Source organism: Stegodyphus dumicola, chromosome 11 (assembly GCF_044657685.1).
Source record: "Stegodyphus dumicola isolate Sdum_Otavi_A_Nest chromosome 11, ASM4465768v1".
NCBI lineage: Eukaryota > Metazoa > Arthropoda > Arachnida > Araneae > Eresidae > Stegodyphus > Stegodyphus dumicola.
Window position 1 is genome coordinate 125,226,207 of NC_140778.1, and position 144,179 is coordinate 125,370,385.

General features: G+C 32.3%; 3 protein-coding genes across 4 annotated transcripts; all 3 read right to left on the minus strand.

Moving 5' to 3' along the window:
- Positions 1 to 6,398: 6,398 nt before the first annotated feature.
- LOC118183669 (EKC/KEOPS complex subunit Tprkb-like) lies at positions 6,399 to 50,712 on the minus strand. Of its 2 annotated transcripts, none has more exons than XM_035353266.2 (2): positions 50,602 to 50,712; positions 6,399 to 6,942 (listed from the first exon to the last, which is right to left on the minus strand). In XM_035353266.2, exon 2 carries the CDS (start codon positions 6,925 to 6,927, stop codon positions 6,424 to 6,426), a length of 504 nt encoding a protein of 167 aa, XP_035209157.1. In that variant the 5' UTR covers positions 6,928 to 6,942; positions 50,602 to 50,712; the 3' UTR covers positions 6,399 to 6,423. The 2 variants fall into 2 exon arrangements, with proteins under 2 accessions (XP_035209157.1, XP_085683321.1); XM_085827195.1 differs by lacking the exon at positions 50,602 to 50,712 and adding an exon at positions 17,511 to 17,588.
- Positions 46,790 to 50,588, minus strand: LOC118183668 (neprilysin-11-like). Its single transcript, XM_035353265.2, has one exon. The coding sequence runs from the start codon at positions 50,385 to 50,387 to the stop codon at positions 48,186 to 48,188; it is 2,202 nt and encodes a 733-aa protein (XP_035209156.2). The 5' UTR covers positions 50,388 to 50,588; the 3' UTR covers positions 46,790 to 48,185.
- Positions 50,713 to 58,023: 7,311 nt separating the features above from the next.
- Positions 58,024 to 115,816, minus strand: LOC118183666 (proteoglycan Cow-like). Its single transcript, XM_035353264.2, has 12 exons — positions 115,499 to 115,816; positions 107,565 to 107,743; positions 101,733 to 101,790; positions 98,253 to 98,355; positions 91,103 to 91,371; positions 88,167 to 88,338; positions 86,877 to 86,962; positions 86,640 to 86,756; positions 75,892 to 76,098; positions 73,790 to 73,837; positions 71,268 to 71,405; positions 58,024 to 66,546 (listed from the first exon to the last, which is right to left on the minus strand). Exons 2-12 carry the CDS (start codon positions 107,730 to 107,732, stop codon positions 66,437 to 66,439), a joined length of 1,476 nt encoding a protein of 491 aa, XP_035209155.1. The 5' UTR covers positions 107,733 to 107,743; positions 115,499 to 115,816; the 3' UTR covers positions 58,024 to 66,436.
- Positions 115,817 to 144,179: the final 28,363 nt, after the last annotated feature.

Below are 144,179 nucleotides of genomic sequence, written 5' to 3' on the forward strand. Positions count from 1 at the left end.
TTATAGAGTGCAGCATATTGTATCTACAGCATTTAAATAACAGCAAAAATACGATAGAAATACGCTGCAGTAATATAATAAGAAAAAGAGAAACATCAGTGAATCTTGAGGAAAACAATTTCCCCAAACACTGGCTCTAGCCATTTATAGGCGCTGGCCACTACTAAAGCCAGAAGCGGTGGTCTCTATATCGTGGACGCATTTAACAGGTAAACCATCGCTGCCTCCTAAGAAAGAATGGACCAATCAACATCCATGCCGCCTCCGGGATTCGAATCCCAGCCCTTCGATACGGCAATCAAAGTCACACAAACTTTCCCCTTGGGCGGATAAATCTTGAAAATAATTTCCTCTAAATATCCTTCTTATTAATTTAGAAATCAAACAACAACAATCAGCGTTATATTTTCAAATTTTCACAGGACTAGTTTCGATGGTTTTACCGAACCATCATCCTCAGCTGCAAAAGCGCAAATGAACGAGATAAGATATAATGATTAGATAAGAAAGCCTGGACAGGAGATAAGCCACTGGCGCCAGCTGTTGATGAAACCAGAACTAAAACATAATTTCTTTTCATAATTTCTTTAATTTAATAAACTCAAATCAATTTTTGATGATGAGCTATGAATTCATATCAGCTCGCCATATTTAACCTTTGAATTCAAGAACCTCTTTTTTTACTATCCTAAATTAATCTTAAAAATACTCCTCCAAGGAAATATAATATAATTCCTGTTACTGATACTCTATCTACCTTTACATTTGTAATTATCTCTTATTACTCACTTTATCTACACTTTAAATCCTATCACTACACCACAGACTAACCGAAAATGAATGTAAAATATTAACATAGATAACAAAATTATGTATTAATATTAATAAATCATAATCCATAAAATTTTTAATACCCATCACTTTAAAAAAATCCAAACAGTGGAGGCATTTGCCCCATAGTTAATATTCAAGTGTATTAATATAAAATTCTTTGAATTATTAAATAAAATGCATTAGTCTTGTCTTTTTCCTTATCTCTTATTCTGTATTACTTAAAACATATCTTCATCCACTCAATAAATTATGGACACCTTGTATTTTACTGTAAAATCGCTAAAGGAGACAATTGTTTTAAAACTGTTGCTGTTAAAGCTATAGCCACTATACTTCCACCAGAACAATAGAAACAAAAACAAGCTTCTACGTGGATTTATTTATTAATTCTAGGGATATATACATAATTAGAAGGTAGTATATTTATATTATGTAATAATATTGATATGTGTAATAAGTAAATTTTTTCTACTGAATTGAATGATGACTTATGTCATCACATTTTTTCATTTGTAGAAAATCGCTACATTACACCAAAGTGCAAGTAACATAATATTTACACTCATAACATCTTTTCACAAATACACAGTGAAATCTTAAAAAACGTTTCTTTTGCATTCAAAACCTTTTGTAGCATTTTTAGCTTTCCTCGTAGGCATTGCATTGCTGAAAGAAATATGACCTTCTATTTTTCACTATCACACAAAATTTCGTTGGAAAACAATGAAATATAGAAAGTTAAAACATTATTACTTAAAAATAAGTGTTTATTGTTTAAATCTCTTTATTAAAAAAACACCTTCAAATAAATGTAAAAGCAGTAAACATTCTTGATACAATTGAATTTTTTTTTAATTTTAAATATGGAAAATAAGTTGGCTATCCCTAGCAGCTTGTTTGTGATTAATCACAAACAAGCTATAGTAATTATAATAATAGGCTACAGTGATTGTAGCTGCCTGCCCCCGTTTTTCCGAATCATGCTATCAGTTGATACGGCCCGAAATTGAAGCCACTAGAAAGGTATGTGAGACAGACTCATAATAGAACCACACAGACTCCATATTTTAAAGTATAGACATAGACTCTATACCTCAACATTATACATTAAAGATAAATTTGAAAAGAAAAGAAAGAAAATGTTCCTCGAAAGTGAAAATTTTTTATTGGATATTGTTGCCACCAAATGGAAACAATCTTGACACTTGGTATACATGTAAGATGCCTAAATAATTTAGACACGCTGGAAAACGTCTACACATATACTTCAGAGATAAACACTAAAAACTATAGATGCAAATTAAGAATTGATATATAAACACTAAGCAATACCCTTACAAAATATTGTTTGTATAAGTGCCAATCTAGGTAATGTTTTACTGCTGGGTGGAGACCAAAGCAGAAGAAACAGCTTTACAGTGAAACGACAGTATTCAAGGACCGTCTAAATCACGTGTTCCCCATGGAGGTACGAAAGGAAGGAGTGGCCAAACCAGCATTAGAAGTGAAGCACTGCTCCGAAGCTTCGGTCACCAGATGGGGTGTTTTTTGTTTACATTCAGAAGCTCACTTGACAAGATTCTGATAGTATTTCGGCACACGACAGTTCCATACAAATCGAAAAACGGGACACTTCCGCATAAAAGAAACATTCATAGTGTGATGGATAATAGCAATTTGTATAGTTTAGTGACATTTACGCAAAAATCACATCTTGGTTATTTTTCGATTAACTAAGCATAGCGATTTTGATTATGAATTTGTTTTATAAAATTCTAAGCTGTTGAACTACAAAAATATAGATTTTAGCACAAAAGTAACGCTTAAAGAGTGAAAAATACCTCACCATACCTTTAAAATTGTATACATCTTTCTATACCCTTCATAGAGTATTCGTTACCTTTATTTTATGTTCCAAACACCAAAATGTTTTAAATAAAATAAATTTTTTTCGCATCCATAAATTCGTAAAATGTACTTTTTTAAAATTAGTGTAAATTACTTTATCCGAAAAACATAGTGAATGCACAGAAATTCAAGATTTCCACATGCCGGAAATGAAAAATATGAAATGTGTATGGGTATTTATGTATGTACTTGCAAAAAGCATGCATCTTCCTTTAACAAAATACGTAAATATTTATTAAATTATTTATAAATGTATTTGAAATGAAGGATTTATTCATTCATAAACAACTGTGAAAGCTACTTTGAAGAAATCTAATTATTAAATATATCTAAATTTATAATCATTATAAATATTATCTAAATAACCTTAACATTGAATTGTACACAAAAATTGACATCCTGTTGACAAATACGTTATAAAACTATTTAAGCAAGGATTGTTCGTACTGGAAAGCAATCTGTAAAAGGTGAAGCAATTTCTATGAGATATGTACTTAAAGTAATAAAGAAGAGTTTTGGAATATGTATTGTTGAAATTAAGGGTAAAAAAATCCAAGTATAATTAAAAGTTACATTTTATAATAACTCACTTACAAGTTTTAAATAATATTTTAAAAAAATTCCTTATTTTATTCCCTTTCAGAAATAGTCAGATAAAGTTAAGTACTATTTAAAGTACTTCGCTATTAAAATAAAAGGTGCTCTAATTTGAAATGGATCGAATAGAACATTAATTATAAATTGACTTACATTTTTCGATTTAAAAGATGCCTCAGAAGCTAAAAAATCCTGTCGTATTTGAGAAAGTATTTTAGGAAGAATCTCTATAAATAGAAAAGACATAATGCATAATTTTAATATTAATAATACAATAAACTTTCATCTTAATTTTTGAAATCCTTAACCGAACAAAATCGAATTACCTAAAAATTTCTTTCTAATGTAATTAACGAAAACTTGTGAAAATATTTCATTCAAATTGAACCATTCTGAGCAAACTGTTCTGTGAAAAGTATAGCGTTTAATTTCGTTCAGAATGAAATGTTGTTTAAAAATGTATTCTTTTCATATACTTAGGACTCTGAAGTATTGTAGAAAAAGAAAATATATACATTTATATGCATATTTATGACTTAATTACAAAATATTTACATCCGATCGTTCAAAACCCATTCAACTCAATGGTAAATTATCCAATGTTTGGGTCACCAAAGAAGGAATCGCCAGTGCTTCAAAGCAGGGTATGGGGAAACCGGTTTAGGGCCACTCCATCTAACTTCCTACCTCCATGGTGTTTCCCATGGAGGTAGAGTAGTCGGCACTAGAAGTGAAGCATTACTTTGAAGCTTGGGTCACCAGATGGGGTGTTCTTTGTTTACATTCAGAAGCTCACTTGACACGGTTCTGATAGTATTTCGACACACGACAGTTCCATACAAATCGAAAAAGGGACACTTTCGCATGAAAGAAACATTCATAGTATGATGGATAATAGCAATTTGTATAGTTTAGTGACATTTACGCAAAAATCACATCTTGGTTATTTTTCGATAACTAACAACAGCGCGATTTTGATTATGAATTTGTTTTATAAAATTCTACGCTGTTGAACTATAAAAATATAGATTTTAAGAAAAATGTCATGCTTAAAGAATGAAAAATACCTTACGGTACATTTAAAATTGTATACGTCTTTCTATACCCTTGATAGAGTACTCGCTACTTTTATTTTATTTTCCAAACGCCAAAATGTTTTAAATAAAACAAATTTTTTTCACATCCATATATTATTGTTGCATATTATTTCAAAAAGCATGTATTTGCCTTTGACAAAATACATAAATATTCATTAAATTATTAATAAATGTATTTGAAATGAAAAATTTATTCACTTATAAACAATTGTGAAAGTACTTTGAAGAAATCTAATTATTAAATGTATCTAATTTATAATGATTATAAATGTTATCTAAATATATAATAACCTTAATATTGAATTGTAAACATAAATTGAAATCCTGTTGACAAATACGTTATAAAACTATTTAAGCAAGAATTGTTCGTATTGGAAAGCAATATGTTAAAAGGTATTGTAAAGCAAATGCTATGAGATGCGCACTTAAGAAAGTAATAAAGAGTTTTGGAATATGTATTGTTGAAATGAAGAGTAAAAAAAAATCTGATAAGTATAATTAAAAGAATTATTCCCCTTACATTTTATAATAACTCAGTTACAAGTTTTAAATAATACTTTAAAAAAACTGAATAGAGCATTAATTATAAATTGACTTACATTTTTCGATTTAAAAGATGCCTCAGAAGCCAAAAAATCATGTCATATTTAAGAAAGTATTTTAGGAAGAAACTCTATAAATAGAAAAGAAATAATGCATAATTTTAATATTAATAATACAATAAACTTTGATCTTAATTTTTGTACCTGAACCGAATAAAATCGAATTACCTTAATTTTTTTTTTCTAATGTAATTAACGATAACTTGTGAAAATATTTCATTCAAATTAAACCATTCTGAGAAAACTGTCCTGTGAAAAGTATAGCATTTAATTCCGTTCAGAATTAAATGTTGTTGAAAAATGTGTTGTTTTCATATACTTAGGACTCTGAAGTGTTGTAGAAAAAGAAAATATATACATTTGTACGTATGTTTACGACGTAATTACAAAATATTTACATCCAAATGCGTCAATTTCCATCGAACTCAATGGTAAATGACCCAATGTTTTGGTCACGTAAGGATCGCCGGTGCTTCAGAGCAGGTTACGGGAGAAAGTTGTTTATGGCAACTCCATCTTACTTCCTACCTCCATAGTGTTTCCAAAGGGGTCGGAATTGGTCCCCTGAGGGGGTCGATGAAATTTTAAAGGAGACTGGTGACGACCAAAGGATCGACAGCCAAATACGCACGGCCAATTGATCACCATAATTAAGATTCCATTGACTACAAAAACATTAATAAAAATTAATAATTAATTATGTATTAATAAAAGCTATATCATGTGGTAAGAAACAAATCATATGAAATAATTATAACGGGGAAAATAATCAAAATTACTTAATTTTTTTAGAAAAATTAATAATATTTTTAATATAATTTTTGGCGTTTAATATAACTTGACACCGCTTGACATTTCACAACAATATTGTTAAAGTTTTCCACTTTCTAGCTAATTTCAGATACGATTAATATATTTGAATCGAAAATAAACTTTAACCAAAAGGCGAAACCGTAATAAATTAGCGGGCTACACAAGCATGCTTAGCATCGGACAATTTCAAGGTAAGAAATGTTTAATTATATTGAAGTCGTTAAATTTATTCAAATTTTAAGAATTTTATCGTTGTCATAAGCAATTTTTCTTGAAAAGCAGCAAACTATACGGAAATTATGGCCGATACAAGATTGGAATTTGTTGATTACCAAGACATGATTAGTGTATGTAATTCATTTAATCCCAATTTCACGACATAACATTTAGAAAACAAGCTTTTAACTATGGTCCTATTTTTAACGATTTTGAGTTCGTTCGTTAGAATGTTTTATGATCCTTTATGAGTTCTGGCTCTAACCACTATCTTTCAAGAGCAGTTTGTTCATGTCGTATGCTTAAACTGAATTAAAAATAAACTCCCAAATTAAAAAATAAATAAATACTTTATTTTATATCAATAATTCTTTGGTTGCCAGTTTCATTGATATACAACCTAAAACTGCATTTTCGTCACTGATATTTTCTGGTACTTTGTACAGTTTCCGGATAGATTCCACATTTCTTAATTGAGAAATACGGTTCAGAGAAACACATTGTCCTTTGATGAAACTTTTCAGATTTTGTACCGCAGATTCCTGAAAAGCAACAAAAATAGCTGCAGAACCACTCTCTTGTACGCCTAGTGTCTTTAAAGATTCACTGATACGTCTGTTTGGATACAAATTGTATAATAGTTCTGTAAAAAGGGATTTGGTTTTCATCTGGTTGTTCTTTTCGTTGTATAAACTTCTGTGGCAAGCCAATAAAAGTTGGTCCTTGTGATATACAAATTCTGGATTTATAACGGCTGCGTTTAGCTCATTTTTAAGCAACAGCTCTTTGATTTCTTTCATGTTTTCTACGTTTTCATACAGCAAAAAGTACGCCGGCGTTTGATTGAGATCAGTATCCATTTTTGAAGAATTTTCCTAAAAGAAAAGCAAAAGAACATCAGTTAGAATAATGATAACAAACTATAAGGTATAAACAGCCAAAATCCTAAATGAAAAGGAAGTGTAAAAGTTTACACAATTACCACACAGTATAAAAATCAAGGATTAGCAAGATTATCTCAGAATCATGGCATTAGTGAAAGAAGTAAATTTTATTAACGCACCATTTTGTTTTAATAACGCACTGATTTTAAACAATTTTTCTATGCAACAAAACTCGTAAGTTACGAAAAAGTAAAACTTATCTGCAAAACTCATACTGACAAAAGTAGCAAAGCTTATCTCATGTAGTTAATTCAGCGTACCATTATGCTGCTCGCTAATCAAATGACATGAAAGAAAGAATGAAGATTTTCTCAAATTTTAACGTAAGATGCCCAAGGCCATAGCCATCGACATCGACATCATTCCCTGAATGATCATCCGTAAAGCCAGTTCGGTATCCATGGAAAAACAAGTTGTGTTGTTGTGACTTATCTCACTTGTCTGACAGTAACATCAGAACATGCCCACGAAATTCATCGTGGCAAGGACTGCAAGACTGCCTGTCGTTGGCACGAACCTTGAGCACTATACAGAAGACAGTACGACTTTGCTCAGTTCCGCACCCAATACTGATGAAGAGCCCCCGGGAAGACGGTTCCGAGGATCTTCAACCCCTCTTCCCCTAACACCAACCTGTGGAGAGGACTTTCGGCTAGCCGCAAATTTAAAATGCCCCCATACAGCACAGGCACTACATATTTACAAACATCATTGCCTTCTCCAGGATTCAAACACGACCCCTTTGGTACGTCAGTCAGCGTCGTTAACCACTGTAACATCTTGTTATTTAATAAATAACAATATTTATTGTTGAAGTGGCAACGCCATATTTGTATTATGTAACCGTTGCTCAGCAAAGTGAGAAATTGTTAAAAAATTAGAATTCTGAAGTTTTTAAAAGCTAGTAGTAGTATGAAAGTTTTGCCACTAAAGAATTTCTTCAAATTATCTATCTCCGTGAACTAGAAATAAAACTTATGTTCTAATAAGAAGATTGCCTGTTTTGTCAATTACTGCAAAATACATTACAGTCTTAATTAATTGAAATAAAATTTATGTTCTACTAAGAAGATTGCCTGTTTTGTCAATTACTGCAAAATACATTACAGTCTTAATTAATTGAAATAAAATTTGTGTTCTACTAAGAAGATGGCCTGTTTTGTCAATTACTGCAAAATACATTACAGCCTTAATTAATTGAAATAAAATTTATGTTCTACTAAGAAGATGGCCTGTTTTGTCAATTACTGCAAAATACATTAGTCTTAATTAATTGAAATGAAATTTATGTTCTACTAAGAAGATTGCCTGTTTTGTCAATTACTGCAAAATACATTACAGTCTTAATTAATTGAAATGAAATTTATGTTCTACTAAGAAGATTGCCTGTTTTGTCAATTACTGCAAAATACATTACAGTCTTAATTAATTGAAATAAAATTTATGTTCTACTAAGAAGACTGCCTGTTTTGTCAATTACTGCAAAATACATTACAGTCTTAATTAATTGAAATAAAATTTATGTTCTACTAAGAAGATTGCCTGTTTTGTCAAGTACTGCAAAATACATTACAGTCTTAATTAATTGAAATGAAATTTATGTTCTACTAAGAAGATTGCCTGTTTTGTCAATTACTGCAAAATACATTACCGTCTTCATTAATTGAAATAAAATTTATGTTCTACTAAGAAGATTGCCTGTTTTGTCAATTACTGCAAAATACATTACAGTCTTAATTAATTGAAATAAAATTTGTGTTCTACTAAGAAGATGGCCTGTTTTGTCAATTACTGCAAAATACATTACAGTCTTAATTAATTGAAATAAAATTTATGTTCTACTAAGAAGATGGCCTGTTTTGTCAATTACTGCAAAATACATTACAGTCTTAATTAATTGAAATGAAATTTATGTTCTACTAAGAACATAAATTCCTGTTTTGTCAATTACTGCAAAATACATTACACCACTATCCCGGTTGGGGGCAGAAAAACAAGTACATATTTTAATAGTGCAAAAATTCACTTTCGTTTACTGAAATTTAATTTCCAGAAAGTATGATAACGAAATACACATTTGATTCATATACGTTCTTTCAAAAGGTAACAAAATTTGAGAGAAAAAGATAATTCTTTTCTTGGTAAATTAAAGAATTTTGTTATTTAATTTTAAAGAAGGAAAGAATTTTTAGGTACTTTACAAGACATTAATTTTTACCAATTTTTATTTGAAAGCAACTTAAAATGCTAACACATTTTAATGCGCAAGTTCGCTTTCGTTTGTTGAAATTTATTTTCCAGAAAGTATGATCCCCAAGATACACATTTGATTCAAATACGTTCTTTCAGAAGGTAACAAAGCTACTGGTTTGAGAGAAAAAGATAATTCTTTTCATGGAAAATTAAGAAATTTTGTAATTTCCTTTAAACATGGAAAGAACTTTTAGGTACTTTACAAGACATTAATTTTTACCAATTTTTATTTGAAAGCAACTTAAAATGCTAACACATTTTAATGCGCAAGTTCACTTTCGTTTGTTGAAATTTATTTTCCAGAAAGTATGATCCCCAAGATACACACTTGATTCAAATACGTTCTTTCAGAAGGTAACAAAGCTACTGGTTTGAGAGAAAAAGATAATTCTTTTCATGGAAAATTAAGAAATTTTGTAATTTCCTTTAAACATGGAAAGAACTTTTAGGTACTTTACAAGACATTAATTTTTACCAATTTTTATTTGAAAGCAACTTAAAATGCTAACACATTTTAATGCGCAAGTTCACTTTCGTTTGTTGAAATTTATTTTCCAGAAAGTATGATCCCCAAGATACACATTTGATTCAAATACGTTCTTTCAGAAGGTAACAAAGCTACTGGTTTGAGAGAAAAAGATAATTCTTTTCATGGAAAATTAAGAAATTTTGTAATTTCCTTTAAACATGGAAAGAACTTTTAGGTACTTTACAAGACATTAATTTTTACCAATTTTTATTTGAAAGCAACTTAAAATGCTAACACATTTTAATGCGCAAGTTCACTTTCGTTTGTTGAAATTTATTTTCCAGAAAGTATGATCCCCAAGATACACATTTGATTCAAATACGTTCTTTCAGAAGGTAACAAAGCTACTGGTTTGAGAGAAAAAGATAATTCTTTTCATGGAAAATTAAGAAATTTTGTAATTTCCTTTAAACATGGAAAGAACTTTAAGATACTTTACTAGACATTCATTTTTACCAATTTTTGTTTGAAAGCAACTTACAATGTTAAGGTACACTCACATGCAATTAAGGATCAATCTATTGAACTGCAATAAATAAAAACAATACCAACTGCTTTTACAAAAGAGACAGCTTTTGCTAGACTATAACGCATTTCATAAACGCCGAAATGACGTACACTGATAAAGCAATTTATATATAAACATTTGAGCCCCACGCACATAATACTACTTAAAATAACTCTTCTTAACATGCAGTGATTGAAAGAAGGATGTTATGAATATACAGAGAATATTATACATAGCAAATACACTCCTCAAAAGTGAAATTGCAACACCAAGAAAGAATGCTCGCAGCGTCATGAAAATTGCAAGATCCACAGTTGAAGATGGATATGCAAATGACTAAAAAAACAGACACATAAAATCATTACAAACCAATTTATTCAGTATGTAATGTGCAATCTAGCGAGGCATGCTATCAGTGATTTCATTGACAGCAATCTGGCGATGCTATCAAAGCAATTTGGCGAGGCATGCTATCAATGAATTCATTGATAGCAATCTGGCGAAGCATGCTATCAATGAGTTCATTGATACCAATCTGACGAGGCATGCTATCAAAGAGTTCATTGATAGCAATCTGGCGATGCTATAAGTTCATTGAATCTGGCGAGGCATGCTATCAATGAGTTCATTGATGGCAATTTGGCGAGGCATGCTATCACTGAAAGCAATCTGGCAAGGCATGCTGTCAATGAGCTCATTGACAGCAGTCTGGCAAGGCATGCTGTCAACGAGTTCATTGATAGCAATCTGGCGAGGCATGCTATCAGTGAGCTCAATGATAGCAATCTGGCGATGCTATCAATGAGCTCATTGATAGCAGTCTGGCGAGGCATGCTATCAATGAGTTCATTGATAGCAATCTGACGAGGCATGCTATCAATGAGTTCACTCATTGATAGCAATCTGGCGAGGCATGCTATCAATGAGTTCATTGATACCAATCTGACGAGGCATGCTATCAATGAGTTCATTGATAGCAATCTGGCGATGCTATGAGTTCATTGAATCTGGCGAGGCATGCTATCACTGAAAGCAATCTGGCAAGGCATGCTATCAATGAGTTCATTGATAGCAATCTGGCGATGCTATCAATGAGTTTATGGATAGCAATCTGGCAAGGCATGCTATCAATGAGGCGAGGCATGCTATCAATGAAAGCAATCTGGCAAGGCATGCTATCAATGAATTCATTGATGGTTGCCTGAGGTAGCCTTTCCCAAGCCAAAGAAAAATCTGAAAGCTTTTAAATTTTATATTACGTTCAAAGGGGAGTTTTTTTAACGTTCTGTGTGTTACCTTTATTTATTAAATATCATGTTCTTCGCACTTAAACCATAAAATTCAGTTCAAAAGCATTATCGCAAAATAATTTTAAAACGAGCATATCTTTAGAATTTCCGACACACAGTCTCACGCGCTGGAGATATTTTTTTTTTTTTTCGTACAGTGTTGCCATTGTTCGCTTTGAAATCATTAAGTTTCTTAGTCAAAAATTCGTTAAAGTTTTACAACATACGTAATACGTAATAAAACAAATTCCAAATACAGGCTTACAGATCTCCATATTCTAGTGGAGGACAACAAAAATTTGGTGTCTGTAGGTACCGATGTTTTTTCGAAGCGCGAGAAATATACATGCACTTTTGCTGATTCTTCATTATTTAATTTCTTTAAATATAATACAGGGATCTAATATTTGGTGGCAACAATTTGAAAAGTAAATCGACATTTATGGTGAACCAACGAAAAATGCCAAAACGAAATTATTAGCCCTTCTGGCCTAACGCCGTTTGGACTAATAACAATTTTAATTAGCCCAGTTAGTGTAATTTTATACAAATTTTTAATGAATCACCCTTTGGGCTAATAACACTTTTAATAAGTCCAGTTATTGTAATTTTATAAAAAATATTTAATGATTTTAGTAACAAACTACAAGTATTGCTTTTTTGACAACTCTAATTAGAAAATCCATCCATTCTAGCGATTCTAGACTTCAGATGCGAAAGAAATTGTACAATTGGTAGTAGAGAATAGTACATTTCATTACGTAACTCTTTTAATATAACAACTACTCTTAATTATCTGCTTCAAAAAAGGCAGCGAAAGCCAGGCTGTCATCTTTGTGGGGCTCAAGGTTCTTGCCAACCACAAGCGCTTTTGACTCTTTGCCAAGATGAATGATGCCGTGGGCTTGTGCTAACCATTGTCAAAAAAGTGAGATTGGTAACAACAACAAAACAACAATTCCAAAAAAGGACTGATAATAATAATAATAATAATAATAATAATAATAATAATAATAATAATAATAATAATAATAATAATAATAATAAAGCTATTTTGAGGTTTTATTTTTCAACGCATAAAAGCATTTTGTTGTTTAACAATTAAAATTCGAGGAATAAAATAAAGATCAGTTTACTTCTTTCCTTTAGATATTCTCAACTATTCTTTTACATTATTTGCGATATGTTATTCTAATTTGCAACTGGCTAGCTTGATATTAGCTCAAATACTCATTTTTTTCATAGCGTTTTCTTTTGTTGTCATTGAATGATTCAATGATACGTGACACAAAATTTATTCTTATATATACTTTCTGTACTGAAATCTTTATTATTTTATTTTATTTATTTGGTTGCTATTTATGAAGAAAACGCGGCGAATCTTTCTTAAAGAACACATAAAAAAAGAGTCAGAAAAGAGATCAATGATAATATAACAAGCAGCAGGACACACTGAACGAACTAAACGTAATAAACACTGAAGAATTTCCTTACGAATTATCAGCACACGTGCACGCCCAACCGGTATAACACTTAGAGATTGTGACTGCCGTACCAAAAATCCCGGACAATGCACGGATGATTGTAAATGCACATTGTCTGTGAGGCACGGAGGCACTCTGAATATGCGGCGAGCCGAAAGTCTTCTCTACAGGTTGGTGGTAGGAGAAGAGGGGGGTGTAGACCCTCGGACTACTCCACCTGACATGCTCTCCTTCAAAACTGGAGGGGAAGACTGTACAAAGTGGTATTGTCACTTTATGATGCCCAAGGGCCTTGCAGACGACAGCCACAATCTTGACTCCCTGCATGGTGAATGTCGTGGGGTCGGTTTGATTTCAGACAAGCAAGATTAGTCACATGCTGCATACGAGCAAGGTAACTGCATCTAAAGTCTTCATTTTAACGGTACAATATGTAGGACCACCAGCAGCTGAGCGTTTGAAACGCTGAACACTGGTAGTTCCCACCTGGGTTCCATCCCAGGCGTATGGGCTGGTGGCATGAGCTTTCCGAGGCTTTTTTTATGTATAAAGTATATACGAGCCAATTTCCTTTAGAAAGTCAGCCCACCAGCGCAGAACGGTAAAGACGCTGAACACAGGTAGTTCAGTCAGAGGTAGGAATCTCTCGAACGGGCTCACTGCATAGACGTTTTGGTGTTTTTCCACATGTGTAACGTGTATGCGAGTTAGTTTCCCTTAGAAAGTGTTCCAAGAAGTCATCTCTCCTCTTAGGTAGATATCCTCCAGGCTTTGCGGTAATCACGTAAACCAAACCAAACCCTTAGACAATCCTCCAATAACATTCCTCTTAGGGAGATGGCCCACCAGCGGCCGAGCGGTAAAGTCGCTGAACACTGGTAGTTCGGTCCGAGGTTCGAATCCCGCGAACGGGTGGCTGCATGGGCGTTTTCGTGGTTTTCCCCATGCGTAACGTGTATACGAGCACGTTTCCCTCAGAACGTCCTTCACGAAGGCATCCATCCCCTTAGGCAGATAGCCCTAGTGTGCTTTGCCATAATTAAATACACCACCACACCACCTCTTAGGGAGATAGCCATATTCAGTTTACCGTAATCATATAAAACAAACGGGAAAAAAAATAAATAAAATCTTTTTTAATTTTGGTTACATTTTTTTGGTTAATTTGGTTTATTTTGGTTATTTTTTACTTACATTACGCCCAATGAACGTTTTTTTAACGTTTTGTGTGCTACCTTAATTTATTAAATATCATGTTCTTCGCACTTAAATCATAAAATTCAGGTCAACAGCAGCATCGAAAAATCATTTCAAATGAGCACATCTTTAGAATTTCCGATACACAGTCTCGCGCGCTGGAGGTAAGAAATATATATATTGATATTTTTTTTTCCCCGGTACAATATTGCCATTGCTCGCTTCGAAATCGTTGAGTTTGCTAATCACAAATTTGCTAAATATGAAATCGATTTTTTAAATATGAAAAATATCACAATGCGAGACACATACATACAGTGTCTCAAAAAAGTGATGGGACACTTGTGCTTTACAAAAGGAAACTGCAATAAAATAAATTTTAAAAACATGTAAAATTTTTTGTGGGTGTGTTTCATACTTAAATTTAGTAACAATTATTACATAACATACATTTTCTCAAAATATTAAAATATTAATTAAATAAAAATACAATTATTTAGAACGGAGCAGAAAATGGCTCACTTAAGTGATGGGACACTACGTACTATGCAACAAAAATCGTCTGAAGTAAGCAATAAAAATATCTTTTGGGGTATTTATTTTTACTTAAAAGCAATTGCCAATAATTTATAAAATCGTTTGCAGTATTTCTCTCCAGTTTGTTTTGGAATTTTTGTGTTTTTTAGCTCTGTGCAGCCATGAATGCTAAACGAAAAGAAACTTTGCCTGGAATTCGAAAATTAGTTATTAATTTGCATATTGAAAGTGGAAAATCTATTAGAGAAACTACTGAAACAGTTAACTTCAGTCATTCAATAGTGTTCAATATCATTAAACGATATAAAAAGAATCATATGATTCAGGATAAAAGAAGACCTGGCCGACCATCAAAGCTATCCAATGGAATAAAGCGAATTATCGTTCGAAATATTTAAAAAAAATCCAAGAATGAGTGCTCCTAAAGTTGCTGCTGATTTACAAGCATTATATGGAGTAATTGTTAATCCTGAGACTATTAGAAGAGTAATTCGATCTGCTGGATATCACGGTAGAGCAGCCAGGAAAAAATTCTTCGTAAGTGAAAAGAATAGAAAACTCAGACTGGCTTTCGCAAAATCCAACATAAATAAGAATTCTGATTACTGGAATGAAGTTACATTTGCTGATGAGAGTAAATTTAATATATTTGGTTCTGACGGTAGAATCTTGGTGTGGAGAAAACCCAGGGAAGAATTTCGCAAACAGAACTTGGTGCCAACAGTAAAACATGGTGGAGGAGGAGTTATGGTATGGGGGTGTATGTCGTCCGCTGGAGTTGGTAATCTTGTTTTTATTGACAGTATAATGGATCAGTACAAGTATATTGACATTTTAAATCAAAATTTGAAATCTTCAGCACGAAAATTGAACTTTCATAACGATTTTAAATTCTACCAGGACAATGACCCCAAGCACAGTGCTTTGAACGTTAGACTCTGGCTGCTGTATAACTGTCCTGAAATAATAAAAACACCCCCACAATCGCCACAATTAAATCCCATAGAGAATATTTGGCAAGAATTGGAATCAAGAATTCGTAAACACACCATTTCTTCAAAACAACAATTAAAATCGGTGCTTCAAGAAGAATGGGGTAAAATCACTCCAGAAATCTAAAAAAAATTAGTCGAATCCATCCCAAGAAGATTAAATCATGTTTTAAAAGTAAAAGGAAATCCAACAAAATATTAAAACCTTTTAAAAAGTAAAGTTTTTGGATAAATATTTGATGGAAAAGTAAGTGTCCCATCACTTAAGTGAGCCATTTTTTGCTCCGTTCTAAACAATTGTATTTTTATTAAATTAATATTTTAATATTTTGAGAAAATGTATGTTATGTAATAATTGTTACTAAATTTAAGTATGAAACAGACCCACAAAAAATTTTAGATGTTTTTTAAATTTATTTTATTGCAGTTTCCTTTTGTAAAGCACAAGTGTCCCATCACTTTTTTGAGACACTGTATATTTATGCAGTCTTCATTATTTAATTTCTTTAAATATAATACAGGGCTCTAATATTTGGTGGCAACAATTTAAAGAGCGAATCAACGCAAAATGCCAAAACGAAATTAATAGCCCTTCTGGGCTAACGTCCTTTGGGCTAACAATGCAATATCTCGAAGAAGCCCTTAATAAATATAAAAAGATCATAAATTTCTTTTAAAAGGATTCTTTATTAATTATATACCATATGGATCTAAAAAAATCTTTTGTAAATTACAACATAAATAAATAAATAAATACTTGTATTCATAAAAGCTATTAATTAGCTACACCTTAAATTAAATACATTTTTATTTATATCAATTAGATTAAAAAGTAAAACCATGATTGAGAACTGGGCTTATTACTTTTAAACTGCTTAGTTTGTTAATAATACACAGATTAAATTTAAAAATCAATTTAAATATATAACGCTTTACAGAATAACAATATACTGATGCATGGAAGATAAAAATATTTTATTGTCGGCAGTGACAGTACAACTGCTTTTAAATCGCCAAATGTGTTCATTAGATTTGAATGAATAAATATCGTATAGTTTGTTCAATGGCAACACACTGGCGTGTGGAATGTAGAAGTATATTTTCGGGCAGTGGTAAAATATTGCTTAAACCGCTAAGTTTGTTAATCAAAAATTCATTAAATGCGCACAAACAGAGCACAAATGAATAAAAAATTCAAAATTCAAGTTTTGTGGTGGACGCGTTCGAGTGCAAAACTAGTTCGTGTATGTAAAATTCAGTGGACCTAAGTGTCGCCATTTTTCCACAGTGCGACACAAGAACATACAGATTCTTCGTCGCTTAGAAACAGATACTGCCTTAAAAATGTTTAACATTTTAAACTGAATCATCTAATATTACCTCATATTTTAAATTACACCATCTGGCAAATACTTAATATTTTAAATTATATTAATAAAATTTTAAAAAGTATAATTTTTTAATATTTATTATTTTTTATTATATCAACTGGCCATAGGAAAAACTATAACGAGAATTTTTTTAAATCGCCAGTTTAGACAAAAAGTGATAAAAGTGGCATGCTTTGGCGAGAATACGCCCAGTCTTCTTTATAATAAAATAAACAAGCAAATGACATAAGGGGAAAAAGGTTAAACACATGACACTATACAAATATACAGAAATAAGGACAAAAAAAAAAAAAAAAAAAATCAAGACTTCCTTAATTACCAATTTAGAATTAACAGATGCGATCCTCGGAACTTGAATTAACAGATGCAACACCTATATGAACGGGGGGGGGACTAGGCATACGTTTTTGAGGTGATGTTCAAGGACATAAAACGTAAATATCAAAGTCATTTAAAAACGATATGTGACGTAAGAAAGAACGACTGCGTAGCAACATTACAGCCTCGAGCGATTTTCATCATCATTCCCCTCTGCTTAATTTTATTACTAATTCCAAAGAGTAATGGAATATCGTCTGCGAAGAACATTGCACACGATCGACATTACAATCGAACATTATTAAAAGCTGCTCCTAATCCACGTTGCATTTGTCTTCTAAAATTACAAAACATTATTTTCCATTATAGAACAATCAGTTTAACTATATAGGTTAAATGTTTCTTAACTAAAAACATTGAAAATAGTAAAAATTTCATGTTTAATTTGGAAACTTAAAAAGTAAAGATTTTACTTTTTAGGTTACGTTCGAATTGCTAAAAACCATAAAAATTCAGTGTTAAATAAGTAAAATAACATCCATCTAGGACTGAATGCTGGCTAACAATATGTAAACTGTAAACGCGTACATGCTTTAGTTTTAATACTTGACTTTATTATATGGGCACAGTGTTAATACTTAGAAATGAAATAATTCTAGGATTTTTTTCGTATTTCAATAAAGTAGCGCGCAATGAATTGAAAAGTTTTGTAATACCTATTTAATTTACATATATAAATATGCATACTCAAATATTCTCCGATGTTAAAACAATTATATCTTTTTGACATTAGCCGTTTGCGCAGCCAGCCGCTTAAAATGGTTATTATAAAAAAGAAAAAGAAATACATAACTATTTTAACGAGTTCAGCTAGTATCATTTCGCGAATCTAGTTAGTAACTAATAAATACTAACAGACACTATGATGCATTTATGGTTTCCAACTCGTTTAGTTTCTTAATCAATAAAGACAAATTAAATTTGAAAGAAAAATCAAATATATTATGTTTTGCCGAATGGCCACAGACTGGTCTTGAATGATTAGAGCATTTTTCGAGCAATGCGAACACATTTACTTTTAAATCCCTGTATTTATTAACTAAATTTGAAAGAACAAATATTTTACGCTTTGCTGAGTGGAAATACATGTCTTTCAAATCGCTGGGTTTTCTAGATTAATTTAAAAACAGAAATAGCTGACACTTTGCTGACAGGTAATCAAACATGCGTTTTAAATTGGGCGTTTAAACATGCGTTTGTTAATCAAAATTTTATTACGTTAGCACAAAACATGAAACTACTAAAAAAAACAGATTTTAAAAAATTCTGATGTGTACACCACATGACTTCCTTGTACGGAATATTAAATTATACGCATTTTTTCTTGCATTTTATTTAAACTTATTAGATTGAATTAAACCTACTTCGCCGACAGCGCATAAACCACAATAGAATAAACGCATTCTTTAAAATTCACTTTGTTTACCATAGCGACACTCTGGCGCTAGGTTCACTTAACAGTATTATATTTCGTTCATATTATAACTGAGAATGCACAAAATTTATATCATTTAAAGAATTATCTAATCGTTGCCACATGTTCTATTCAAATACTATAATAAAGCTAAAACTATGTATAAAAGAAATTAAGCAAACAAAACAAAAAAAGAAACAGTTTTTCACAGACGATTGAGTATTTCTCATTCAATTAATTCAGTTTTCACTTCGCGACAAAGCAAAAATACATAAAAACTCAAAATATCTGTATTAAAAATTACGAAGTAAATCTTAAACACTTATTTCCTCGAAAAAATTCCAAAAAGGATTAAACATGATTTAATTTGCAATAATAAATGAAGGCGTTATCTTTGTTGTTGCGAAGCTAAGTTTCTCTAGATTGGCAACAAATCCGCTACTCAGCTGTTTCAAATGTAAACAAGAGCAATGGCCGCCATCAAATTACGCTTAGCGGCACTTAAACAATTTTAAAATTGTTGATAATTCTAAAAATATTGCATACAGATTTACTAAAGGCATAAAACCCTTAACCGGAAGATAAAAACAACATAATTCAACCATTTTTAAAGCAAAAAATGTACAATTTACAAACATATAAGAGTAAAGAAACCGAGATCACTGAGCCGGGTAACAGTGGATATATTTATATACGTTTGGTGCGGCCGATTGCAACCAAAATACGAGATGCACATCTACATGTTATGGCAGTCTTATATACAAAATTTCAACGTTCTGAGGCTACTCGTTTTTGAGTTATGCGAGATACGTTCGTACAGACGCCACGAAAAATTCTTTTCAGAATTCATTTTAAAGCAGTTTTTTAGTTTTTTTGGAGGAAAAGAGTCTTATTCTGCCCTCTACAGATATCACGCAAAAACATCCTTAAATTGCATTCGAAAGCGGTCAAAGTGGATATTTTCGTTGAAATATGCTGCCTGAAGCTTTTCGCGATTAACAATACTTCCTTTTTACTTCGTACAAGGAAGTAAAAAATCTGAAAGCTATCACATTTTGTATTACTCCAAAAGAGGCGTTTCTTTAAAGTTTTGTGCGTTACCTTTACTTCTTAAATATCATGTTCTTCGCCCTAAAACCATAACAGCAGTATCGCAAAATAATTTTAAAGTGAGCATATCCTTTAGAATTTCTTAAACACAGTCTCGGGCGCTGGAGATATATCTATTTTTCTCCCGTACAGTGCTGCCATTGCTAGTTTTGAAATCGTTGAGTTTGTCAATCGAAAATTCGTTAATGTTTTATAAAATATGAAATAGATAATAAAACAAATTCCAAATTTGGGCTTCCAAATGCCTATATTCGAGTGAAGGACTACGTTATTCAGAATTTGATGTCTCTGACTACCGTTGCTTTTTTCACAGTGCGAGAAACATACATACATTCATGCAGTTTTTTCATTATTTAATTTCTTTAAACATAATGCAGGGCTCTAATATTTGGTGGTAATAATTTGAACAATGAAACGCCGTTTTATAGTAGAGGACCTAAAATGCCAAAACGAAAATAACAGTCCTTCTGGGCAGATGGCCCCTTTGGGCTAAAAATTCAGGCTTCGAGGTGCACGTGCTAGGACGGAGGACTCTGTGTTCAAAATTTGGCGGACATTTTCCCACAACGCAAGGAACATATTGTTCCGTTTTTCTCTGACACCAGTTGTAACGTTATTTTCTTCCTTCGGTAACGTTTGTTAAGGGGTTCGTATGGATTTCGAGTGAATCACGACGACAATACTTGATGGAATATCGAAACACACTTTATTTACCAATATAGCTCCAAAATCACGTTACAGTCGTCGAAGAACTACTATAACCACGTTGACACAATCAGCGACACAGCCTTCTCGGTACTCCACGTACTCTCGAGACTCTCCACGCTACAACTCGCGATGCACTCGACGACACGCAGATCACAGCTCCCGACTCTTCGGTTCAATCGTTCCCAGAGCTTAACACACTCTTTCGGCTATGCACTAACCGCGATACACTATGAGACTCTTCGATGCACTCGACGACGCACTCTGCACTCGCTGGCCGACTGTCAATTCGATCGTCTCCGCACGGACCAACTAGATGAGACTCACTAACTCGCACCCTAGATGAGGCACACTATCTAACTGACTGCGAACCAACAGGGTTTATATAGCTTTCGGCTTGTGTTCGAGAACATTCTGGGCTGAACCGGTAAGAATTCGTTCCGGAAGGTCCTCCATCCGTCCATGGCATATCGCCAATTTTGTCGCCAAATAGGCGATTTTTACCAAATGTGACAACCCTGCCTTCTCATGCTATTTTATGGCAACCCTAAAACTGCTTTGCAGGGAAGCCATCTTACGCGCCTGTACATTTCGTAACAATACATATATACAACACATGCATATATACAGATACCCCATTATTTAATAATAGAAATTATGTATTTTACACCTCACAAAAATCATTTTATAACACCTTTAGAGTGTTTTAACACCTAAAGTTTGTTATAAATTATAATCTGTTAAGTAAATTACGTAAATTATAATCTGTTATGTTACAACTAAAAATCTAATGGAGAGGATTCTGAGTTTCATAAGCAGCCAAACTTCGAATATACTAAAAACTAAAGGAACAGGGGCATCTGAAAGATCATTAACTCTGGCCTACTTGTGGCCAAATGGATATGAGAGCTAAATACTAAAAATTCGATACAAACTGGAATCCCATTTAATGGGCTGAGTACACTGCGAAAAAAAAAAAGGTACAGTTACTAGGCCGATTGAAGAAATTCAACTTGCGTTTTTCATCTCTCGAAAGCGCGACTCAGGATATTTATTAGATTTATATATAGCGTTGTTCTAATATAGGTATTTTGACACAAAATCGGACTTTTTTTTAAATGACATGGCATTTTTTTTTCAATATTTCGATTCTACAACTAACATTATGCCACACTGCCATGCTTTGCAAAAATCGCACGAGTAGTTTTTAAAAAATGAGCTCCTCAATGTTAATTAAATTTTATATATATTTATTAATCTTTCTTTTTTTATTAAACTTACTTGAGTTCTTCTTCCAGAATTCGAAATTTACGCTTAATCCAAATACAATTCGCACTTTTTTTATGATTTATTTTTATTTTAAAATATTTTTTATAAATTTTTGTATTATAACCTATCACATTTTTAACATTATCCTAAAGTAGATGTATTTCTAGGTACACCTGCAAAAAAAAAAAAAAAAAAAAAAAGTTATTCAAAATATTCTCAGACATACACGAATTTATACATTGCCGCGTTTTGAAATTTGTCATAGTTGTTGAAAGCGATAACATCAAATGTGGTTTAGGGACTTTGTTAAAATTATTTGAAAATAATAACGATGTGACTCCCCCCCCCTCTCATGCACAATGTAAAAAGGAAAAGGAAAATAGGCTGCCGTAAATTAAAAATTTCGCCAAGTAAATTATTCTTGGCGCAAAATGGAAAAAAATTCGCCAAGATAAATTTTTGAATTTCTCCGTAAATTTCGCACCAAAGTTTACAAAATTTAATATTCAGGCATAATATCAATAGTAGAATCGAAATATGGAAAAAAATTGGCATGTCATTTTAGAAAAGTCTGATTTTGTGTCAAAATACCTATGTTAGAACAATGCTATATATAAATCTAATATACAGGGTGATCTTTTTTAAAGTGACAGTGTTTGGAGCGCCGTGTATCGCGATCTAATAGCCGAAATGGCACCAAACTTGGTATTTAGACTAATCAAGACATGGGACATCAAGACATAGAATCGTACAGTTAAATTATTAATGTTTATTTACTACATTAACTTCCCCGGTGAGAAATTAGACCACATTCAATGTGAGCACCGTTCTCAGAAATAGCACCGTGCATTCTGTGCACAACGTTCTCCACAACCGTATGCAACATATCACGAGGAATATTCCGCACTGTCTTTGTTATGTTGTTCTTTAGAATAGACAAATTTGATACTCCACCAACATAAGCTTGAGATTTCAAATAACCCCAGAGCCAAAAAATCGCATGGCCATAGGTCAGGGAAACGAGGCGGCCATGCAGCTGGATAACTGCGACTTATGGCTCTATTATCAGTGAAGTTTTGGCGCAACAGCTGCTTTACCTTATTAGTAAAGTGTGGCGAAGCACCATCCTGCATAAAGATTGTCGGTTGGAGACGGTTTATTTGCTGAAGTTGTGGAATAACAAACACTTGCAGCATTTCGTGGTACCTTTCTGCATTTATGGTACACGTTTGGGGTCCTGTCGGAGTGATGGTCTCAAAAATGAATGGCCCAATTACGAATTCGGCTGTGAAACCACACCAAACAGTGACTTTTGGGGAATTTAATGGAATTTCGTGCACGGTGTGGGGCTGCTGAGAAGCCCAAATTCGGCTATTTTGTGTGTTTACGGACCCATTGAGATAAAAATGGCACTCATCTCCCCAAAGAATGTGCCATGGGAAAGCATCATCAATTTCTACCCTGGCAAGAAACGATAGAGCGAATGTCACTCGCTTATCATAATCACTTGGTTTCAGTTCGTGCAAGCGGTTGATTTTGTAAGGGTAAAATCCGATAACGCGCCGCAAAACTCTCCATACCGTGGAATAATTCATGTCCAATTGTCGAGCTACACCCCGGGCGCTGCTAGTACCAGCAATGGTTCCCTGCGATCCTTCGACAATTGCAGCTGCCACATCAGTTATTACATCTTCTGATACTGGTTTACGTCCTCTCCCAGCGCGAATGGTCAGTGACCCCGTTTCCTCCAACTTCTTAATCATTTTTTTAAGACCATTCAGTGATAAAGGCCCCTTTCGTAATTTTTTCTGGTTCGAAATTCCCGAACAGCTGCGGATGCATTACATTGATTCATGTATTACAGCTTCACCAGTAACGCACGTTCCGGTAACGTGAGAGGCATGTCCACTGGAGCTAGTTTACTTCAGTTGAGATTGTCTACTATTTGCTTTTATAAACCCTACTACTGGCGCTCTCATCGCACAACATTTGCAGTTTTCTTTGATACTCGTGTTTTATGCTAATTCTCATTATTGTAAGCTACAGCAGCGCCACAAAATACCCTAGCGGCGATTTTTGGAACTAAAAATTTTTTCACGGGATCCTTTTTCCCATGTTTTGATTAGTGTAAATACCAAGTTTGGTGCCCTTTCGGCTATTAGATCGCGCTACAGGGCGCTCCAAACACTGTCACTTTAAAAAAGATCACCCTGTATATCCTGAGTCGGGGTTTCGAGACATGAAAAATGCAACTTGAATTCCGTCAATCGGCCCAGCAGAACAGAAGATACAGAACGGACTTTTTTTAGTCCAAAGGGATTTGAATCCCGAAGGACTATTAGTTTCGTTTTGCGATTTTGCGTCGGACTCATAAACGTCGGTTCACTTTTCAAGCTGTTGCCACAAAATGTTAGAGTCCTGCATTATATTTGAAGAAATTAAATAATGAAAAATCTGCATAAATGTATGTATATTTCTCGTATTGTGATAAAACAACGGTACATAGAGTCATCGAATTTTGAATAACGTAATCCTCCAACGAATATGAGCATGTGGAAGACCAAATTTGAAATTTGAAATTTGTTTTATGATCGATTTCCTATTTTTTAAAACTTTGACGAATTTTTGATTAACAAACTCAAGGATTTCAAAGCGAGCAATGGCAACGTTGTGCAGAAAAAACATTTTTATCTCCAGCGCGTGAGTCTCTGTATCGGAAATTCTAAAGATAGGCTCGTTTTAAAACTATTTTGCGATATTGCTGTTGCACTGGATCTTATGGTTTAAGTGCGAGGAACATGATATTTAATAAAGAAAGGTAACATAAAAAACGTTAAAAAAACGCCCCTTTGGACGTAATTTAAAATCTGAAACATTTCAGATTTTTTTTTACATTTTTTTTCTATTTTTATTTTATTTTATTTTATTTATATATATATATATATATATATATTTATTTATTTTGAGAGGGAGGCACAGTGTACTTCATAGTTTTCTCAATGTGTAAGGTGAATAAGGCAAGTTTTCTTTACAATGCTCTCCACGATGGTTTCAGGCAGTTAGTCTTCGCATGCTATGCCATAAACAGTTAAAAACAAATACCTATTATAAACTTAAAACTATTAGGGAACACGCGAGAAACAAGTTCATAAACACTTCTTTAAAATTATATTATGAATGCCGATAATATCTTGAGGACTATTCAATGTTTATAATTTCATACTCGAATTTTAAGACAGAAAATAAATAGAAATATTCTATTGCCAAAGCGGAAACACATACTAGATGTTTCAAGATTTGTACTTCGCCGGATATCGTTTGCCTAATGAGATACGACGTATAGAAGCACTGTTCTGAATAACAATCTGGTTTGTTTTCCGTTTTATATGAATACTTCCTCCTTGTTGCATTTCTCAGAGACCGAAGGATATCAACGTGGATTTCTAAAGGACATGAAACTGACTTATTTTCCATTTATTGCAAGATTTAAATTACTGAACTTGAATGAATTTCAATTGCTGGATTTATATGATTATGATGAAAAATAATAAATATATTAATATTTCTATAGATATTTAAAATTTTATGTTCTTTGATTAATTTCATTTGGTGATTTTTTTACATTTTCTATGCTGAGAAAATCAGGACAGCTTTAATTTACGAAATTTATATTATTAGTCCAAAGGGCCAATTTGCCCAGAAGGTCTATTAATTTCGTTTTGGCATTTTGCGTTGATTCACTTTTCAAATTGTTGCCACCAAATATTAGGGCCCCGCATTATATTTAAAGAAAATAAATAATGAAGAATCCGCATAAATATACATATGTTTCTCGCATTGTGATAAAACAACGGTACATAGAGCAACCCGATTTTGAATAACGTACATTTCCACCGGATATCTGGAAGCCGAAATTTGGAATTTGTTTTATCATCGATTTCATATTTTGTAAAATTTTCACGAATTTGTGATTAACAAAACTCAACGATTCCAAAGCGAGCAATGGCAACACTGTACAGAGGGAAAAAAAAAGAAAAAAAAAAAAAAAAATTACCTCCGCGTGAGACTGTGTATTGGAAATTCTAAAGATATGCTTGTTTTAAAATTAATTTGCGATATTGCTGTTGAACTGAATTTTACAGTTTAAGTGCGAAGAACATAATATTTAATAAATAAAAGTAACACACAAAACGTTAAAAAAAAACGCCCCTTTAGGCGTAATGTCAAATCTGAAAGCTTTCAGAATAATTTTTTAATTTTATTTTTATCGTGTTTCATATTATTAATTTTACTTCCATGTCATTTTACATTCTTATTATTTTCATAAAAAATGAATAATTACTGTATATACTACTAGGAGGACAAACTAAATAATGCGCAATATTGTTACGAATTTTGTACACATATAAATAATTTAAGTAAAATTTTACGCAATACTTTAGTTTTTTTTTTTTTTTTTTTTTCTTTTCTGTATAACATAACATGAAAATCTTAAGAAGCGAAGCTTTGCTAGAAATCAAAAACACAGGTGAAGTCTCCTCAACATTCAGTAAATCACTATCTCGCTAAATTGACTGAGCCATTAAGCTGGCGACAGTTTAGGCACTTAATTTTTCTCGCCAAATTTTGGGGAATATCGCCAAAAGTCGCCAAACTTGGAAAAGTTTAGGTCTGGTCCATACATAACTGTAATTGGTATCGTGATTGAATAAATAATTAATCTAGTTAACGTAACTGTAACCGTATTCCTCCCTCATAAGCCCTTCAGTAACGAGAGTTGAAACGGATGGATATTTCTCGGCGGCCGGGGGAAAACTAGATAAAGACCCGTAAGAGCATCAGTAATAGAGTTGGTTAGTTCAGCGTGAGTAGTGAGATATTTCCGTGTTAGCTTCGCTCTTTAAATGCGTTTAGAGTTGCGCTGTGTTAACATTCTTAGTAGTTTGAGGTGTAACTATTGATTATAGTTTGTGATATTTTGAAGAGCTGTACCAGTACTTTTGTGGAAGTTCCAGAACTGTGAATTGTTTCTATTTGTAAAATACATTTTATCAAGCTATCATCGGTTCTGTGTGCTTTCAGGATGGATCTAACACAAAGGCTGGCACGGGATGTGGATTCTGCGAATTGGATAAAGGCAGCATTATCTTCTCCTTGAAACGAAGACTGAACGAAAGTAATTCAGTGTTTCAGGCAGAACTCATACATAGCCTTACACGCAGCAATCAGCCACAGTCGTAGGAATGGTCTCAATCAAGTTCATATTTATACGGACTCCGCCTCAAGCCTCCAAGCACTTTCAAGCATGCACAGCAGAAGCCCTCTGGTTAACAAAATACAGAAAACTTTCCTTAGTATCCCTATACCTTTTCATCCGGTACTCTGTTGGGTGCCAGCGCAAATAGGAATACTAGGAAATGAAAGTGCAGACGTTGTGGCTAAAGAAACTGCCAATAGTGTATCCTTACTTGAGTGCCCAACAACACTTCCACCCTCGCTGCTAAAGCATCCCACATGCAAAGATCTTATAAGAAGTGGCAAACCCATTGGAATGATGCTACAACGGGTCCACGTACACATGCAATGCTCCCAAGTGTAAGCATGGATCTGCAGAGCAAAACTGGCAGCATGTCACATTTCCTTAACAGGACATGGACCGTGCAAAGCCTATCTGCATAGGTTTGGTCTATCCAACATAGACATCTGCGACTGTGGGAAAGTGGGCAGTCCAGACCACTATTACTTTGAATGCCGCTTGACGGCGAAGTTCCATCTAAAAAAACCAGCACCCATGTTTCACGCAGTGTGGTGGAATAATATTCAAAATAACAATGTTGCTCTATCGAAACTACATGCTATCACTACCTACTACGCTGCAAAAACGCAGTAACCTGGAACAGCTCTCATCACAGTCATTCCCCAAATAGCTAAATTAGTGTTTCAGCTCCCGGAATATAAGTATTTAAACACATGAACACATGAAACACATGAAATACCAATAACAATGTTGCATAATGTCTATATATTTCTGTAGTGTAAAAATATTTCTTCCACATTGATTGTCATCGCTTAAATGTATCACATTTGACTTATTTATACACCAAATGTAGTACTCATTTAATGCGCCGCCAAATGTATAATGTGTATACATACAGTATAATTTCACTTATATATAGTATTGATTTATGCTATAAGACTGTTCATATGTAATACTGTGCTATTCAAAATTATTCGTTTGAATCCCAGAGAAGGCGTGGATGTTAACTGTCTGTCCCTTCATAGGAGGTAACGGTAGCCATCTATTTATTAATGTCTCTCCATAAGAATATGATCACCGCTTCTGGCTTAGTAGAAGTGCATCCGACTACCGTACCAAAGTGCCTGCGTTTGAATCCCGGAGAAGGCGTGGATGTTAACTGTCTGTCCCTTCATAGGAAGTAACGGTAGCCATCTATTTATTAATGTCTCTCCATAAGAATATGATCATCGCTTCTGGCTTAGTAGAAGTGCATCCGACTACCGTACCAAAGTGCCTGCGTTTGAATCCCGGAGAAGGCGTGCATGTTAACTGTCTGTCCCTTCATAGGAAGTAACGGTAGCCATCTATTTATTAATGTCTCTCCATAAGAATATGATCACCGCTTCTGGCTTAGTAGAAGTGCATCCGACTACCGTACCAAAGTGCCTGCGTTTGAATCCCGGAGAAGGCGTGGATGTTAACTCTCTGTCTCTTCATAGGAGGTAACGGTAGCCATCTATTTATTAATGTCTCTACATAAGAATATGATCACCGCTTCTGGCTTAGTAGAAGTGCATCCGACTACCGTACCAAAGTGCCTGCGTTTGAATCCCGAAAAAGGCGTGGATGTTAACTGTCTGTCTCTTCATAGGAGATAACGGTAGCCATCTATTTATTAATGTCTCTCCATAAGAATATGATTACCGCTTCTGGCTTAGTAGCGGCTAAAGCTTAAAATGTCTAGTGACCGCCAAAAAAAGGAAAATCTGAAAGCTTTCAGATTTTATATTATACCCAAACGGTTTTTTTTTTTTTTTTTTTTTTTTTTTTTTTTTCCATTTACATACATGTTTTGAGAGCACTTGGGCTAACGACACATTGTGCTAAAAATATTTAAAAACAGCATATCTTTAGAATTTCCGTTACACAGTCTCGCGCTCTGGAGATAAAAATGTTTTATTTCTTACACTGCTGCCACTGTTCGTTTTGAAATTGAGATTTTTAATCAAAAATTCGTTAAAGTTTTACAAAATATGAAATAGACAATAAAGCAAATTTCAAATCTGGGTTTTCAGATGCCCATGTTCGGGTGGAGGACTATGTTATTCAAAATTTGATTAGGTACCATTGTTTGTTCACAATGCAAGAAACATGCATACATCCACATAGATTCTTCAGTATTTAGTTTCTTTAAATATAATACAGGGCGATGACATTTGGTGGCAACAATTTGAAAAATGATTCGATGCAAAATGCCGTTTTGAGGTTAATAGCCCTTCTGGGACCCATTTAGGCTAAAAGAGCATTTACTAGGTATATATACATAACTGCAAACATCTTAAATTGTGTCTTATTTCTCATAGCACCGAGCAATTTTATATACGGTCATTTCCTAAATGAATAAAATATAGGTGTAAGTAAAATCTTTTGTTGTTTTATTTGTTCTATAACATCCTCACACTTTCGTTAGTATTCCTACGCATTAAACACCATCGGCTCTAAATTAAAAGTGAGAGCCTACAACTATTTTTTTTTTTTTTTTTTTTTTTTTTCTTTCTTTAAATGGTATAAAGAGTACAGTGTTGTCTCCTATGACTTTAGATCACCCTATGACCTTCCATCTATATTAGCCATGCAAGTATATTCTAGAAACAAGATTCTTAGAACTGCTCAGAGAAGAGAATGAAACACGTGACAAGTCATTAAATCAGAATACTATGTCATCTTCTATCAGATCTTCCAACTCCTGGTATCTATAAGTGTACAACTCATTTCCTGTTCCAAATCCTCAACTGTTTTTCGACTGCAAACAACATTCCAAAGTGTCTTCTTAGGTTACTGAGGCGAAGGTCGCCCACTAATATGGAAGAACACTGTGAACTATGACCTTCACGGAATCACTAATCACATACCTGTGATTTCTTTACTAAAGCACTGCTATGTCCCTGAAAACGTGTCTGAAGTAGAATACAAAATTTAATATTTGCTATTTCGAATTCCAGAGCCGCTATAAATAGATAACATGGAGGAAAGAATACGCTTGCGGTTACTGGAAAAGTCGCAAATTCTTTGTGTTTTACGATCACGAGGCAAACGAATTTTGATAAAACAATGTTTCACTTTTTCCCACTATTTCGCTAAAATGTGATGATTCTAAAAATACGTTGAAGTTATTTAGCACCATGGATTAAATTCAAAGATATGAAATTTTATTTCACCTTCAACTAATTCGGAGTTAGATATACAGTGGATGGACAAAAATATGGAAACACCTTGTGAAATGCATGTTTGAAAAGAAAGATTGATTTTAATGAAATATGTAGGTGGCGCTGGCGTTTTTGACTACTGACGCCACCTATACAACTTCGTAAATGTGCTAAACAGTTCAGTTGTTGTCGGAGTACTGTTATGTGAGGTCGTCATTGCATTATGTCAGAGTTAACAGACTTCGAACGTGGGCAAATTGTTGGAGCACGTATGGTAGATGCTTCCGTAAGCAAGGTAGCCGAGGTGTTTAGTGTTTCAAGAGGTACTGTATCGAAGATTTATTCCGCATATTTGAAAAGCGGAAAAACATCATCTGCTAAATCACAGCGCGGACGAAAGTGTGTCCTGAGTGATCGTGACAGACGATCATTAAGGGCAATTGTGACGAAAAATAAGAAGACCACAGCTGCAAAAGTTACTGCTGAAATGAAATGAATGAAATATGTGTTACCGAACCCTGTGAGTACCAAAACAATTAGAAGGGAGCTTCATAAACAGGGAATTGCTGGCCGTGCTGCAATTGAGAAGCCACTCATCAGTGATTCTAATGCCCGCTACAGGAAAAGGTGGTGTTTAAGTCATAAAGCCTGGACTATAGAGCAGTGGAAGCGAGTAATATGGTCTGACGAGTCTTCTTTCACATTGTTTCCCACTTCTGGCCGAGTTTACGTCTGGAGAACGCCATCTCAAGCCTATAATACAGACTGCTTGTTGCCAAGAGTGAAACATGGCGGGGGTTCTGTTATGCTTTGGGCAGCCATATCGTGGTTCTCTGCTAGCCCTATGATAACTGTGTCAGGGCACATGACTTCCAAGACTTATGTGAACATTTTGGCCGATCAAGTTCATCCCATGGTACAAACTTTGTTCCCCGATGGTGATGGTGTCTTCCAAGACAACAAAGCCCCTGTTCACACAGCTCACATTGTCCAGGACTGGTTTTCTGAGCACGAGGATGAGTTGTCCCATCTCCCCTGGTCACCACAGTCACCAGACCTGAATATTATCGAACCTTTGTGGTCTACATTGGAACGGAAAGTGCGTTATCCACCGTCAACATCGTTATCTGAACTTGTCACCGTTTTGCAGGAAGAATGGTATAATATTCCCTTGGCAAACATACAGGAACTGTATTTGTCCATTCCGAGAAGACTGCAAGCTGTTTTGGATGCCAACGGGTTTCCTACACCATATTAAGCAAAGAAACATGTTTTTTAAAGGTGTTTCCATATTTTTGTTCAACCCCTGTATATGCTATGCGATATATATGCTATGGAGTTAGATATATATGCTATGCGATATATATGCTATGGAATTAAATATATATGCTATGGAATTAGATATATATGCTATGCGATATATATGCTATGAAGTTAGATATATATGCTATGGAGTTAGATATATATGCTATGCGATATATATGCTATGGAGTTAGATATATATGCTATGGAGTTAGATATATATGCTATGCGTGAATTTTAAAAACAGAGAATTTATTTTATTGTAATTACTAGCAAAATTATCTCTCTCTCCCTTGCATGACTTTAAAAGAGAATGAAAAAAAAAATAAATGAATAAAATCTGAAATATTAAGTCCAAACGGTTGTTTTTTACATTTACAAACACATACCGTTTCGAGAGCATTTGGTCTAACGCAACTGTGAGCTAAAACTATTTAAAAACAGGATATCTTTGCAATTTTTGATAGACAGTCTCGCGCGCTGGAAATAAAAATGTTTTAGTCCTTACAGTGTTGCCACTGCTCGCTATGAAATTGTCAGCCCAAAGAAGCGGTAGCCCAGATAGGCTATTTAGTCTCAAAATGGCATTTTGTAGCGTTTCACTATAAATGGAGAATCTTTTTTTTAATTTGTTGCCACCAAATACTATCGAATATACCAAATATAAAACAAGTCGAAAATTATTATTATTAAAAGTCGAAAATTATTTTATTAAAAGTATTTGCTGCCAAAATTTTTAAAAGTGTATAATGTTTCGTATTTTTTGGAAACAAACTAACTAGACATTAACACACTAAGTAGGGAATTATCCAAGCAAGAAGTCCGGAGAAAAGGGGGCAAAGATCCCTTTATAAGTTCAATTATGATTCACAGATGGCACCGACTTGTGATTACAAAAGCCAACACTTTTGGCTTAACTCAAAAGATAAAGAGTAACTGAAACAGAATTAAGTTAGCCTAATAGGTTTTCACAGGTTACTTAAAGCGCAGGCAAGCTCTGACTCGTAAAAGTCGGCGTAAACAAGCCTCATGGCAAGAATGGCTCAACGCCATGGAAATCTAATCATTAGTAAATGAAAGATAGCAAAGCAACGTGGCCTTCAGGCAAGCAGAACATGCTCTAAATTCCCCTTCCAAAATCTTCCCTTAAATACTAAGTTCTTTCTACCTCATTTGAAAACACGCGATATAACTCGTTTACATTCTGGCAAGAAATCGTAAGTTATAGGAAAAGTTGCTTCAAAATAAAATTAACCGTTAAGTAAATCAAATAAATCCCCACAAATCATACAACGCATTTAAGTGTTTAAACGCAACGGGGCTAATATCCCATTTGGAGCTTTCTTTTTTGGCTAAAAAGTCTTGTGGAAAATTGTTATTGTCATCGCAAATACGTATGAGCGTATTTCTTTTACGAGCCGGATTTCCTAAAAGGAAATCAAAATTTCAAGACTAGGTCCAACCTTACAAATAAAGAAACAAAGGTAAATAAAACTGTGTAAAAATAGCTTTTCATAAGTGCACTAACTCAGAAACTTCTGTCGAAAAAGTAAAATGGCGCGATAATACGTAGCGTCATCAGAACAAGAAAACATTCGCAAGAATCAAGTTGCGAAAACAGATTTGGTATAATGAACACAAATGGGATTCATAGCATGAATTAACCTGTCAGATTTTGATGAATGTAGGTGGTGTGAAGCTGCTTGCCTTTTCAACTTCCTTCATCTAAGTTATCCAACTTCCATCATTTCTGTTAACCGCAGTCCTGAATTCCTTTTATGCAATTAGAAACTGAAAATTATTTATGAAAGACTTAATTTCAGACCCGAACAAGATGAGATAAACAAAATTTTTTCAGTGTTTGTAAAAATATGTATTCTTTTGATAAATTTCGGGTATAGAATTTGGGAGATAAAAGTAGAGCTTTTTGATAAATTACAGAAAGATAAATATATTTTAAAATTGGTATATGTACATAAAATTTTAAGCAATTCTTACAAAATTAAGTGAGTTTGTTCTATAGCAGTTGAACATTTTACAAACCATGAAAGAATGAAATTTGCTTATTTTTGTGATATTAACGATACAGCACCATTTATCGACAAATATTTGAACTAAAATGTTCTTTATGCCCCTTGCCAAACGCCTCTGTGATAACTCTTTATGTGTAAACTGCCCTCTAATACCCAAGTTATTTAATCTTAAATGACTTTTTTTTTAAAATATGCTCAAATTTATAGGACACTCTGTATGTATGTACATTGATACATTGCTACTATAATAAAATGCTTGCCTCCTGCGTTCATGGAAAATGTTTTACAGGTACATGCTCATATTTATTTATGCAACACAAGAAAACTCTCCGGATAAATCGTTTCATTTGTTTGTTAAGATGACGCAGAATATTTTTGGCCTAATAGAAATAATCGTGTCAGTCTCCATCGAAATGGGGAAAAATGAAATCAATAAGGTGCAGGTTGAAGCAAGGCCGGCTTTTGTGCGTTCTGGTAGGCATATTAGATACCCCCCCCGAGTCTTGTAAACTGTTAAACTTCCGCCCCAATTCTGAGTGAGAACATCACCAGAGGCTTCGAGAGTCTCCCTCTCCTAGCTCTCGAAAGGACTTTCGGCTCGCCGAGTATTTAAGTGTCGCCATGCCGCACAGACACTATACGTTTACAAACATCCATGCCTTATGTGGGATTCGAGCCTAAGCCAATCGTCATTAACCATTCAATCCATAACTGAATTTTGCTTTGTTTTAAAAATGATCAACTGCAACTGTAAATGGAAAACAACGCAGAAATAAAGTAGAATGGCCTTGAATTCGATGTAATTTTTAGATATTTGTCTCTACGTAATCCGTTAATTTAAACACCAAGATGTAGGTTTTCCGACAGAAATTAACTGCATCCATTATTAGCTTCAATAAACCAGATTCGTGAAATTCCCATCTAATTGTGGATGACATAGAAGATTGCAAATTTCCCAAATTAAACTTACGAAATGGCAAAGATTATGGATATTTACCAATATTTTTTTCAACGCATTTGACGGACTACACTCAAAATAGGGAAGTATTTCATACTACCCCAGCAACTTCCGACAACTGATTTACCAACATAACAGCAGATGTAATTGCATCAATCATAGTAGTAGTGATATCAAATTTCTTACATAATCACAAAAACAACCAGGAAATTCTCACACCTCAAATAAATTTTATGCACGAGAAACATGTTAAGCCATTTGAAAAATGTATCTATTCGTATTTAATTTGATTCATACATATTCGTATTTAATTTGATTCATACATATTCGTATTTAATTTGATTCATACATATTCGTATTTAATTTAATTCATACATATTCATATTTAATTTGATTCATACATATTCGTATTTAATTCGATTCATACATATTCGTATTTAATTCGATTCATACATATTCGTATTTAATTCGATTCATACATATTCGTATTTAATTAGCTATTACAAATATGATTAAAGGAGGCTGAATATGAAATAGCCTACACAATGAACCAGATTAAACACGGAACTAACAAGCGTACAGTTCTGAGGAATTTAAATATTCGGTACTATTCCGTTTTGAGGACCGTAAAAAATTGCAGCGAAAATGTATGCGCAAAAGAGCCAAATCTAGCAAACGCGCCCATTTAACAGCGCGCCAAATCTAGCGTACGCGCTGATTTTAGATTGCGTAACTTTATATACTAGTTCTATATTGCTTAAGATGCCATTGAAATAATAGTTTAATTTTTAAATCCTTTTTTGATTTTAAATCCTTTTTTAATATCCTATGGATTTAACAATTTGAGAATTGCCCATGACGAAAAATCGGCAATAGAATTTTGGGTAAAGTGCAGAATCACCCACTGTTTGACGCGTTTTTAAGAATTGCACATACTCAGTATCCATGTGTACATCTACCTATTCTCACTTCAAAAAAAAAATCCCAGAATTGCACAAAAAGGGCACTGCGCACACCCTTGGCTTTACCTATGTACACATCGACCTATTTTCACTTAAAAAGTAAAAGAACATTGACAAAAATCCAATTGTTTTTACCCTTGTAAAAAGCGGCAAACAAATGAGTGGGCGATTCCGCACTTTACCGAGAATGTTTTCAAAGAAAAGGCATCATTCATTATAGAAAATTGCGTTTGAACAACCAACGAGATTAAATTATGCTTTAGCGATAAGTCGGTAGCGAAAGAGCAATGCAGGCATCCATTCAGTTATGTTTAGCAATTTTAATATAAATTATAATAATAAAAAAGTATTATATGAAATTAACCTTTCATCTAAATTAAAACATCAATCTTAGATAGTTATTTACTATTATACTTCCTTTCTTGCCGCAATTATTTTTGGCGGCATTGGCATCAACAATAGTTTGACGATTTTTTACGGCCCTCGAAACCGAATAGTACCAAATATTCTAATTACAATACATGATTTGATAACTCTTGTAACTATCAATAGACTTATTATTAAGGATTATGTTAATTTTATTAACAGTTAAATTTTAAGCCTGTGAGAAAACAACTCATTTCTGACCGACATGCAAGAATTGGTTTGCAGTGGTATCAGGAAAGAAGACACTGGACATCTGAGGATTGGAAATGGGTAATGTGGTCAGATGAATTACACTACACCTTATTTTGCACTGATGGAAGACGTCAAATTTGGCGAGAAACCCACGAAGCCATGAATTCATCTTGTCTTACTCGCACTGTACAAGAGTCCGGTGGGAGTATCATGATATGGGGCATGTTCTGCTGCCATGAGAGTGGTGCCTTGATGTTCCTCCAGGATAAACAGATATGATGTACCTAGATATACTGGCAGATCAAGTGCACCCTGCAATGTTGCATTTTTACCCTGATGGCGACGGATACTTCATGAAAGATAATGCAACTATACATCGTGCCAGAAATGTTCAAAATTGGTTCACTGAACATCAGTCAGACTTCCAACACCTTCCCTGGCCACCGCATAGCCCATGCATGGTATTCTCTGGATGTAAATACATTCCCGAAGCATGTACACTCGATGCCCAAACGAATGACAGCAGTTATCCGTGCAAAAGGTGGTCCAATAAAATATTGATCTTGGGTTTCCAATTTAATGGTCAGTATGTGTATTTTCATCCCATTTATCCCCTTTCATACATCTATTGTCTGTTTAAATTTCTGAATCAAGATATTCAGAAATCGCTGAAAATAGAATACTAAATGCAATCAATTACTAAATACAAATCAAATGCTATCAAATACTAAATACAAATCAAATACACATTTAGAAACAAAAAGGACCATGGTCTTACACTATTTACAATTATTTACACTACGTATTATGGCCATAGTAATGAGCTAACCTGTCGTAATGAACGACTTTAGGTTTAGAATTCGAAGACTTACGAATCCGAACCACGACGTCATTCAGCCTGTTTAAGAGTGTATGGACCATCCCAAGATGACTGTAATTTCGGACAGAGTCCTTTCCGTTCGAGTTGGATTGCACAACCACACCTTGTCTCCTTCGCGGAATTGATGTTCAGTATCCCTTGTGTCGTATCAAGTCTTCATCTTCTCCATCGCCAAGTTGACTCGCTCTTGTGCAAAGTTGTGCATCGCTTCAAACCGGGCCTGGAGATCTTGAATATATTCCTCAGGCGATGAAACAAGAGATCACAAGGCAGACAAAGGTCATGACCGAAGAGCATCTGAGATGGGGAATAGCTGGTAGTCTCGTGGACAGCACTGCGGTAAGCCAGTAAAAACAGTGATAATTTCTTGTCCCAGTCCTGCTGGTTTCTTGAAACCACTAATGAGAGGTTGTTAAGGATGGTTCGATTGAACCTTTCTACCTACGGAGATTTTAAAGACTGACAGGGGGGATATAAAAATGTATCTCTTAATATTACTTTTCTAAAAAAATGCAATTTTGATACATTTTTAAAATATCATAACAATGAAATTACATTTAAAAAAATTCTGATGTGGCCAGCACATGAATTCCTACCAATTCCACGTTTTAACAGCAACGAGCTTTTAAGTAAAATAATCATTTCTTATTAAATAAACTAAAGTTCAGTTTCTAACTAACTTCAGTTTCTCGCTAAAAAAATATATTTTTGGGTCGTTGATTATTATAAAATTGATGGTTTTTAATAACAGAAAATTAAGTATATATATATATAATGCATTTAAAATAAATACTTTGAAAAGAATATCATAATTAACCCAAACAGGGTATTAACCTCGAAACAGGACATGACGGCATATATCCTTAAAAGTCTAAATCACTTTTCAAACTGCTGCCACGAAATATTTTCGCCCTGCATTATATTTAAAGAAATTAAATGATGACGAATCTGCATTTCTCACACTGTGGAGAAAAGATGGTACCTAGGGCCATCAAATTTTGAATAATGTAGTCCTCCACCTGAACATATGCACCCCGAAGCCCGAGATATGAAACTCAAATTTTATATTTCATATTTTGTAAAACATTAACGAATTTTTAACAATTTCAACGATCTAAATGCGAGCAGTGGCAACACTGTGCAGATTACAAAACGGTTATCTCCAGAGCGTGAGACTGTGTATCGGAAATTCTAAAGATATACTGTTTTAAAATATTTTGTGATTTTGCTATTCAACTGAGTTTTATGAGACGTAAATGACAAGAACATGATATTTAATTTATAAATTTAACACACAAAACGTTAATAATGAATACATTAAAAAAATTTTGCAAGCTATCTTACTCTGAAAATTGTACCTTCATATGATAAACAACACTTAAAACTTCATCGAAAATTCTAAACGCAGGCTGCTTTTAAAGTTTTTGTAATTTTGCTGTTGAAGTGTATATGGCGTAAGTGTGAAGAAAATGAGCTTAATAATAAAGCCTAAAAGACAAACAGAAGCGGGTTAGCGGGAGGTGAGTGCAACAGCAAACTGGAGTTCAGCCTTTAAATTCTTTTGGGCGACCATTAAAATCTGAACCCTTTCAGATTTTCCCGCCCTAATTTTCTTCTCTGTTATGTCTATAATAATAAGAAATCTAAATTCATTTTCATTTGATGTTGCTCCGCTCGATATTTAAATACTCGTTTGATTGCAATACTCGTTTGATTGCAAGACTACAAAGGATGTTCGCATATTTTCAGACGATTTTGCTTTGTTAAAAATAAAGAAAAAAAAAAAAAGGCGTCTGCTTGGAATTTTTTTTTTTTTTTTAAACTTCAACTACATTTTTGAAAGTATCGTCTGCTACTTGACAAATTTGTTTTCATGCAAAATGGCGCTTTGAAAGAAACAGTGTATGGAAGGCTATTTTTGTGCTCTTTCCAAAGAAAGTAATTCATATCTTGTCATTAAAAAACACTGTGAAAAGCATGGTTTTCCGATATTTTAAAACCATGAATTTTTAAATGCTATGGAATTTAGCCATAATTTAATTTACAGGGAATTAAAATTAGATAATTTCACTTTTATAAGATCTCAAAATAATGAGGAAAAAACTGATTTAAAATCGCAACAACAAAAAAAAGTCAGTTGGGGAGGAAAATTGAAAAAAAATTCCTAAATGATCCATAAGTCGGAAAATATTATGAACATATGAAAAAACACACTTCAGCAATTTAAATATAAATTTTAATTATAAAAAGGATATTGAGATACATTATTTTTTTCATTTATTTTATTTATTTATTTTTCACTACTCTTCCAAATACATAGCCATCTGTTATAACTTTAAAAAAAAAAAGAGAGAGAGAGAGAAATGCAGAGACTCAGCATTGCACAGAACTTGGCAACAACTGCCATCTACCAAATGCCTCTCCTCATTAGTCCCTTCAGAGATTTTGCGGCAAAATTCAATATTCCTGCAAAAATTTTACCACAATTTCTTCCGTTGCTCTCAAATTCCACAAGTGCATATTTTAAAATTAACGAGAAAAAAAAAAAAAAAAACCACAATTTGTTCATAAAAACTGCTGGAACTTGGAAGACAACTAAAATAACGCGTACGAAAATAGAGATGTTGCTTGAATGAAAGATAATTATGAACATAGTTGCCTGAAGAATGATTGCCATAGTCTTGCATATTCTGAAAATTTGGCGACTTCTACTAAAGATGGTTGTGATAATATGTTGTAAGTACCAAAAATAATTTCATCTCCCAAGTTATTTGAACAAAATCTTAATTTCTTTTTTCCTAAATACATTTAAGACAGACTGTTTATTTATTTGATAATTACTACATCATAAATTCCATCATGATATCTTCCTAAAAGAATCGGTAATGAATTAAAATTTTGTAGAAAACATGTGCATGGACCAAAATGTTATGACTCGCAATGTTTAGGACCATAATTTAAGGTTGCTGTCAATCCTGCACTTGTGCATACCTTAGCTGCTGCCCCATAAATGAAAAAGTATCAGGATGACAAACAGAAAATCCATACTCTACCCCCAGTTAAAAGCATGGAAAGAAAGAACCAGTTTTTTGAAGCTTTAGCCACTTGAACATTGGTCAACCTCATTCATTTAGGAGAACTCATAATTGCAAATCAAAAGACAAACAGTATTTTATTAAAAAATTATACTTTCAATAATATAAAAACAGATCAATATATATTTGAATGAATATCTTAAGATTCACTCAAATTTATATACATGCATACAATTTTACACAGTGAATTTTTTTTTTATAAAATAACAATTACAGCATATACAAGAGATATACTCAAATGCTATAAAATGCAATGTAATTTAAAATTTCTTATCATGTGAGAAAAATGAATTGATTTTAAAGTAAGCGATCAAAAATGAAATTTGTATTTACAGAAAGGGAAGTAATTCTGAAAATTTAAATGCGAAGAAATATACAAACTCAATAAAAACAAAGAGTATATCTCAAAGAAAAACAATAATTCGCTAATGAAAGACATTTTAATACAAAGCAGAAACCTTTTATATACATGTAAAGACAACACTTTTTAATACGAAAAATTCAACAGAATCACGGAACTTTTGTTATTACTAAGCACTTTCAATTCAGTTTAGTATCTGAAAGTTTTTCTAAAATGGTTACATTAATCAAATTAATCATGTCCACTCACTGTGATGCATGAAAAACTTTAACATGCATGAGTACCTAAATATTTATCATTTAAACACTCTGCTTGCAGATTAAATTCCTACAGTTCAAACTACACTGACATAATTAGCTCCATCGAACAAAGTACTAGGTAGCAAAATAGGTAGGACATCATAAAAGCTCAAACATATCTGAATAATAATATGCTACTGTAGTTTTACATTAGGTGAAATCGATTTTTAATAGGAACTTCTCTGCAAAAATAGCCACTGGATAAACTTCTGGCAATATATGAAATTTGCACTACAGAATGAGCAAATAAGTTTGCCATTTTTTTTTACTTAGCATGGAATCTACTTTAAAAAAGGAAGAGCCCTTTAATATTTACTTTACACTTTTTTATACAGTAATATCATACACTCAGAATAACAATCAGCTTTTTAAAATATATGACTGCTCGTTTTAAAATATATGACTTCATCATAACAATTAATAAAGATATTTGTTAATAAAAAATTTGTAATATCTTTATCAAAAATTCTACATACATATATACATATATATATACATAACACTCTATCCAAATACCACATTGATTAATATACATTCCTATATTAATCAATCAGTAGACTTAGCTACAAATAAAAATTCATATATCAAGAAAATGTTAAATATATAAAATATTTCAAAAATAATTCCTTATTCTTGCCAGGTAAGTACATTTAATAATACAGTTATTATCAAAGTTATAAGAATGCTGCTGATTAGAAATTAACCTCAACAACCTCTTTTATAAGTACATACTATCACACACATTTGTGATTTTCAATAGGAAATTCTGAAAGCACTTCAGGTTCGTGTGATCAGAATAATTTATATATTTCAACTTCCAAATATGTATAAAATCATACATTAGAAAATTATCCACCACTCTTATTTTATGCAGTACTTTATGTCCAATATTCCACAATATCCATTTGTTCATTGAACTTGAGCAGAAATGTATAATCAAATTGAATTACAGTATAACACTGCTTTTGTTGCTGTCTTTGTAATGCCCATATTATATGGAAGAATGGTTGCCAAAGCCTGCTCCAAAAAGATGTTGGACTTCTATTTTCCGCCCAAATTTTAAGGGACAGCAATCCAAGGTGTTGCCCTGGGGATCTCCCACCCCGCTCCTCTTTCACGAAACCACAGAAGAGGGCTTTCAGCTCGCCGCATATTTAGAATGCCCCCCAAGTTGCATGGACACTATACATTTACAAGCATCCATGTCTTCTGCAGGATTCGAACCTGGACCCTTTGGTACTACAGTAGGCTACCCTAACCACTATACCATCCAGGCGACAACACTGCTTTTATAAACATATTATGTATCATGGTACTACAATGCTTTATATATGCAGTCTTGCCCTAGGAAGTACTAGAGCTAACCTTCTACGACCTAAAAGCATAGGTCAGATAGTCTGACGTCACTTTAGCACTGTTAGATGCTCACCTATAAAAATTATTTATTCCTGCTAGCAATTTTAGAATACATGCAGTTACTAGATTTCTTTTCTTAATATAAAAATATGAATAAAGTGATTGCATAGATGAATATCCACACACAATCACCAACATTTTTCACTGAAACTGGAAGAAGTGTAAAAGTTAAAATGAGCTCTACTTAACCGCCTTCTTATTATGCCTTCGTGGTATAGTGGTCAGCACACTCGGCACGTATTCGAGAGGTCTGAGGTTCAAGTCCCGGTAAGGGATTGCTCATTTTTCATGTCTCCTGCTTTGAAATAACCTAATGTCTCTACAAACTATGAGAAATTGAATAAAATACTAATATAAATTAAGGTACTTTCATGTTATCCACCCAGCAAGAAGAATCACACTGCAATTTGCTCATTTTTTTTTTTTTTTTTTTTAAATTACAAACTGACCACTAACTTGCTCAAAATTAAAATGATTTCTCATATAAGATAATCCTGCATTTTAAGACATTTTTGAAAAAAAAAAGTGCTTGCATATAACACGATCTCACGTGTATCAGCTTGAAAAATTGTTTCCTAAAAGATAAATAAATAGGCCGAACATCACACATTCAACACAAATGCTTAAAGAGGGGATATAATAAAAAAGGAAAATCCTTCTAATTGTTTCAAAGAGAGGATGAAAGACTGCTTTGGAAGATGAGAAAAGGGTTTTATTTACTAGTTTTTTTAATGCATTTCTTTGATTTTAAGGTACTATTTTTTCATATAAACACAGCATTACTTCCAACTGAATGCATCTTAATTCTTGTGAATTATCAGTTATTCAAAGGTAATTAATTTTTCCAAATTATTAATAAAACATATACTATAGCAGTTAATAAATCAAAGTCAATTATTAAAAAGTATTTGTCAAAGGTATTTGAGCATTTTATTTCATATATTTAATTTTCTCAGAATCAACATTTTGCATTATGTTGCTGATACTACTAAAAATAAGTACATAGTACATCTGACTAGCAACAGCATCTTACAACTGAAAAAAAAAATCAATTAATAAGATAATTTTAGTAGCAATTAAATTTTAAAATAAACATAATTAAAAAATAATAATAATGGATATGTTAATTGGAAAGGTGTGACAAAAATTTAAAATGCACAGTGATATACCTGTATATCTGAAGTACTTATATTCTTTTTCAAATAAAAGTAAGGGAATAAATTATTTAATTCATACAGTGAACTCTCTCTTAGTAATCCTAACTCCTAATAAACACCATCCATAACCCTTTTGAAAAGTTTTAATTTCCCCCCCCCATAGAATTATTTCTTAATTTTTAAATATTCCTAATTTTACAAAATTGAGAATACAGTAATTTGTTGTTATTTAGCACTGATACAGCATTTGTCCCTTACCAATACAACTAAATAGTAATTTTATTAATTTCCAGCTGATTGTATGAACCATTTAAGCCTCAAAGTTATTGAAAAAATCCAGTCCAAGAGAGCCACTGGAACAATAATGCTCGTTTTAATTTACAGTGCCTCACAAAAAACGCTTACAGTGTCTCTCAAAGTGTTCGCACACTTTGAGAATTTCCAGAAAAAATGCCATAATCCCGAATTGAATTTGAATATAATGCCCATTATTTTTTCATATCATCTCCATGATGCGACCTTGAATAAAACCAAAATATTTAATTCTTAATACCGACTTATTTTCTGTTTCAAAACTGAAAATATAAGGAGGCATAGATAAAATACACCACAAAAGTGATCGTACACCAAAACATTTTCACAAAATTTCATTAGTAAAATTGTCTACCAATTCTTTTTTTTATTTTTGCATTTTGGTGGCATTTAAAAAATTGTTTAGCTTTATTTTTTGCTTACTTACTTCATTATATTTTATTTAAATAAAAGACAGCTCATAATCGTAAGGAAACAAGAAACAACATTTGAAAATTTATCGCACGGATGAGAATTCGGGATACTGCTAAAGTAGTAAATTTATCCCATTTCATGCTGTAATATGTGATAAAATGCTTTAAAGACAAAAATCGGATACAAAATAAAGTAAGAACTGGTTGTCCAGCAAAGAGGACTTGACGTGACTCAACACGATTGGAGATTTATAGTTAGAAAATCAGTGAAAAATCTATATTTGAGTGTTTTAAAGATTTTTACAGAATTTGCTGAAAAATTTTCTACCTCAATTTCACTTAAAACTGTTTAAGTACTCAAATAAACTGGGTTACATGGGCACTCTGCTTGAAGAAAATTTTTTGGAAGTGAAAAAAATAGAAAGCTTAAGCTTTCTTCTCAAAATCAATGGTAAATAAGCCCAAAATGTATTAGAATCATGTCTCATTTGCAGATGAAAGCAAATTTAACATTTTTGAGTCCGATGGACGAAAAAATGAAACGAGTAGCTTAATTTCACGACCTTGGTTGGTAGAGCAAAGCATGGCATTGGAGGTATTCTTATGTGAAGGCGCATGTCAGTATCAGGATTAAATAAATTAGTATTTATTGATGGCACAATAAACCATGCCCTTTATTTAAATATTTTAAAAAGATAACTTAAAATTATCCGCCCAAAATTTAGATACAGTCAAAAGTCGTTAATTCGGACACCCATAATCCGGAATGATCTATAATCCAGACCTCAAAGCTAAAAACTTTCTGCGCATGCGCCGCGTTGACGCATGCGCACAGGCGTTTTACGCGTGCACGTAAGACCTTTACGACAGCGCATATGGGTGTGCACAAGCGCAGAATACGTTTTTGCCTGCGCGTTTAACGTATAACGGACGGTATAAGCTAAAATTATCTATTTCAGTTAATGTTGATGATTGCGTTGTTCCTTAATCTTTGAATTGGATCAGGCTTATTATTTTTTGCAGACTGTAAGAGCAATTTTATAAAAGTAAACTTGAACTTTCGATTATGTCAAATAGAATGTCCGATGCTGGAGCTCCCAAAGGATCTACAAAACGAAAGTATGTTTCGATGTCCATCAAACAAAAAGTGGAATTGCTGCAAAAAATGGATAAAGACATGAAGAAGGTGACAGAGAGGTTAGTGAAAACAAAAAAATTTCGATTGACAAGTTAGTCGGTATTCTCGGCACAGCAATTATGGGACTTGAACAGCGGAACTTTGTAACTGAACAAGAAATTATGTCTGTTTATAGAATTAAAGAGAAAGTATTATCACATAAAACGAAGCAACTTAAACAACTTACATTGAAAGAAATGTTTAATAAAGTAAACAAATAAATATTAAGCTTTTTTTTTTTTTTTTTTTTTTTTTTTGTAAATTTTGATACCCTTTAGATCATAATTGTCCTTTATTTCATAAATTACAGTTTCATATTTTTAATTTCAGAATTTCTGCATGCCATCTTACGAGATTTAAACTGATGATCTATAATCCGGAAAAATCGATAATCCGGAATCGCCGAAGTCCCGACTAATCCAGATTAACGACTTTTGACTGTACTGGAAACTATTTTTTATCAGGATAATGATTCTAAGCACATGGCCCTCAACGTTCGCCTTTTGGGTGTCTATAATTGTCCACAAGTTCTGAAAAACACCACCTCAGTCACTAAGTTTAAACCCAACATAACACTTCTGGAGAGAATTAGAATCTAGAGTCTGAAGACACTAGATTAAAACAAAACTAAAAACAGTAATGATGGAACACTGATGTTAGATATTGCAAAAGAAACTGGTGAACTCTATGCCCCAACATTTGAAAGCTGTCATAAATGCTGCTGTCATAAATTTTTTATTCTAATCTCTTTTATAGCTTATTTAATTATTTTATATGTACATACATATATATTTTATCCTTGTAAGGGATATATGCACACTGTGATTGGGCATTTTATTAATTAACCTCTGAAAAATGTATCTCTTTTCTTTCAAATTCAAAAATTCAGTGTAATTTCACAGTGTTTTTTAATGAATTCTTCTAATTTAAGCTAAAGGTTATTAAAAATCTTACTTTGTAGAAAATGTATTTCTATACATTCCACTATTTCAGAGATAAAATTTTAGCTAATATACTGAAACATTTTAAGATGTATTTTTCATTTCTATTTCAAAGGCAAAGATGAAACTGTAAGAAAATGGAAAAATTCTAGCAGAAATGCAGTTAGCTGAGAATCAAAAACAGGGGAAAAAATGGTAGAAAAATTTGGCTTGGTTGTCAAATTTTTACCAAATTACCATACACTAAAGATTCACCATGCTGAATTCCTACAAAAATATGCCAATAAAATCAAAATAGCAAAGTAATTCTTATCGCAGCTAGTTATTTAAATAAATACAAATAAACATAAAACTAAAGGACCACAAGTTATTTTTATTCAACAATGTAATGAGCTGTATATGTTGATTACATACTTCCTTGTTAAAGCAACCTTTGGCAACATTTGAAATTTGCACAGCATAGATAAGTTTGTAAAATTTGGCAACTAACGGCAGTTGCTGCATTAACAAGGAAGTACCATGGATTATACAATAACTTGTACAGTTTGAAATTAACACTTCTGGAAACAAACATGCTGTGTTAGAAAAATTAGTCATAACATTACACAAAAATTTTTTCAGCACCATAGATTTTAAGTACAATATGATGCTAATGTAAAAAAAATTTGTACAAAAATATGGAAAATTCTATTTATCTTACATTCTAAAACATATAAGGCAATAAATTATATTTAAAAATTGCGACTCTAAATAATTTGGCACATCCTTTGATGACATGATTAGCAATTCTTACACATGACAATAAAGCTGTGATATGCTTAAGTGATAAAAGTTCTAAACCATAATGTTAAAAAAAATATTGTAATTTCAACCAATATTTTTTCAAATAATTCTGTTGCAAATGCAAATAATACTTATCTTAATAATACTTAGCTAATAATTCTCTAATTTCTAATATGATAATTTAATCTTTGGTGAAAAATAAATAAATGCTAAACAAAACATATGAAAACATAGAAGCTTTAATTCAATAAAATGCTTCTGATATGGAAATGGTTAACTGCATTGACTGACAAATGACAAATTTCCGTGTTAAACTTCATACAAAGCTTTTGACAATTAGGGCACTCTGCATTTCATACAGCTTGAATGTAGGACTCCATTGATGATTTTTACATTTGGTGCACTTTTCAGAGGTCTTTCTGGTAACTCAGCATATTCTAGAATATTTCAGTTTGACAATAGTGAGCAAATTTTCCCATGCCTTCAGTTTTAAGTGTAGTAGAGAAATTTCAGGGAGTGTTAGAAGGAATTTAAATTTATTTTGAAATGAGAGGAAGACTTTGGAAAAAGTGGGATAACTAACAGGTTGTTTATTTTACATTAGTGCCAAGATTAGCAACTGATTTTTAATTTTTTTTTTTTTTAATTTGTATGTGAGAAGTCTAAAACGAATTCAAAATATCTTATTAAATTTACCAGCAATGTTTTATTTATTTATTTTTTTCTAAATTGCTAATTTCTTGATTTTATTTACTTCCTTCATTTTTTTAAATTTTGTTTTGTGTATGCATGTGCATTTTCTCATCATTTTTAACTTAAACATATATTTTAAGTTCTTTAACCAAATGCTTAAGATAAAAAAATTTAAAAAGATGTTCTCTTATGACTTCATGTTTTTTTTTGGGGGGGGGAGGGTTGCCAACGAGGTCATATACACAAGCTGTTCTCTGTATTTGAAAATAAAATTTAAAATATAGAACACTTTGTAGCTGGATTCATTGGTGAACCTTTCGGACAGTGAAAAGCTTCAGCAAAAGCTTCCGAGTTTGAAACAGAGCCCATAACTCTAAGTTCGGGTAAACTATGCGACACTTTACTTAAAGCAGCACGCATATTGTAATCTATCTTAGAACACCACATTGAACCAAATGCAATAAAAAACATCTGTTCCGGTGTATATTTACTTAAATTTGGATACTTCTCTTCTGGACCATGATCTTTTGTCCATTTCTTGAATGCATTATAAGCAATTCTCAGGCCTTCACTATCAGCAATATCTTCATTTAGAGTTAACATTTCGTCGTGTTTTAAGTGATCACTTACATTGTGATAAACTTTAAACTGATTTTTGAAACATTTCAGGTGCTTTTGAAAGCTGTCTGTAGAAGCATTGGTCCACCAATTACTGATAATACCATCTTTGTCTCTCTGGCATCCATTATAATCAAAACCATGCATTAGTTCATGACCAATAATAGATCCTATGGCTCCAAAATTTAAATACCATGGTCCATGAGTATAGTAAAATGGTGGGTTATGCACAGAGACTGGAAACACTACAGTGTTCTTTTGTAAAACATAATATGCGCTAACCTGAGTAACTGATCTTGGGAGAAACCAATAATAATTCTCTTTAGCCTTTATATTTAATACCGAAAGAGAAAACTGATACTGCGAGATTTTGAAATAGGTTTCCAAGACACAAGAAGTTGGGTCAGGATAGCTACTATAAATTTTATCAAATAGAGTTTTATTACTAAGATGTTTTTGAAAACCTACAATACTTTCCATAGAGTTTAGTTTCAAAAGTGCAGCATTCTTAGTATCATCATCTAGCCAAAATGATTGTTGAATAATGTCAGTAAATGAATTTTTAAGGTAATGAAGAAGAACTAAGCTGTTTACAATTTTAAGACGAGATGTATTTTGGACATACAAGTAGTCGATACTACATTCATAAATTTCAAATACTTTATCAAAGCATTTAGTTTGAAAGAGGTCTTCTAAATCTGCTAGATTAAAGTTATTTATTAATGAATATGCCTCAGCAACTCCTGGAATTAAAATCCATAAATCATAAATAGCATACCATCCAAACAAATTTGCCAAATCAGATTTAGTAAACATACCCGACTGTAAAACATGTGCAATATTTTCCAAATATTTTAGATTTTCAATAACAACTAAATCATCTTCAGTAACTATTTCATTTATTTTACTTAACGTTTCATTTGTTACTAACTGGATGTAATATAACCAATCAATACCAGGAATTTTTCTGTTTAAATCTTTGAATGTCATAGTAACTGGATCAGAAGTTTTATTGGAGAAAAATGTCCTCCATTTCATTTCTGCCTTCTTTAACTTTTGCACATCATTAAAAAACTGACTGACATCAATTTCTGAACCATTTAAAACATATATGATTGAATACAGCATCTGTATGACAAGAGAATCAGTAACAGCACTTTTCGCTTCTGGAGAAGGAGACCGTAAATAAATTACATCTTGGCTTGTATTGCTATCATTGACTGAAGAATACACACAGACAAAAGTACAAGTAGATAAAGTTTTCATAATGTAGGCACTCGCTTTTACTGGATCAAATTTACTTCCATCCCATAGTTTACCCTCCAAAATTGGCCATCCACCCATTCCTTTAAAATACTTTCTCAAATAATTTATAGCTATGCTATCTGTAGCATTGAAATTCATACAAGATTTGTAAAACTGAAGTGCATGATTCACAACACGAGGAAACTTACTGCTTGCTTTGGAATTCTGGAACACATTTCTCTTTTTCTTATCAACAAAATCTTCCAGAATACTGAATGAAGTAACATGTGGTTCATAACTCGGTACAAGTTTACTTTCTGGCCACCGACCGCAAGCAAAGTCGTAAAAGTCGACGCAAGGATCAACACTTACATTAACCGCGTCTTCGATAGGTACCCAATATTTAGGTTCTTCGACCATTCTACGAACGCGATAGTTTCCAGATTTCATTTCGGCAAAAACGCACACAAATAGCACAAAAAACAAGAAAACAATCGTTAAAGTAATACAAATTCGTTTTCTCACAGGTGTCGCAACAGCACTCCGAAAATAAACCAATACCTCGTTCTTATTAAAGTGAGTATAATAATCCGAAATATTTTTAATTGGCATTATAGTATGCTTATACACAAACACTACGAACAGTATAAGGAGGATACTTTTAGGTGCTCAAAATCACACGTGTTTTACAAATGCATACATTTATAGACACGTGTTTTATATGATAATTTCATACGCATGTACGCAAGAAAACTTCTAAAGCATACATATAAAAATACCTGTTTACTACAAACAATCGTATTCATTAAACAATCCAAATACTTACTAAACATTCACCAATGTCACAGGATGAGATAGCACGCTTACCGGAAAGCGGAAGTTGAAATAAGAAACATCCGGTTTTTACTCAAATCATTTCATTTCATTTCATTTATACTTTCATCTTTACTGAAAATAAATAGCACCTTAATTAAAACCTCGGGAATCTCTATTAAAGAAAATCAGTCCTTATAATAAGGGATAAAAAAAGTTAATACTTTCTCAAATTTTTAGACTATTACGTTATTTTCACTTAGAGACTTACAGAAATCAGAATCTTTCGTGATTTTGTTCGAACGATTCGAAGAACGGACACTTTGCAACAATCGCCTGTACTTACGTCAAAATAAAAATTTACTTTAAACATGACACTGAGAAATAAAAGTTTTCGGACAATATTATGAATCAACGGGGATGCCTGTACAGTCATCCACGAGACAAATACCTAACTCCGATGTAGTTTACATATTTCTAATTGTTCGTTGTAAAGATATGTTCAGAAATGGAGAGAAGGCTGCATATTTCTTTGTTGAGGTAATTGCACAAGTAACCCCATACGAGAAAGGAAGTAATTTTAATTAAATACTGTGAAGTATCACTTATGCACAGGAAGAAACTGGAAAAATACTAAAATAACATGAGTAGCCGATTCACTCGCCTAAATCTTTGTATTACCCTAGTCTTTCACAAGTGGTTCTCAAGTAACAGATGATTGGCTTTCGGAGCTACATTGATATAGTGTTGGCCGCCTTCTGGAAAATGACTCCAACGTCTTTAAAAACATATTACGGAAACGACCAGAAAGTCGCATGTTGGGAAGAAAACGCCAAATATTACCACGACGACAAAAATCGTCGCCAAGATCCACCAGTAGAGAATTTGCCTATATCTCAGCTTCTTATTCAGCCATCGCCAAAATCTAATTTTTGTTTGATTCAAAATCACAATATCTAAAATTATAAAATAAATAGACACCTACAGATACAATACTTGGCCACAGATTCAATTACATAGAAATATATCTCAGAACATTATTAAAATACAACAAATAAACAAATGAATTAAAAAATATATAAAATTACAGCTATTCTTAAAGACAACTGTACTGTCACATAAACTGAAATATTCAAGTCAAGCAGAACTGGAAACAAAAACTCACTCATTTTTGACACTTAAAAATTAATCAGACTTTAAATCATCTACGCTTTTAATAATCTAATCATCTACGCACAACAGTAAGAATTGACAGTCTCAAAGGAGGGCTTAATTTGGAGCCTTCATATCTAGGGTTCCGGTTCGCTCCGGCTAGAATTATGATTTGTTCTAAAAACTAAGAAGTACGGAAGCCGGCCTCCGATGGACTCCTGGGCAATTCAAGCTCTGCTCAGAGCCAATATTGACAGAATGAACAATTCACAATGTTCAATCCGAATCTATAGTTCTGATTAAAAATAGTATAAACTCACTTAACTGACAAAATAAACTTAATGATATATTCCTTCCTGAGTCTATAGAAAACTAAGTATTAAATTTATTCACTTGTATTGTTGTGTTTAACGTTTGTAACTTTGCAATTCTGAGTCTGGCAATTGAAAAAGAGTATTCTAATGTTTTTAATTTAATGACAGTTGTCCTCATATTCGTAGTTAGATGTTTAAAACATAAACGTTGCAAAAAATGAAAAGTGTGTTTTTTAATACATAGTATAGTATTTGTGTTTTTGAGTATTAGGAATATCGATTTATAGCTGAGTTTTGAAATCGGTATCCGACCGAGTCTGCAAGTAGAGGATGAACATTTTGCTGTAATCGCGAATAATTTCAGAGATTATGGATATGGAAAGGGAATATTTCACCATAGAATGCTTCAGAGCTTGGAATCTCAAAGACCAGTGAACGCAAAAATCAACATTAAGTGCATCTTCTGCCCAGCCATTCTCATATTATTTTATCACCATATCTTATCTCGTTCATTTGAACTTAGGCAGGTGAGGAGATGATTCTCTAGTCAGTTAAGTAAGTATCGAAACTAGACTTGAAAAATTGGAAAATATTGCATTGATTATTGTTGTTTGACTGCTTCCGTAATCATTATTTGGCGTGTTATTTTAACCTGAATTAAAAGCATCTTCGACTTAAAAGCAGACCCAGGCGAGTACTTATACCCACAAAACGTCTTATCTTAGATCATTTAACGGAAAAACTGGATAGAGAAGAGAGATTTCTTCGCAACAGAGTAATCAGTACTTAAATTGCGCCGGAGCCCTAAATAAGATGAGCTCCAGTACTTCTTTTCTTAAAACTGAGCCATAATTTAAAGGGAAAAAATTTAGAATTCCTAACGTTTTAGTTTAACAATAAGCAGACTTTGCAATACTCTATTTCCCTAGAAATACGAACTCATGAGAACATGAGACGTTCAAGTAAAGCCCCTTCACTCACTTGTGGAAACCTTTCTCTTTAAGAAGGGCAATAAATTTGGGGGAGTTTGTTTAGGAACGGCTAAATTTCTCGCCATGTCATCGTATCTAGTGTATTGTTACAGTTAGTTATACTCCCAGGAAGGAAAATTTGTGTTCTTAAATGTGCGTTAAGTGACAGCGAGTACAATAAGAGTGAAATACTGAGATAAACTGCTCAAGCACGTCCTATATACCGTCTTCCCAAAGTATCCACTAATGGGGGGGATGTAACCAGCAGCTTTACGTTTAGGAGTACGGTTCGTTTACCCCTGACACCCATCTGCTTGATGGCTATAATTATATCAACAGAGAGCCGCGATCAAAGAAAACGTTCTCTCTCACCAAGACTCCACTCATTTTTTGTTTCCAGCCACTCATACCCTCATTCTGTTTCACCTTGGAATTTTCATCAGCTATACTTTAAGTTTATTTAATTTTTGTGATGATAAAAGAACTCCCTCCACCCTAAGATCAGAACTTAAATTGGGCCGGAACCCACCGGATCTCTGCTTCGGTGCTTTAGTTTTTGTAATTAATCATAATTCTAGAAGGAACGCACCGGTGCCCTGAATAAGAACGCTGCGGCACTTTTATGTAATTAATAACAATTTCAGTAGAAATTTTATCTCGAAAATTTTATTTGAACAATAAAATTATATTAAAAATCGCGTGTTAAATTTCCATTTATCTCTTTGCATTTTATTTAATTTTAATTAGTTAATTACTTCAACCTTTAATTATTTCAATAAATAATAATTAATTATCTAATAATTATCAATTAAATTGTAATTAATTATATAATAATTATGGATTAATAAAAATTTATAAACATTAATTAAATAGCTATTAATTAATTTGATAATAATTAACTATTTAATTTTAAATTTATTAATGAGTTTAATAGTCATTTTATTTATTTATTTACTCTCACTGCTGACGGTCTTCCATAGGTCTCCTGCACTTCTAATCTTAGAAATTAAGCCCTGACAGTAATGACAATTAATATTGAATGCTAAGGAATAAATTAATTGTAAGTAAATTTACTGTCCTCGTAATATACTCGTATCTTGCTAGCGGGAAGTGTCTCTCTAGTCCAGTCTCAGAGCATTTTATCTACTTACGTTTTCAGGAACAGTTTACAAACTGAATTATTCACGTCCTTTTTATTTTTAGGTTATATTTTACGTCCTGTGATTTATTATAGTGGAAACGATATCGGAACAGCTACAGGATCATTTGTCTTCGCCCCCCCCTGAAATCGAGAAGCTCTGATGACAGACACAGTGCAGATAGCTAAAATCCAATGGCACTGGCCGTGAAAGTATGAAACTTGTAATTTCAAGTGGCGACTGAGCTACTTATTCCTGCTGCAATGTCAAAGCATGTCGTCCCACACCTCGAAGACTGCGACTTAGGAAGGGACTGCACACTTTAATTTACATTGAAGAGCCAAAACATTATAACCACCTACTCAATAACGCGTTGCGCAACCTTTGGCCTGAAAAACAGGTGCAAGTCATCTTGGCATGGACGCACAAGTTCCTGGTAGATGACTGGAGACAGGTTGTACCAAATGTTCAAGCAGTAGTCACGTAAAGTTGAGATATTTCGACATCGTGGTGTCAGAGCTGCCGCTCTGTGACATCCCAAATGTGCTCTATCGGGTAAAATCTAGTGCGTTTGGTAGACAGGATATTGAAATTCAATCCTTGTGTTCTTCAAACCACTCAAACACAGTTCGAAGGTTGCCCTGCTGGAAGATTCCACTTCCATTTAGGAAGACAGACGTCATGTAAGGGTGCAACGGATCCAAAAATATGTTCAGATAGTCCGCAGCTTTAATGGTCTGTTCTACTACAATTGAGGGTCCCAGAGCCGACCATGTGTACGTCCCTTATGAGCATAATACCGCCACCACCAGCCAGTATTTTATCTGCTATACAGGGAAGGGGGCAACTGTTCGCCTGGAAGACGCCCGTACTCTGACGCGATCATCGACGGAACAGTCTCGATGCTCCCGGGCCCACTGTACCAGTAGTTGACAGTGACGCTTGGTCAAAAGTGGCACACGAGTCCCATATCCAACAAGTCCGCTAAACTGCGCGTTCCCAAACAGTTGCACTTCAACTTGCATTATATTGGGCCTTGACCCACTGTCTGGCACCGATTTTGCTGTACCAAGTGGGACAGCCTCCGAGGTTCTTTTTTTTTATGACGCGTAGATATAAAACAACTTGGCTTCTATTCCTGGTTTTACCTCATTTATCCACTTTGCATAAATACCAACATCGGCAGGTTGTGAACAACCTACCAGTCGTGCAGTTTCGGAGATGCTCCTTCCGTGTCTTCGGGCCATTACAATCTGCCCTCTTATCAAATTCGCTTAGATCAGCAGCCTTTTCCACCACTCGCAAAAGTAATGATTCCTTACATTCTCCAATAGCAGTTAAATATCATTTTCACTTAATCACATGCCTTCCAAGTTATCCACACCAGTTCGTTGAAAAATATGGCGATGGATTTGGCTCATCAGTGCATCTTTGTGTGATCCACCGCAAGACAAGCCTCAGTAAAAATTCCTATTCCACTGTTAGATCCATCTCTGGTGACTCAGTCAATTCATCTGGTATTTCGAGTAAGTATTGTTATATTAATATTTGATAACTACGGAAAATATTGACTAGCGCCGAATAACTTTAGATGCAAGTTTTAAGCTGGTACGCGAGATTAAACATTTAAATCTCAAATTTCTAATATATGTTTAAATGATTATTTTTCTCTTCAGTGTCTTAGTATTAATAATACATAGAAAATGCAAATTTTGTTTGGTTTCTAATCAATCAGCAAACACTGTAAATTTCATTAATACATCCTTCTTAAAATAATCTGCATCACAATAAATTAAACTGAACATAAAAAATTAAATCACTCATTATTATAACAAAATACTTCATGACTTTGCATAAAATCTGAACGATATTGACAGAATTCAATAATTTATACCATGTGTAACATACATGCAAGCCTATTTACCTTAAAAAGTCCTTCATGAAGACACTTCTCCACTGAAAGCTAGTCCTCATGTGCTTCTCTGTAATCCAATAACTCATATATACCAAGGCATCAGAGGAGAATCAACTCATAATAAATTAAACCAACAATCTGCTAAAAGCCAACAATCAAAGCCTTTCAAATGAATGAAACTTACACAATAAATAAATGAGATTTTTCTGAGAGAAAGTGTCCATCCGTGTTTGCATGAAACAACTTCAAACAATATTTTCAACAATATTTCTCCAAACCTGTGACATTAAAAAATAAATAAAAGGAAAAATTTACACATCAGATGAAACCAAAATTTTCCCTGAATCTTCTCCTGTAAAGAGATACAAGGTCAGCGTTGAAAAAAAAAAGTGACTATATGATGCGTTCTGTCAGCTGTTACCACCTTTTAACATCACCTGAGTAGTTTTAATAGGTTAAGCATACTTAAATGGAAAATTTCCCGCATTTGCAGCTATACTTTTTTAACTAGCTTATTAACTCCATCTTTCACCTCAGCAGTGGCCAAGTAATTAAGATCACTGAATACTGGTAGTTTAAACCCAGACAAACGGGCTGGCTGGTTTTCCTCATGCATGACATGAATGTGAACCAGTTTACTCCTTTTAGGCAGATGGTTCTCATGAGTTATATTCCAATAACCATAATCTTCCCAAATTTTCGTCAATTAACATAAATTATACTAACATTTTAAGAAATCCAACTCACTTGAAATTAAAACATAACACCAATTATGCACAATATTTTCAAATGCTGTGCTTAAATCTAAAATATTAAATCAATAATGAATTTGCAGCCAACAATACCGAGACCACCCACAATCTTGATTATCATCAATACAGCTGCTACAAAGAACCTACACACAAATCACTCAAGCCAATTGTAAGTTCCTTTGGATAAGTATGTCATCTACCATTCTTGGAATATAAATGGTTGGGAGGTTCTTTGCAGTCTACCAAACTGATATGATTGTTTGGATCTGGCAACTCCCAGAACACTTTTTTCCTGACTATATTTTGCTACAGCTGCCATGCTTAAAAGAGCTTCCATAATAGTGTAAGGTTGGTTTCCTGCTCTCACGAACTCAATCATAAGCTTCAACATTCTGAACAGCTCAGGCTTGCCAATGCTGTGGCAGTATTATGCACATAAAAGGCTGTTATGTTTTCCAACTCTATCAGGTTTGCTGTCACACTACAGGAGCAGATTCTTGATAAAAATGGCATAGAATAATTTGAGTACCATTTTCAAAGTCATGAATGATCTTAATACCCACAACATTTATTGAATGATGAATAAAAAATGCAAAAAAGCAACAGACTTCATTTCCCTCTGTGGAAAGATGAACTATGAATTATGAAAATGACTGGAAAAGTATAACAGTATGCCTTGACATGCTGCTGCAATCATAAATAAATTACTACATCATATGTAACAGGTAGAACAAAACAAATTCCTTGAAATTTCAAAACATCCATACAGTAATATGGTAAAAATGAATTTTTCTGCAATAAATAATTTGTAACATCACTTTTTCTTTATCTGTTTCAAAGCTAAGAAACTGTCAAAGCATATTGAGCCTTTTTTAAACACATTTATATATTAATGGTTTGTTGCATTCATCTTCACATTTGTTAAAATCTGTTAGAAGATACACAAATAATTTAACTTTATCATTCCCAAACTAAATATTTTTCTATTAGTTATGTGAAATTGAAAACAATACTTATTATTTTTTAGATGATGCCTTTTCATATTAATTTTTTTGGTTAAATCTGAAAACTCCTTTCTTTTTCAAAAGTTTTGGTATAATTTATTATTTGCTTATTTAATCATTAAAAGACAAAGATTATTATAATCAGACCATACAAAACAGGAAGCAATTTTTAAAAAGTACAATACATATTCTTTTTAAAACATTTTTTATTGGATGCAATGGACAGTTTATAGCAACAAACAGTTGTATTTGCTTGCAATATCTACACAACTACACACAAGCTAGTACAAAACTTGTAACAATTCTAATGAACAATTCTTAAAATCATTTTTTTTATATTTTTGGCAGCGTAACTGTTGTTGCTTTAAATGTGATCTTATCGGGCACACAGTTACTCAAAACTTTTAAATTATGAATAGTTTTCACAACTGTAGAATACTTTTTCATAGACTATACACTTTTTATGACAGATTACAAAGTGCATAATGACTGCAGTACAAATAACAAAAGAATTCACTACACTCTTTATCAGGGATGGGATTTTGATGATTAATTAAACCATTTTGAAAACTGGCACTCTGCTTAAAGGTATATCTAAAACAAGAACTAGATTAATCAAACATATATTTAAATTAATAATTTATATGAAACAAGGCTTCCCACCCCCCTAAAAAGACAAATTGACATAACTTTGAATAAAACAGATTTTGCTTTACAGAAATTAAAAAAAAATTAAGTAAATTTCATAAAAATACACAAATAATATGAAATCATCAAAATCCTAAACCTATTTCTAACAGATTATTAACATTTTCTACTACTACACATTCTCTTTTCCAAAAACATCATGCTTCAAATAACACACATTTCAGATATATTATACCTATGTACCTAGTGAGTGTAATTTATAATTTACCTAGTCAATATAATTTATAATTTTTCTAGTCATTTTTACAATTGAGGCTGAAATAAGAGTGCTCAAAGTATTATGCATTTAAGTGTTTTTAGCAGAAAAGTTAATTTAATAAAAAACTTGAATATCTAGTCATTTTAATACAAATCATACACTAATATTTAGTTACTGATAATTAATTTAAAACAATTTAACCGTCAATGTATTTTCTTTAAATAATTCCAGCATAATAAGTTTAACAAAAAATGTATGTAAATGTTTATATGTTAGCTCCTCCAAATGATGCTAATATGAAAAGAATATGAATGCTATTCATTATAAGAATGATTTTTTTATATCAATACAGAAAATGTATATTTCTCACTAGTTATTATTATGCTTGCAAATGGTATTTAAAAAGAAGTTACTTCTTACACTTAGGAAAATAAATAAAAAAAATAAATTAAAAACACATTTTACATTATTCATTATAAATTATATATATATATATATATAAATAAATATATATTACTTTTGTTTACATTAAAATAAGTGTGTATGTAAATATTTTAAGGATATAACACCCATTATTACAAAATTAAGTAGGAAGGAAATTCTCAGAATTTGAAATGATATCTTACTAAAAACAACAATTTTCAATTCATCAATGACATTATCCTTCCTGTATGCCTAAAAATCAAAATATAAGGAAAAGCCTTATTTTAAAAAAAAGGAAGTTCCAAGCTCTAACATTTAAAATTTTAACTAGGGTAAATAATGCTAAAATTTTTTCATTTAGAATTACTCACAAAATATTAAACAGTTCTGAAGTTCTGAAGTTTACTTCAATTAACACACCATTTAGAAATAAAGCATAAAATAAATATCATAGATGTTATACAACTGGAAAAAAGAGTTATCGTAAATCTTGATGCTAGTGCATTTAAAAAACTATCAGAAAAAATTTATTTTGATATTACTTCACAAAATATGTATACATACATATATAGTTTTAATAGACTCTAAAAGCATATTTCTAACAAAACTATAAGGAAAATGAAACAAACTAACAAAACTATCTTTAAAACTATAAGGGAAAAAATATAAAACTAAAAAAATTTGTTACTGAAAATAAATAAAAAAATACAAAAATTAATAAAAGATATGAAAACTTGTTTAATTTTTGTATACTACTGTATAAAAGTTTTTGATTTCAAAATTAGCTGCAGATCTGTTTATTTTTCATCAGATTAATCAATATGAGGTAATAAAAGATAATTATTAGAAATTAGTAAAAATATAAACAATAACAAATAAGTATAAAGGATCAGTACCATAAAAGATCAGTAATAATTAAAAACAAAAAAATAAACAGAATAAAAAATAAAATACAATGCTTTCTATATCATCTAAATAGTAAATAATTCTTACAGTCCTGCAACAATATTTTTAATAAATTAACCTTTTGTTTTCTCTGAAGTAAAAAGACTGCCATTATGTAAAAAGGAAAATGATTATGAAGAATTTCATTTCAGATTTAAGCTAACAAATACAAAACTGTGCAACATATTGTAAGTACAATCTTGCATCTTAAACAGAACTATTAAAAGAATTCAAATCTTTGTTTTATGAAATTATTTTTTCAAAACACACACACATTACACTTCTAAGAATAACAAACATTTTCTTAAGGAAGCAAACAAACAAATAAACAAAAACAAATATCAAATCCTCCATAATTTTAATAAAAATTTGACACTTTTTCAAAATCTGTTCACAAGTTAAAACAATAAAATGCAAGAAAAAAGAAAAACATATACACGATTGTTGAATTGCTAAAAAAAATTTACAGTAATTAAAATGTACACTCAGCAAGAACTTACATTTAGATACAATAAATACAAAACACAAAGACTTCAGTTTCTAGTAAGACAACATTTACCAGTTCAACAAAGCTTGTGAATGCTTTAACAATATGACACTGAACACTGAATACTGGAAGGAAATTGAGATAATTTGAGTTAACATATAATAATAATAAATTAATGAGACATGCAAATATGCACCCCACAAAATCAAATAAACAAAACTCAAATGGAAGACTTTGATTTTGTTGTCACAACTTTTCGTGGTTTATAAAACACACCTAATAAACAAAATAACATAAAGACCTATGTACAAATTGACTAGAATAAAACAGACTTACTAAATAATACATACATATACATAACTTTTAAGTGATAATTTTTAACATATAGTGCAAATGAGCAAAACTATAAACATACTTTTCTAAAAGTGCATCTACAGTAAAGTTCACTGAATGAATATTATTTGGGAATCAGTTTTGAAGAGCTGTATGATAAACTTATAAAATTATTTACACAATTTTTTTAAATATTATGATAAATATAACAAAAAACTATTAATATTACATTACATAAAATAATCTTTCTCCTTTGAAATTATATATAAATCTGATCTTTAAAAATATATTCCTGTTTATATACATTTAAAAAAGGTTGGCCATTTGAATTATGCATATTTTTGGCTGAATTAGATTTTTAAGTTTATTTCTTTTTTATGCATTTCTCATTCAGCATTTTTTTCTATTTCCCTTATTTGTTATAAGCACACTTTAAAAATTCTTATGAGACAATGAAGAACAACACATTCTTCTGTTACAAGTTGCATTCACTTCTGCTTTGCAGAAAGAGTAAAACAGAATGGAAACCCGATAATCATATAGGGGTTTCAGTACCCAGGGACAACTGAGAATTTCACACACCCTTATGTCTGCCAGGAACCAAAAACATTTAACATAAAATTTCACAACATCATTTTGCAATTCTTGGATGCTGCACCCAGGAACAAATGTCTCTCTCGGCCTCCCTCTAGCTGTCCCACTGTACTCAACATGCTGTCCATTATAAAATACTGTCTTTTAACCCATTACAGACAGCTGCAGTATACCTGGATGTGGCGAACAGTACCCATAATTACATAAGTGGAACTCTTCCTTGTTTGGAAAAGATTTAAGATTTCTAGCTTCTCTTTAAATCATTTCAGTTTAAAGCTTATCAATTTGCTTTTGAAGTTTCTGTTTCTTTAATAAGTTACATTCCAAATTTATAAAACTCTCATAGCAGACTAAATAATATTCCTAAATAAATTTGCAGCTAAGGTAATATATGCGTATTTTAAAAGATTACGAAATGTAGACAAATATATTACTACTGATATTCAATTTAATCAGAATGTTAAAGCGAAATTTCACATTATTTCATCATATAGCACATAAATAATTTAAGCCTTTTTATTGTTTAAAAAATAATTCAATAGAGAGATAATTTTTTTTTAAAATAATTTTCAGTTGATTATTATTCAGTATTTGAATCACGGGTCTATGAAATTTTTTTTATGAATTGATATCTTTGATTACATGAATTTTGGTTTAGCAAGATTAAACAGAAATTAGTTCACGAAAACCATATTTGATCAGCCTCAAAGTATTTCTCATGAAAACTCAAATTCTACATTTTTTTTTAAAGTTCATTATGGTTGAAAACCAGTAGCACACACACAAAAAAATATCAAAACAAACATTTTGAAATGTCTTCTCTATTTTTAGAAAGATAAACTTAACAAACAAGAAATCTTTATTCTGAAGATATATATTTTGCTTTCAATGAACCTTACTGCATGTTTTATAAAATTAGGAACTGATTTCTACAAATTAAATCTTATCCAAATAACATGTTAGTGCAACAGAACCAAATTCTCTACATATCACACTTTATGCATCTGAACAGAAATATTTATCTATTATTTTAAATTATACATAAAGAGTCAAGTCGGTGAAAATGCAGTATAATTATTCACTAACTTCCAAGACATACATTAGAAAAGAAAATTTCCCCACTCTATACAGTAGAAATAATCCAAGTTGCATAAAGTTTGCAGATTAAACTTAGAACTTAATACATAGAAAGTTGACATGAAAATGTTTTTTATATTTTAAAGGATTCTCAAAACTTGCTGTTGGTTTGTACTGCTGAAAAAAGATAGTAATGTTAGGGGAAAAAAAAAAAAAAAAAAAAGCTTCCAAAGACAAAGTCTCTCATCACTACTTTGCTAAGCAAAATCTGAATATATTTTCAGATTTTTTGTACCACATAAGCAAAAAGCTAGGCCTAAATATATTTTGGAAAGTAGAAACTATATTATTAACAACCTGCAAATAACTTAAAAGTACAATAACAAATTAAAAATGCACACAGGATATATGCCATTTCTTTGCTATTATTTTCAAATTTAATTTCTTCATCATTTCTTTTAAATGTATTAAAAATCTTTCATCTGAATTTATTTTTATAATGCATATGAAATATAAAATTCATGTATTAAATATCCTAATGAAATTTTTCTTCCAAATATTCAGATCTACTTTATCAAATACAAAACACAAACACAATCATACTTAGCATCTTAGCTAATTGCAGTTATGAACACAAAGATGCAAAACATGAAGTGCAGAAATGCAAGTTCTAAACAATGGAAACTATCAAAATTGAAAGACATCATCTACAGTAAATTAATATCATCAGCAAACATACATCTTAATAATCACAGAATGTATAAATGTTATGTATGAACATTCAATGCAGCAGAAAACTAAGCTGCAAAAAATACTGAATTTTTTCTCTTCCTATTTTGAATAAAAGTTTACTGCAAAAGAATTTTTTTCAAGATTAAAAAAAAAAAAAAAAAGAAAATAATAATATATATTCATAATTATTTTCAGACATGAGACAGTTAAAGTACATTTTTGTATACAAAAACAAACCATAGCAAAAATATACAACTTATTATATAAAAATGTTGCATTAATATATACATTACTACCAGTGGAGTAGCGAGCATAACTGGTGCCCGGGGCAAAATACCTTTTTGGCGCAACCCCCTTAAAAAAAAAAAAAAGTGATAGGATGAAAATGATGTTTGGAGACCATTTGGCACCCCGAGGCATCATACACCCCCTTGCCCCCCCTCGCTACGCCACTGATTACTACTAAAAAGAATAAGAAAAGGCAATTAAAATAAATTAATTACAAATAAAGTACAAATACGGAATAAAAACATGCATTTATACAACACTAAAATAGCTGAATATAAAAACATAAAAGTAACAGCTAGAGTAGAGATAACACAAATTTATAAAAATTTGAGAGAAAGAGGGGAGGCTGAATTACAAGTATGAGCAGACAAACATAATACTTATCATCAATCTTAACTGGAATAATAATAATAACAATAATAATAAACAGAAGCCAAAAATTATATTACTTCATACTTCTTTTATCCAAGTATATTACTTAAGTTCGCCCCCCCCCCTCAATATGATTATTCGCATACTTTTGCTGCAGTAAAAACAATCAATTCTAAATTCTATTAAACATTTTATAATTCATATTAATTAAAATTTCAAGCTTTTTCAACCATTATGCTTATAATAAATACTTATAATATACTTGAGTAAACACTAATAACATACTTGAGTTTTTGATCAATTTTATTCTTAAAACAATACTGTTCTTTGTTATTTTACTATGGTGAACCTTTTTCTATTAAGCAGATTATTCGCTGTTACTGATGTTAAAGCTATTTACAAATCTGTTTCTTCATTGTGGACTTTTTAATAAATTACTTTCATTTTACTTTTGACTTATGCTGCATTCTTTTAAACACTTTGCTATGTTTTTTTTTACAATTTTCTTAAGACAGTATTAAGTATCATAATATTGGTTAATTATATATGTATATACACACATAATAATTAAATAATAATTAAAAACAGTTCAAAAGGAGGATGAGTAGGGAGAATACACTATTATAAATAATAATGCATCATTTTAAGAAAAATTAAATAATAGAGATAATATGTTCAACAAAAAGCTTGGGAGGGAGGTGAGAGGCACTTATAATATGGGTAAAAGTGTATAGAAATGATACATCAAAATGAAAGCCGAGCATATCAGCATTAGTCAGCTCAAGAAACATGAGGTAAATAATAAGGAAAAATATTCTTCTGAAAATAATTGTGAATAAAATTTTTACACAGATGGCTCAATTCAATGCATTAAATATTCAAAGTTATTGCATAACTTTATATTCAAAACTATCACAATTTATGAAAATATCGTACAAAGTTATACGGGAAAAACAAGGCTTACAACAGTAACACTTATAATAGAGTACTACAGCAAAGACAGTGGTGTGGATGTCTGGATAAAACACAACTGATTAAATTTCTAGACTAATCTGTTTCATGAATGTTTGGCACTAATGCATATACATTGCTTCTGTGGGCAAAAATGACAAACGTCAAGAAATTTTCCAGACTTTTACATATTATAGAACAATTTAAATATTAAAAATAAAAACCTTATCCTCAAATAAGGTATTACAACACCCATCTAAACAATAATATAATCAATACATAAAAATAACTAAAAAAATATACATATGACATTTACCTGTGCACTGCTATCATTTTCTGCTAATAATAATGCAGGTTAACCTGTGATTTATGCAATAATTTCCATAAAAGAAATAGCAAAAATGTCCACAATCCTAAGTAAAACACACAGCTATTACTTGAATAATTAAATTCTTCTTATTGTTAAATATTACAATTTAACATAAAGAACAAATTTTTAATGAAAATATTTGCTTTCAATTTAAAAGTAATTTCACAACTGCAAATATGCAAAAATACATATAATATAAATTCATTTTTACAGCTTACTACATGCAGATACAATTTTAGAAATAACAGGGTTGTATTACAAATTATTAGGTCTATAATTACAAATTTTTTTATATACAGAAATAACATCAATTTAATATTTAAGAAATATGAAAAAATGTCACATTTATTCCACTGTCTATTGTGAACAGGAATTAAACTATCATAAAAATACATATATTTTTAAATGTATTTTATGATTCCTATGAACAGCCTGAAAATAACATACAAGCATAAAAATTATCTTTATTTGAAATCTGAAATAATTGTTTCTAAAAATGCATATTAATGGGAATTTACGAATTTTCCTCAAGCATTATCCAGATGAATGACTTAATTCACTGGTTTGTTTCTAAGCTACAACTTTCAGCAAATATAATCACATGCTAAATACATTAAGCCCTCCAGAAGTAAGAAACAGGATGAATTAAATGCAACAAAGCAGTGCACAGGTATATATAAACATGCACATTTCATATATATTGGAACTTCTTACTTTTTCATAAGAAAACATAGGAAACAACAAAATAAGGAGGGCAGGGAGCATTGAGAAGGAACCGTGCTCATAAAGCAATGCACATTTTAAATACTAATATACCTCTAATGAAACTTCCTAATATTTGCATTTGAAATATAAAAGTAATGCATTGCATCTTGGCATAACAGTATAACTCCCACACATGGAAATTACAAACTCCTTACAAAAGCTTACAACAGCACATTAACATATAAGCCATGGGGACATATAAGATATGTGTACCTGAAGTTAACTTCATATTTCTATGACACAAGCAAAAAATTAACATGATGTTTAGTGCACTAGACAAAAGCTTCTGTGATTAAAATTTAAGCTATGGAATAAAAGTTTTGAAAAGGGGCATCTGCAGACTGAAATTCATATAAATCAAAAGTCTAAAGGTCGATCAGCTGACCCCTCTTCTTCACTGCTATCATCTTCCTGGTCGTCATCTCTGGCATTTTCATGATGATACTGACCTCTTCTAAGTAGACCCTCTGGTTAAAAAAGTAAAATAAATGAGTGAAAAAAGTACTTAAGGGCATAATTAATTGAAAGTATGTAAGAGAACTGAGTAAGTTTTACAAAAATATGATAAGAGAACTGAGTACGTTTTACAGTGTTACTGATCACCAAGGATAAGCATACTAGCAGTTATGAATAAGTCTTTTACTTTCTTTTTGATTTTCGTAAATTTATTTCCTGTTTGTTCTTGAAAATTCTGAAGAAAATGTTTCATTAAAAATGCACACAATTAAGTTCATTATTCTTCCAACCATTATATAACAAACAATTTGATGCCATTTGCAATATTTAAAATTTCCATCTTGCAGGTAATGAGCAAGCAATTTTGTTCAGCTGTAGCATAATGGAAAAAAATATAATATACAGATAATACATATTTTAGGTGATATGGAGAAGGAATTTTCTCAGCAAAATTTTTAACCTCTTCCCCAAGATTCTCTAATGTTTTGCAGGGATTCAATTGCTTTCAAAATACAAGTAGCTAGAATTTAACTTTTAATTATTTATGCTTAACCTTGATATTTTTGCCTTTATTTCATATGACAGTTGAATAAGAATTATGGCTACATGTCTGATAAAAATGTTGCATGTTACCATATACAGGAAAAGTAATTGTACAAAGAAAACTAGTTAAATGTACATAACACTTGAAACTTTATTTTTAAATAAAGTGAAGTTGATATTGTTGTATATTTTCTTCCTTTTAAAAATTAATTTTCCAGTGGCACAATCTCATTGCTATATGATCAGTCAAATAACAATTTTTGGCATTTGAAAGAAAGAGACTTGCTTTAGAAAACTGTGTTGTAAAATTTGTAAAAAAATATTGTTATCATTAAGTACAAGGTGTCTGAAATGAAACTGCCACACCACCAGATTAGACCTACTTCCAATTCTGTTGCAAACATTCCATTACAGAATATCACCAAATCATGTGTACAGCTTTAGGTACTAATGTTGTATCATATGACATTGTGAAGGTTTGGTGCCAAAAAGTTCAAAAATAAGGACTATGACATTCAAGAAGCACAATGCTCTGGCCGGCCTACAGATGTTGATGAGGCCCGCTTGCAAGAACTTGTGGAAGATCAATATACAACCACTCGAGAGTTTGCTAAGGAGTTAGATAGTAGTAGTGCTATGTCCATTTGTTGTGCTATGCATCGCATAACTTGACAAACAAGTTAAATAACTGGGTGCCGCATATACTAATTCAAGCAGATACGGACAGATGTGTTTGAGCTTGCACTAATCAGCTCAAATATCAATGCAAGAACAAAATGTCCGACCAGATAGTCTCTTGTGATGAAAACTGGATTTACTTCAAGGGATTGGCCGGCGCCCAGTGAAGAACATTGGCAGTGTCGTAAAGTGCAATTTGACTGACAAAAAGATTATGCTTTGTATCTGGTGATACTGCTGTGGTAATATCACAAAGATTATCTGGGAGAAGGTAAATCCCTTGACAGTAAGGTATACAGTAAGATACTACATATGTATTGATGCTGCTATCAAGAAAAACCACTGACTTCTGTCGCAAAAAGGTAGACCACACGTGTCTCCATTAACCAGCTGGACTTCCATTTGGTGTATCCATAACTTTTGCTACACCCACCATATAGCCCTGACATCGCTCCTTTGGATTTCTACCTTTTTTCACACCTGCAGCTACATTTTGCTGGTGCTATCTTCCCTTATGCACAGGATGCCTAAAATGAGGTTGACTTGTTTTTTGACTCGCGGCCACTATGTATCTCGGCCGAAGGCTTTGAAAAACTACCAAAACTTTGGCAGAAAATTATAGATTTGGGTGTGATTACTGCCATCATTAAAGGTACTGCTTTCATGCTTTCTTTCCTAACTTTATTAAGAAAGTTTTTTGGGAGGAAACTTTTGTTACAACCAGATATTTAGTATCACGTTTTATTTTTGAATTTTCCTGTTTGTTATTTAAAGTAAAATTCCTTATTCATCTGGAAAAAACATGGGAATATTTATTCACTTTCTCATTACTCTCTTTTGCACCTAATTAAATTAACCTGAATTAAAGAATTTGAAGTTATTATTTAGGTAAACTTTCAGCTTACCTAAATAATAATTTCTCTTCCATATCATCTAATTTAAATCAATTATTTCACATTTCTTTTGATATAGATGTGCAATAACAACTACATAAGATTATATATTTAAAAAAGAAATTAGTTTTAACATTAAAGAAAGAAGAATGTTTGGATAACCATTACAATTCTTACACTAAATGAGATGAAATCAAACATAGGGGATTCTTATTTTTCAGTGAATCTAATCTATTCTCCAGAGTAGAATTTTCAGATAAAATATGCAGACTTATTGAAATACGTATTTTAATACTAGTTCTTTTGTTCAGAATCAGACAAGCTTATGAATCTTAAACATATATCTTCAAACCACAATCCTTCATCTTAAATTGCACATTTATTGTGTTTTAAAAATAACTGAAAACCATGAAACACTGACTGCTGTGATGCTATTTTTCACGTCTTCTGATGGTAACCTTTTACCACATAGCTGTCTAGTCACACTGTTGAGAATGCTCAGAAATCAGCTATAACATAGAAGGTATTCTAGGGCTGTTCTAATGATTTTCAACAGCACTTCTAATGCCATAATAACAGCAACATGCAACCAAGCACTGCCCTGGAGTAAAACCCATTGTTTTATGAGGAAATTTTGTCTTTCTTGTTAACAGTTCCCTGCAAATGGGTTTTTAAGATGATCTCTTAATAATTCACTGTTTGCCTATGCATTGGTCATGCTGACACCTGAAACCTCATTAGTGAATAGCCAGTCTCACTAATGTTTTATTAGTCACACATGTGTTACATCACTGAAGTGAAATACTGAAGCATGCCAAAGTGTTTTACCACCATACATATGTTATAAACTTTCAAGTGTTTCAATACTCTTCTTTTTATTTTTGATATTATAGATATAATATTTAATCTTATCCTTCATAACTTTCACAGTGACATCATTTTCCATGACAAAACAAAAAAGGCACTTCCATTTAGTGTATCCATAACTGATCAACTGCAGATTCATATGAACTGCAATTCACATGAAACTGATGAAAATCATAATGAACTGCCAAGTATATTTGAAACATTGTCCCCATAACTTCTGTAACAGCAATTTATCATAAATAGTTTACAAGAAAACCTAAAAGTTAATATAAGGGTATGCATATTGCAAAATAAAGTACCTATTCACTTCCTCAGTCTACTTCAATTTCCTGTTAAAAGTTAACTTATGTTTAACAGATGCTTATTGAAATGCTGCAAGTACATCCTATAACTTTACATACATTTTAATACAAATTTTTATTTTGTTGCGAATTTCTGCAAATAGTTTTAACTAATTTAACAGCATTTTTTCTTTATATAACACAGCAATGTGCATTCTCTTATTCAAATATTTATTTATTTGTTACTTTTCAGGTAATAGTTTTAAAATTTGTGAGCAACTGAATTTGTTTTGTATACAAGTGTTTATTTCTTATACAGAACTGTAGACTTTTAAAATCAGAGTCAAGCATTTAAATTGTAAAAACAACTCAAGTAAAACATGAGATACGGGCAAATACACTCCTCACATGCTTTAGTGACAACTGGGAATTTTTTGCCAACTTGGTGACTTCTTCCAAAATGATTCCACAAAACCTATTTCTGAAGCCCTACAACCAATTTTTCTTGAAGCTTTCAGATGCTCATGCCCTTTGCATACTGAATACCAAATAAATATGGCTCATGCAACTAGGCCAAGTCAATACTTAATTAACAGTGACAATTAGCAGTTCAAAGAGAACTGAATTGTGATTTAGAATTATTCTCTGAGAGTGATTTTAGGAATTCATATTTTTGTGCATTTAAGAACTGCTTAAGACCTGCACTCTCCTTGAACTTATAAACAGATATTTATTTTGATGAGTGTCATTATATTTTTATAATAAATTGTTAATTTCCTCCTGTTTATCTCATTTAATTATTTAAACAGATAACTATGGACTTGTAGTTCGCAATAATTTCTCACCTTTTTATTTTTTAAATATTTTAAACATGTAGAAAACTAACACATATATAATTGAATATCAATAATAAGTTAACAATAAATTTGAGCAGATAATTTTGCTTCTTCTTTATTTTATTTCATTAGCAATTTCAAAACATTATACTACTAATAATGATTCACATTAAAACTGATGAAAATTACAATGAACTGCAAAGTATATTTGAAACATTGCTCCCATAACATCTGTAACAGAAATTTATCAAAAACAGGTTAGTTTACAATAAAACCTAAAGTTAACATGTGAATAAGCATACTGCAAAAATAAAATTCCTTCTCACTTACTCAGTCTACTTCAGTTTACTATTGAAAATTAACTCACATTTAACAGATGCTTACTGAAATGTTACAAGTACATCCTATAATTTTACATATATTTTCATACAAATTTTTATTCTGTTGTGAATTCTTGTAATCACCTTCAAAAAATTCTGACAAGAATATTGATAGCATGCTAGGAAAAATACTGGAAAATTTTAAAGTGCAATTAAAGCATCCAAAATCTTAATTTTTGTAATTATTAATGAGTAACTAGTGATTAAACTTAATGATAAAAATATTCATTAATTAAAACATTTTTAATATTTACCACAATCCGGACGTCCTCGACGTCGAGTGTTGGTAAATTCAACACCATGACGATCAACACACCAACAAGTACCTGATCCGATATGACACTGAGTTGGTAAGTAATAGCCATCACCATCACAAAGTGGTGTGTAACCACCTGAATAAAAGAGCAAAATGCAATTTACTAGTTTTGAATTGGCCAGTATGTTTTACAACTAATTTTATCTTATTATTACCAGAAATTACACTGAAAATCATAACAGATTTAATGTGTGAATTTAACTGGAATTAGCATAAGAAAAAGTGTAACCCGTTTTAAGGTTAATAAGCATAGAATGCTTATACCCTAACAGAGTTAGAAGCTGTCCTGTAATATTAGCAGTATAACAAATGGAATTGCAAGCAATTTAAAATAGACACATAATAATGCAGGAAGAATATTTCTAATTATCAAGTACTTCACATATTTTATTTTTAATATTCAACAAACCTACAGCATGCCAATTTAAAATGTCAATTTAATAAGATTTTACTCTTCAACAACATAGTTTATATTGCTGATTTCCCATAACTCAAAATAAAAATTACTGCAGATATTTTGTTGGAAGAATATGCACAGTCCAATAATGAGATTGATTTCATAAAACTGAGAATAAACAATAAGAACATGTTTTAGCCTTCTACGTGTTTCCAACATCATCAGAGATGGGCCTTTCACATGAAAGCTCAAGTAACAAAAAAAGGGAGGGAGAATTACAAAAGGACAAATCTCAGAAAAAGAAATCTGACCTTGGACTTCATTCACAGATAGGTATTCCACACTTAATATAAAAACTGCATTGACAATTTCTTCATCAGAAACAAAGGCCTACCAGCAGTAGAGCGGTAGAGTCACTAATACTTATAGTTCTGTCTAAGGTTTGAATCCACGTGAATTAGCAGGCTGCATGCACATTTCTATAGTTTTCCCCATGTATAACATGTATACTAGCCAGTTTCACTTAGAAAGTCCTTCATGAAGACATCCCTCCCCTTAGGTAGACAGTCCTCAAGTGCTTCACAATAATTTAATACACCAAAGGGTACTAAAACAAATTCATAAAAAATTATTTAATTATTTTCATTTATGACTTCTAAATTTTTTATATGATAACAGTAATTTCCATTCAGACTTTTGGCATTCATATATAGGATTATTATGAATATATCATGTTTCATCCTTAAATGAGTGATTTTAAAATAAAAAAATAATTTTTCTGAAAAATTTGATGGGTTCCTTTGCACACTGAACACAGTCATGTTTTTTTTTTTTTTTTTTTTTTTTTGTCACCAGACAAAAAGATTATCAAGCTCTTTTTGTTATTAGATTTACATTGAGAGGTGAACTTTTTCTTGTCTAAGTCTTTCAATAAAACTTGACACAGACAGAAATGCATGCCTAGTTCCATCCTGAATTGTTTCAAAGATCATTCCGAAACCATACGAATATCTATGCATCAGATAAACTAATTATCACCTTTTAACTACTCAATAGCACTTTTTCTGAATTTAAAACAAAACTTAATGTTCATACTACTAATGCAATAATAATACTTTTTTATTAACTAAATTAATGGTGCCATTAGTAGGTAGGTGATATTGGAATATTATCAGATCATGAATGAAGGCTGGTCATTTGAATGACTTACTCATAATGTAATCAATCAGTCTCATTATTTAATTGCCAGATGTATAAAAATTATTTTTATGCACACACTTTATATATGCATACAGTTGTCATGACAGTTACATGGCTTGTTACCTGCATAATTTATGTGAAAAGGTCAACAAGCACACGGGCTTGTTTTAATATAGGTTGCTTTGGTCTGGGTAGAATCATTTGAGTTTTTGATGCTGAAGACGTCAAAAATGTGCATTGCCCTCGTCGGGATTTGAACCCTGGGCCTTTTGAATATGCATTGAGTTTGCTTCCAATTACACCATGAAAGCATGTGGAGAGGAGGGAGGGGGAAAACATATATACTCCCCCCTTTTAAAAAGCGACTGGGGATTAGAGAATCCAATTGCCAAGTCGTGGTAGTGATGAATTATTGTCGACCATCTTTTAGTTTGGGTACCACTTGCAGAATCATTAGGAATTTTGATGCAGGAAACTGAAGTAATCTACATCGCCCTCACTGCAGATTCAAACCCCGGACCTCTTGAAATACATGCCAAGTATGTTTCCAATTACACCACAAAGGCATGCGGAAAGGACAGAGAAAAACCTTATATGCATGCACAGGATATATCTTAATATGAGAATGAAACAGGCTGTTTTAAATATTTTCTGTCCTGAGTTTACAAGAAATAGGTCTTACTTAAAATGATCACTATTTAGTTACCAGTTTTATATATATAATCATTACTTAGTTACCGGTCTTGTATAAATTAACTCTGCATAGCAATCTTTCCACAAAAATTAAATAACATTTACTTACGCAAATGATTTAAACACACAAAAAATTCATACGATCAAAATTTAAAGAATGTGATACATACCAACCAATCCCTGTGGAGTTCTTCTAAGAGCAGCTGCACACGGACGCTCTGAAAAATTATTTTGCATTAACCGCCAAAACTACAAGGAATGTTTCTTTTCTCATGAAAATAATAACAAATATTAAACTAAGCATTTATAACATAAATTTACATTAAAATAAAAAAATAAAAATGCTCTTAACTGTGGAAAACGCGAGTGTTACGTTTGCGTAACGTCAGCGGAATAAGACTATGGATGTTTAGTGAGTAGGATTGTACTCGTGTGATGTTTCTTTTGAGTGGAGCGCAGGATTACTTTTTAGCTGTATAACGTTTTATAAATCTACATATCACTTTACCTGTAATTAATTTAATATTAAAATATACATTGTATTTCTTTTACAAATACAGATTATTTCATTGAAAGATTCAAGCATGAAAAGTTTGATTACAATCATGATGTAAAGCTACATTACATACTCTGCATCTATAAACAGGCTGGCTATGGTACTCTTTACAACAAAGTCTTTTGTTATCAACAGACTTTACGATAAAATGCCTACCATCTCCATGCAATGGTTTTTGAATGCTGAATTTACTAGGTCTTCCTGTTGCTGATCTATTTCTGGCTAATTCTACACTCTCGATAGGAGTTTGCAAAAGGAATAATGCATTCTCGTGTCTGAAATCTAAAAGAGACTTTATATTTCCAGTAGTAAATAGTGGTGATATTTAGTAAGTTTAGATACGGTCTCACCTCATATAATTTATCAGTATTGTCAAATGTAAATTCTGCTTCATATTCCTGTACTGCAAACGTGATATCGATTCTCATACAACAGGAACAGAAATGTCCTTATCAAAAGACCAATACATTTTTTCTTGAGGTAAAGAATAATATCCTGTAAGCAATAATATTCCAATAAATCTTCTCATATAGGCTTCAGATGCAATAAATTCTGGGCTTTTTTTTTTTTTTTTCTGAGCGTATATATTTCTCTGTTCAATGAAAAGAGAGTAAATGTCTAAAAGAAAATCAAAAATCTGTGCACTAGTTTTACCTTGTATTTTGTCTTTTATAATTTCTCTTCTGTCTCTTTCTTCATGTTCTTCTTGAGACATAACTAACAGTTCCTTTTTTATCCACTTCAAGATTTCAATCTTCTGCTTTTTAAACTTTTTAGTATGACTATAACTGCTTTTAGAAGGCTGAAACTTGCTTCTTAAGTGAATTTCAACTTCCCCAGTGGTATCATTTGGTAAAATATCATTATCATTATTTAAAACATTGCCATTCCTTTCTTCTTCGTCACTAGTTTCTGCAATTTCTGGAGGGAACAACAACAATATCAGTTTCATTCTAGTCATTATTAACATTATCATTATCCGGTTCTTCATCAAAAAATCTTTGAAGGGTTTCTTCTAATGTAAGATACCTCATTCTAAGCATTTTTAAACAACCAAAACATGAACCAGAACATCGAAAGGAATGAGTGAAAAAGGAGATTGACTACCCGTTTCCTGCTGACATTACGTCAGCGCAACACCTGTTTTCCCTTGCTTCCCAACACAAATATAAACATCTGACTGATGTAATGTTCTGATAAACGGTGACCTTGACTAAAAATAGATCACTCATAAAGACGGCGATTCTTTCGTTAAATATTTTCAGCAAAAATACCCGGTAGAAAATTTTGATTAAAGTATGAGATTAATTATTATAAACAAAATGATTGTTGAAGACAAACATTTTTTTACAGAAATAATCTTCATAATATTCCCTACACAAAAAAGGTATAAAATATCTTAGGTAGTTATATTTATATAAGCATTTATTTTGACCGTTGTGTCGACGCAACACCAGCGGCTAATGGGTTAAAAATGCCATTATTGATTTTGGGATCAAAATACATTATTTACTTTTCTACATATTGATGATTTCTGAACTGAAGTTAAATTTTAAGAGAATTATAGGGAAGGGGGGGAACTCATTTACTCTTATATACTCGTATATTTGAGAAAAGTAAATTGATTTTTTAACATTCAAGAGCACTTTATGCAAGCTATGATTGAAGTCATATAAATTATGGTAATTGACAAGAACAGCAAAATATAAAACTTACGAGATTTATCGAAACAAGAACACCATTCATATGGACTCAAAACAAGATCTCGCTCAACATCACAGTCTAAAAGATAAGGTCGTAAGCAATGTTCTTGATCATCATTTTCAAGGTCATACAGTTCTTGGAGAGATAATTTTAAGTCTCCATCAGTATCTAAATGTTGAAACATCCAACTCACTTCAGGTTTACAGTCTGGCAGTTGAGCTAATGATAAAATTACATATGAATGAATACACTGACTGAACATACAACATATTTTATCTAACTTTTAATAATAAAAAATTTTAAAATACAAATTAAGACACCTGACTTTAACTTGACAAAATTTTAATATGCACATATTATTTTTACATAAAATTCTCAAATTCCAACAAAATTCATGACTTATTTTATATTAGTTACTTCTGAATTATAAACACTTATGATTATAGGAATTTTCTAAGGCATATCTTATAACCTGAAAGTTACAGTAAGTGTTAGTCTACTAAATTTTGTATGAAATAAAAATGACTTACAAAGTAACATTTAAAAAGCATGATTAAAAAAATTATTTAATTCTCATAGAAATTTTAGAATATAATGTTTGAGAAATTTTAAATTTTTAAAATTTAGCCATTTTTTCTTACAGAAATAAACAAATTAATTATTTTCAGTCAGTGGTATTCAAACTATAGGTTGTGATGCCAAATGGGGTCTGAAGACGGATAAAACTCTTTAACAATCTAAATTGATTGTACATAACTAATGCTCAAAGCTCTTAGTTATATACCACTGATTGGAGTCGCACTGCCATAATTTTTTTTTGAGTCATTCCTATACTCTTCTGATCAATATTGATACAAATAAAATGATGTTTTCACACACCAAAAATGTGCACTTGTAATCAAAAAGAAATTTACAATTAAGCTGAAATAAAATTAATTAAATAGCTTTCCCAGCTGGCTGGATGCTTGCTTGTTAAGCTCTGGTGAAGAATGACTCAAATAATCAGTTATTTAACCATTTTCATCACCTAGAACTACTCAGAGTACAACATATGGAGTTAAAAATATTACATAGCATGATAGGAAGGGACAAGTAAATACAAATATTCAAGCCTTCTCCAGAATTTGAATGTGGGTTCAATGATATCGTAGCTAGCACTGTTAACCAATACAGTAAATAAGGTGGCTAATTAGCTAAATTACTGAAATTATGCAGTTTATTCTCTGAATACTTTCAAATATATTATTCTCTTTATTATAAACGAATATAATCCAATATCACAGTTCCTATTGCTAATTCTTAACAACAATATATGTTTGAGGATATAACACATTACTTTTTATACTGCCACTAGACTGATAATTTTTTTAAAAAACAGAACGAATATTTTATCAAGTACTTTTATGAACAACTAAGGAATAGGGAAAAAAATAGGTAATAATTATATCAGCTAATTCAGCAGTGCTTTCATGTACAATAACGTCTTACAGCCTTTTTTTAAGAAATATGTTTTTTAAAAGTTTTATACAATATATTAATTATAAAGTATCACATTTCACTAAGGTGGGCAAATCCATTCTTTTTTAAACTGCTCTCTTAATATGAAAGTACCAAAAAGAGACTCACACATTTGAGAAGATATTAAAATACTCCTTCGCTAACATATTAGATGATTTTTTGATGAGCTCGGTTTCATGACAAATAATAATATTCTCTTAACAAATGCAAACTTCGGAAGTTCCACTGAACCTATTATAAAAATTCTAGCAGAAACTGAAAGCATTATAAAAGAAATAATTTCTTAGAAATGTATCTGTAATAAAGAATTTAAAAGAGGAATATAGAAAAATACATCCTTAAAAATTAATAATCAAAAACACGATACATGATTGATGCTAAATGTGCAAATTCATGGAATTCTATATAAGTAAAAACATATGCCTAGATAAGTTATCTATAGCCCATGTGTACAGGGTTTCATTATGTACACAAGGATTTAAATCATTTTTGAACATAAAATATAATAATTAATTTACATCCTAAAAGCACCACTTGACACTTTCATACTATATTACTTTTTATTTTAACCCTCTGACTACGAACGAAACATATATGTCCCACTAAAAGTTTAAAAATTACTGCTGGGTTAAAAAGTACTTTGAATCTCCTGAATGTTGGGGATCATCTTCCAATAGTTGGAAAATTAAGATGCTGTTGTCCACACTAATGAACACAGAGAAAAGAACACATACGAGTTGCTCTACGTGTAATGTTGGGCTATGCAAAGAATGCTTTATCCTGTACCATATGATGTAAAATCTATTTCATATAAAGTTTTCCACAATAATAGGTGTGTTTATAATAAGTCGATTGCTACGTGTGGGACATATGTATCGCACTATTAGCTACGGCTGCAACATATGTGTCCTAGCCTTTGGCTTTAAAACTGTTTGCCCAAAAAATTCCAAATGCTAAATTTACCTTACTTATGACATATTTTGTTTACTTGGATAGAAAACGGGGTAATTTTTTTAAAAATTTCTAGTCAAAGGGTTAAATGAAATGCGAAGGGCTTGGAAATATCACTTAATTGAATACTTTTACTCAAAATATTTTATTTTAAATAATAATAATAATAAAAAAAAACTGCAAACCAATATACAACCCACTGCATTTGGTTACATTAAAGGTAAATCATATTTATTTCTAATAAATTTATAAGCGATTAACAAACACTAAAACATACTTTACACATTTTGCTGCATTTGCTAGTATAGAAACAAAAGGTGTGGAATTCAATACTTAAATGTGAACACTGAGTGCATTTTGTACTTATAGTATGTACAAACAAAATAATAATCACTGTTCACCAATAATGTGGCATCTCTCATGAAATATGCAGAAACATAGTAATTATACAACTCTCACAATTCTCATCATATTATAATTTTCACTGCAGTAAATTCAACACTGTCATATGTCATAAAAAGCCACAAAAATTATTGTGTTTCATTGTCTAAAGCAGAGATTTCCAACAAGATTGGTATTAAGCTAATGCAATGCAAAAGCTTAATGCAATTTTGAAGGGGCTAATGATGATCAAGGGGTCGATTGGGGAGTGATAGTCGAATATGGTGTGGCACTTGATTGCTACGATCAAGATCCTATTGATCACAGTAATAATAATAATAAAACTGATAAATAATTGTTTATTAATATAAAGTTATATCATGAATTCAGAAAGGAATCATAAAATAAGGGGAAAGACACTAAAATTATTTATAAACAATTAATAATATTTTTTTAAAATATATAAATTTTTTATGCAGTAAGTGCAATATTAAAAAGAAAAATGCAAAAACAAACATTAAAAAAAAAAAAAAAAAAGACACAAAGGATGCAAAACTAGAATGGAAACTACGAAATAGGCTAAATTTTTTTGACCCATGTGATTTAAAAATTACATCAAGCAATTTCATGCCAAATATTAAAAAATTGCATCAAATGCAGCCATCAATAAGGCTCAAAATAACAGTCAACATATCACCACTGGCAACTAAGAAATTGCAGCTGGTGAGTGAGATACAATAACCTTGGAAATTCAGAGTTAATACTTTCCATAATTTATTTTCATGATTTTTATTTGTAACAGGCTACTTTCTATTTATACTTGTGCCATACTTTCGGGCTCCAAGTATAACATTCATTTCCATATTACATGGTTTGTGGTTCATCAGCACATAAAATGCTTTAACAATGGATTCCTGGTTTTGTGTTCCATTGTTTCGTGCTGATTAATGCAGTTGTGAAGTATTTTGTGAACTTCTGAAATATCTTACCAAATCTTGTAGTAGGTACTTACTGAAATTACGGGTGTTTATTTTGCTGCATGCAATGTTAAAATGTATATGTGTATGATACTTTCAACATGGTCATTGTGACTAGTGCCCCATATGGTACTTCACTGATCAAGTTATGATAAGCGTGTTTGCTAGTGAATTCCCCCCTCAGCAATAACGTCCTAGAGAAATAAAAAAAGTGCCTTGTTATTTTTTAAGAAAACAGATTTGTCACGTGTGTCGTGAAATGTGGCCGTGAATGTTCTAAAAAGACTGTGCTAAGTGAATGAAGAAAACATAAAGGAAGAGGTACTGGTATCAATTGTAACAGTGCTTAAAAGGGTGAAAGCAAGAAGCAATTCAGTAAGCAGTGGTGCGATGAATTTCAGTGGTTATCATATGAAAATGGTCTCACTTGGCACAGATTGTGCACAAAGTATCCAGAAACAGCAGGTAAATACTCAACTGCATAATGTTTCAGTGAACCATTAAAATTAAAAACTTTCACGGTACACAAATGAACACTGATTGCTGTAGAAACTCCAAAGCTCACACCTTCAAGCAGTGTGCCTACGAAAAATGGATAAAAGACTGTTTCAGTACTTAAAACTATTTAACACAGCTTATAATATTGCAAAGCACAATAAGCCATTTTCTGATTTTAAAAATTCAGTTGAGCTGCTTAATAAATTTGAAGTAGGAGATGCTCTCGGCAAATATCAAAATGCCAAACAATGAAGGGAATTTATTTCTTATACTACACCTGTTATCTGCAAGTCACTGCAGAAATTTTAGATTGTATTTGTGTTAGCATCCTTTTGGGTGCATTAACAAATAAATCAAAAGAGGAATAACTAATAATGTATGTTAGATAGATAAGAGATAAGGCTACAAAAGAGTCTTCTTTTCAATTGTACCAACTGACTCTCCTTCTGCATTAGGTTACCATGAAACTTAATATAGCAAACTGGAAAACCTAAGAATTAAATACGGGCAGAAACTGGATAGCAGGGCTTGGAATAGATGGAGCTGCAAACATTTTTGGAAGAGAAAATGGACTAGCTGCCATGTTGAAAAAGGACATAAAAGAGTTTGTAACACAACACTCTAATGTACACAAAATAAAGCGTGTTTGACTCAGTAAGAGGCGCAACATATCTTGATGAACAGGAAAGTAAAGTTAGTACCCTCCTTGCTTTGTTAAACAACTATGATGTATTGATTGTTCACTAAGAAGTGTCAAATGAAAAGGGAAATAAATTATGCTTGTGCGGCCAGATGATTGTTGAAATGAATAGAAAAACTTTCGATCTGTCTTAACTTTACATTTCTTGCTAGATTTTCTTTCTCTATTCAAGAAACTTTCTCTAGTATTTTAAGCAGGGTAGAGATTTGTAGTTATAGGGCAATTTAAAAGTTGAATGACTTGAAATCTAAACCAGGCATGTATGAATAATAGTTTGTCAGTTCACGTACTATTAGTGGGAAGTTAAGAAACATCCAGCTTTCAAATACTGATTGCCAAATTTTTGATGACAAGCAGAAAACAATTTCACATGGAATAAAATACCTTAAAAAGGTTCTATAGGAAGGGATGTTATAAAGCCAAGTGCTGTCTAAACACTTTCAAGTGGTCTCGTGGCAATTTGGAAAGTTACGAAAAGGATGAAATAGTGATTTTGTACAATCACTTTGAAAGATATCAGTCATTTCAAACTCAGTCTTCTAAAGAGTAAAACTTGAAAATAGAATTAATGGTATGAGTTTAAAGTTTTAGGATAGGGTGCGGAAATACATGAACTGCTTTTTACAGCAAATTCACACAAAGAAAAATTTTCTCTTCTCAGCCAGTTACTGTTAATAGTCCCAGTTTTAGTCAAATGAATCTCATTAAGACCGATTTCAGTGCATGCATAAACAATGCGAGACTCAATCTTATGATGATTGAATTCGAAGGGCCTTTACTAACAGACTTTCAGCCAAAAAGACAGGGTTCATGCACATTTCTGCACCTGGAAATTTAAGTACTTTTAAGGATTACCAAAAATGTTAAGGACCTATCAGAAAATAGGAACTTAATAAACTAAAGCAATTATCTATATTCAAACTTCATTTCTGAGATACCACTTTTGTAATTTTTAAGAATAAAATAAATCTGCAAGTAAGATGCATTATTATTAAACATAATCTAATACTTAACTTAATTATAAAGCAAATTCATGAGTAAAATCAATCATAATTTTTTTCACGTAATTAACCTTAAATTATAAATTTCCTTGAAACGTTTTACACATATAATAGTACCACATACTTTACAGAAGATAAATGAATTTTTACTTAAATTTTACCAACAGTTACTTTTATATAGTTTTTTTTTATGCCTCATTTTGTCATGTAATCACTCAGGAAAAGGACACAAAAGATTGGCTGTTTCCAAAGCTGCTTGCTTAGAGACAGAGAGCGCTGATCAGAACAGATATGAACACCTGACACAGATATGGTTGGCAAGTGTTGAAATTTGGCAGCACTTTCTCAGATACAGCTAGTGTCATAGCTTCACACAGATTTGCTGGAGTTGTAACCCAATTAATATCATTATTTAATATAAAGTTTAGAAAACCTGCCAAAGCACCAGAGCTTATAGGTTGTTTTGTATTATTTAAGTCTCATTAGTTGCAAGGAATAAAGTTTTATGTTAATTTTTACATTTTTGTACTGTATCTTACATTCACAATAATGATTAAGAAAAGGTAATAACTCACCTCAATAAAGTGAGCAGTTAATTATAAATAATTAAATTACATAGTTAGATAGCATTAGTCTTAATAGACTTACATGGTTACAATTTTTTTTTTATTTCTAAAAAATATCCATTAAAAGCCCTAAGAATATGTCTAAAATGATATTACAATAATTAATACAAGATCTTTAAGTTTTGTAGCAATAACAAACAAACAAATATTTATGCGTCTTTTTTTTTTTTTTTTTTTTTTTTTTTAATTTTGAAACTTTCCAGATATTTTAGCTAACTTAATCAATTTCCTTCTGTTTAGTATCTTTTCTAAGTTTATTCCTTTTAATAATCAAGCCAATGTTTTCACTAGTCTTTGCTTCATCTCCTAATCTGTTTTAACAATGTACAATGTAATGTTTGTTGTACATTGACACTGTGCCAAAAAAAAAAAAAAAGGGGGGGGAGGACAGTTTTATATCTTCCGTTTTACTGCACAAATTGATGAAATTCAACTTGTGTGTTTCATGTCTCGAAAGCGTGATTTAGGATATGTATTAGATTTATATACAGCATTATTCTAATATAGGTATTTTGACACAAAATTGGACTTTTTCAGAAACAACATGCCAATTTTTTTCCATATTTCGATTCTACAATTCAAATTATGCCAAACTGCCAAGTTTTGTAAAAATCGCATGAGTAGTTTTTAAAAAATTAGCTCCTCAGTGTTAAGTCAGTTTGGTATATATTTATTAATCTCTCTTTTTTTATTAAACTTATTTAATTCTTCCTTTCACATTTCAAAATTTAGGTTCATTCCAAATAAAATTTGTCCATTTTTTATGATTTTTAAAATTTGTATTTTTAAATAATTTTTATAAATTTTTTGGAAAAAATTTTGAATTATAATTTATAAAATTTTTACCATAATTTTAAAGTAGATGTATTAATAAGCAAACCTGCAAAAAAAAATTACAGTTTTTTATTCAAAATTTCCGAAAATATACATGAATTTATATAGTGGCATGTTTTGAAATTTGGCATATTTATTAAAAGCAATAATAACGTCAAATATGGTTTAGGTACTTTGTTAAAATTATTTGAAAGTAGGAACGATGGACTTTTTGCCCACTCCTGTGCAATGGAAGGGAAAGAAAATAGGTTGCCATATATTAAGAAGTTTGGCAAGTGAATTATTTATTGCATTTGCGCTTTTGCAGCTGAGGATGATGGTTCGGTAAAACCATCGAAACTAGTCCTGAGAAAATTTGAAAATATAATGCTGATTTTTGTTGTTTAACTACTAAATTAATATTTGTCCGGCGTGTTATTGTATTTTAAGTGAGTTATTCTTGGCGCAAACTGAAAAAAATTTGCCAAGAAAAATTTTTGAATTTCTCCATAAATTTTGCACCAAATTTTACAAAATTTAATATTTAGGTATAATTTGAGTTGTAGAAATGAAATATGGAAAAAAATTGGTATGTTATTTCAGAAAAAGTGAGATTTTGTGTCAAAATACCAATGTTAGAACAATGCTATATGTAAATCTAATATATATCCTAAGTCGTACTTTCGAGACATGAAAAACACAACTTGAATTTTGTCAATCGGCCCAGTAGAATGGGAAATATAGAACTGAGCCCCCCTTTTTTTTGCGCAGTGTTTTGAAGAATAGTACTCTTTCTTTTAGGAAATAAGTTTCTTCAACGAGTTTCCTCTTCACTTTAGAATTTTCAGATTTAATTAAAAGATTTCCATTATTCTAAAGATGTGCCGTTACATAGACTGTATAGAACAAACTACTACTTTTATTTCTTTAATAATATGAGTATTGAGAATTAATATAAAATAATATAAAATCAGAGACAGTGCCAGAGTCACTGTGGCAGAATTTATAGAATTTTGTCAAGCAACAAAATCTAAGGATGGCAAAATTCTCAGAAATTTGACAAGGCACTGAAGTATGTATAGTGGCCTGAGACATACCAGATCAATTTTTTAATAACTTGGCAGTTCAATTTCTTTTGTCTGCTTCAATGCCTGTCTCTAGTGGAAGGATAAGAAAATAAAGGGAGAATAAATATGCTAAAAAAGAGACTTCTGAGATCAAAAGGAGAAAAAGAATTTTGGAAATTGTGCTTCATGTTCATAGCATTTATTACTTTGTTTATTTTCCAGAGTCAAAATATTCTTAAATCACAAAAAAGAAAAGTAATGCCATCAAGATAGGGCAAGAGAAAATAAAAATACTTTATTTTTAATGCTATTTATCAATGCTCAAATCAAATTTTAATGCTCGTAAAAAAAAAATTTCTCAAAATTTGTGTATCTCCAAATAAAAAAAATTTCATACAAACTGATATTATTGAAATTGCCAAAATGTTGTAAAGTTGCCAAATTTAGCATTGCATAATAAAAGAGCTCATACCCCCAAAAGGAAAAATTTGTTTCTGATGTAATATTTTATGAACTGCTTATTCACAATTAAAGAAATTATTTCAAAACATTAATGTTTCAACTAAGGCAGGCCTTTGTGCCTAAAACTTGAGCATCCACCATTTATTTTAAGTAGGAAAGAATACAAATGTTAACCCATCAAATACATATTTGTTAACACGCTGCCAAAAATATTCCTCCAAAATGTTAAGTTATACTCAAAATGGCAGTCATAAAAAAACAGATATAAATGTCAGATGAGCAAAATTAAGGATCATTTGCTGATTTTGACCTGAAATTAAGCACTTTTAAGGACCAAAAATGGTTTCCACTAAATTTAAGAACTTTTAAGTATTTTTAAGTACCATACAAAAACCCTGAAAAAGTAATAAACTCTTTTTTTTGGGGGGGAAGCAAAACATCCAGTTGCATTTAGCAGTACAACCAAAAAGAATGTCTAAAGCATAAGTTGGGTGAAGATGATGCAGCTGAGAGACCATGTAAATAGTTAACAACAGTTTTACCACTTGGCTGGTGGTGGGCTATTGACATAAAGTTTTAAAAATAATTACTTTTGCTTCATTAAAAATGTTTGCATAAGAATAGCATTTGTGGGAATTTCAACTTACTATTTTATTGCAAAGATATCTACAGCAGAAGCATACCACTTGCTACGGGCAGTTTACAGTGAATATGCTCCATTGAAAGAAGCTTGCAAAAAAATGGTACCAAAACAATGATTTTGATACACATCGGAATGAGAATGGGAAATAAAATTTGAAAAAAAAAAAAAAAAAAAGTCAAGATGAAGAATTAGAAACATTATTGGTTGAAGATCCTTGGTAAATGCAATCTAAATACGCTGTAGCATTTAATGCTACTCAATCATGTCTTTTTTAACATCTTCATGCATTGGGAATAACTTGAAAGCAAGGAAATTAGATTCCATACGAACTGAAACAGAGGGACATTGGAAGCTAAGAAGCCATATGCAAACTGCTGCTTCAAATACAAAAAGGAAAAGGTTTTTATTTTTCTTTTCATCAAAATGTTTCTGGAGATGTAAATCATGGCAAGAATCTTGAAACAACCAATGGCACGAGTGGATCAAGATGAACCATTCAATACATTGTGATTAAAAGCACATAGTTTATTATCAGCTGCTTCAACCGAGTTAGACAGACATTGCTGAAGGTTGAAAATAGCAGTAAATCAATTTGAAAAAAAAAAAAAAAAGCAGTGAAGCAAAAACACTAAAAATATGCCAAAAGACGCAACAAGATTATTTTCAGCACGGCAGTGCTCATTCATACATTATAAGGAAATTCTTGAAACATTTCATTGGGATGCTTTGTTCCACTCATCATATTCACAAGATATTTATTACCATAATGATACTATCAGATAGCTATTTATTTTAATCCATGCTACGCAGCCTATGAGTTCTTACGATGATATCACAGTCAACTGACTGACTAAATTGTTTTAGACTTCTCCCTTCATGAAATCTACTTACATACCTATCTTCGCATATGGGTGAATGTTGTTGTTCTAATGGAAAATACTCTGAATAAATCTTTCTTTCACCTTGAAAACAAATACGTCTTTTATTTACATGAAAAAGTTCACAGTCATATTTTTACATGCAATAATGGAATAACGCATGCTTTTCATTATTATTAAGCATATGCAAGTACTGAAATATATAAGAGAAAAAATAAATCTAACAAATATAAAAACAATCTTACTATGACTCAAGCGGAAAGAGCGCCTACGGGACTGACCTCGACGATGATCAGCCATAACAACAGAAAACCAATCCAAAAGGCGATCTCCCATAGCTTTCAGTTCATTCTCATTGCAACCTTGAATAAAAATAGTTTCAGACATTAAAAGAAAGCAGAAATTACAAGTATGGCCTTTCCATTAGGGAAAAGAATATTTTTTTTTATTTTTTACAATACATAAAATGAAGTAAAACAAACTTTTTTCAACAATAGGTGTAGCAACAATTTTAGCATTCTGTTTGGATGGTTTCTGCATAGTGTCAGTGCCTGCGGTTGTAACATCCCTGCAAATAAAAAAAAAATCATATGTAAATTTTTAGATCAGTTACAAAATAAGTCATAATTAGAATTACTTAAAAATACTTTTAAATGCCTACAACATTTGCCTTCACTTTTCTTTTTTCTGGTTAATTTTATTAAAATACACTTTTACCAATTTTTATGAATTATATTAATCACAATATTTTAAAGCAAGATCTGAAAAAGGATCTGAAATAGTTACAGATTTTCACTGACTTCTTCAGTAATCCTTATAAAATAAATAAAAATGACGATTTTACAATATTTTATTGATATAATACATTATTAGTAATTAATAAAAAAAAAGAAAAGCATCTCTTGCACTTATGGAAAATGCAAGTGAAAAAGAGATGCACATTATTAAAACAGTGCTTACAGAAAATGCAAATGAAAACGAAATGCACATAATTAAAACAGGCAGAACACAGCCGATTCATATAATACACACACACATTCCTTTTGTTCAATGAGAAATTAGATAAAATTAAAAAGCTTTACAAATTTCAATGCTATATTTTATACTATATTTAATGCTAAATTTCAATGCTTATCCAAATTAAACTTAATTAAAAGAATACACCTATTTTCTTACTATGCGCACTCAACTTGATTATCCAAATGAGAATTATCCCTGTTATATTTTTCCTCTTCCTTTTTTCAGTTCCGACTATGAAACATGACATTTCACTAACCATTATTTTACTAATGGAAAAATTTTTTCTGAATAAACTAGTTGGCTTCTACATATGGATAAGCAGTCCCACCAGGAATGAAATGCATTTAAAAATAATTCTGAGGCCAGTACTTGAAATGCTTACAAACTTTTGAAATAGCTTGTGATTTTGATAGAGCAAATTTCATACATCAGGCTTAGAAATGAAGAGCTTTTGGATGTGCCTGATAAAAATAAAAAAAGCTGCTCCCAAAAGCTCAACTCTATTCACACCAAAAGTCTCACAATCCATACTTTGAAATTACTGATGATAACTGTGTAATTTATGTTTTAATAAGACACCGATAAAAGTTAGATAATTTATTACTCATTTTCATCATAAATCCTACCACTTATTAACAAATTAAATAATAATGAATAATATACTTAGTATTCAATGATACAAAGTATTTATTGCATAGAAATTTAAATAAATATTATTTAATAATTTACAGAAACTGATAAAATATACTAACTTGCTAATCTGTGTTTTTGAAGTTTCAATTAGTTGACTAACTGAATGTGACTTCTTTGTAGATTTATGAACTGAACTCGGTTTTTTAACAGTATTCTGGTACTTGTTCATGTAACGATTCCAACGATCTTTCATTTGCCATTCCTTATTTTTATCAATATCACTTTTTATACCTAGAGAAGTATCGAAATAAAATTAATAAGTTATGATACTAATTACATCTAGCACTTTTTAATTCCAGTATTTATATATTTGGACATATATATTACCAAAGACCTGAAATTCAACCTTATATTCACACCGGAAACACAGACACAATTGCCAATCAAATGAAGGCTTAAAACTAATACACACAGAGAAAATGCTGTTATGATACAACATCATGTGAAACAAACAAATCAAGGGATCAAAATATAAGTACACAAAACATTACACAAGAATGACCACGATGAAGCATACTATTTTCACACTTCCCTTAAATAATGCTTTGCAGATGGGTGTGATTTTGAACATTTTTCAATGTGTAGCAGGCAAATTCAACTGCTGTCCATACTGATCAACTTGATAACTGATTAATATTATTGAATGCTATTGATATGAAGCACTTAAAAGAGAAAGACTGAATACTAAGCATATATATATTTTTTGGGGGGGAGGGGGTAAAAATAAAAATTTAAAAAAAATCTGTTTTACAAAATAATTATTCATATTTAATTAAGGAATGGCAACATTCAAAGTAATCTTCTATAAAAACATCTTACAAAAAATGAAAATGTATCAGGTTCACCACATTTTTTAAGAACTATGTATGGGCAACACTTTTGAGTGAGATGTTTTATTTCAACAATACTGACTTTTTCTAATTTATTTTTGCAGTGGTCAGCTGATAACCTTAGATTATTGTTTTCACTTGAAAAGAATTTGGATGCAAAAGGCATTGATTCTTGATATTATTGCAGATTTTAATGCTCATTTGCATCGAATTGCATAAACATATTTTTTTGTATCTCAGTAGTTATTTAGATGTTATTTAGATGTTTATACACAAAACAGGAGTTAAATAGGCACAGTTTGTCAATAACATTACAACTTGCTTTTGCTATTTCAAAGTTTTTTTCTATAATATCATAACAGATACATTGATTTTCATGATCATGTCGCCTTCAAGTAAATGTTGTAGTCAATAAGATAAGAAGGCTTTTTTAAAATTTCATCTGCTTTCTTGACTTTTTTGGTAGTTTTGCAAAATGCACCTGAATGAACATTCACAATCAATCCTGATGTATTTTTTCATTTTTCAAACCTGCAATAAACATTACATTCAGAACATTTCAGTTTTGGGATATAAAATAGGCAGCTGCTAAATTTATTCACACTTACACTAATCCCAGTTAACAGTAAATCTCACAAGCAAATCTACTTCTTGGTAGATTTGTTCGTGAGATTTGCTTTGAAACTGCTATGCTGGATTTCATTTAATGATTAAAATGCTGTTTTCAAATAAAATTTCCAGTCATAGAAAACAAAGAATTCTAAAGTACATGAATATAATATTCCCATGCATATTTTTGTACCCTTATTAAAAAAAGGGGGAAAAGAGAAAACTTTAGATTATAATCTACCACAAAGCTAATAAAAGATTTAAAAATTAAAAAAAGTACAAGGATTATAAAATTTAAAAAAATTTCAATCAAATCTTGACATGCAGATTTCAGTTTAGCCATCAAAACAATTTTAAGCTAATCAATTTTGGTAACTGGTTAAGAATTAATACTCCCAAAATTAAAATTATTAGTCAAAATCTTATATTTAAAATAGCAAAAACAAATGTTAGAAAAAAGGTTTGCTATAATATTACTTCATAGTAAATTTATGCCACATTCATTATTATTTATACATGAAGACTTGTGTACTTATTTACTAAAGAAGAGAATTATTTAAGACATAACTGCACTTTTATATTATTATTTGTACTAAGTTCTTCACAAATATTTTCTATTTTACAAGGTCACAAAATCTGTGAACTGAAAACAATAAACATCTTGAAGAGGTTTCCTCTGAAGTGTTTAAAAATAATATGTTAGGCATTAGATGGAGGTATTTAAGTGAAGAACTGAAAAAGATGGTTGCTGAAAAACACTATTGGGTATGTTGTGATGCTTGAAAGCTTAACTTCAATCATACCTAGTTGCTAATAAACATTCTAAAGACAGAATTTAAAGATATTTCACCCAGAACCTTTTAACTGATAATGTAAGTATATGAATTTTTACACAGATGTACTGATATAGAGATACATAGACAGAATGTATTAAAATGAGAATACATAACAGTACTCATTTTTGCAAATTAACACAAAGTTTGGGCTTTAAAACTAATATTTCAAAATAAATTATTAGTAAGAAAGTTAAACAATAGTAGTAGAAAGTTTTGGAGAAAATAATCACATGAAAATGAGACAATTTATTTAAATTTGGATTATAAATATTATTCCAGACAGATAAATTAACCTGGATATATACTTTTATTTTAAGACAAATATTTTTATTTTGGTTTAGGGGAATGATATATTTTATTAAAGAAGGAAAAGTAAAAAATCACATACGTTTTTATATCTTGCAAAAATAATTGTAATTTTGTAAGCATAATTTGTAAGACTCCTTTTATTTTACAGTTAGAAAATTTTCCAAAAACCTTTAAAAAATAATATTTTTATGATTTGAAAAGTTTAAATGAAACATATTATAATGGGCTTGGAAATTGTATTGTAAATAGTTACAGTCCAATTTCCCAGTTACTTATAAGGGAGAAATTTAAATGTATAATTTTTTCATAATTTAAACAACTATAAATGGTTAATATCTTAAAAAAACAATAAAAAAAGTACATTGCCCTTGAATAAAGATACTATAAAATGAGGTGAAACCTTTTACTTACTTTTGCAGGGACAAAACCCTTTACAGTTGACTTTCACAGAAGCTTTGTGCATGCAGTTGCGAAATTCCAAACGACAGACTGAAGAATATGTATGATTATCAGATCCACAAACAAATTCTGGTTTTAAAACTGGACAAGGTATACATGGATTTTGAGATTCATAGTTGGAATCCTCCTTTTCATTTTCTTCTCCTTTTTCCCAGAATACGTCATCATTGTTACGATCCTTACTTTTAACTTTTTTTGATGCTGCGAGTTTCAGCATGTTTCTAGAAATTAATTTTTTACAATAAAATTTAAACTTCAAGAATACATTATTAACATTATTGAAAGGGATGCATTACAGAAAAAAAAAATACATATTGATCCATAGCTTTAGAAAACAGAAATTCAATATTATTGCAATAACTGATTATACTAAAATTAGATTTTTTTAAAAATGTAATTGCTTATAAATATAGTATAGCAAAAATTATTAACAGTAATATACTATGCCTTTCAGATATGATCTATGAATGATTCGAAAAATGATTATATAATTTCAGAGCATCTTATTGCTTGATTTAATACTCTGCACCATTATAAAGCATCTTCTTCAGCATTCTGAACATTTATCAGTTCTCCAAAATTGTTTGGTTGGATGCACATCAGCTTCAATGACCATGTTTCAGCCTAACACTACATGCTAAATTTGGCTCAACACTATGTCAGCCTAACACTACATGCAAAACTTCATGCTAAATTTGGACTATAACAAGGACATGACATATAGGTCCCACCTACCTATATGTAAGAGACATGGTTCTGCATATTGCTTGCAGGGTCTTGCAGCACTTCAGGTAACATGCAACATTCAGAATTGCTAAGTTCACATTGCACAGCAGAAATTGATGAATAAAAATCTTAACAGTTTCAGATTATATATGAATGTCTTAATGTGTATATAGGTACATGCATGCATACATATCTAAGATATAATTGGCGACCTCAAAATTAACTATTTTAGATTTTATGCTCTCATTCTTTAATTCAGCTGTTCTCCGTAATTCAAGGTCTTTCCATGTTACATAACGCTGCTTGAAAAAGGTAACGAAAACTAAAATTAACCAATCGCAGCTTCAAGTACTTTCTGCATCTACTAGGTATAAATACAATGCAAAACAATTACATCATTCCTTTTCCTAGCTTCTACCCTGCAAACAACTCTGCTCCTCTTATGCTGTCCTGTCCAAAATGCTTATGTGGTACTTTTAAAACCCGTGTACATGGAAATTTTGTTCTCATTATGATTAAAAAATATCTTGTCTGCAAAAGCATGATTTTCGATATGTGCAAAAATAAAGATTGGTGATCTGTCAAGATCCAGTTTTGTTATCTTCATCAGCATGCCTTAACCATCAGCCATGATGGATATTGAAAGCTGTTAAAAGTACCAGTAGCATCTATGCACTTAAAATACAACATATACGATAAATACAGTACAAAGTCCGTAATACGGACGTCCATTATCCGGAATAATCTATAATCCGGACCTCAAAACCACAAACTTTTTTTTTTTTTTGTATGCTTTACGCATGCACGTTGGGAGGATGTGTCTCTAGAAATGTTAAAAAATCCTTGACATAGTTTATGGCCAGCTACCATATTTCATGGTGAGGACGATGATGATGATAGCCGCAAATTTGAAGGTTTATGGACATTACAAACTAAAGGTGAAATTTTCCAGTTATTGGATTTTGTAAAGAAATGTGGAAAAGTGGTAATAATGAAGATGATATAATAGAAGTTTTCCATTGCAACGACAATGCCCCAATCATCAATCAATTAATGGATGACGAAATCTGTAGTATGGTTCTAGATCCAGAAAATAATGCTTCTGATAGTGAAGAAAGTGACAGAGAGGTTACAGAAAATGAAAAAATTTTGATTGACAAGTTAGTCAGTATTCTCGACACATCAATTACAGGACTTGAACAGTGGAACTTTGTAACTGAACAAGAAATTATGTCTGTTTATAGAATTAAAGAGAAAGTATTAGCACAAAAAATGAAGCAACTTAAACAACTTACATTGAAAGAAATGTTTAATAAAGTAAACAAATAAATATTAAGCTTTTTTTTTTTTTTGTAAGTTTTAATACCCTTTAGATCATAATTGCTCTTTATTTCATTAATTATGGTTTCATATTTTTAATTGTATAATTTCTGCATGCCATCTTAACAGATTTAAATTGATGATCTATAATCCGGAAAAAACCCTAATCCGGAATCGCCGAAGTCCCGACGAGTCCAGACTACGGACTTTGTATTGTATTAATTTGCACCATACTGCATAACTTTAATACTAAATAATGTATATCATTTTAATTTGAAATTTCTCAACTTTTATTTATACACACTGCACAATATAGAAAATGTAACATCATAAAGATTTGGCCGTATAAATATTCAAATTTTAAGAAATATGCATGCCATGTAGATGATATAAGATGCAAGTTTGGTCACATGATTATGACAGAAGATAAAAGAAAAGGAAATGGTGGATACACCAACAGCTGCTACTCTCTGCAGCTTAAAAAATCCAGTATTTTAAAAAGTTCAATGAACCAGAAGACACATGTGAATAAACAGAGCCTTGAAAGAGACAACGTAGGAAATTCTGCCAGACAGATGATTTTACAAGGGTTTATGTATGGCTAGTTAGTCTTACCATCGTATCATGGCTAGCATGGACAAATGCATAAGAAGAGAAAAGGTGGCAGCCCCACAATCGACTTTTTGCAGAATGTGCAAGGAGCTTTGGATGCTCCTATAACTGAAAGAACAGTTTCCTGACACTTGACTGAAAGCAGCTTGCACACAAGCCACCCTCTACGAAGACTGCCATTTTAGCCAAATCATCGATGCAAAAGACTGTGATGGTGCTGTCAGCAAGCTACTTGGACTACTTGGAGTGGCACAATGTAGTATTCAGCAATGAACCTTGGTTTTGTTTTTCTGAATATAGTCACTGGATAAGAGTCTGAAGACGCATGGGACACCTAACCAATCTGACTACTCTTGCTGAACACCACATCGGTAAGCTATGAAATCGTATTTTCCAGCAAGATAACGCGACACCACACAAGGCATTTGCTAGCCGACAAACCTTGTAACATATTCCATTACTTCCTTGGCCTGTGTTGTCCCCTGATCTTTCACCAATCGAACAAATTTGTTACATGATCAGCCATTGCTTGTCTGCTCTGCCCCAGCCATTATCAGAAGACTAACTTTGGAGGAGGGTTCAGAGCATATGGGCTTCCATCCGTCAGGACAATAGCCACACACTAACTGAATCTGTAACTTGTAGGGTTGCAGCTTGCATCGCCGCGAGAGATGGTAATACATCTTACTGATTCCTTGTATATATCATCATTGTATTAACTTAGCTTTGTATAAGCAACATAACTTATTTTCATATGCATGTTCTGTCTGTGAACATATTGACATCACATTCTACCCAGTCTTTCATGGTGTTGTATTTTCTATGTCGAGCTGTATTATATGTAAGATATAAAATATGTTAATATAAATTATAACTTAAATTAGCAATAGCTCTTTAATGCTTAGTTTTAATTTGGGTATTCCTTTTATCTATTTAAAAAAAATAGTATTAATTTTTTCTGAACTGGCCATTTCGGTACTAAGAATTTAACTCTCATAAAACACTGGTAATGTAAATGAAACTCAAACTCAAACATAAAATAATAATTTTACAGCATTACTTATTCCCAGTCATATTGAAATCAAAATGAACTTATTTTGAATTATGATTTCATTCTGAACAAAGACTGCTGCTTGCCCTTCTTTCAGAAAACAATATAAAAAATGTAACTGCTCTGGAACAGGCATAATTAATGTGCTAAGTTTTTGTTTCCACAAAATGTTTAATTACAATAAAACAAATATGACTTATATCCGCCATGACTGCATCTCATTGCATTTATATGTTTCCCAAGTTGCTTCTTCCTTCCGGATGTACTATGTCATCTTCAACATCTATCTATGTCATTCCCAAATTATTACATCTAATTAATATTTCCCCTAATAACAGAAAAAAGACACAGAAGCCTTTTTACAGAAAAAGCATTAAAGCAGGAAAAAATCAAGGGAAATATAATTTTGGAAAATACAAATCTTTTTTCCTTTTTTAGAATCAATATAAATATTTGTTCAGGGAAGTCTTTTGACAAGTATAAAGGTTTTATACACGCATGACTTATTTTGAATAATCAAAACAAATTAAAAATTTTCATAACATATTAATTTCTAAAATTTTTCGTATTTCTACATTCTTTATAACAATATTTACTATCAAAATATTTAATATTTTTTATATTGTACTCAAAACACTATTTTATATACATTTTATGTATTAATATTTCATTCCTTACATTTACCTCAATTTCAAAATTCAAATTTTTAATCTCATTTCTAATTAGTACAATAATAATTTTCAATAACCTTTCCTAAATAAAATAATTTTGAAATCTTTAAATTGGTTACTTAATTTTAATAAACACAATTCTGAAAAATTAAATTTTAATACAATAAAATTTTAATCATTTTCATAAAAATAGTACTAAATTTTTAAAATCCAATATAATAAGAATAACATTACATATATAAATTTCAAAGTAATGATAGTTTAATAAATTACTTATTTCATAGTAATGAAGAACATTTAGCATACATTATTAACAAAATAATATGAATTTTTTTAACAATATTTCCTCCTTTTTCAAAGCAGTACAATCAAACTTTGGCAATGCTTCACTAAATTTAGATGCAAAATTAAAAATCTGTAGCATAATTTTCATACTTGCACTTCTGAAAAAGAATGTGATTTAATTTAGCTGATAATATAGCTGAAGTGTAATAAAGAACCATAAAGATCAATGCTGCCTGCTAACTTGATTCATTTGTGAATATATTATGATGGATGATTTTCTTTTTACTAACTTAAAAAGCATAAGTAGATTGCAAATTTAAGCACTAGAAAACCACCAGCAAAACAATTTTTTTTTCCCTTGATACTACTTTCGAAGAACTTAGAATTCCGGTTAAACAATTTAGAACTTTTAAACTTGCAATTTAATTCAGCAGAATAACTGTCATTCAAGCAGGGACCATTTTCACAAGCTCGTCATGCCAGACTTTAATTAGATGTGATGAACTGCAAATGATGCAGAGAGATGTTAAAGCATACAAAGTAGATGTAGAATGAAGAAGAAACTTGGAAGTCATATAGATACAATAAGAAGCAGTCATAGCAGATACTTAAATAATATTTCTTTTTATTGCAGTTAAAAATTCTGTGGCCAAAAATACATGGCACATTAATTGTGCTTGTTCCAGAAGAGTTATGTCTTTGGTATTATTTTGCAAAAGAAAGAAAAGCAGCAGTCTTTGTGGCAACAGAGGTAGAAGTGAAAGTGCCTTGTATTCAGTATGTAATCTGAATTCAGAATCAGTTTCAGTTTCAATGCATTTGATTGGATAGTTAATAATGCCATAAAATTATTATTGTCTATTTGCATTTTAGTTTCATTTATGTCATCAGCATTATGTGAAACAAATGTGGTATTGATTAGTATCCAAATGAAACAGTTTAAAAAAAGTTATTATTATTTTTAGAATAGAGAGGGGAAATATCCAAATTAAAATTACGCACAACGAAGCTAATTTAAATTATAATTTATATTTATATATTTTTTACCTTACATATAAATATATATATGCCCCCCACACAAGAACAACCTCCTTAAAGTGGAATGCACTCTAGCCATATGCAAGTTAGAAATACACAGAACATCTTTATTTCCTAGAAGTATACTGCAGTTAATCAAAATAGCAACTGTAGTAATATTAATGACTTTGTTAAAAGCCACAATATTGATCTGCAATAGAAGAATAATTTTATTTTAGGAATGACAACAATCCTAGAGTTACTTAAAGCAATATCAAGTATCTATCATCGAACATGTACCATTGACTAGCATGTTAAAGCCCAGCAAATACTGTTATGCGTATAACAGCGAAACAGCATGACTGGGCTGCACAGAACATCTACATTGATATAAAGTCATTACAAGGCAACAGCAACAAAGGCAAATTTCAGGGTTAACAATCGGGACCCAAAAATGTCTGCAAATATACAGCACAATGCATGCTGCAGAATGCAGGCAATAGAAATTGACATAGTACTCATATTTAATGATGCATTAGTAGAAACAGTATTTTGCCTCATTCTGAGAATATTAACACAAGACCATTGCAGATTTGTGAGTTCAGATGAATACATTTCCTGCAACACTTGCCAGATGAGTGGCTACAATTTTTACTTCAATAAGATGAAATCAAAAACTATCATGCCAAGAAGATTTCATTTTAGGTGGTACTGGATCTGTGACTGCACAAGGAAGATAATGAAAAATATTAGATCCCTTAATATATACAGAGAGAATGATGAATGGAAGATAGGATTTTGGGCACAAAAGCAGATGTGATCTCCTATTCAAAACTTAAAAAATGTACATTGTATAAATTCATTTAGACTTTTTTTAACTCGTTTTATAAATTAAAAAAGAAAAAGTGTTGATAAATACCAAATCTTGAATAATATTATTTTATATTCATAAATTGAAACCAAATACTTAACAGATTGCATAAAACTCCCTTTTAGGGGGAAACTTTGCCCCTGTCTGAGAATCCATGTTATATAGAGAGACTTTAGCACCGCACACGACATGTAGCGAACCACCCATATCAATTCCTGGCTTTTGTTATAGTACATTTATTTCAGCAGTAAAATATATAACCCCATCAACACATAATAGGTATAGATGAAAAAACAATTCCCTTAGTTCGAAAACACCCAGTGGCATGGCATGAAAGCTATTTGGATGTATATTCTAAATGCCTGCAAAGCTTTCGAGTAAAGTATCATAGCCATGATTCTGAGTTTGATGTCTTATGTGAATTTATGTAAAAAGTGTAGCTTCCAGTGATCTTCTAGCTTTGTCATTCGGAACATACACGTTTCAGGCAAATTTGAAAACATAACTTAAAAACAATTGAAAAAGTTAAATTAAAAATCAGCTACTTACTCCTTTGCACTAAGCTTTCGTTTGCTAATGCAAACAGCCACATCATCATCTTCCACGAGACAAACCTGATGTGGTTTGCACTGCAGATTCTTGCATAAGTCATCTACATAAATATGCAACAATGTTCATATTAATGTTTTTACAATTTTATTCACATTAAAAAATTTACATTTGAGGCTAACAATTCATTGGCTATGTTTTAAATCTATCTTCAAAGATGTTACAGAAACTCACTGATGCACAAGTTTTTCTACACATAAATGTTTATTTATCAGTATACTTAAGAGTACTTGATCACATGTATATTGTTCTTCCTTCACACCTTTTTATCACTCTCAGAAAGTTACCAAGCTAATTGTTACAGTGTTACAAAGTTGGATATTAACCCATTCACGGCAGGCACCTCTGTTACCGAAGCGTTCTCTTCGGACGGCGTGTTAACCAGATACGCCATCTTGTGGGGACGGGCTATTTTGCGCTGCTAAGCCTAACTTTAGAAAAAAATTTGTATAAATTAAATTTGTCATCCAATTGTTCCAAATTTTGGTACATTACGAGAAGAACATTCAGGTAGTTGTCAGAATTAAATTTAAATCTTTATTGTTATATTTTACTTAAAAATTTTATAAAATACTCATTTTAGAACAATATAATTTTTCCTTTAACCCACAATTAAATATATATGGAAAAATATCCAAACAATCGCAGATTTTATTTAACACAACACATAATTAAAATTTAAAAATATTAAAACTGTCTTTCATAAAAATTCAATGTGAAAACAATGAAAAGGAAGCGATATTTCAAAAAAGAGACAGTGTATGATATTCTTTGAAATATGGGTGTACGCAAAGTCTAACGTAGCAAATGTCACAGGAATAGAATATCAACAAATTTGACTCATTTAGCATTTATGTATCTTCTATGGTCAGACAGCGCTTTTGTTTTGCCATTAAAAAAAACAGAACATCATCAAAAGAACATTAAAAAAAAAAAAACTTTCGCTAAGCCATACAAAATATTCGTCTCAATGCCGGAAAAATCTAAGAGTAATAAAAAAGTCTCTAATGATAGAACATCTACTCCACTATAAGGGGATAAAAAATAAAATAAAAATTAAATTAATAAATTAAATTAAAAAGTATTCCAGAGCATCCAGAACATGTTCATTTGTTTATATGAAATGACACAGTATGAGCCATCACGTTACTCAACACAAACAAATTAGCATTTGTGTATAATCTTACCTATTTCGCAAAAATAAAAAGTACCTCAAAGCATCCAGAACACCTGCATTTGTTTATATCAAATGAAGCAGTTAAAGAGACATTACATTGCTCAACACCCACCCACGAATCTCCCTCTCATTCCGAAACAAAATACCAAGAATAAAAAACATTGCATAGGAATGAAGGTAGACATACTTAACTTTTCGATACATTTCCCCATAACAGACATAGAGCTACATCTAGTGGCAACAAAAAATACGAATTAAACGTTCTATCTAAAAAGTCAAATGTGGTACGCCCAGTCATAGAGTGAATTAAATGGCGATTCAAATATGACACAGCCGGCCGTGAGGTAATGTTTGCTGCTGATGCACATATGACATGACCGTACTGAACGAGTTAAAAAAAAAATATTCCTAAAAAAAAAAAAAAAAAAAAAAAATCATCAAATTATTATAAAAACACATACTTTTATAAAAGAAACAGACATTAAGGCTAACGATTCTTTTCATAAGCTACATGTATAAATTCTGAACCTCAAATACATCCTATTTTTTTATGCTCTTCTTATGCAATTCTGAGGATACAAACACTTCTGTAACCCATGTCATGATCAGGTTTCTAACACAATTATGTTTTCAAATGAGTATTGCTTGTCTCAACCTAGTCATGGTATGCAGTAGTTCTAGCCTTTGGGATTACAGTGAGGAAGGTCATATACAGGGTGAATCTGAACAAGTGGGCAAAGAAATGTGACAGACAGAAGGCAGCTAAAATTCAAGGGTAATAACACAGTCTGGTTTTGTTTGTAAACAACGGTAATCTGCGAATAGTAAATATAGGTAGAGGTGATTTAATATGTATTTAATGGGCTTGATCTGCCATGATTAAGTTATATGAGCAATATCCGTCACAGAATGTATGGTCAGAATGCAAGCTGTGAAAAGGTAATGGGTAGTTTTCACTGTCACATTTAAAGAATTAACACAAGGATGAGAAGAGATACTTCAGAAAACCTTTTATTAACAGAACATGCTCATAGAAATTGCTCAAAAGACCTTCTGCTAGCTGTAATAGAGGCTTCACAGGTGCCGGGTAGTTATTGATACTCATTTGCAAAGACACCAGGCATTTCCCAAAATACTGCCGGCAACTCCAAATACGATGATCCTGGTGACTAAATCCATATTGGTTTCAATGGGGCACTTGTAGATTATGCTTTTCGTATGACCCCACAAGAAGCCCAAACACGAGAGATCCGGTAATCTTGGTGGCCAAGCTATGGGACCACCTGGACCAACCCACCACCCTGGAAATTTCATGGTTCGTATAACCAGCAAGAAATCCTCTCGGCAATTCATGGTAGAAAATGCCATTGGGTGGAAGGACCGATCCTTTCATACCATTCAATTATAATGCCACCTAGCGGCTCGCCATTTGCGTTCCCATCATACATTCTATGATAAATATTGCTTGTATAGCTGCTGTCTATAACTCCCTAAAGTTTAGTCCACTTGTTCAGATTCACTCTGTCTTAAAGCCAGGCCTAATGGATACCACTTTTTATGATTCCAAATTGTAATTTTTCAGCTGAAGCTTGTTTAACTCCTCAGATTATGAATATATTATTTTTTCTAACCTAATTTTATGAATTAATAAATAAATACAAAGGTTGTTTGAAAACTTCAGTAAATTTCTATGAGATTGCACCAGATTATTAAGTGATCCCATCACTAATAGATGCTACTCTTCACACTAACTCAAGTCAATAGGCAGTGGTGATTCATTTCAACAGATTACTGAAGCAAACATTATAAGATATGAAACAGAAATGGGAAATATCTAAGTTCTGTGCAGCAATAAAACATTTTTTCATCTAAAAAGCAACAGCTGCTCAACACAAAACAGAATCAAAAGAAGTTCACTTTTATAAAGAATGAAACTCGGAAAAAAACTAAATATATTCAACAGTTTTAGCTACATGTCACTATCTTTAAAAGGAATTACCTGCTTGAAGAGCTACGTAAGCTAAATTTTGCCAAAATGTATATAGTTCATATATAACTGTCTAACTTGTTCTGTACAGCAGCACAATTAAAAAAACTGTTTATCTTTGTATTTAATAATAAGTTGACTATAGTAGTATAGGGAAAAGGTAAAATTTATTCTATTTTGCTTAAATCAGAAAAATCTAATATGAAATTTATAATTTAGCAATAAAATTTATCATTTCATTTTGAAAACAACTTACTCTCTGTAACAATTTCTGCAGCTTTTAAAAATGATTTTTCACTTTCAATTCCACCATCCTGGGGAGAAAAAAATTACGAATGTTTGTCATTACATAAAAATAGATATAATACTGCAAATTTTTTCAAGTAATTAATTTTTACAAAACACAACATTATTATTAAGAACATTTATGATACTTGCATATTATCCCATAAACCAAGAGAGACGGCTACTAAAGAACCATTACAGTTGGTGGAAAACTCACTGAAGTTGCACCATCATTTCTACGGATTTTTGAAAGAATGGACCTCTGCTTATTAACAAGCAACTAGTAAACTCGCTTTGGGTTTTTGCACTGTGTAAAAAGGCTTTTGTCAATTTCTACTATTTTGCTACACTCTGCAATTCTCTGTTTAGGACACTATTAGTATAGATTTCTCCCATATAATTGTTCTAATCTGTTACTGTCATATTCAGCTGACCACATTGTGTTCATTAATAAACACTTCTTTTATGGTGACATAACCTTGAAAATAGTCTACTTCTGCTACTGATCTGCAGAAAGCAGGATCTGAATTTGAATCACATTTTCAAAATAGAAGAAAACACACAATAACAGCAGCTAATTTTTGTCCTTGTTTATAAAAACACAAGGTGGCTTACCAAGAACCAATATGATTTATATCAAATGAAAGCACAGATGTTGTGAGTGTATTATTACACCCCACTTATCCATAACTGATGCTAAATCATGCTGCTTGGCAATTTCATGGTCAACAGGATATTATGTAAGAACCATACTTATTTACTAACCCATAGAATATTCAATACTGAAAATTTATAGCAAATATTTCAGTGACTCCCTAAAATTTTTACTTACTACATAATATCATAAGCAATAATGCTTGATCTTAATACTCCAAGGAACCAGCTCTTTCAAATGCAGAATGTAATAAAACCATCACACTATTGCTTCATATTACTACATTAATCTATTACATTACACTTTTTAAGCAAATAGACAAATTTACAATTACCAAATAACCTTTTTAGATCAGTGTTTGTATATCATTCAAGCAATTCAAAAGATGGAGTTTATCAAGTGCCATTCTCCTTTTGAGCCAGCCATTAGATGCATTACTAAAAATATTCTTTTCTGTTTTAAGCATTTATGTTTGTTTCCATGTCACAGCCAGAGCTGGATTAACAATTAAGCAATATAAGCAGGCATCACGGAAAAGGAACACTGAAAATTTTTCAATTGCTAGTTTTACCATGGAATGCATGGTGCAGCTAAACCAAAGCTGAGAGAGAGAGAAGGTTTGAAGTAGAACTGGCGTAAACATATGCAAAAGCACCAGAATCTTTTAAATGCTCAAGGCCTCTAAAGGTCTTAATCCCATCCTAATCACAGTGACATGGTGGAACAAGCTGAAAGCCTAGTGTTCAGGAATGCTCATTGGTGTATAAGGGACACATTTGAAAGCCAATTTCTGTGGTTCAACAATGATTAGACAACTGAATTTAAGAAGTATAATTTGCATTAAATTATAGCTATTCAATGCAGACAGAGTTCAATTCTAATATTTTATTACTACCTCATTATCTAATAGCAAAAAAAAAATTGCCTTTTTTGTTTTGAAGTTGTTTTGAAGAGAAGTACTTAATTCGGTACTTTTCCATTTCGGCGGCGCAAATCTCGCCAAGCAGACTTTATTGGCGACAACATACCTTATACAAGTATACACATAAAAAATGTTAACAAATGTTAGTTCTAAGAATTTTTTTATTTTGAAGGCATAAATATTTTAATATCATTTAAAGTTTTGTAAAAAGCCAATAAATTTGTAAAAAGACATTAATTTAAGAATTTATTATGCTTTCATGGTTCAACATCCTGATTCGCCAGTTCATATCACGTAACTCCAAGTGATCTCATCTCACGTAAACTACACTACAAAAATCTAATTCTCTCAGTAATTATCTACATTAATTTCAAGTTAAATTTTAATTTGGAATATAAGTTTAAATGCAGGAATTATTTCAATTCGTACAAATAACTTACTCAGAAATTATGTAAAACCGCAGTGCCGTACTTCACTAGTGCATTCTCATTAGAATTGATGAATTTAACTCTTGACTTTACCTTTTCTATATTTTCACCTTCAGGTGAGTGGTATGATTGCATTTTAATCGACTTAATTACCGCGAAATACCCTAGGGCATAAAATTTAATTATCTGGGTAAAAATTCTATGTAATTGTATGGCAGTATTAAATGAAACAATCAATCTGATAAGAAATGGCTGCAACTTGTTTTGAAGATGAGGCGTAAAAAGTTACCTGTGAAGATATTCCATTTGGCATCAGTTGTACCATTATTGGCGACTTTATCGCCTGTGCCGGCAAAACGGAAAAGTACCCTTTATTCTTTTAAGAAGATGAAGCAAATTTTATGAATCTACCACACCACAGAATGTGATACATCTTAAATGTGCACTATTTTGAAGCAGTTCCGAATATAAGCCAATCTTTGTGCAAAGCAAGAGTGCAATTTTTCTTAAAATTTAATTTTTAATTAAATTTGAATTTTGGACAAACGTCAAAAATTCAAACCCCATGTCTAAGACAAAATGAAAAAAAAAAAAAAAATCCTCTTATACTCAAACATGTCACTTGTCAAGTAGGTAGACTATTTTCCAATCAAATCACTGTAAAGCAAAATGCTAGAAGCCATTGATGATAGTTTTAACTCTGGTAACCCTATCCAAAGCCAGCACATTTATTCCATTCATTTGCCATCTTGCATACTATCTATGGTAGTCATATTTTCTGTGCCATTTAATTTTTGTCTGAAAGGTAAGCAGGAAAAGAAATTCTTAAGAAGCAAATTTCAAACTACAGATGATTGCATACTGAAACTTCTAGCAAGAGTACGACTGTTCAACATTTCAATTAAAAACAAGTTTGAGAGTATAGAAAGCCGGACACAAATACAAATATCAACAACATCAGATCTTTCATTTTGGTGATGATGCAACAAATTAGCATTACAAACAATTTTTTTCATATGCTTAAGGAAAATGAGATATTTAGTGATTTATCATTTGCACCAGGCTGACAGAAAGAACTTATATTTTTGCATGATTAGTGGAGCTGTATATAAGCCGATTCCCTCCCCAAATTTTACTTCACAGTTCTAAAAATTCTTGGCGTATACAGAAAATATACTACATCATATTAAAGCTTGAAACATTGTATTTTTTTTTTTTTTTTTTTTTTGTGTGTGTGTGTGTGTGTGGTGTGTGGTGTGTATCAAACTAGGAATGTATATTTTTCACTTTCATCAATAAAAGCATCATCTATTACCATTACCCTTCCTTTGATGCTTTTAACCACTTATATTTGTTTCATCTTTAAACATCAAAACCTTACATGAAAGAGACATATACACTAGTAAGCAACACTTGGCAACTTTTCGGATTTTCATCATAATACAGCCAATAATTAATCGGGAGACAAAAACTTTATATTACAGAGGCACAATATAGTACTTAAATGATGAGGGAAAACAGCAGGAAAAAAAAACTAAAATTATTCATACTTCTTTCATGTATTTGAAAAAGTATTAATAATAATAATAATAATAATAAACTGAAAGCTTCCAGATTTATATTGCGCCCAAAGCAGCGTTTTTCTTAATGTTTTGTATGCTACCTTTATTTATTAAGTATCATGTCTTGTCTACAATGAAAAAAAGGAAGGGAAAATAGGTTGCTATAAATTAAGAAAATCGCCACTCTTGGCACAAGCTAAAAAAAATCGGCCAAGATAAATTTTTGAATTTCTCGATAAATTTCGCAACAAATTTTACAAAATTTAATATTTAGGCATAATTTGAGTCATGGAATCAAAATATGGAAAAAAATAGCATGCCATTTCAGAAAAAGTCCAATTTTGTGTGAAAATACCTACGTTAGAATAATGCTAGATATAAATTTAATATATAACCGAAGTCATGCTTTCGGAACAGGAAAAACGCAACTTGAATTTCATCAATCGACCTAGTAGAAAGGGAGATATAGAACTGTCTCAGTCTTTTTTTTTGTGTGTGTGTGCAGTGTACATAGAATATCCTGAATGTTGGGGATTATCTTCCAACAGCTGGAAAATCAAGGTCCCGTTGTGCTCTTTGCACACAAATGAATTAGAGAAAAGATTAAGTTAGAGTTCTATAATGTGTAATGTTGGGTTATGCAAAGAGTGCTTTACCCTGTACCATACGATACAAAACCCATTTTCATATAATAAAGTTTTCCAGAGAATAATAGGTATGCTTACAGTAAGTTGATTGATACATGTGGGACATATGTATCCCACCATTAACTACGACTGGGACATATGTACCCCAGCCTTTGGCTTGAGAAACCGTTTGTCAAAAATATCCCAAATGCTATCTTTACCTTATTTTATGTCATATTTTGTTCATTTAGATAGAAAACAGGGAGGTTTTTTTTTTTTTTTTTTTTTTCAAATTCATAATCAAAGGGTTAAAGGCTTACACAGTGAGTGCTTTAACAAGTACAGTCAAAAGTCGTTAATTTGGACACCCATAATCCGGAATGATCTATAATCCGGACCTCAAAGCTACAAACTTTCTGCGCATGCGTAGCCTTGGCGTTTACGTGTGCGCGTAAAACCTTTACGGCTGCAAATATGCGTGTGCGCATAAAACGTTTACGCATGCGCGTTTAACATATAACAGACGGTATAAGCTAAGCTAAAATTATCTAATTCAGTTGATGTTGCAGATTGCGTTGTTCCTTAATCTTCGAATTGGATTCGGCTTATTATTTTTTCCAGACTGTTACAGCAATTTTATAAAAGTAAGCTTGAACTTTCGATTATATCAAATAGAATTTCCGATATATATTTGCTAATATATAAAGGATCTAAAGCGAAAGTATATTTCGAAATCTGAAATCTGTTTATCAATTTCACGCTGCTCAGCGGGGGGAACGCCGCGGCGCACAATGAATTGGAAGTTGATCTGTCAGCTCTATCCTTATCTTCAAGGCAGATGTTTTTATTTTATTTGGCTTATAATTCCTTACTAAATGTAGTATTTCATCTCGATGTACTCCGTCTTTGATATGATTTAAAACAAGTTCCTCGTCATTATTATTCGCTTCCGATAGCAAAGAAAGTAACAGAGGTTATTGAAAACAAAAAAATTTCGATTGACAAATTAGTCGGTATTCTCGACACAGCAATTACAGGACTTGAACAGCAGAACTTTGTAACTAAACAAGAAATTATGTCTGTTTAATAGAATTAAAGAGAAAGTATTATCACATGAAACGAAGCAACTTAAACAACTTACATTGAAAGACGTTTAATAAACAAAACAAATAAATATTAAGCTTTTTCTTTTTGTAAATTTTGATACCCTTTAGATCATAATTGTTCTTTATTTCATAAATTACGGTTTCATATTTTTAATTTTGTAATTTCTGCATGCCATCTTACGAGATTTAAACTTATGATCTATAATCCGGAAAAATCGATAATCCAGAATCGCCGAAGTCCCGACGAGTCAGGATTAACGACTTTTGACTGTATTGTGTATTATTTTTATTTGCATCATATACATTATTAGTTTTAAAGCAAAATAATTCATTTTCAAATCAAAAATACAACTAGCAAACTTTTGTGAATTAAAGTCGGCTTTGAAGAAAATTTAGTGCACTAAACAATATACCAAACTTTTCTCAGTGTTTTTCTTAATTTCTTTCTTTTCTCAGTGTTTTGGTGCACACACAAACACAATGAATTATAATTTTATTACATACCTGCACTTGTTTATCATCAAACTCAAAATCCCATGTGTGAACAGGTGGTTCATGTGAGCCATTTGGATTTTTCCAGTCTGAATAGTCTTTTTTGTCTGAAGCAGCAAGTACTTCAAATGAATGAAAGCAAAATGCAAAGATAACAATAGCTCCTTTATAATGCAGCATGTTTCTTTATTCTGTAAAAAAAAAAAAAAAAAAAAAAAAAAAAAAAAAAAAAAAATTAAATATTAAATGCATTTAAAAAAACATATTTTTATGCAACAATTTCCTTAATTATAATTTATAATGATAACCAAACATTTAAAGCAAAAGATAATGAAAATATTTTCCAACAATATATTTCATTTAAAAATGAGCTTCATACATTCAGAAATAATTTAAATCGGGTAAAATTTATACTATTAATTTCTTTCCTTATAATTTAGAATAATAAAGAATTAAAGTAAAAAAAAAAAAAAAAAAAAAAAAAAAAAACATCATCTAGGATGATTCATCAGTAGACATTTCAGCCATAAAATAAGCATCATAATTTTAACTGATCAGTTTACTTTTGGTGGGCCAAATCTTAGCTTTTCAGAACTGGATCAAATTAATAATTTTTGACACACTGATCCGCAGTTCCTTATATAATTCAGGCAATATACAGTTTTAGGTATTTGTGCATACAGGCATTCAGATGCATACATCATTTGAGGTCAATTTTGCTCACCAACTATTTAGCTGAACCTAACTTCAGAAGTTGAAAACGCTCTATTCTGATATACGTGCTTCATGGCTGACCTAGCATACATACATAAGAATGCTTGTATTTATGGTGATAGCGATAAGGAGCATGCCTTGTGCCCACATTGCTGTCAATAAATACAGCAACCCATTTTTGGAGGAGTGCAGATGTAGAACACAGACTGGCTTTATATAGCAGTATCGGATAAAAAACGTGAAGTAAAGGGATAAGCGAGTTACAGTAAAACTCGTGATATTCTTTTGAGCCATAATAATTTGGATTGTGTTATGCATAGTAGCAGTGAATAAGCAAATATATTTAGTGCAAACAAGAATAATTTGCAAACACATGCAAAAATACAGATGTGTGATATATATGTTAGAAAATTAGTGGAAACTTGTGAAAAATTGATTCAGGCTCTTCTAACAATCCTGAAGGATGAAAAGTCTATTCAAATTTTCATGACTATCATTAAGCCTAATATGTGTGACCTATATGAGAAATGCAGGAAATCTGAGATTGTTCTTGTCAGTGGAGATGTAGGAATTCACATTCACAAATGCATTCTTGCTGACAGTATTTGCGCAAATGTTCCAGCATACCATAATTGAAAACAATTAAAACAAAATGGGCATCACTAATGTCCAACATGATGTATTGGAGTAGTTGGTGCAATTTGCGTACTGCGGCAAGATAAGTCCAGGTGCTTATGCGATGGCTTGTGGCCTGCACTTATGATTGACAAGTACTCCATATAGGATCTTAAAGATATATATCAGGAATTCTTTGATTTTCATTTCTTTGATTTCCATTTCAACAGTTATTGAGACATTGATTTTAGCCTGACAGTGAAATGCGCAAAATGCCATAAATTTTGTTGCTTCCATGTTTTAAGCATATAAAATCTACTGAAGCACAGGAACCTAGAGAACCGATAGCATATTTCTCCATGAAACTCGATAAAAGTTAACGGAAATGGTCCACATATGACAGGGAATTATTTTCCATTTATTCTGTGATTAAGAAATTCCAACAAACGTTTCAGGGAACGAATTTTTTAATTTACATGGATCAGAAACCATTTATATATGCTTTTAAGCAGCACTCGTAAATGCTAATATTGGCAATTATGTCATTTAGATTTTATTTTTCAGTCTTCAACCAATATTAGGCACATGTAAGGTTCTAAAAAATCGTTGCTGACACCCTTTCAAGAATCAAAAGTGATTCCATAACAAAATCTCCATTTTTCGATTTTAAAAATTTTTCCAAAGTTCGACAGCATAATCCGGAGGTACAAAACCTTTTCAAAAACAATATACAGTCAAAAGTCTTTAATCCAGACTTCCATAATCTGGAATCATCTATAATCCGGACCTCAAAGCTACAAACCTTCTGTGCATGCATAAACGCATAATACCTGTATGCATGCACATATGCATTTATGCATGCGTGTAATAGGTTTACGCATGAGCGTTTAATGTATAACGGACGGTATAAACTTATCTAATTATCTAATTATGCTATTTCAGTTAATATTGCAGACTGCGTTGTTCCTTAATCTTCGAATTGGATCCGGCTTATTATTTTTTGCAGACTGTTAGAGCAAGTTTATAAACGTAAGCTTGAACTTTTGATTACGTCAAAAAGAATTTCCGATTCTGGAGCTGCCAAAGGATCTACAAAGAGAAAGAATGTTTCGATGTTCATCAAACAAAAAGTGCAATTGCTGCAAAAAATGGATAAAGGCATATCCTTTGTTTCTCTAACCATTCCGAAATTTCACACTGCTCTGCGGAGGGAGGAGGGGAAACGCCACGGCGCGCAATGAACTGGAAGTTGATCTGTCAGCATTATCCTTATATTCAGGGCAGATGTTTTTATTTTATTCAGCTTATAATTCCTTACTAAATGAAGTATTTCATCTCGATGCACTCAGTCTTTGATATGATTTAAATCAAATTCCTCGTCATTATAAATATCACGAATACACATCAAATAGTTTTCTGGTTGAAATTTTCTAATTTCGACTATGCGTAATGTATGCTTTACGCATGCGCGTGTTGACAGAAATGTTTAATAAAGTAAATAAATAAATATTAAGCTTTTTTTTTGTAAATTTTGATACCCTTTAGATCATAATTGCTCTTTATTTCATAAATTACAGTTTCATATTTTTAATTTTATAATTTCTGCTTGCCATCTTACCAGATTTAAATTGATGATCTATAATCCGGAATCGTCGAAGACCCGACGAGTCCGGATTAAAGACTGTTGACTGTATCATCTTTGAAGCTGGAACTCAAGCAATGCCAATACTCTTTGTGACATTGTTACAGACGTTCCTTTTCCTTTTGTTGCGAATTCCTTTCGCAGACCATCTTTAATCATCTACATAATCTATCACATCTGGGTCACCAATAAGGTGCCAATCTTTGTTGTTTTTATCTTAGGAAGCGAACAGGAAAAGGAGCAATTATTGATCAAGCAACGCGATAAGAAAGTACATATTTGATGATAAAGAGTTTTTAGAATTAAAAACTTTTTTAGAAGATGTAGATAATCCTAATGTTTCACTAACAGAAAGACTGTGGAATGATCTTGCAGAACTGGAAACTCTTCTTTCTACACCATAAAGTTGACAAAAAAGTTGCAATCTGAAGAATTGACAGGAGGCGAAAATGGAAGAATGGGATGTTTATTCTTTCTGAAATGGAGGGTTTATTGCAGAAGGAATAATTTCTTCAATAAAGAAAAGAGAAACTAGTTTGCTAGACAATGAGATATTGCTGGGTTCAATATATATAGGTTCGAAACACCGAATTTTCTGGGATGACGAACAAATTAAAAAGGCAAAGAAAGTCATCTATGAACTTTCATTAAGAATGAAATTATTCTAAGAACAATTGGAGAATTCCAATCGGTACAGTCAAACTGCAGACACTGCAATTGAGCCTCTATCATACTCTTCCAGTTATGAATTAGATTTTGAGAAATATTTTTGGATAATATTGAAAAGGCTTAGGCAAAGCGAATGAAAATAAAGATCCAGATATAAAAATGAAAAAATACAAACAAGATTTCTACATGGCCTTTGAAGAAATGATGATTGGGCAAGACACCTCTTTTAGGACTTATAAAAATCTACCCTGAAAAGTTAAAAGAAGTAGCCCTAACAGTAACAGCTCTTCCACCTACGCAAGCTAATGTGGAAAGACTCTTCTTAGCCCTTCCAACAAAGAAGATGCCATCGAAGCTATATACTGTTTCTTAGAAATAACTAATGCCAGTTTTTCTATTTCATAATAAATGGTAATTAATATAAATAAATTGCTATGCCATCAATTTTTTTCCTGTAGCATCTATTACTTCTTTTTTTTATTAAAAAAATAAGCTGTAACCCATGCACAATTCTTGACCTCACAGGTCCTTTTTGTTTAGTTCATAAGCTTTTCTTACATTATACAGTCAAAAGTCGTTAATTCAGACACCCATAATCCGGACCTCAAAGCTACAAACTTTCTGCGCATGCGTCGCTTTGACCCATGCGCATAGACGTTCACGCGTGCTCGTAAGACCTTTACGGCTGTGAATATGCGTGTGCGCAAGCGCATAATACGTTTACGCATGTGCATTTAATGTATAACGGATGGTATAAGCTAAGCTAAAATTATCTAATTCAGTTAATGTTGCAGATTGCGTTGTTCCTTAACCTATGAATTGGATCCGGCTTATTATTTTTTCCAGACTGTTAGAACAATTTTATAAAAGTAAGCTTGAACTTTCGATTATATCAAATAGAATTTCCGATATACATTTGCTAATATATAAAGGATTTGCTAATATACAAAGATTAGGCGCGAAACTGGAAGAAAGTGCAGAATCGCAAACTGCTTGTCGCATTTTAAGAATTGCACATACACGGTAACCATGTACACGTCAACCTCTTTTCACTTAAAAAAACATCCCAGGATTGCACAAAAATGGCATTGCGCACACTCTTGACTTTATCCATGTACACTGCTAAAGTCCTAGCTAGTAACCTTTATCGCCTTACTAAAATGTCACCAAACTACCTGTTACCATATTCCAAAGATTAACCGAAAGAAAAGACCCCATCCATATGCCAAAGGCTAATTTTCCAGGAAATGCAATGAATTTATGAGAGCTGGTCAATTTTTCGTTACTGAAAGAGCTAAAATGCATCACCTTAGTCAAGCACGTGTCACATTAGTGACTTTCTACTGCAGAACTCCTGTACACTTTTTGGACAGTATAATGAAACACGGAAGACCACTACTATCACTTGCAAAGAGGAGTGTTACATTTATTCTCACATTGCTATCAGAACATATTTAAGGGAAAATTTCTGCTTGAGGGTAAAGTATATTGACAGGGCATCAGGATTAGAAAATCTTGGACTCTTCCCACTTTAGTTTCAAAGCTAAATTTTTCTGTTCAAATTTACTTTCATATCATGATACTGTTTCTAGAATTCTCACTATTGTCCTTTGTGACGCTTTAATTGTTTTATCATTTTTCATTGGTATGCTGAAAAAAAAAAAGAATGGTTTTTGTATCTATCATACCTTGAAATAGTAAATTATATGCATAATCAGGGCTTAAATTCAAACAGAAACTAGCCATGGTACTTCACAGCTTCTGCATAGACTTGTAATTCCAGTCAGAGCCCAAAATATGTAGAGCTCCAATAATTTATTTTTTTAATCTTTATCTCTTTACATTTCTTTTTTTAATTGATTTATGTAATTATTCAAATTTTTAGTTATGCTATTTATTTATTGTTTCCTTCCTTCCTGATATTTTCCATGGGGCTCTGGCAATTCTAATTATAGAAATTAAGCCCTGATTTCTATAGAAAAACTAGTTCTAATTTACAAACATTTCAGCTGATGTATGGCTTCAGAAATGCATTGTGTTCATAAGCTGAAGTTTCATTGTATCAACTGTCACTGGAAATTAAATATTTTTTAGATTCCAATACAGGAACTGTTACAGTTATGTTCAGTTAACTATTATGTTTATATTCAACTTTTATGTCTAACTTTAAGCCATGTTTAAATTTCATACCACTCTTTTTTTTCCTGTTACAGCCCTATAAAAATTGGTATTTTACATGGATTATAATGCAATAAAGAATGCTTTATTATTTTTGACATTACTTACTTAAATCAAGTTTTTTTGAAAATGCAAAATAAATAATTAGGATACTTTATTTTTCTTTTATTTATGCCAGATGCATTTATCATAAAAAAAGCTACTAATCTTGCAAGTCCCGATACATAATTCCATAATTATCATTCTACAGAATATGAAATTATTATTAATTTTCTAAGAATCATCATTTAATAATGATGGATATATTTAATCTGATTAAGACACGTTAAAAAAAGACTATATTTGGCTTTTACTTTAAATAAAAAATAATAAACTTTGTAATTCTTTCAAAATTTGTGCTTTTGAAATAATTTCAGTTTTTTATTTTATGTATGTTTCTGAGAATGGTAAGTTGATAAATAGTTAGGATTATGGTTAGAAGTTATTGGAACTCAGGATAATAAAAAACACAAAATACAACTTCACATAATGAAGCTTGCTATAAATTCTGATATGAAACAAAAATAGAAAATGAGGATATGATCTCAAACTGAGTTTCTTTCAAAAACTAGTTTGAATAACTATTCTTAAACAAGTATATAAAACTAATACTGATGCATATAAACTGTTCATTTTAATATATACTAATAATGGTCAATAACAATGTCAAATAATTCAGCACTAATCATATCTTTATATTTGAACATATTTAAATAAGTTTCCTTTCATGGAATCTGATATCATTAGAAATTTCTGCTTTTTTAAATTAAGTCTGATCATCAGCAGAAGTTAGTTCATACACTAATTATTTTCACATTAACATTACTAAATTAAGTCTGGTCATCTATAGAAGGTTTCAAGCTTCACTGAAAAATTTTCCTTCAATGCAGCTATTGAGATATGTTTATGTTTCTTTTCAACAGTTCTTTTATGGTTCTAACATGAAATAATTAATATTTTTATGATGATTTTATGTTATAAGCATTAGAATAATTTCTGAAATTTCTGATTTTAAAAGGTATCAGGCAAAAAAATTTTAATCAAGTTCATCAGTGGCCAGATTGGTTGGAAGTTCATCACATTTAATCGAATTTAAAGGCAATACTATAAATTTTCAAATGCACTGTTCATGAATTCCAATATCATTTTACACAAACAATAAAAAAAAAAAAAAAAAAAAAAAGTCCTGAGAACTCATTTACATTATCATAATAATCCAAATGGTTCTGACAAGTTACATAGGGTTAAAATTTGTATGATTTAAATTAATAGAGTTATTCATAACAAACAAATATACAATTATTTAGTTGTACACACAATTACAATTTCAATACTTTATCTTGAATCTTCCCTTCTATATTCTTTTCTATTTACTTCTTTCTATCCTACAAACAATCAGCGACTTCTATTACATCAATATATCGTAGAAGTGTTATTTGTTAATTTTATCATTATTTTAGACACAAAATAAATTTCACAACCCACAGCTAGACAGCAGATATCTACTCTATCTATCTCAGTTCAGTTGATTTGACATCCTTTGCACTTTTTAATATGAACATCACTCACATTCTATAAAGGCAGACTGCTACACATAGTATATACTTTGAAAATATTATATGCAAAATTAACACAAATCTGAAGTAACCTGATAGTACTGTTACAATTCTAAAGAACCAGACATTAATATTTTTCTTCTTTATACATACTTATGTTTCATCCAGCATATACTGGATGCAAACAATGTATGAAAAATCAACAAAAGTAATTTTCTTCAAGAAAATAAAGCAGCTAATTTCGGCTTTTCCTAATTTTATAAACAGAAAATAATTTAGTAATATCATTTATATTCAATGATCTAATACTTTTCTGCTATGCCATGCATAAATAAATAAGAGAACAGAAAATCAAGTCAGATGTAAGGCTTGTTCTAATACTTGCATCACACAAAAACTACCACTAAACACTATTTTCATTATTCGTATCACATCATATGCAAAGAAATGATATTTATGTACGCCAGTTTACTGGGTTTTACGTGCGCAAGAATAAATGAGATTATTAAAATGCAAAATTTAATTAATCTTACCAGACTGATCTTTAAATATTTATTGTTTGAAATAAGTCTGTAGTTAAATATGTATTGATTTTTAAAGCCTTTCCAAAATTTCGGCGTCGATCTGCAGAGAAATTGATAATGCTCTATTGCACAATACTCTATTTAAAAATTCACATTTTATATGATCAAAGCACATTGAAATCATAAAAACATGAAGCAAGGAAGCGCATTACAGTTCAGCGAAATGCAGTAAGAATTCAAAAATTAAGCCGTACGTAGTAATGCATAGCTCTGCATTATCTTCAATATTTTCTGCAGAGCAGACTTAAAACGAGTATGCGCGTTTGTGGAAACCACTTAGGAAATGAATCACGTGATAGCAAAAGCCAATCATAAAATTTCATTTACAACACGACGGAAAAAATCTCTTTTTGCAACCAATCAAATAGCAGATTATTACGTCTGTTTCACTTCAGGTCAATAACAAGACTGTTTATAAAAGCGAAAGTAACCAAAAGTAATTAAAAATACTTCCATGAAGCTTAAAATAAATAAATAAATAAACAGTTTTAATTTCAAAAGCATAATCCTTTCCTGGCTAAACACGAAGATTCTAATTAGAACACTTATAAGAATTCAAGCCTATGAAAGCGCACAGCAAGGACAATAGGTTCTCTTTCATATGACATCTATTCCCTGTCATTAAAATGAGATGAAAGTTGACCCTGTTTCAATCAGAAAAATTTAGCATACAAAAAGTACCTCACTTCAATTTTTCATGCCTGATAGTTTATTTAAAGGCAATGTAAAGCCTTTAAATTTTCAAATCATTAAATTTAGAATCATCAGAAATGGATACCACATTAAATTTTAAGAGCATAATTTATTCATTGTCCTATATTTCGATTCGCGATGATAGCGGTTGTTTCAGATGCATATTAAAAAGAACTGAAGTTCTTAATATGACTAACAAACATACTTCGTGTCATATATCCGTATTCCTGGGAGACGTAAAGGGGAACTCGGCATGATATGCTAAGCCTACCAGCATTCTTCCAGCAAAAGTTTAATTACACTGGTTAATAGTATTTTGCCAGAATAATAACATGAATATTTTCCAAAAGATGTTATCTTCAGAAAATTTCAGCTTTTCAACATTCTACAAAGTAAAACTTCCCCCATTCAGTGTTCCAGCTTCGGTCTTACAACTAGCATAGCTTTTACTGTCGCAACACTTAGCACAGACTTCAACTTTCCCTATTCACTCTGCATAACAAAAATTACTTTCCACCAGTACATTCTATATACTGCTGAACTGCATTGAATTCATATACTAAGGTGTATATGTAATTAATGCAGTTCTTCGATTGCTCAAAATACAAGGAAACCTTAGGCTTTGCTGGACGAAATTTTGTAATTATAAATAGCTGAGAAGAAATGATTTGTGCAACTGACTGCGAAATACTGGTGCAATACTTCGTTTAAAAATATAATATAATATATATACATATATATATACGATAGAACAAAAGTCTTGAAAATTTAGGTATCTTTCCCTCATTTCAGAACAATTTCATATTTATTTATCTGAAACAAGAATAGAAGTAATTTTATTTCACGCAAAAGTGCTCGCAATTACATAGTTCTAGGAGGTTCCATTAATCGAATATATGAGTTTGCTTCGTTTCGGTAGGTATCTATTACTTAGACAAGTTGTCGTACACTTTTTCTGTTCATGCATTCTTCAGTAGAAGTAGAACTCACTTGAACGAACTTTTCAGTATTTCCTAAACTGTATTCTCACTTGTTGATAGAGTCTAAGTCGGTTTTATAAAAATTTTCACCTACTGCAAAACATCTTGGTTCATTAATTCCTGCTAAATCCACTAAAAAACATTGTTGTTTTTGCACATCAGAAGTAAGATTCTTTTTACCCTTCTTTACACTTTAAATTGTTATGCGATTTTCTTCTGTAGTTGAAATATTCTCTGTTTTAATTAAGAAAATAAATCTTTCAAATATATGCATTTGATATCGTGCAAACGAACACCTCAGCTTCAATAAAAGGACTACATACTTTTCTCTCGCAATATAACAGGATAATTTTTTGGGGAAAAAGATAAGAATGAAGCCTATCACATATAATTAGACTTCTGGCATAAGATACAGGTTATGATACTGAGTAGTAAATGAGCATTTTAATAGCATTTGTAAAATGAGGTACACAATATTGATACATAAATCAAAATGATAAAACATCCTAGAATATAAAATAAAGAATTATTTTTTTATGTGGTACATATGCTCAGACTAGTTCTAACACCACTTCTTAACAACAAATATGTTTCCTAGATTAAATTTTGCAATATTAAAGCCTTCAAGAGCTAAAGATTTCCTTATTTCATTTCTACAACTCAAAATCAAACTATCATGTCACACTTGTACCCTGTCTATCGTTCAAAAAAAAAAAAAAAAAAAAAAAAAAAAAAAAATCTGAAAGGTTTCAAATTTTAAATTACGTTCAAATGGACCTTTTTTTTAACCTTTGTTTATTGAATATCGTGTTCTTTGCACTTAAACCATAAAATTCAGTTCGACAGCAATGTCGCAAAACAATTTTAAAATGACCATATCTTTAGAATTTCAGATAAACGCGTTTGATATAAAAAGGCTTTCCCCCTAACCTCCTTGGTTTCCCCCCAGTAGAATGTTGCCATTGCTCGCTTTTAAATCGTTGAGTTTCTTACTCAAACATTCATTAAAGTTTGAGCCAAAGAGGCGTTCTATTTAACGCTTTGGGTGTTACTTTTATTTATTCAATATCATATTCCTTGCACTTAAACCGTAAAATTCAGTTCAATAGCAATGTCGCAAAATAATTTTAAAATGAGCCTATATGTAGAATTTCCGATTCACAGTTCCGCGCGCTGGAGTTAAAAAGGCTTCTCTTCCCTGTAGAATGTTGCCATTGCTCGCTTTGAAATCGTTGAGTTTGTTACTCAATTAAGTTAAAGTTTTACAAATTATGAAATCGATAATAAAACAAATTCCAAATTTTAGATTTGGTCTTCCACATGACCATATTTGTAGGAGTGTTACATCATTCAAAATTCGATTGCTTTATGTACCGTTGTTTTATCACAATGCGAGAACTATATACACATTTATGCAGATTTTTCATTATTTAATTTCTTCAAATATAATGCAGGGCTCTAACAATTGGTGGCAACAGTTTGAAAAGTTTTCGCCGTTTATAGCGATTCAACGGAAACAATTGTCCTTCAGGGACAAAGCTCCTTTTGCACTTAAACTATAAAATTCAGTTCAACAGCAATGTCGCAAAATAATTTTAAAATGAGAATATCTTTAGAATTTTCGATACACAGTTCCGCGGGCTGGAGATAATATTATTTTAATATGCGGCCCGAGAACATATTTCAGTTATGTATTTGGAACAAATGCTACGCCAGTGATCCAAAGATTTCAAGATTGTAGTTATTTGAAGTCCGAGTTTATATTAGTTTCATTACCATTATAAACAAACATGAATAACGAGTGAGAAAAATTCTGTTAACAGAACTAATTAATTTACAGTGTAATATAAATCTTATTCAAAGATTTGAAGATGCGTAGTTTATTAACTTTCATTCATATTAATTTAGAAGTCAAACAACAAAAATCAGCGGTATGTTTTCAAATTTTCACAGGAACTTTACTAGAGTCGATGGTTTTACCGAGCCATCACTCTCAGCTGCAAAAGCGTAGATGAGCAAGATAAGATATTATTGATTGGATAAGATAGAGATTAGATTCTGCCAAGCTTATTCTTTTTGCATTGGACTACAAAATGAAAATAGACAGGTAATTGCTGTTATTCAATACTTTATTACTCAATTTGTTTACATTAAACAATGTTTCCATTTTACATCTGCAAATTTTAGGTCTACAATACAGTTCCAACTTACTGGAATTTTTTACCATTTAAAAACTTAAAACATTAACAATTCATTTATGAAATAAGACTCACCACAGATTTTTTACATATAAACACACAAGAAATTTGTTGCATTTTCAACATTTAAAGTATGTACAAATTGTAGGGTTTCATATGCATATCATTTTATAAGCACTATTAAACCCACGATGATTTTTTTCACCTATTTTGTATAAGCACATTAGGAAAGACTAAATATAACGTTTTAAAAATTAATTCTGAATTTTATATTTTCCATAGAGGTAGCTCGCAATTTTTAAAATACATATGTTGTTTACAAATGCTATTTATGATACAATAACACACCGAACAAGTATTAATTTAGAAGTCAAACAACAAAAATCAGCGTTGTATTTCCAAATTTTCACAGGATGGATTTCGATGGTTTTAGGGAACCATCATCCTCAGCTGCCAAAGCGCGAATGAACGAGATAAGATACAGTGATTAAGATAAGATAAGAACGACTGGACAGGAGTTAAGCTATTGGCGCTATCTGCTGATGAAACGAGAACTAAAACATAATTTCCTTAAAGACTGAGGGCAAAAATGGATTGGAATTAGGGTCGTTAACAAGAACAAAAAGATTTTCTTGAATGTGAAATGTTTCTAGAAAATCTAATTCACCAATGGAAGATGTTTTTTGAATAATTTTGGCTTCAGAAAAATTGAAAATGTGATTTTCGGACCAACAGTGCTGGGCAACAGAAGACTTCTGTGTTTCCTTTTCTCTAACATATGCCTCATGTTCCGTAACGCGAAATTTTAAGATTCGCTTAGCTTGACCAATATAGATTAAACCACAGTGGCAAAGAATCCTGTAAATACCCCAGGAATTCATATCCGGAATGGGGCCCTTGAGTATGGAAATCGGAATGTTATTGATGGGAAAACAAACGACCCGAAAGTTAAATTTTTGTAAAATACGTGCAATTTTATAACTAATATAGTACTTCATTCATACTCTTATCAAAAAATAAATAAGATCAATTACCGAGTTTTGCATTAAGAATAATCGCTTTGTTTGGAAACGCATTTATGTGCTCGTGTGAAAATTAACGCGAAAGAACACGATTGACCAACGAGCATCTACAATCCTTTATGAACATAATTTAGATTAATTTTTGTCCATGATTATGAATTTTATCACAATTGAAACGCCATCGGGGGTCAAGTCTATTAAGAAATAGAAAGGTTTATAATTATTTACATAAAGACATATGGACTTTTATTTATACATCTAAAAAAATCAATAAGCAGGAGAAAGAATCTAGGTTGCAGTTATTTATTCTCAAGTTTGCTCCAAAAACTAACTACTGGCAAAGCACACTTTTTAATTATGACACTATTTAACTATGGCAAAGCACACTAGAGCTATCTGCCTAAGGGAAAGGATGCCTTCGTGGAGGATTTTCTAAGGCAAACTGACTCGTATACACGTTACATATGGGGAAAACCACGAAAACGGCCATGCAGCCAGCCGGTTCACGGTATTCCAACCTCGGACCGAACTACCAGCTTTGCCCCCACAGTGGCAGACTAGTTAACAGTTCTGACTACAAGTATTCGATCTAGTATGATTTCAATTCTAGGCAAACAGGATTGCTACATGGTTGGCTTTCGCAGCTGTCTCCATATGTAATGTGAATACCAGATAGCTTAGTTCAGCAAATTCTTCAGAAACGCACCCTTCCTGTTAGGCCCATATCACACGGCGTTTATTTCACGCGAACAACTGTTTCTTACAATATTTCTGCCTGGTTTACTATTGAAAGAAAGGTGTGCGACTTTTTCCTTCATTTCCAAAAAAATTGCAAGTTGTTCGTTTTCAACCAATCAGCTATCAGCTTCGAATACTATTAGCTCGTTTGTAATGGGGAACCCAGTTACCACTGTGTTAACCCTAAAGCGATCTATGGTGACTGGCTGTTGTGACAAAGCAAAAAAATTGTTCCAAACAGTTGTTCTTCCGAAACAAACCGACGTGTGATAGCAGCCTGAAGGGCCGTTTACACTGGGGTTTATTTGAGCTAAGGCTCCTATCAAAGAATCTCTAAGGAGATTCTTTGGCTCCTATATACCAGGTTGATACCATCAACCTGGTATCCTATATACCATCCGCCATATATATATTTGGCTCCTATATACCATCCGCCATATGCTAGCCCAAGTAGAAAGATTAATGGCGGCTGCATAGTTAGCGGTGCAACAATTTCTTGTGCATTTTTTGTGTAAAATGGGCGGATGTGCAGCTATTAAGTGCTCAGATCATTCAGGAAAAGGTCATATATTGGTAGCATTTCCTAAAAATGACGAAAAAAGAAAAATTTCGGTAAATTATTGCCGAAGAGATAACTGGGAACCTGGTTCAGGAGCTTAACTTGCCTAGTAAGTATAACATTATTTACTCCTTCATTTAGAATTTACACCTTCTGAAATATTTATAATGTGCAAGTAATGTGAAATTCTTGGGTTTTCATCCGCAGAGAACCCGTTGGCGCTTCGGGAAAGAACAGTGTTGGCGCCGTTGCATTTTTACTCGCCAAGCTCGCGGTTCATCGGCGATGAGCCGAGCCGCAAACGTGATATTTTGTAAACGTGATTTTTAGTGCATGTAAATTCAAGTTAGCAGACAAAACAATATATTAAGCATGTGGTAGTAAAAATTCACAGATAATAAGCATGTAGATGTAAAACTAACTTGTTAAGCTTGATATAGGAAAATTGTATTAAATTCAATTTAGCACAGAAAAGAATATATTAAGTATAAGACAATATATAAGCATTTATAACGAAAATAAAAATTCATTTGAAAAATATAAATTAGTAATAATGTACTGAAATTAACCTGTTAAACGTGATAAACAAAAAAAAAAAATTGTCTTAAATTCCAGTTAACACAGAGAACAATATATTCCTTACACCAGCAGTGGTTTGCTAATTTTGATGACCATGGTGATGCATCAAACTATTCTGTCATCTTAGATAATCAATAATCTTTTTTATTTCAACTTAATCGTCTATTTATGTCACACTTGCCATCCTTTGAAAGGTTATTGTTAGAAAAGCATTAACAATATATTATCTTGTTAAAATTTTACGCCAGAAAATTGATTTATTCTCATAATTTTAGATGACAATAACCAATAATAAAAATAAAAGCATTACTTAGTTATTTAAATTGCTGGTTCTTAGAGCTGTTAATAATTAAGAACACAACGTGAACAGCCGTGTTACAAATTAGCATTCACCCCTCCCGCCGTATTTTCTTCCTTTCATCCCGAACCGAGAACAGGCATCTATCTAAGAAAATATTTCTATCTATTCGTTGTTAAAAAATTCAGAAAAAATAATAATAAATAAGAGAAGAATAATATAAATCTGCAAATGCGAACAACGACAGTGATAATTCAACAAAATGAACCCAAGAGGAATGGTTGCAAACTTCGAACAAGCGAATAGGATAAATGCGCTGGGTTACCAGGTTTGAACTTTTATCGCCAATGTTGGCAATGTTTACATTTACCGGGTTCTCTGCGGAAGTGCTTCCAAATTCTTGTGTACAATAACCTAAGTATCTGTTAATTTCTGTCATAATAGCTCCAATTAAATTGGTCTAGGGTTAGCGTGCCTGTCGCTAAACATCGCCAATGCAGATGTTTTAAGTGTGGAAAAGAATTCTAATTTAATACGTTGATTTTGTTTTTCTGTCCTAATCGTGGAAATTGTAGTAATGCAATACGAAAATCATTAGCATATTGAAATTTATCAAAAAATTAATAACAGTTTGAGAATAATAATTTAGAAACTCAAGTTAAAATCTGAATGTTTACCAAAGATATATGTAACATAATGAGTTGAATATCGTTGACAATTACGTCTAATTTGTTTGCTTATTTTATAATGACTATCGTTGAAACGTTAGATGAGTTGTTTATACATGGTTCTCACTACCGTTTCTTGGTTAAAATAATTTTCAGAATATTAACATTAAGGTCTGAAGTTAATAGAATAAATTGAATACTCTGGGGCAAACTATATATAATTTGCTTTCAATAATTGCAAGAATTGTTCAAGTACTATATATTTGTAATCACAGTATTATTAAATTTGGCAATACAGTAAAAATTTACAAATGAATGCAGAACATTCAGATAAGCTCATTAAATTTGTGAAAACTCTGCATGTGTATTTTTCGTAAAATAATTGTTGTGTTATTAACGGATGCATAACAACCAAATAAATCGGCCTGTAATGATAAATTTCAAAGGCTAAGTCAAATCATTTCATGAATTCAATACTTCAAAAGAATTTAATCTCATTAAACTACATCCTCATTACACTGATAAACAGTTATTACTGATCTGTTGTAAAACAGATTTTTTATACATGATAAATAATATTTTCTGAAGCGTTATTTTGTGTTATCTCTAAATAAGAAATTGCCGACATATTCAAAAGGCTCCCTAACTCAGAATGTACCTGTACTTTCTTCTTTAAATGTATGTTATGAATTAAGACACAATAACACGCCGAATAAATACTAATTCAGAAGTCAAACAACAAAAATCAGCGTTAATTTACAAAATTTTCACAGGACTAGTTTCGATGGTTTTACGGAACCATCATCTTCAGCTGCAAAACCACAAATGAACAAGATAGGAAATAATGTTTAGATAAGATAAGAAAGCCTGGACAAGAATAAGCAAGTGGCGCCATCTGTTGGCGAAACCAGAACTAAAACATAATTTCTCTAAAAGCCGAAGGCAAATTTGGATTGGAATAATACGAGGGCTATCCAGAAAGTAGATTACGTTTTGGAATAAAAAAATAAACAAAGTATAGGAAACAAATTTTATTATATACAGATGAAAGCCACACTCAAATACTACTTTTCTACATAGTCACCATACAAATTAAGGCATTTATCGTAGCGATGTACGAGCTTGGAAATTCCTTCGTCGAAAAATTCGGCCGCCTGCGCCTTCAACCACTTCGTTACCTCTTCTTGCAGCTGTGCGTCGTCATCAAAACGCTGCATAGCCAGCCACTTCTTCATTGCTGGGAATAGGTGGAAGTCGCTCGGTGCCAGGTCGGGACTGTACGGCGGATGAGGAAACAACTCCCACTTAAAAGATTCAAGAACTTTACGAGTGACATTTGTCGTGTGGGGCCGGGCGTTGTCGTGAATCAACAAGATCTTAGAGCTCAACATTCCTCTGCGCTTGTTTTGAATTGCTCTTCTGAGTTTTTGGAGAGTTTGGCAATACCTTTGAGAGTTTATTGTAGTGCCTCTTTCCAGGAAGTCCACCAAAATTACACCTTTTCTGTCCCAAAAAACAGTCGCCATCATCTTCCTTGCCGACATTGTTTGCATGCATTTCTTGGGTTTTTGGGGAGAACTTGTGTGCCCCCACTGCATTGATTGCAATTTCGTTTCACAGTTCACATGTTTCACCCATGTTTCGTCACCAGTAACGATGCGATCGAGTAAAGAGTCACCATCCTTATGGTAAGCGTCCAAAAAGTTCAACGCTGCAGCCATTCGCTGATTTTTGTGGTCCTCTGTCAAGATTTTGGAATCCATCTTGCACAAAACTTGTGGTAACCAAGCTTTTCGCTGATGATTTCGTGCAACAAACTTCGCGAAATTTGTGGAAAACTCAAAGAAAGTTCCGTTATTGTGAAATTTCGATTTTCACGGACTTTAGCATCGACTTTTTCGAGAAGTTCGGCGGTCACTATGCTGGGTCTCCCACTTCGATCTTCGTCGTGAACATTGGTTCGGCCATTTTGAAATCTTATGACCCACTGACGCACTCCACCTTCAGTGATAATGTTGTCCCCATACACTTCACGAAGCTGCCGATAGATTTCTATCGGTTTACAGTTTTTTGCAGTCAGAAACCTTATTACTGAGCGCACCTCGCAGCTCGCGGGATTTTCAATTAACGCAGACATTTCAAACCGTCACAGTATCTGAACGGAGCACAGCACGAACCTCTCACTAGCACGGCTAGATGCAGACTGAGCTGCGCAACGCTCTGACCCCAAGATGGCCGCGCTAGCCCCGCCCCTAGCGGACACAGACGGAAACGTAATCTACTTCCTGGATGGCCCTCGTATATATTACAAGCAAACTGAGGGATTAGCCATGGGAAGCCTCCTCAGTCCCATCCTGGCTGATATCTACATGCATTATTATGAATCAAAATTGTTTGAAACTTTAAACTTCCCGGCATGGTTCCGCTACGTAGACGATACTTTTACCCTGTTTGAAGGTAATAAAGATGATTTAAATAGAGTTCTTTCAACAATGAATTCTATTGATCCTGCTATTCAGTTCACTTTTGAACTTGAGACTTGCAATTCTCTTCCGTTTCTCGACATTCTGGTCACACGTAACACATCCAACTTCAGTACTACAGTTTACCGTAAACCTTCATCGGTTTGCCTTCCACCACACTTTAAATCATGTCATCCGACTAAACAAAAGTTAGCTTCATTTTATTCCTATGTTTTCCGTGCTCTTCAAGTTTGCTCCTCCAAACTAGCCCTTGATGAAGAACTAAATTATTTAAAAGCAATAGCTATTGACAGGGGCTTTTCACCCAACATTATTAATCAACCAGTTAAAAAATTCTCGTCTCAACACACTAAAAGCCACACTCTTATTTTAGGAGATTATAGAAATTCTGTTGTCATTCCCTTCTTTCCATCAATTAGCTATAAAGTTGCACATATTTTGCAGAAATTTAACTTTCGGGTTGTTTACTCTCCCATCAATAAAATTCCAACTTCTATACTCAAGGACCCCATTCCGGATATGAATTCCTGGGGTATTTATAGGATTCCTTGCCAGTGCGGTTTAATTTACATTGGCCAAACTAAGAGAGCCTTAAAATTTCGCGTCAAAGAACATGAGGTATATGTTAGAAAAAAGGAAACACAGAAGTCTTCTGTTGCTCAACATTGTTGGTCCGAAAATCACACTTTCAATTTTTCTGCTGCCAAAATTATTCAAAAAACATCTTCCATTGGAGAACTGGATTTTCTAGAGGCATTTCACATTCATAAAAATCTTTCTGTTCTAGTTAACGATCCCAATTCCAATCCAAATTTGCCTTCGGCTTTTAGAGAAATTATGTTTTAGTTCTGGTTTCGCCAACAGATGGCGCCACTTGCTTATTCTTGTCCAGGCTTTCTTATCTTATCTAAACATTATTTCCTATCTTGTTCATTTGCGGTTTTGCAGCTGAAGATGATGGTTCGGTAAAACCATCGAAACTAGTCCTGTGAAAATTTTGTAAATTAACGCTGATTTTTGTTGTTTGACTTCTGAATTTGTATGTTATGAAATATTTCATACATTAAAAAAAAGTGTTTCTTCAGAATCTTGTACAATTAATTCCATAAACGAAAGGGATTGTAAGCTTGTTTTATCTCATACTTAATTGACAACATGTTCTATTTCTTGAGTATGAATTTACAGTGTTTTTATTGAAATTTTTGTTATAATATCATTAAGATAAACGTATTTGCACACTCTATACTTCAACCTTCTTTTGCCCCATTTGACACTATTGAACGTTTTTATTCATATTTCATTTATTTTACTCTGCTAACTAAACTGAAACATCTAAACATAAGTTATTTTGAATATGTTTTACAATATAGACGTGAAATTTTAATCTAAGTGAAAACGTCTATATACTATTCGAGAACTAATAAATTATCTGAAAAGTTGATATGCGCGGAATCCCGCGCGTCTATAAAATCAATCTTTAAAAAGCAGCAGACATTCTGCCAATGTCTGCGATAAACGGGCCAAAACTGGTAGCACTTTCGCTTTCTCGCCAAGAGGAAAACGTTGGTAATTCAGCCTGGTATGTCCTGGTGATTCAGCTTGCCTTAATCAAAAGAATAGACGTTCTTTGTCTTAATCTGAGCTAACGGAGGCAACTAACGTACTGACCCATCTCTAAAGCTAGTTTTCCTCCGTAGGGCAGCAAGTTGAAAAATCTGAACTGCACGTATAGCGGAGCTAGTCAACACATGAACGTGACTCCGTTAGCTCAGGTAAAACCTAGTGTGAATGGGCCTTCATGTATAGTTCGACCGCCTTAGCCGCGACAATGAGCGCAACACATATGCGCCATTTAGACCGATTTATTCTCAAAGTAGGGTGGATGGAATCAGGGTGGAATCATGTCGTAGGGATTTTTTTTCAATTCCTGTTTTTCCCTGTTTATTTCCACGGCGTTCAAACGGCAGAGATGTAAGAAAACAAAATTACTTTTAAGTAATCTAAGCTGATATGCTGAATCTATGTTGAAAACCTATTGACCGATTTCCTTTTTTTTTTTTTTTTTTACTACAAAAAGAATACTTCAGCTAAAGAATATAGTTCCATGATTTTCTTTATGAGCTTATCTTTAAAAATAAGCTACGAAATATGGATAGTTCGTATAAAATTCATAAATGATTTAAAAAATTCAACATTCTTGGTGTCCGGGCTGCAAACTGTAGAATTTATTACTGTAAATAATAAAAAAATTAAAAAAAATAGCGCGAAAGACAATTGACGAAAGTATCTAGCGAAGAGAAAACTTTCACGTGACCTGTCACCTCGCGGCATTTAACTAACGCCTCTTTTGGACGATTATATGTGTTTGGCAGAATGCCAGCCAAAGTTGCGTTTAAAGACAGTATGGATACCGCTAGTGGCTTTGCTGTATTCAAATAACTTACTGTAATTTTACTTTTAGTTTAAATTAAAGTAAGTCATTTAATAATTATTTAAGCACTTTAGAATTATTTTAAACAAAGGTCAGTCTGAAAATTTATTATTTAACTATCAATATGCAATATAATGATCAAAGTTTCCCCCCCAATGGCTTTGGAGTTATTTTCAGATCGTGCATTCGGCCCGCATTCAATATCAGTTTGAGATCGCTATTTTATACAAACTTTCATAAAAAAAAATTCAAGTAAATAAAATCTAAAAAATATTAAAATACTGAAACTAAGCATATGTGAACAAAATACATATAATTTTAAACAAGGAAAAAAAATACTATGCTTCTCTTTTATTAATTTGATGTTTCAGATATTGAACTAAATAGTTTCCGCATGAAACAGTGATAGAATACTTCCAATAAAAATAAAAGTTATGGAATGTAATATCAATTTATCCCTATGTATACTGATGAACTCAAGATTGCTGAATCTGGAAGAAAATTAAGTTTAAAGAGGAGCCTAATAACCCATGAAACAAGCTAAAGTTTATTAATCAGTTAAAGTATTCCGTAAAAATGCAGAAACTCAAAGAGTATAAAGTTTTCTGATTCAAAATTAGTTCCCATATTTTAATAAAAATGAGAAAATTAATGGATTAAAAATACAGGAAAATGCTCATTTTTTCGGTAATTTAAATAACAGAGAATTTTCTATATCACAATTAACAGTTTGAGATAAATCATGGCTTTGTTAGACCTTAAATACGTGACCCTGAAAAATCACGAAATGTAAAGGCGCGGTGAGATGGCTTCCCCGCAAAGCAGTTTTAGGGTTGCCATAAAAAAAGAAAGGAGTACAGGGTTGCCACATTTGGCGAGAAATCGCCCATTTAGCGAAAAAATTTGCGATATACCATGAACGGTTGGAGAACCTTCTGGAACGAATTCTTACCGGTTTAGCCCAGAATGTTTCCGAAGAACAAGCCGAAAGCTACATAAACCTTGCTGGTCCGCAGTCAGTTAGTGTGTGTCTCTCATCGAGAGTGTGTGCGCCTCGTCTAGCGAGTCAATCCCTGCGGAGTCGATCGAGTTGACAGCCGGGCAGCGAGTGTCGAGTGGGTCGTCGAGTCCACTGAAGGAGTCTGTTAGTGTATCGCGGTTAGTGCATCGTCGAGAGAGCGTGTTGAGCTCTTTGACTGAACTGAGAGTCAGGAGCTGTGCTCTGTGTGTCGTCGAGTGCGTCGCGTGGAGAGTCTCGAGAGTACGTGGAGTTCCGAGAACGACCAAGCAGAGTCGGGAGCTGTACTCCGGAAAGCAGAGTCGGATGCTTTGCAGGAAGCTGTCTCAACCGTGATAGCCTGATAACCTGAAGGCTGTGTCGCTGATCGTGTCAGCGTGTTTGTAGTAGTTCATCGACGACTGTAAAACGTGTTTTTAGAGCTGTCTTGATTAACATTGGCTAAATAAAGTGCGTTTCGATATTTCATAAAGTGTCGTCGTTATTCACTCCAAATCTACACGAATCCCGTACAACTGGTGTCAGAAAAGGAAAAACGTAACAATACTTTACCAATTCATATGGAAGAAAAACAAGTTGATTAAAGTTAAATGAAATTGCATCTTAATAACATATGTTATCTGCATATTCGGAAATTCTAATCATAGATATTCTATTCTTTCTTTTACAGTTTTATCTGCAATAAAACGCTTTCACAGTTCTGGGAAAAAAAAAATAGAAGGAAAATGTTAATAGAATAGTTTGTTTTTAAATTTGACATCTTTGTACCTTGATACACTTTTTTCACATCATTTAATGAGAAACTCATGGCCCCTGAAAAAATAATATGACGGTTTGCCCTCACAATATATAATAACTGCTTTCATATTAAATTAAATATATAAGATAAAATTAATTTCTACGAAGGTCAGATTTTGGTTTAGAAAACTAATAAACATTTGGAGATAAATCTGTGTTGTAATCAAGCTTCTTAAACGCATAATATTGTCTTTGAATTGTATTGACAATTCATTATTATTAAATTGCTGAAAGAAGTTGGGATGCCTCTCTTGCAGAGACGTTTTGCATGTGAAGATGTCCATGCAGAATACTGAAAGCAGTTGTCATAGATAGCTCCAGTTTTGCTGTTATCTCCATGATTTTGAATCTCTTATCTCTCAATATTTCCTCATGAACAGAAACAGTATATTTTATGCCAGCTTCCTCAAATAGTTGACTCTCTTAAGAATATATATATTGTTACATATGGCGTTTTTGGAAAGATCACTCCAAACACATGAAATATCTCAGGTATCACACAAGATGATATACACTTACTTCCAAAAGTTAAGCACGGAGAGGAAAATGCTAATTTCCCGAAGCCAATCAGAATTGAAGAGGATGTAATTCGCTGCCAATCGCGCTTTCATGCCAAGAAATATGCAAAAAAGGCAGTCTTATAAGAAGCCAGCTTTATGAAGGGTTACAGAAGTTGATTGTAAGTGCTGATAGAAGATGTTTAAAACATTCGCACAATTTATTTTCAAGACATACGTGTTTTTATGACTTCCAGAAGACGAATGGAAGATTCTGAGCGCTGGCGTGCTGTGGGGCGCATTGAAGTAGGACAGCCAGTCACAGATGTTGCTCTTTTCTTCTGCGTTCACGTTTATGGAAACAATTCCAAACCACACAGATAGTTGTCCGAAGGCCCGTAGCCGGTCGCCCAATGGTTACAACCCCCGCGGAAGATCGATATATTGCTATTGTAGCCAAGCGGAATGGCAGAGCGACCTACACACGTGTGACATCTATGGTTACAGCGTCCATTGGTAAGGCAATATCTGCAGCTATTGTACGTGGAAGATTACATAGGAGTGGACTGTGCGCCCGGGTATCTCGAGTTTATGTTTCTCTATCCGTCCAATCAAGAGGGACACGATTACAGTGGTGCCGGGAACATGTCAATTGGAACGTGTCTGACTGGGGCAATGTCATGTTTACTGATGAGTCAAGATTTGCTCTGGAGCCAGATGACAAACGTATAAGGATATGGCGTGAACAGCGAACACGCAATCAGTCCCCAAACATCACCGAACATCACGCATTCCGAGGCAGAAATATTATGCTGTGGGCAGGGATTTCATTAGGGATACCGCACCGGCCTGCAGATCTTTAAACGGGGTTCTTTGAGAGCTGTCTGGTATGGAGATGAAGTCCTAGAAACCCATTATGAGATTGTACGCTGCAACAGTTGGCCCTACTTTTGTTTTAATGGACGATAACGCACGTCCCCATAGAGCTGACATCGTCGATGACTACCTGGAGAGTGAAGGGATTGCGCGTATGGCGTGGCCAGCATATTCGCTTGACCTTAATCCCATTGAAAATCTTTGGGATGCTCTCTGCCGTGCTGTATCTTCACATTTTCTACCTCCAGCCACTCTTATTGAGCCGGAAACTGCTCTACAAGAAGAATGGCGATTGCTTAATTCTGCGGTGGTTGACCACCTAATTTAAAGCATGGTCACAAGGTGTAAACTTTGTATACAGACGAGGGGGGGATCACATACCCTATTAATGGTCCTTTTTTATTTTATGCTGTTTATTTTCACTTTATACATAATTCTGTTTAAGTCTCCAGTATGTCATTATCTGATAACTTACAAAAATATAATATTGTTTTCATTTCTGTATATAATTATTGATTTTGTTTTATGCATAAATATATATGCTACTTTTCTGCCGAATTTTGTGTATATCAAAGCAGTATTTGTTGATTTTTTTTTGCATTTTACGTCTTTGTGCTTAACTTTTGGAAGTGAGTATATAATAAAAACAAACATTTAAAGTAAGAACCAGAACCCAAAAGTAAAAAGTAAAAAATTTAAACAACAAGGAAAGGAAGATAAAAGATGTAATCTTTACAAGGAGTTCGTGAAAGCTCTGGCATTCCAGTATAGTTTGTAAGGATCCTAAGTTTTACTAACGTTTATTTTGTTTTAAATCTTTACTATCACTTCTTATTTTCTACTTCCGGCCAAAATTAAAAGCTTTAACTTATTTATGCAAATTTGTCTTGCTAACGCCAAGTACTTAAGTTGTGGCTTTTTGCCAAGCAAGAGAGAGGAAGGAGTGATCGGAAGCAAGCCGCTCGCCATAGTAGTTTTACTCGGTTGCTGGTTGCCTTCAAGGCCAGAGATTTAGCCCTCTTGATAATTTCAAACGTATCGTAGTTTTAGCAGCTTTCTGTACTACATACGGATTTTGTTAAATAACGGCCAATCTTAAAGTTAGGCACTTGTATATTAATTCAAAGTTAGTTTTAGTTAGAGTTTTAGTTAGTAGTTTTATATTCTTACGTTCAGACCACAAGTGGTTGGTCTCTGTATTCTGAAGTTCCGGTAATCTCTGTAAAGATAGAAAAATAAAGGGTTTCGTATACCCTTCTTGTGTGTATTGTCTACTTCACAATTTATTGAACATAGCTTGAGTAAGCTCCCTGTTCCGAGTCAGGACAGTTCATGTTTCCAAAGCAAGTGAAGAGGAACACAAGTCCTGATAGTGGCGCCCGACGAAGAAGAATAACCATGGCCGAGTTTCAAGAAGAACCTGTGGTGCCTGCAGAAGCGGCTCAGAATCCAGAAATGCCAGCTGCCGCCCTGGAAGGATTTGGGTACACCGTCCAGGCCATGCGCGCATCGATGAAACCAGAAGCAACATTTAATGGAAACTCACCGGTAACCAGTTTTTTGGAAAAAATGGATGACCACTTCATGCTGTATCCAGTCCATGAATTCCAGAAAGTCACCTTAGCTACCAGCGCTTTGAGAGGCCAAGCGCTTAATTGGTTCAAATGTATAGGCAGAAGCCTCTTGGGTCAAGCGGGAAGTCCCACCTATACTTACGAAAATTTTAAGACTGCCTTAGTAAAAGCCTTCCCTGTCGTAAGAAATCGTTCAAAATTAGAAGCGGAAATCTTCAGCATATACCAGCAACGAATTGAAAATCTCTCAAGCTTTATTTTAAGAAAAATTCACGTCTTTAAACTCTTGTATGGAAGCCGTCCGGATCCTGAGATAATCCAAGTGATTTTGCCGAGGTTACTTCCCCAAGTACAAGACTTTATTGAATTAAGGAATCTGACTACACTGGAAAAGTTATTTGAGCTAGCAATCGAGTTTGAAAGTAGAAGAACGGCGGACATTGAAAGAAGACGCCAGTGTGAGCAACGAAGCCAATTTGGTGCGCCAAGACCACAGCAAAGGCAAGAACACGGCTACGGAAGCAAATCGAATCAGTGGGCAAGGAAACCTGAGTATCCAAAAACAACCGGCGAATGTCAACAGTTCAATAATAAGACAGAAAAAAAGTCTGAAGGCCAGTGGAAAAAGAAGGAAGGCATGGAAAGGAAGAAAGAAAATTTAAACTAAAACGGATTTCTGCTGACGGGAGGGTGCGGAAATCCGAAGGCCAAGAAAACCCCTCTTCCTTCAAGTTAAATACAGTTATTGTGAAAAATTTGACTCTTTCAAAGATTGAAGTTTTGGTGAACAACATCCCAGCCACCGCACTCCTGGATACAGGCGCGCAGTGTTCCTGTGTGGCAGAAGACTTTTTAGGAAGTATTTCCGAAGATACAGAATATATATTTCGGATAATACGACAGCGTTAGCTGCGCAGGGAGAAAGATGCAAATGCATAGGTAAAATACCATTATATATTCGCATTAAGAACGAGCAAGTAAAGATCATGTTTTTTATCGTAAAAAATCTACAAGCACATGTGATTCTAGGGATAGATTTTCTTTCAGAGGCAGAAGCAACGCTGGATTTTAACCAAGCGTCCCTTAAGATGACCATGAAACCAGTTCTGGAAGAAAAAAGAGAACCACCCACGTTGAATCTCAACCACCTGCCTACGTCAGAGCAACAAAAAATTCGCCAAGTGGTAAGTGAATTTGCTTCGTTATTTAGTGATATTCCCGGATTTACTCAAGTTACTAACCATAGTATCGACACAGGAGATTCACTGTCAGTTCGCCCCAAGCCGTATCGGTACGATAAAAATAAAGAAAAAATTATAGAGTGGCACATTCGAGATATGTTACGTAAAAAGATCATAACGCATATCTCAAGTAGTTATGCTAGCCCGGTTGTGTTATGTAAGAAAAATAATGACTATCCAGTAACACATCCGAAAAGGTGGCTTTTTGCAATTGACTATTGTAAATTAAACTCCATGACTAAATATCCGGTATATCCGTTACCTATTATTGAAGAAATTTTAAGGAACATAACATCTACGAAATATATGACGACTTTAGACTTAATGACTAGATTGTACTCAGGGAAAAACTTATCCCCAAGGTTAATAAGATGGGCACTCAAGCTGCAAGAATATAATCTGGTAATCAAGCATACCCCCGGAAAAGAAAATATCGTAGCAGATGCCCTATCAAGAATTGAAATAGATGAACAAGGTTATACCGTAAAGGTGGCAATGCTCACAGCATGTACAATAAATTCCCGAGAAACTGTAATAACCGAAATGGGTAAGGATCCTGAGTTTGGAAGCATTTATGAGTATTTAAAGGATCCTGAAAATTTTAGCCACCAAGATATTGTGGCGATAAGAAATAGGCCCATTACGAACTAATAGATGGTCTATTATTCTATACAAAAACTACGAATTCCAACAACGAATTTCGACCTGTTATCCCAGCTAGTCTTAGATTAAATATCCTGCAGGAGCTCCATGACAGCCCTTTAGCTTCTCATGCTGGTATTCGAAAAACTATCCAACGCGTACGCGAGGCAGTCTACTTTCCTGAACTGCAAAAGTTAACAAGGGCGTATGTCCAGTCCTGCCCAACATGTCAAGCAGTTAATTATATTAATTTCCGCCCGGCCGGGTTTCTAAAAAGTATTAAATTCGAATTTCCAAGTGAACTAATTGGCATCGATTTATTGGGCCCTTTCCCAAAAAGTCAGTTAAATAAAAGTCGCTATCTCCTTGTTATGGTTGATCATTTTAGTAAATGGACCGAAATTGTTCCCTTAAAACGAGCCTCCGCGAAATTAGTTACTGATTCTATTTTAAATAAATATATTTTAAAATACGGGGCGCCCCTAAAAGTTATATCGGATAATGATCCTCAATTTGTAAGTAATATATTTGAAGACATGTGCCAAAAACTGGGCATACGTCATTTAAAAATGGTCCCGTATCGGCTGCAATCAAATATAGCGGAACGGGTCAATAGAAATATAGTGAAAATTATCCGTAGTTATGTTAAAAATTTTCATAAAAGCTGGGATAACTATGTCAATGAATTTGCTTTCGCCCTTAGGACCGCAAAACATGATACAACGGGCAAAACTCCTGCTGAGTTATTTCTAGGCAGAAAGATTATAACGCCGTTAGATAAATTATTTTATATTCAACAAAGAGCCCCAGAATTTAAAATGGGCGATATAGAAAAATTAATTAAAGAAGCAAAGAAGAACACTGAAGTAGCACAAAGAAAACAAAAGCTGTATTACGACATGAAACGACGGGGAGTAACTTATAAAGTAGGGGATGAAGTGTTAAAAATTAAGCATTCACTTTCTTCAGCACCAGAAGATAAAACTGCCAAATTCTATCCAAGATTTGAAGGACCATATGTCATAGAAAAAGTAACTCAGGCTGTAGTGGTGTTAAAAGCCAGGAATGGTGAAACCTGCACCGCAAACGTTGACTAGATAAAACCATTTTATAATCGTAATAAAATGCCAATATTTCAAGATCTTTTGCAGGATCCGGCACGGCAGGCACAATCTCCAGAGGTGGAACAACGAGAATCACAAGGGCAAGCCATGAGTAGACAGGAGCAATTGAAAAGAAAGTTCCCCCGTTGGAAAACTGAAGGTAACAAGAAAAGAAGCCGTTCCATCGACCAGAAAAGAGAGGGCACGACCACTCCCAGAATGAAGAAAGGAGAAGTTCGACTAATACAAAGAGAGCCAGGAGAAATGGCAGCAACTATAACACGGCTCCAAAACGGAAGATCTACCCATCGGATAGGAGTCTACACAGCAAATGTCGACGAATTGATGAAGGAAAACCGGCTGTAGATGCAAAGAAGCAAGAAAAGTTTGAACAGCCAGCAACGAGATCCAGGTAAAAACGAGAGAGAGTTGTCCCGGTTCCGCCAAGACCAGCGGCCATCAAACGGCCGAGACCACAAGCAGATGCTAAAAAGAAGGTCTTCAAGGGTGACCGTACTGGAAGAAAAAGAAAGCTCATGGAGGAAGGAACCGAAGGGCGAACCCGCACAAGACGGAAGATCAACCAGACTGTAGTCTTCGCCACTTTCCAGGACTGGGCAGAAAAAAGGATGTCTGAATATCACAAAGATAAGTAAAACTTTATGTTACTTTGAAACTTTTAAACTTAAACCTGATACGTTTACTTATCTCACGTTTCTGTTTCTTAGACTCTTTATCTAATTCTAGGCATTTAAGAAGAGGCTCTTCATTCATGAGGCCCGAATTCTTAAGAATATCTTTTTCGGATTCTCCGCACCTACGAAATTGTAGTATTACTTCACTGTAGAATATTAAGGAGATAATCATTATACACACAATCCTAGCATTGTTCTATTTCTTTGGAATCGAAATATATTGTCATAACGTTAATCGGTGAGTTATGTTGGCATATCACTTCCTTCAGTATGAAAAAAAAAGATAAAAAGGTTTTTAGCCCAAAGGAGCGTTATCCGAGAAGAGCTATTAGTCTCAATTTTGCGTTGAGTCCCTATAAAAGTCTGAATCACTTTTCGAGTTGTTGCCATCAAATTTATTGCCCTGTATTATATTTAAAGAAATTAAATAATGAAGATATGCATGAATGTACGCATGTCATAAATTTGCATGAATGTAAGCATGTTTTTCTCATTAAAAAATAAACGGTACCTAGAGACATAAAATTCTGAATAACGTAGTCCTCCACTCGAAACTAGCCACCTGAATGCCGGAATTTCGAATTTGTTTTATTGCGCGTTTCATATTTTGTAAGATTTTAACGAATTTTTAAATAACAAACTCAATGATTTCAAAGCCAGCAATGGCAACAGAGTACGGGAAGTAAAATTTTTATCTACAGCGCGCGAGACTGTAGATAAAAAATCGGAAATTCTAAAGATATGTTGTTTTTAAATATAATAATGTGAATTTCAAAAGTTTTTGATTAACAAACTCAACGATTCAAAACGAGCAATGGCAACACTGTACGGGAGGGAAAGAAAACCAGTTTTATCTCCAGCGCGTGTAACTGTCTATTGGAAATTCTAAAGACAGATTGCTTTTAAATGCTTTTAGCCCACAAGAACATTGCGCAAATGCTGTCAAAACATGTATGTGTATGTAAATGAAAAAAGCTCACTTTGGGGTTAATATAAAATCTCAAAGCTTTCATATTTTTACTTCCTTGTATGAAGTAAAAAGGAAGTAATCGCGAAAAGTTTCAGGCAGCATATTTCAACGAAAATATCCATTTTGACCGCTATCGAATGCATTTTAATGATGTTTTTGCATGACATCTGTAAGTAAGGACAGAATAAAAGACTCTTTTCCTCCAAAAAAATTATAAAACTGCTTTAAAATGAATTCTGAAGAGAATTTTTTCTGGCGTCTGTACGAACATATGTACGCACGTACGTACGTCTCTCGCATAACTCAAAAACGAGTAGCCTCAGAACGTTGAAATTTTGTATATAGGACTACTATAACATGTAGATGTGCACCTCGTATTTGGATTGCAATCGGCCGCGTCAAACGTACATAAATATATTTATATATATATCCACTCTGTTACCCGGCTCAGTGATCTCAGTTTCTTTACTCTTATATGTTTGTAAATTGTACATTTTTTGCTTTAAAAATGATTGAATTATGTTGTTCTTATCTTCCGGTTAAGGTTTTTATGCCTTTAATAAATCTATATGCAATATTTTTAGAATTATCAACAATTTTAAAGTTGTTTAAGTGCCGCTAAGCCTAATAATTTTTTCTGATGGCGGTCATTGCTTGTTTACATTTAAAACAGTAGTGGATTTGTTGACAATCTAGAAAAACGTAGCTTCGCAACAACAAAGATAACGCCTTTCATTTATTATTGCGAATTAAATCATGCTTAATCCTTACTGGAATTTTTTCGAGGAAATAAGTGTTAAGATTTACTTCGTAAGTTTTAATATAGATATTTTGAGTCTTTTCACGAGGAGAGAACTGAATTAATTGAATGAGAAATACTCAATCGTCTGTGAAAAACTGTTTCTGTTTTGTTTTGCTTAATTTCTTTTATACATAGTTCTAGCTTTATTATAGTATTTGAATAGAACATGTGGCAACGATTAGATAATTCTTCAAATGATATAAATTTTGTGCATTCTGAGTTATAGTATGAATGAAATATTAATACTGTTAAGTAAACCTAGGGCCAGAGTGTCGCTATGGTAAAAAATATAGTGAATTTTAAAGAGCGCATTTATTCTATTGTGGTTTATGCGCTCCCTCTCAGCGATACGACCGGAAAATTCCGTACAGAAGGTTGCCTTCCACATTTATTATACATGAAAATTTCTGCTAGCTTTTAATGTATCTGATTTCAATTTCGATGTATATTGGAAGAAAAGAAATGAAGGTACAAAATGAAAGAGTCATTTTTTAATTAAAATCAATAAAATATCACTTATTCATGACATTTTGAGGAACTTTGAAATTTCAGGGCTAAACCCGTAACGCTCAGAGGGTGCAAGAAAAATGCGTATAATTTAATATTCCGTGCAAGGAAGTCATGTGGTGTACACATCAGGTTTTTTTCTTCTGTGTATCTGCAAGGGTAACTTTATAAGGTATTTTTCCCACTCCCCTAGCGTGCCTTCGTGGTGTAAGGGTAGCACGTTTGGCCGGTATTCCAGAGGTCCGTGGTTCGATTCCCAGCGAAAGCGGTTGCATACTTTTCATCTTTTTTGCTTCCTATTAATTAACCTAATGACTCTACAACTTATAGCGAAACAGTTTTTCATATGGGATGCTGGAAATTTTTGGATCTATCTACATATAGCTTGTTCATAAAAGCGACTTCACCGTCTTCGAAAAACGTAAAAAACGAAACAACGCACGTATAAATGAGGCTGTAATGTTTATAAGCAACGATTTAGCGAATTCATCGTCAGAAAATACAGAATAACGCACGTATAAATGCGGCTGTAATGTTTATATGCAACGATTTACTATATGATTATACGCTATAATATATCTGTTGTCTGTAAAATTTGTGACGGAAATATGGGAGTGTCTATAAAATTTGTGGAAATATATTACCGTATAGTACTTACTCTGTTTCACTTTTATAAAGGAAGTGAAGTTAAGATCCTTTAAACGAGATGCATATCGAATACGTTGAGAAAGACCTTCTTTTCCTGAAAGTGTGATTGATATCAACCTGTTCACATAATTATGAAAATGCATCCCAATGTTTTCTTTCTCTCTCTCTTTTATTTATTTTATAATTTGTAAACTTTTCGGTTCTCATATTCAGCTCTATTATTAGCTAGTATTATTCTTTAAAAGATATTTAGAAGCACTCTAATAACGTATCTTGTATGCACTATACGTGTGTATATTGGGAGATAGAGCTATTTGCCGACGCCGTTTCGACGTGACTGTTTCGCCGTCAAAGAATTATATTTCTTTAAATTATAAGATCTCGTCTTCTTGGCTATCATACAAAGTGTTTAGAACTCAGAGTTTAGCCCGGCGATTTCTCGTACAGGCGAGAAGATTAACACGGCAGGTATAGTGTGTAAAAATCCTTTTTTTTTATTTATCACAGCTCTCTAACAGAAAGGCACTGACTCACAAAAAACATCGACTCCTTGCGGTGAGAACTTAAAGGTAAATTTAACAATAAATTCGAAAGGTAAGAAGTCATGCTAAACTTCCTAATTGAATTTAACCTGACAGGCTACACCGACGACAGACCTACACCGACGGTAGACTAAATAAACGGCCAGAAAACGTAGCCGCTGTTAAGATTAACAGCTGGAAGATAAAACAGCAAACGTGCCTTACACTAGCGAAACCATGCTTTGCTTTTAACCTATTCGTTTCAGTCATTTAAATACTCTTTTTCACATACTTAATTTGCTTTCTGGCGTGGAAAAGCGAGGGGAAATAAAGAATTCAGAAAAGGTATCAAACTTAAAATAACTGGGTAGTGAACTAAGGGGAACCCTATGACGTGGCTGTATTATATCTTGCTGTATCGCGTTATAATAATTTTGATTCGCTGAAGGGAAGTATAGTGAAGATATATTTTTCTTTACATGCCTGGAATATATTTTCTCACATTATATTATTAAGTACTAATTCAGAAGTCAAAAAACAAAAATCAGCGTTATATTTACAAAATTTTCACAGGACTAGTTTCGATGGTTTTACCAAACCACCATCTTCAGCTGCAAAACCGCAAATGAACAAGATAGGAAATAATGATTAGATAACATAAGAAAGCCTGGACAAGAATAAGCAAGTGGCGCCATCTGTTGGGGAAACCAGAACTAAAACATAATTTCCCTAAAAGCCGAAGGCAAATTTGGATTGGAATTAGGATCGTTAACTAGAACAGAAATATTTTTATGAATGTGAAATGCCTCTAGAAAATCCAGTTCTCCAATGGAAGATGTTTTTTGAATAATTTTAGCAGCAGAAAAATTGAAAGTGTGATTTTCGGACCAACAATGTTGAGCAACAGAAGACTTCTGTGTTTCCTTTTTTCTAACATATGCCTCATGTTCTTTGACGCGAAATTTTAAGGCTCTCTTAGTTTGGCCAATGTAAATTAAACCACACTGGCAAGGAATCCTATAAATACCCCAGGAATTCATATCCGGAATGGGGTCCTTGAGTATAGAAGTCCGAATTTTATTGATGGGAGAATAAACAACCCGAAAGTTAAATTTCTGCAAAATATGTGCAACTTTATAGCTAATTGATGGAAAGAAGGGAATGACAACAGAATTTTCATAATCTCCTAAAATAAGAGTGTGGCTTTTAGTGTGTTGAGATGAGAATTTTTTAACTGCTTGATTAATAATGTTAGGTGAAAAGCCCCTGTCAATAGTATTAAGTGTTTAATAATTTTGTTTATCAATTGTATACCTCTGGCAGTTTTGAACTTTAAAAGAAAGAAGCTTTTGCAATTAAACACATCTCCTAGGATTAATAAAATATTCCCTAAAACTAATGATTTTTTCCAGGTAAAGTATTTATGTGGATGGGTATGATTTAAATCTCCAGACATTTTGACTAATCATGTAATTATTATACCCGCATAATTTTAGATCTGTTATATCATAGGTTTGGTCAAAAATTATGAAGTGTGATCTAGTATTTGGTACTGGTATAATATTCTAAGTGTGTATAATTTATTTATATCTCATATCTCGGAACAATTACGTGTATTATAAGTAACCTTTATTACATATTTCATTTCTACTTGACGGCGAAACGACCCACGGCAAATCAACTGGCAGCGGATTCGCTTTCGGCGAAAGAGTGACGGCGAAAAGTCCTAAACTCCATAAATTGTATGCATTGTATTCTCTGCAACGGTATGAAATTTAAGAGCTTAATGTCAAATTAACGATATGAAGCATATGTGTAAGAAATAAATTACCAATATTCTGTTATAAACGTAGTCTTTTATCACAAAACATCACATAAAATTCCACTTATAAACTATAAAACCATAATGGGAAAAAACATTCAAAATAATAATTTTAATTTAATAAAATCAGGTACCATCAGATAAATTTAATCTATAAAACTACTTTTCCAATACAGAGTTGCTGCATTAGAGAAATACTGATTTCTATTACCTGCTGATGAGCATACTGATCAAAAACCTAAAACCCAATAAAAATAATAATACGAAATTGGCAAACAATATATTCGATAAATGCTCTTAAAATAATTGAAACTATTACCTGAATAGTTGCTATAGATACGCAAACTGATAGGTAGAATATACATTACATGTATTGAGTATGCTATTTGGAACGATCGAATATCTAGCAGGTTGATGTTCATCGTAATAGATTTCTTTTGAGGAACTTCATCAAGTGGAATAGAAACATTATCTTAAGTGCGGAAATTTATCAATGGAACCAGCATTCAGAATAAGAACTAAATACGAAACGAAATCATATAAGTACGCATTCGCGCTGTTCCATCTTAGCGCAATATTTAATCTGAAAATATATCCTGGAGATAACAAAATGCGTTCATTATCAAAATATATCATGTGGATGCTTAATCTTTGCATGTGCACTTACTACATGTTGTGTGAATTTGCCTTTTGGCTGAAAACAGAAAATTTAGCTTTAGTTACAATCAACACACTGTTGTTGTTTACCGTTGTTGTCTACCGATTTACGCTGTGTTTGAAACTCCCAAACCTGGAAAGTATCTTCCGCCTTACACTGAAATTGAATTCTTGTTTTAAAATACGTCACCAGCGCCTGATTTGTGTTTACACACTTCTCAGCATTATACTGCACATATTACTTCTTATCTGTTTCTTTCATGGTGAGTCAGACTTTGATACTCTTTTTAGCTTCGTTTTTAGAACTCATGTTGAAAACACAACAGTGTATCACTCGATGAATGCTCTCTATAACTTTACTTTGATTTTTTTCATGCATTTGCCAGTAAGTTCCTTCTCAGTATTCTACGCAACAGAGTGTCAGCAATTCATCATAATAGTTCGAAACCTGGTGAAATGGATGAAAAACGCTGAGGCATTTGATTGCGAACTATACTTACGGAATTTTGATTTTTTAAAGAATGTTTTGCAAAGAAATGATAAACAACTTTCCTTCTTAACCTTCTTAACCCTCCTGCACGATGCTGTGATGATGTATTTAACAGTTGCTGTCATGATACTGCCTAAAGAAACTTATACCATTACGAGAATTGCTCAAGTTGTGACGTTGTTTCTCATCAGCTTTACGTCTTTTTTATTAGTGACTGTGTATGCTGCTTTGCTTTCCGAAGCATTTGTTGAGTTGAGTGCCACTGCTGATCATCTCATGGAAGGAAGTAAATATTTTTTTCAAATTAAGCTTCTATTTCGTGCAAGAAGACAAGAAAATGTTTCATTGACTGTGTGGAATATATCTCCAATCAAAAGAAGCCTGATTTTAGCCATGCTCGGAACTATTTTTACGTATTCAATTGTAATACAAAATCTTTAATAATACGACTGAAATATCTATGCACATAAAAAAGATATAAATATATTTGCATAAAAAGTATTCGTAAAGAAATTCTCAAACAAAAAAAGACATGAAGGTTTCTCCCTTTCTTTTAAACCCCAAAAGAGGCTATCAGTCTCGAAATGAGATTTTTCGTGAGTTCACTATAAACGCCGTATCACTTTTCAAATTGTTGCCACCAAATTGTATCGTCCCATTTTATTTTAAAGAAATTAAACAGCGAAGAATGTGCTCGTATGTATGCATGTTCCTAGCGTTGTGATAAAACGACGATACCTAGAGCCATCTAACTTTAAATAACGCAATTCCCTACCCGAAAATGTGCGTCTGGAAGCCCGAATTTTGTGTTTCAGATTTTATAAAGCTTTAATGAATTTTTGCTGAACAAACTGAACGATTTATAAGCGAGCAGTGTTTGAAATAAAACATTTTTATCCCCAGCGCTCGAGACTGTTGCCATTCGAAAAAATATAAGACATTTATCTTCCAGTTTTTTTCTGAATGAACTTGGCTGTATGAAAGCTATGAGTTTCAGGAGCCAGAAATACTAAAATACTGTTACGAATTTTGTATTTTATTCGATAATTTTAGTAGAATTATAATGACATACATTCCAATGACCTCATAGATCACGAGACTTATCTATTGCTTTTGTAAA

What these genes read in the sequence shown, in the direction of transcription:
- LOC118183669 (XM_035353266.2), bottom strand. Translation starts at nt 6,927, where the DNA reads ATGGATACTGATCTCAATCAAACGCCGGCGTACTTTTTGCTGTATGAA.
- LOC118183668 (XM_035353265.2), bottom strand. Translation starts at nt 50,387, where the DNA reads ATGCCAATTAAAAATATTTCGGATTATTATACTCACTTTAATAAGAAC.
- LOC118183666 (XM_035353264.2), bottom strand. Translation starts at nt 107,732, where the DNA reads ATGCTGCATTATAAAGGAGCTATTGTTATCTTTGCATTTTGCTTTCAT. An exon ending in CGAAAGCTTAGTGCAAAGGA is followed by an intron (nt 91,372 to 98,252) that starts GTAAGTAGCTGA and finishes ATTAATTTCTAG; the next exon opens with AAACATGCTGAAACTCGCAG. An exon ending in TCAAAAACACAGATTAGCAA is followed by an intron (nt 86,963 to 88,166) that starts GTTAGTATATTT and finishes TTTTATTTGCAG; the next exon opens with GGATGTTACAACCGCAGGCA.